Raw genomic sequence first — 135,692 nt, forward strand, 5'->3', positions numbered from 1 at the left:
ATTTCAGGTCTCAAGTGATGAAAAATTGTCTGGTTTCAATGGTTTACGCTAATCGAGACTTGTTTATCTGATATTTGTTTCTCTTTATTTGATGACATAATTCATGGTATTTGTTAAAATACTTGAAGATTTATGAATCTGGTCAATCTGTATCAAGTACAATTATGAATTCAAATCTTGTAAAGACAACATTAGGATTAAAAGAGTAATATCTGGGAACATTGAGACAATTGAGACAAATTTGGGACAATGGAACATGATGGAATTATTCTTCACAATCATGGTGAGATTTAAATGACAGTCGTAAAACTCAAGGATTTTAATGGTAAAAGAAACTTTCCAAAGCTGAATAAAAATTCAGGGGAAATTACATAAATTTACGTTGGAAAAGATGCAGATAACTGGTACTTTACAATCTGTTTAAATTCAAGTAAAACTGAACCTGAGCTTTATTTTGTTTTATTAATTCAGTTAAGTGAAAATAGACCTTATCTCAAACTCAAACATAGTCTTTAAGCCGATTTATCTAATACCTTGAGATATTTGGTGTTTTTTTCTTGTCAACAGTAGCAGTTACAATGTTGGTACAATCAGATAATTTAATGTATTACATTTGTTATCACTCTAATTGTGTGAAAGTGAATGTTGATATTTGTTTAAATGCACTCATCAATTCAAATTAATCCATTTTTAGCTTTCAACTGATAATTTGTTGGATTCATCAGACTAGACACTTTGCACAAATCACACAACGATACAATGAATCTAAGTTGAACTATTAACTGACATTATAAGTTATAATACACATGGAACTCTTTATAAAAATATGAAACTGAAACAGATTATTTCAACAACAAAATTGGCGACAAAATAATTTCTAAAAGCCATTACGAAGCAATTTCTCAATGGTTTAAGCTAACGTACACTCTAGTTATTCACCCTTTCCAGCTGTATTTTGTTTGAAAATTTATAATCTCTTTCAGGGCTCAAGCACTTTAAGACTTCTGTCTACATCAGTATTAGTGGTGAAAGAAGTTCTGGATTAACTATCCAGACAATTTCACTTCTAACCTCAAGAGATTTCAGCTTTCAATCTTTTTTCTTCTACCAAAACTACCTGTTCTTTTACAGTATCATAGATGGCGATATCACAACTATAATCTTTTTTCTGTTTTTTTTCTGTTTTTCTCTTTCAATCTCTTTCGCTCTCTTTCTTTACCTACTCTGTTCCAGATTCGTGTCCACCTCAATTTACTTGTTTAACTTGTCCAGATTTATCGTGGGGAGGTTCTTGGATGCTCAATAAGTTGGTTAAAAATGTTGTACACAGTGTTTCAACCATCTCCAGAAAAACTCAGTAATCTTCAGTTGATAAACAACCAACACCAAACTACATCATTCGACATATGAGATAACGAGTGATTGTACACGTTAGTATAGTTTCGAATTGTGCTTCAATTTCTTTATTTGTGTTACTCCAACTCTATGTTCCATTGATAAATTGTGATTTACAACTCGATTTCGTCTTCGTTATTAACTGACTATCAAAATGTGTGGTAAGTAATCTTACTTTGGCCATTTCTTATTCGTTTGTTTATATTAATTCATCTTCATTTCGTTAAATCTCTTTATCAGGTATTTTTGCTTACATAAATTACTTAGAACCCAAAACGCGAAAAGAGATTTTACAATTTCTCATTAGCGGCTTACAGCGTCTTGAATATCGAGGATATGACTCTGCAGGTAAGAAAACAATTCGATTCATTCTTTCTGTTGTGATTATTACATTTGACAGAGATTTAACGGTTCTCAATTTTTGATCTCTTTCAGGAATTGCTTTTGACAATGCTGAAGGAAAAACGGAAATTATTCGTCAAAGTGGAAAAGTCAAGGTTTTAGAAAATGAAATATGGTCCCGTGATGATTTAAGTGTTGATCAGTCTCTTGATATTCATGTTGCAATCGCTCATACCCGATGGGCAACTCATGGTGCTCCAAGTCCTATTAACAGTCATCCTCAAAGATCAGACGAGAAACAAGAGTTTGTTGTCATTCATAATGGCATTGTCACTAACTATAAAGATATCAAACAGTTCTTGGTAAGGAATAATAAAATGATCCTACAGAAATACTAATGAAAGACTATCTATTGCTTTATGACAATCATAAATATACACGTATTATGTCATCACTGTAGATTTCATAATTCTTTGAAAGGATATCAAACAATTATCTTAATCATCAATTGTATTACATTTCAATTCTAATTTTCTTTTTTTCTACATCCAGACTAAGAAAGGACTCACTTTTGAATCTGAGACGGATACGGAGATAATTGCTAAGCTAATCAAGCACATTCATGATAACCATCCCGATTTAACATTCCGAGAGTTAGTCGAACAAGTGGCCTTACAATTGGTATGTTTTCTAGCTCTCTAGTTCTGCTAGCTTCAATGATAAATTATCTTCCCGTTCTTCCCGCGTTCTCTCAATCTAATATAATCATCAGTTCACTTTCATCAAACCAATTATTTATTTTTCTCTTTAAACAATTTGAGAAGTCATATTTCTCTATTCAATTCAAAAATTTCTTTATATCATCTTTCTACCTCCTACCTTGTCTGATCAATTTGTTGTTCCATTTTATCTACTTTTACTTTGAAGGAAGGAGCATTTGCCCTAGTTTTCAAAAGCATCTTATATCCCGGACAGTGTGTGGCTACTCGACGAGGAAGCCCGTTGTTGGTTGGAATCAAGACCAAATCTTCTCTTTCTTCAGATCATATTCCGGTTTTATTCAGCTCCAAAGGTGGGTAGACATGACACACATTTTTATATCGTTAACCTCACAATACAAATTTATCAATTTCACTAATATTCCAACTAAAAATGGCTTACAGAATGAGAATCAAATCAACTTTTCCGGGTCCACCACCCTCTTTCCATGTTGATATGTATTCATTTGAAACTTTTTCAGCTTCATAAAAAATTTCTATTTGAATTATTCAACCTTTCTCGTTCTGCAATCTTGAATCAATTTCATTCTTCCCATTTGTTCAATTTAGCTTCGACTATCCTTTACTTTTAGTTTGCACCAAAAACCGGTCAATAGCATCAATTAATGTGCTAATCAATTTCTAAGTTGAATTGTTATTAAATAAGAAGTAGAATACAAAAATAATGAATGATCGGACATTAACACTAAAATTAAGGCTTGGTTTATTACGTTATTAAATTTAATTTTTTGCCGAGTGAATAATTTGTAAGCAAAGTGTTGTAATCATATTTCAGATAAATGAAACAAAATCTTCTTCATTATCAATCATGTTTTAGCGATGGTAAAAAGAGCGTGTTACAGAATTGGCAAGAAGTATCAATTTTTATCGTCTTTAAGTATCTCAGTTGCATCTCTCATAAAAATATTGGCCATTATTTAATCAGTATCTTCATTTGGTGGTTAATTTGTTGATAATTTTCAATAACAGTTTAATTATGATAGCAATGTACAATAATGGTACAATATATAATTAGATAAAAATTTAAGGCTATAAGACTAAATATTTGATAATATTTATTCTAACTGTCTGGTATTTAACACCCTTTCTTAATCAACTACATTTACTACTCTCGCAACTTATTGTCCACGTTTTATTGTTACCATTTTAATCCTAAATCAAATTAATTAACATTTTTTAACCTTTCCCATTGCATGTTTCGTTATTGTGTTTTTCCACCTTTACCCAATCAATACCAAACCATATCACAGACATTTTGGTGCGCTTACGAAGCTCTAGCGGTTTACGTGAAATGGATCTTCAGACAGGTATAGACACTTAAATAAAATTTCATTGCAATTAAGTTACTTGGTTACCGTTCTGTTTACTACCGTTTATTTTAGCTTATAAATGGTGAAATATTTGTAAATATCAAAAGTTCAAACTGTCGCTAATTACTAGCCAAAGAAATTTGATTATAGAGTTGCTAGATAAAAAAATAGGAATCAAAACCAAGTGATTTAAGTGAACATTGTTATTTCCGCGTCATTTCATCTTTATTGTTTCATTTCACTCATGGTCATAAACGTCAATATCATCTGTAATTCATTTTTTGATTGATTGATTAACAATAACAATCTCATTGGCATTATTTTTTTTCTTCCATTTCTTAGATTTGAAGCGGCAAAAAGATATTACACCAACTGGCTTGATCGGGACTAAAATAAAAAGATCTGATTCAACGACAGAATTCACGCCATTAAGTGATCACGCTGAAGTTGAATATTTTTATGCTTCTGATGCAAGTGCCTTTATTGAACATACAAATCGGGTTATTTTTCTCGAAGATGATGACGTTGCTGCTATTGAAGATGGCCGTAATTATTATTTAAATATAAATTTATTAATCTGAGAAGACTAAACATATAAATGCTCAGCGTTCATGTTCCATTTTATGCGATTGTCCATGAGTTTTCTTGAATTTAATCTTTATTCTTGTTTCTTCTGCCTTTTCTGGTTCTAGGTCTTACAATTCACAGAGTTCGTCGAGATTTTGATGATAAATCACCGTTAACCCGAGAGATCATTACTCTCAAATTAGAAATTCAAGCGATTATGAAAGGAAATTTCAGTTCATTTATGCAAAAAGAAATATTTGAACAGCCGGAATCTGTTTTCAATACAATGAGAGGACGAGTTAATTTTGAGAATGAAACTGTTATCCTTGGAGGAATTAAAGATTACATTCCAGAAATAAAAAGATGCCGTAGGCTTATCTTGATTGGCTGTGGGACAAGTTATCACAGCGCTATTGCAGTAAGTTTACCTGTTTTCAATCAAAAGTTTAGAATGGTGGAACATTATTGCTAATTTATGCACGATTTAGTGTATTATCAAATCTTCCAAGTTTTAATACTAGTTAATCAAAGTATTGGTTGCTATTTCTTTACCAAAATGATTCTGGTTCTATTCAATTCACTTTTAAGATTCATTTCTAAACGTTAATTTTTTTCTCACTCTTTTTAGACACGAACTATTTTAGAGGAATTGACTGAATTACCTGTCATGGTCGAACTTGCTAGTGATTTCTTGGATAATGAAAGACCCATTTATCGTGATGATGTTTGTTTCTTCATATCTCAATCTGGTGAAACAGCAGATACTTTGATGGCCTTAAAATACTGCAAGCAACGCGGAGCACTGATTGTTGGAATCACCAATACAGTTGGAAGTAGTATTTGTAGAGAAAGTCATTGTGGTGTACATGTTAATGCAGGACCCGAAATCGGTGTCGCTTCAACTAAAGCATATACTTCACAATTCATCTCTCTTGTTATGTTTGCATTGGTTTTAAGTGAAGATAGAATCTCAATGAGACCACGTCGAACTGAGATCATTCAAGGATTGAAAATGCTACCAGATCAGATCAATTCTGTTTTAAAACTAGATGACCAAGTCAAAGCTATAGCTGAGGAATTATACACTAAAGGATCAATCATGATTATGGGTAGAGGTTATAATCATGCGACTTGTTTGGAGGGAGCTCTCGTAAGTCATCTTGTTTATTATCAGTATTTCATCTTTTCTCGTATGTTCTTTTTTTAAGTCTGGTTCAGCATAACGAGTGTTTGTTTATTCACTCTCTAGCTGTTAATGATGAACTAGTAACATAAAAAACAAGAAAATATCTTGCGTTTCCAATCTTTAGAGAAATGTGCTGAATTCTTCATTTAATGACAAGATTACAAAATGGTGATTTATTTATTCTTTTTTTTTCATTTCAGAAAATCAAAGAGTTAACATACATTCCATCAGAAGGTGTACTCGCTGGTGAGCTTAAACATGGACCGCTCGCATTAGTTGATGAAGCCATGCCAGTCATAATGATTGTCACACGTGATAAAGTGTACACCAAATGCATGAATGCAGTTCAACAGGTATTTTTCACTTTCTCCTTGCAATCATTTCAAAAATTGCGCTATTTACGTTTTTTGCTGCAAGTTTATCATTCAAAATGAGACAAATTCATTTTGAAAATTGTTGAAATCTGCTGTTTTCTTATCATAGTTTTATGTATTCATAAATTATCAGCCCTTATGCACAATAGTAATTTATTAACTTGAAATGATATTGATTTATGATTTGATTGAAAATGTCTTATGAATCAAAAATAAATATCTGATTGTTTCATCTTACTTATCTCAACAGGTTACCGCTCGAGGAGGTAGACCAATTGTTATATGCGAAGAAAACGATAATGAAACTCCTACCATGGCCTACAAACATCTTAAAATTCCTCACGTTGTTGATTGTTTACAAGGAATTCTAACCGTTATTCCATTGCAGCTCCTTTCATATCACATTGCTGTACTTCGTGGATGCAATGTTGATTGTCCAAGAAATCTCGCCAAATCTGTTACTACAGAGTAAAGTAATGAGACAAGAATGAATCTGTCTAAGTTATATTAGAAAGTACTTCAAGACCATAAAAAAACTCCATGGGATCAAGGTTCTTAGAGTGTCAATTGTGATTATTACCTTTCAAATTCACCTAAAATACAGGAAACTGAAGGGTTTAAATTTTCTTGTTTTTACTTCCCAAGTTAACTATTATCTATTAACCTTGCAATTTTAACACCTATTTTTAACGCATTACTATTTTTACTTTAAACCTTTTTTTTCTATCTTCTGCTGGCCAAATGATGACTTTATCGACGGTAGAAGATTAAAAATAATCCTTTTGAACAACAGTTCACCCTGCCAATCAAATTGTCTTTGTTGCACTAAGAAAAATAACTTATTTTTTGTATTCAAAAATTGGCGATTTAATTTTGTTAACCGTTCGATAATAAACAAAAACATAAAAAAGTATGATTGTTATTACAAAATTTTTACTTTTCTTTGATGATCCTGGTTGTCCATCTTGTTGAAGTGAATGCTGCAAGATTAACCATTGTGAAAATTATTGCAGTTTATGTAATCATTTCAGATAAGCTTCAATAATATTTGAGGTGAACCAATCATCAGTGAATTGCAAATGATCACCAGGTATAGTTAATTTAATTAGCTTTCCGGATTCATTAAGCTCTTTCAAGCCTAATCGATCATCCGTGTACAATAAACTGTCTTCTAATGGGACAATCTTTTTAATATTTCCAGTTTCATAATAGCCAAAAAGACTGCTCTCCCTGGGTATGACCATTGAATCATCTTCAAACATTATCATCACAAATTTGTTTAAATTAAGCAAGTTTTGACGATAAGTTTCATTTCTGGGACTTCTTTCATTATTGATGTCAGCTAGGAAAACACTTTTCTCCTTGTACTTTTGTTCTTTCAATGGATCATGCCAATATTCAGCTTGAACTGAAACATGAATTTAAAAAAAGGAAACAATTAGAAATCTATGATTAGATGGAAAAATGATAGTAGATATGGTTTAATCTAGCCATTCATGTAGTTGCGGTAGTTATTTAGTGAATCTACCACCATTAAAATCTCATAATCTTGATAGCATCACACTATCTTGATGAGAAAGTCACCCGTTTGTTACAAGAATTTTGAGAAGCATTGATAAATCAACTTACCCAATCTTTTTTGGACAAAACTGTTGTAAGCGCCTAAAGAAAGAAGTTTCCGTACAAAATCACAAACCGAATTATGGAGTAAATTATTAGTAACAGCCTCACACCGAGGTAATCCGAAAACACCCTGATGTTGAGCTCCTAAGGTAATTAAATTACGGACTGGAAGAGAACACCGTTGGACCAAAGCTCGAGTAAACTGACCTCCTTGAGAGAAACCAATCAAATTGAAACCGTTTTTCAGTTTCTCGTCTGATCGTATCAACTGACAAGCGAATGATATCTGATCATTAACATTCATGAAGTATCCATTGCTAAAATCTTTTTCTTCATTATCACCGATTCGAAGCGATCTCACATAAATAGAGGGAACTTGTTGTTCGATTAAATCAACGATAGCTCCAAGAGATCCGCGGTTACAGCAAGTATCACCCATGCCATGCCAAAGAACAACTGGAAGAGGTTCATCTGCTGATGAAATGTTTGCATTATTAGATGAACAGGTCACCACTTGAAAGAGGAAAACAAACGCAACAATGGCCAACATCTTCAAACAACGAATTTAAATTCACCAAACTGAGTAATGAAAAAAGATCAAAACCTTAGCTTAACACTAGTATCTATACATAGACTGGGAAAAGATATGACTTGAGCTTAGCTTGAACTGTTTAGTCAAAATTATCTTTTTCCCTCTCACAGTTTTCCTTTGTTTTCAATAAGCTATTATCTCTCTATTATTAACATTATACCAATGTGCCAATACTCTATGGTAACAGATTAAAACGCCATTTTCTGTTAATTGATACCAGATAAAGCCAAATCGATGGATGATCATTCTGATTATGTAAAAAATATTAGTTACATAACATGTGAAAAACATAATATCCTGCTTTGTTATGAAGCATATCTGTTTTTAACCAGTGATAACTTTATTCCATGACCATTTCTTTTACTCAGCTGAACCCTGATTTTCGAAATTTTCTCAACTTTAATTAATTGCTTGTGATCTTCTCTGGAACCAATTTAAATTCTGAAATCAAGATATATATTACACATCATGTAAGTAAACAAAATTATAATCTTCATTGCAAGATAAAATTCAAGATGTTGCCACTTTGTATCAACCTTTAAAGGCTCTTTGTTTGCTATTATTTTTTGACTAGAAATGGCAGTTGATTCAACCTCAGTGAACCCTTCTCATGTGAAGATATTTTGAAGATGATGAAGAGGCAAAGAATGGGAAAAAAATATCACAAAAAACGAAGATCTTAATTGCTTACAATATGATTATGTTGCGAGTAGATTTGTGGGTCTATGGCATAGTCATGGAGCAAGAGGGTGACTTTGTGCAACTTGATCCTTTACCATTCAGTTTTTGGAGATAAATAAAAAAACGATGATAGAGATGACAATATTACGTTAAAATTTCTAATTCATAAGTGGCATGGTTGACCGACAGTGCATATTACTTTCTTCTCAATGGATTCACTCTTCACTGCTCTTTGGGAACCATTTTTCTTAACTTAATTTCTGGGCGCAAATGAGTACAAAAAATTACTCAAGATAACCGCCATATCACACGTCACCATCTAAATTTTTTTTATAAATCAAAGATTCATCTCAAAATTTTATCCCAGTAATGCCAGTATTCAACGCTTCAGGCATAAATATCATTTTACACCTTGATTATCATAATTTGAATCACAAGATAATGGGAAAACTATTGATAATCATAAAATTGGATCATTCCTGCCATAACTCAATATCCATAGGGAACCAGATATTACCCAGGCTTACCCAGGCTTAATAACCAATTAACCGTTCAACATTGATAATCAAACGAGTAACCTCTGATGTGGATAAGTGGAAAAAGAACCCGATTTTACATGGACAACAGCCTGAATGGTTCTTAATTGCTGTGATTGATTTCTTTTAGAAATTGAATTGAAAACGTTACCTGGTTCATGCATTATTATAACATTATGAGGATAAAAAGCTATCTGTAGGATTTTAGATTATTACTAAAACTCCTTTTGTAATGGATCGTTTTTATCCTTCTTTATAATTTATCCTGTTCTGCTAAATCATTCAAATTCCTTCTCAGGAAGCCAAATTTAACGTTTAAACAATCTTTAACTGGTTTTCATTCTAAAGAAGGTAACAAAATGATCTTACTGACCACTACTATTAAGAAGCTTTCTTATTCTTACATGTATCTTATTTTACTTTGTATTCTTTGTAGCCTCAGCATGAGATTGAATGGACAACCAATTCAAAATTCAAGTCAAAGTGGACTACAATAATGTTGGAACAAGTATCAAGATGCAGAAAGAAAAATTAAACCATATCATCAGTGCTAATGCTACTTCTCATGGTAAAGAGCTTTTGTCTTACACCAACATTCTCAGCATTCTGGTTCTAATATGGATCACTAATATCTTCTAATGAATATATCTTCTTCTCCATACTGAATAAATGTATCAAACCTTTTGAAAACTCATAAACCCTAGATCAAAATGAGTTTGATAAATGTTAGACTTGCATTGAACCCAAAAAAACTGGAAAACTTCATGAAGGTTAGTTAACTTGAACTTCAAAATCAATTTATCCTTTTCTTTCTCAATTAAAATGATTACTTTCTTCCACAGAAGAGCTCAAATTGAATTATCACCGCAGAGTCTAAATGAAAAAGTGAGACCTGTAATATATGGAACAAGTCAAATTGTTAAAAATTGATTTCAAGCAGAAAAGAGAATCCATTCACCGGGAAAAAGTGCAAGACCTGTTTTTTTTGGTCACTCAATTGACTCTGCCGTTTCATCTAATCCACCATAGCTTACCGTAATCATGATCAACATTAGTCAACTATTTGGCCTTTCAACCATTGCTGATACATCTGCAAACAAGAAGGTTCAATCTTGATTTTTCAATCTTAATAACAGGATAACCAGAAGTAGTAATTATATGCGAAACACACTCAATAACATATGTTTGCCGAGGTAATTATACACAAATTCAACCTTACCTGTACCAAAGGCTCAACATATTGGCCATATATTCATAATGTTTACTTTTTATACAGAAATTTACCCTCAACCTGGAAAAGTCAAAGGTCAGAGTCACCCTTAAATCCAAGCAGAAGGAGAAAAAGGAGAAATATTTTCTGAGGAAAAATTTTTCACACCAAGACATAAACAAAAACAAGAAATGAACGACAACGGATACACCAATGAAACCTTGTTATTCACATTCTTTTGCAACTTATTCTCATTTTTTTTTTATATTTTCCTTTTCTCTTGAAACATATTCTAAAAGTGCTCTACAAGAATCAATGATGCATTCCTAGTGATAAAGAAACTCCTTTTATTTTTCTCATCATCATCATCTTTTCCTTTTCACCTTTCGCTTTTTTACTCCATTTATTTTCTTTGTCATGCTTTGTAATATATTATTATGACTATGCTTTTTTTACCTTTCCTACTTAACTATAGTCTCATTCGTGTACAATTATTATTATTATTTCCATTATCACCGAATATATTATTGACAATTTAATCCTTAAAAAATATTGATGTTCTGATGTTTCTGTAACAAGAAAATATGTAACATTGCATGTAAAGCCAGTCAAGATTTGTTTTGCCGTTTAAATAGGTAACTATTTCATCAGTAGAGTTATTTAGCATCGCGTGTTCATTTGCTAATATTAGGTAATTTACAGTGGTCACTTAATTTAACTGTTACATCGGAAACTTCGTAAATACTATTGTTATAACAAAAAAAAACTAACCTTATATCCAGTTGGAAATTATGTTTCAACAAAAATCAAAACAACTCTCAAATACAGTCAAGACAATCTGACGATTAAATGGTTAATTTGTTGTACACTTAATTGAACACATTTCCGAAAGTATTTCCGTCCAATAAATGGTTATCTTTTGGTATTTAACACGAGTTAAAATTTAATAATTTACCAAAGAAACCTTCACAATTTGAATCCACTTTAAAAGCTACTCAAGAGTTACAATTTGATTAAGGTTTTAAGTCAACACAAGATGGCGCGTTAAAAAGTGACTAAACTTCAACTCAACTTGCCGAGCGAAAAGTGACTTTTACCTTTGAATTCATTTACTTGATTGTTGTTCTGAGAGTAACCTTATCTTAATGTTAATAACTGCTGTTTATTAGTTTAAATTTGAACAATTAGTTTTATTTATTTAATCTGATTGATCAGATTAACCGTTTTTTGAAACATTTTTCTTTTCCTTTCTTCAATAAGTATTTGTCCAATACTAATCTTGTGAACATTTTCTCACCTTTTTAAATCTCATTTTTCTTCATTATTCTCATTCCAATTATCTTTAGTTTGGTTTATTATTGTGATAACTTTTTGTTGATTTGTGTTCCCTTCTCATCCAAGTGTTCATTATGATTACCAAAATGGATTTATTAATACTTTGCTGTCCAAGATAAATACATGTCCATGTCTTCACGATTACTTGCATTTACCGTAACAACCGTTTTGTTTTAACATTACATCAACATAAACGAGCTTCAAGTGTTTTCTCTGCCTATTTTTAATTGTTGTTTTACAATCAACCACGGACTTTAATTGACACACTCACATATCTCCATGTCCACCATGAATCTAAAGGTATGTCCATTGCATGAATAGATTTATCAGGAAATGTAAACCGTCTTCTCATTCTTTCATCAATTTTCACTTCATCTGTTACTTGTTTATTTGGTTCAAAATTTTAGGCTATTTACAAGCTGAGCAACTCAGTAATTTAAAGGTTATTTTGTATTTTGTAAATTGCTCAACTGCACAATGTTTTAAGTGGAAAACCATATTACAAAGTTAATAGCTTTACCAACCCATAATCATGTATCCAATTTAATCTTTCAATAATTTTCAAGCTCCACCATTAATCTAAATCTTCAAGCTTCTAGTTAGTACCAGTATTAACCCAAAGTTTAGCCTTGCAAATTGATTGCTAACTCATTTACTCAACATACTAATCTAACCCAAACGTTACCAAAACATTGTTACATGTCCAGGTTTTTCAGGTTTCTGCAGTGGTCAAAGATTCTGATAATTGTATAGTTTAACAATGCATAACAATAGTGATAATTGATTGACAATGAATTCAGCAAATCAAATTGATGAAATAAAATGTGTGAAAAGTAAATCAAATGTTACAGATGAAATGGAAAATTGAAAGATTACAATTTGAAGCTCAATTTTACCAGTCAATCCGTTTATTGAATAAATTTAAATTCAATCATTCGATCAATGATAGTGCTAATGATAATCACGCAAATAATAAAATGCTCAATGAAAGATATTAAAAGAAAGATTCATGCAGAGGTTGGCCTGATTGCAAGGTTAGATGCTTTTTGATAAACCTTTTTTTTCAAAGCCTTATAAAATACTTTATTGAGATAATCAACAAAAAACTGTTACTTTTCCAATTGAATAAAATTTTTGATGATCGATGCCAAATGATTTGACGCTCATTTAATCCTAATCGTTAATCTTACAACAAGCCATTAGTGTAATCCTTTACAATCAAATTTTGCTCATTACCATTTTGATTTCAATGATATTTCAATGTAAATCTCTTGAATCGTTCATGAGTCTCATTGAGTCGCCATTTGAATACAATATATCCTGTTGAGGTTTACCTGGAGAAACATCTTAATGTTACCATTAAAAAGGACTTTTGTTGTTTACAAACCAACCAAAGTATCAACTGCTTTTGCAAAGATAAACATGAAAAGACAAAAATAATTGAACCCAAAATGTTGCTTGTTATTTTTACAGTTTGCAGTTATTAGATGCTTAGAAATGGTTGATAAACAAAACACAAAATGTTTGCATTAAAAAGGGGTTCATGAAAAAGTATCAGTTGAACAACAACTTGGGCTTAACCCTTAAAGGTCAGACCATATTAGTAACAGTATTTTCACGCATCTCATTCAATCAATCAAGAAATGAAAAAAAGGAAAACATTTTGTGTTTTGTTTTGCCACATTTATGAACAGGAGAAGCAAGAAAAAACGCCAATCTTGAGTTGAAAAACGCAAAATTTATTAACCAGTTGAGAGACGGTAAAATAGGCCTTAACCGATTTGCTTGGGATAAAACAATGGTTGTGTTTGCCCGTTACTTTGATTGTTAATCTTATAAGCTTTTAACCACTTTTTGTCTGACAATTGTAATCAACTTGAAACTTCCTTATTTATTCACAGTTTTATCTCCATTATTTCATTCACTATTCACTTGATACTTGTATTGATGTCTACCAATAACAATACAGATTGAGGAGTGAATTCAATCTGAATATTTGCTTTTCTGTAAACAACACAAAATGAACTTGATGTTACAATATTGATATACTTTTCATGTCATGCTTTTTGTTTTCATTTTGTTCAACACTTGGCAAATCTTTATACTTTTCATGATAATTCTGGATCAACGGGTTCAGCTAACAATGTCGATTAAAACTTGATGATTGTTTCACTTTTTACTTCATTTTTCATCTTCTTCATTATCAACCAAATCAACCGAAAAACCTATCAACATTAATCTTTATTATTGTCCTTCAATGTTACTTAACTTTACCTGATGTTGACCTATTAACATGTGTATTGTTATTTTGAGCAACAAGATGAGGATAAAGATGAAAGATGATCAAATCTTGTTATATTTCAGTGAATTATAATGGCCTTGCTATCGCTACTTCGGTGAATCGTGATGAAATGAATATGAATTTTTAAGTGATAAAAAGTAAAAAAGGTGAAAACTTGTTTCTTTTCATTCTGAACATTAACTATCATTGAACATTATCAACATTCAGAGAATCTTATTCATCATTATCATGAAAGGTGTTCAAGTGCACGTTCAGTTGAAATACCGCTCAATATCCTTTCCATTTCAAATGGAAACCTACAAATTAAATAATCATGGATATTATCATTATTTATGATTCCATCAATTGAAATATATTTTTAACTTTAATCAACTGTCTAATAGTTGATAATGCAAACTGAAGCCTTTGAATCAAAACCTAGTTTCTTAATTGGTTAAAATGTAAATTGTCCAATGAATCAATAAAGGTCAATTTGCATAGTCATTTGATTATAATTACAAAATTGTTCAACACTTGTGTCAACTATTTTTACATTTTTACCTTTAATTGTTATCCCGTTGAGATGTTGATTGTTAAATGTGTGTAACAACGAAAACATTTGGTTCAAGTTAAACAGCAACAATCAACTATTCACAGTATGAGAATTATTGACAGCTCGTAATTGTTGTTAACCATTAGAAGTTGATTAACTTGCTATCGAACATTTACCGTTTTTTTGCCAATCTTAACCTTTGTCATCTCTAAAGTTAGTTAACATCTAATATTAGTAATCAGTTTCCGATTCAACCTTTTTTTGTTTGTTTGTATGAACTCATTTGGTTTTGCTTACTTTATGACCTTAACATGATGATGAGAATCATGATTAAGCTTTATAGTTGTTCCTTATTACAATTTTAAACCCAAATTCAGGTCAATATTGTTTATTTGATTGAACTTGATTCCTCTTTGATTCAGTAAACTCTTGTCTGGTTGTCAGGAAGACTTTAATAGTCATTTAGTCGCATTTTTCATTACATTTAACTATTAAACTATTGATGAGTGAAAATTACAATATCAATAAAGCGCACAACTTTCAAGATTTATTAAGAATTGATCGAAATGATTTGCTCAATGATTGCAATTGAAGAGTAAACTTGAAAATTACGATTTTTGATTTACGAGTTTAACTGTAATCTATTAAATTATTAATATGATGATTTGAGTTATCAAGTATTGAATCTTAATGTTTTGTTTGTGTTTCATTTCAGATTTTTGGACTTTAATTGAATCACATTTTGTTGGTTTTTTTTGTTTGGTTTTTTGTTGGATCGTTCAAATAGTTAATTATGGATAAATTGATTGCTCGTCAAGTTAATAAGAATGGCGGTCAAAGTGTAACTGGTCAACAATATTCAATCCCACCTCCACATGCTCATAGTTTAATCAGTAAACGGGAAACCTCGCCAATGGTGGTTAACACTGAGATTAAGGTTTCAGAGGTTTCAACCAATTCCCAACTACATCAAACATCAACACTTCAATCTCATCAATCACTCTCACAACAGCAACATCAACTTTCACAATCAAACCAGCAAACGTTATTATCAGGTCACAATGGATCCCCCATGTCAACCTATTCCTCTGATGGTCCACCCTCAAATGGTAATAAAATAGTTTCCTCTGAAACAGGGAATCTCGTTGTTTCAGGTGAACACGAGATTAAATTCACCAAAACTGAAGGATGTACACCATCAACTTGTATATGTGTATTTATTGCCATACTTCTTATATCCATTGGAGCCTCATCAGGAATCTTTTATGGACGTGAGTATCATTTCATTGTAAACATTTATTCCAATCATGATTACCTCAATCACTTCCAATATTCAACCTTACAGCTTTCAAAACGCATTTCAAGCTTAGAGATGACCAAACGTTCAGTTCAAACTTGAGTCTCAACTCAATCATCATTTTCATTGAGTGACATAAGACTTAGACATTTATAAACAGTTTTTGGTCATTACTTTGATGGTCTTTGAAATCAATTTCATTGACAAATCATTTCAAAATATTTCTAACTTTGATTATTTATTCAGCTTTTTGATGAGTTTACAAACATTTCATAACCTGGAGTTACACTTACAAGTTGACTGTTAGCAATAAGTTGTTGAAATTGTCACTTAGACTGTTAATTAAAATGATGGTTATTTGGTCATCTTAAAGATGTAATTGTTTCTGTTAACGATGTTAGTTGGTGAAATTTCAAGCCATTGGGTCAACCATTGTCTTGGCAACAAACGTTAATAATTAACTGTTTTTCAATTGTTTAATGATGAGTTTACGTTAACCTTTGTTGACTTGTGCTCTTTGGTTAATCAAACACAAAAAATTAGTGAAAAGATGAAATGTTAACCCTAAACTCATGAACAAGATGATTACATGACAAAAGTTAACTTCCGTCAACAATGTCAGACAAAAGCAATAGTTTAAATAGCGTAATTTGATGATTCCGTTGCAACTAATATTACATTTAATATGCAAAATTATGTTAATTCATTGAAAATTAGATGATAATGACGAAACTAAATGTATTCAAAAAATTGCACTTTATTATAGTTTTAACATCTTTTATTGCTTCTCCTTTTAACTTAATTATTACCTTAAATTATTGCTAATTTTTATGCTCCTGATTTGCAGGTTAAGCTGACCCATAATTAGTTAACAACTGTTATTGATTTTCAATTAATTAATCTAATAACCTAACCTAATCTTAAACAATTAAACCAACTACTAATTTTTGTTGTTATTTTGTTTCAATCTTGCAGTTCGTTCATATGAAGATGCTTTACTTAAAGGTAAGTTTGACCTTTTTGTTGATTTAATCAAAAAATTGAGTTTAAATAACTTGAAATTAAACCCAAAAATGAACCCAATTTTTACATTGTTTTCACATTTTACAATTTACGCTCAAAGAAACATTAAAACTCATTGTTAAACCTATTTGTTATCATATTGAGCCGATGAAAGTTGATGAAATGATCACAATTTACAATAATTGTTGGAAAAACAAACAAAATTAACGCGTGGCTGGTCCACTTGATTAGCTTGTTGGTGTTGATTCATTGGATCATTGTATTATCTGTTTGTTTTGGTGATGTTTTTGGTGTTGCTTGTTATTGTATATTGTTATTGATTGAGTTAAGGTGCAAGTGTTTGAGGAAACAAACAGTAGGTTGGTTTTCATGTTAAAGGAGAAGGAAGAAAAAGTAGGAAGATCATTGGAAGATTGAAGGTAAAATGATCAAATGGTAAAACAACAATTAAAAGATCAACATAAATTGTTAGGAAACAAATGCTCATTGATGTTCAATTGTAAGGGTGCGAATTACATGCCTTCAAGGATCTTGAGGTTATCCATTATCATACTGAATGATGATCAGTTCATGAACTTTAATGGTTCTCTTTGATATTATTGCCATTATTGTGCATTTGTATGTGTTTTGCTTAACTGTTAACCAACAATAATTTAAATCAACAGTAAAATCATATCGAGTTAGGAAATGAATTGAAATAAACAGAAACTATTCAGCAATTATAATCAACAACAAAACAACATTATAGTTGTAACAATGATTACCAAAGTGTTAAGAACAGTGTTTACAGTTAATTGTTATCAATGTTGAACATTTTCATCACTTTGGACTTTATTTGGTCAAGAAGCTGCTCTAAATAGAGTCTCCAGGTTTAGGAGTGAATGTCTTGCAATTAAATCAATAGATTGTGTTAACTTTCGCATTTAAACTGAACCACTTATTCTGGCCTCTCTATTATTATCTCGTGAAATGGTTAATTGTTAATAAATCAGGTCATGTACAGTTGATTTTATTTCTATTAATAAACACTTAACAATTGAGTAATTCAATGTTAATGGTATTGTCTCAATTGTTTAGTTTACTTTCACTGTTTAACGGTCAAGACAGACAAAGATTTACCTTTTTTGTCAGTTAAGTCGCCAATTAGGAATGAATAATCATTAATTTTAATTGCATCCAGTATTTAAATTGTGAGCAACTCATAAGCTAAACAATAACCATCTTAATTTAAACCAAATCAAGCAACAATTAGACCTCGTTCAATATCAGCAACTATTCATCTTCATCTCAATTTTCATCATCTCTTTTTTTTATTTCGTGACTTAAATCCTGTTTTATAGCTGTAAATGTTGATAGCAATTAACAAAACATTAACATGGTCAGTTTATCCAACCATTCAATGGTACAAATTAAACACCTTAAATGAATGCTAAATGATGGATTACAATGAAGCTTACAAAAAGTTTCAATTTAAAAGTATCAACCATTTGTTGAATTGCTAAAAATGGGGAAAAAATGTAAATCCAAATCAATCACAGAAACCGTTGGACTTTTTTGACCTTCATTTGTCCCAATTTGTTGATTGTTTTTTGCCAACTTGAATCTTGTTCTCACTGTCCATTAACATCTAAACAAGCTTACTTTCAGGTCAATCGATCAATGACCGTCAATGGTATTTAAACCTAACCTAAACTAGACAATCCTCTTTTGTGGCTCTCAGTCCATTATTGATGTTATTAACTTTAACCTCAAATTTTGGTTTCTCTTCAAAACATAAATATCTCAACAAGTTTATGAGCAACTTGAAATGGGCATAGAAAAGGTCAGATCCAAAGGAAACTTCAAAACCTGGAAACTCATACAAGACAAGATATTGACCCGAGCCATGTATCTAGTGATACATACATGTATCAGTTTACTGCTTCATCATCATGATTGTGACTTCTCATGATTATAACTGGATTAAAATCAACATTTAACATTTTCTTGTCATTACCAATTGTAAAGAAGATGGTGAAACAGCTGAAAATACAATATCAAATATCGTTTATTAGATTCAGGATTATTCACACAATAATCAGTTTATTTTTAACTTAATCATTACAACTACAAGATATTTGATACAGTTTAACCAATATCCGCATTTCTTTGCATGATAATACAAAAATATACAAAATTCATCAATACCAGTCAATTGTATTTGGATGTGATCAATATGATGAGAAGCTAAAGGATACAAGAGCATTTTGATCATCATCTTGATAATCATCTTTTGGAATGAGAACAAAAAGCTTCTCATCCTTAATTTGATTCACCAAAAATGATTAACTGACCAGGTCAACATCATTTGCTCATCTCTTTTCATTGTTAACACTTTTACTCAACTACTCAATGTTGATTTAAATTGTTATTTTGTTTTACCAATTTAACTTTATTGCTTCATTTTTATTGCTTGATTAACAACCCTTCCAACCCTTACCATCTATCAATAAACACATAATTTATTTCAATCATTATTACCATTTATAAAGTGATTAAAAGTCAATAGGTGAACATTTTAAAAGAGGAAAAAGGATTCATTTTTGATTTTAATTATCAGCTGAAATTGACTTAATTATTGCTCTTAATGGTTAAGCTTTTGCTAACATTTATAATTTTCATCTTCAAATTGACTCACATTTTATTTATATAAATCTAAAATTAAACTGCTCGCATTATTACCTTTGTTATTAATGTGAATGATCAACAATTAATGTGTTGACCCTTTGTTTTTCAACTCTTTACTGTTTACTTTGGTAGTCATTTTTACTTGATTGTGTGTGTGTTAATTCAAAAAAAGTGAATTAACCTGAAAAACTGTTGTTGACATTTTTCAATTGTATTATAAAGCACACTATTTAATGATCTTATAACTCATTAACTGTTGTCCGTTTTGTTTTCATCATTTCTATTGTTCAATTTTGAGTCATTTTAAGAAATTAATGCTACAATTATTAAAAATAATAGACAAACGAAATATAAAATCCCAAGAAAACAATGAAAATATATTTAAAATGAAGACAAAATCAAGCTTTAATTGTAATTTTATGTTTGTTTTTCCTAATCATAAATTGCGCCATTTGTTTGACCTATCACATCAACTTGCTCTTATGCGTAATCATTGCTTTATGCTTTGTAAAGGGTTACATCTAATGGTTAATGTTTAATATTTTGTTTGTTTTTTTGTCTCTTCATTTAATTAGATCAAGTTTTCAAAGGTCAATTTACTGTAACTCGTGGTGACTCTTATAGTCCAGAATTTGAGAAACGATCATCCGATGAATTCAAGGATACGGCTAAAAAGTATAAAACCAGGTTGGATAAATTATTTTCTGATAGTGGTTTAACTAAAGCTTTCCGTCGATCCGAGATTTTGGCTCTTGAAAAGACGCCCAAGGTTCGCTCAGATGATCTAATTGTCCATTACAATTTAGTCTTTTCACCGTTACTTCGGCCCCGCCTGAGTCCAGCCGATGTTTATACTATTCTTATTGAAGAGGTTCGAGCTGATAGGAAAAAATCTTTTAAAAATATAACCATTGATCCAAATTCAATTGACATCACGGAAAGGAAATCGGAAGGAGGTCGTCGAGGCCTTTTTTATACTTCATCGCCTTCTTTTCCAGCTTCAGCTCAGTTTCTTGAGAACCCATCACCATGGGAAGCTAAACCTGGCTTTCCAGGTTTACTTGAAGGTTTAACCACCGAACCAACTCCCCCACCTAGACGTTGTGTTCCCATTGAGTTGCCCTTCTGTTCAAACCTATTGGAATATAATTACACCTCTTATCCCAATATTGGAGGCCACTGGAATTTAACATCACTGGAAGCCGACCTTATTCCTTATCGACAAATTGTGGATGCTGAATGTTATCCCCTGGCTAGAGAGTTTATCTGTCAAATTGTTCAACCACAATGTTGGGAGGATGAAATAATTCCACCCTGTCGAGAATATTGTGAAGATTTCATGTCCTCCTGTAAAGATTGGCTTGTCAAATCAATCACTGATAAATTGAAATGTAAACAATTTCCATCTTCAGATGAAGGTAGCTCAGGAACCACAACATCATCCTCATTAACAACAACAAACTCATATAATGGAAGCTCAATTTTGTACTCAAGTCGAGATATCAGGTATATACAAATGATCTACTCAAAATCCGCCATTACACAATTTGATACAATCATGGATTGGTTAACCAACTTGATACTTTTGAAATCAATATACATGATTATCTTACATTAATCCTAGGGTTGAAATGGTCACCGAATTGGCTGTGACTTTGTTAGTTGAGTCAAGTGTTAACAAAATCAAACTAATCAATCATTCATTTCGTTTTAAGTTGTTTCAGTTTATTTTTATCTTCAAGATTTAGCTCGAGTTTAAATTGAAACACTTGTTGCATTTCCTTTGTTTTAGGATGTCCGGTTTGAAATGCTTTGATCCATATTGCTTTTAGTCTTATTTTTACAGTAATCATACAGTTTTAAATTATCATCATTATACGCAGAGTTGGAACATCATTTTCAGGCATATTTATTTTCCGTTACACTGATCAAAATACAATGGCTTATTTTTTGACTGGTTTCTTAGGTTAATCATTTCTTGGCCCAATTTTGTATCTAAACTTGCAACAATTTGACCTTTATTTTCATTTTCAACATTACAAAAAAAATTACTCAAAGTTACCTTTCTCCTGGAAAGAAGAAGAAGAAGAAAGAAGAATGCAAGAAGAGTAAAGCTTTTCATCCAAAGTTATTCATTGAGAATATGTATGAATGTATGTGTGTTAAGAAAATTGGCTGATTAAGATACAAGAATAATCTTTCAGTTCTGTGAACCGTGATTATGCTTTTTTACTCCTGGTGACCAGCCTTGACCATCAAAGGAGGGTGAAAGAGAGAAAGAAGAAAAGAGAGTTTTGATGTTAAAAAAAACTCAATTCAAAGTTACCCTAAAATAATGGGTATAATGAAAGAGGAAGGTTAGTGTGGGTGAATTGATGGCAGGAAGGAAGAGAGTAAAGGTAACGAAAAGAAAGAGAAACAATTGAAAGAAAGTAAGAAAAGTAAGAAGACCAAAAACTAGATCACTTTTGGCACGTTTGACCTACGCCCGTTTATTTAGAGGATTTAACGTTCAATAATAGTGATTCCTGTTAAATGCATAAGATTTCCTTGAGTAACTTGAGACGGTAAAGCTTTTAATGGTAATGACGATAATTGTGGTGATTATGATGAAAATGATGAACCAACTTGGACTAGAGCGGGTCAACCTGACAAATTTTGTCAACAATTGAACGGTAATTTGTACCAAAATGTAGATGAACAAAAATGAATTAGCATTTGCATTGTAAATATCAATCTTGTTTACTGTCTACTTGTTTTACATTAATCTTGTTTTCAATCATGCAAAGTCATTTGATTGTATCATTAGTTGGTTAATTTTGTATCATATTATGCACTGATGATCATTAATCTCTCCAACAGTAAGTCAATATGTATTATTGACAGAATTGTTAAGAGTTGAACTTCAGATTTACCTTTTTTTTCTCTACAAATTTTCATTTGATATTTTTTTTGATTTTTTAAGACATGATTCTAATGATATTTTTGTTTTGTTGATTCTTATTTTCAGCTCTCATGAGAAACTTGCATCCAGATTGATTGGGAGAAATGATGAGAAGCGCCTTCAATATAAATGTCGTGTTAAACCGGGTGTAACTACTCAACGATCATCTGAATCCATTAGGAATATCCAAACAACTACAATATCAGACTGTAATTAGCCATAATTTAGTTTAACACACACACAAAATTTGCTAATCTTATTTTTTTCCACCCTCAATTTTTTACAGAAATCACAATCAATAGGAACTTTGAAGTAAACATTTGAAGGAAATGGAATCGACTTTAAATTATCTTCCAGCAATCATCATCATTTCTCTGTTTGGAGTCATTTTTACATACAATCCCGTTTGTCCAACTGTACAAGTCATTAGTGGAGGAGTAAAGTTAATAGACTTTTGAAACTTGCTCATCGATTTTGGCCAAACACAGAAAAATTGCTATCAAAAATTACATTGAAGACGAAATGGTTCAATTTTTGGAACAATCTTGAACTTGGAAGCAATTTTACTATTTTTTAAACTGTAAAATTCAACTTTGATGAGTCCTGAAGATCTTAAGCATTGAATTTGACCCGATTTTTGGACTTTCGTATGTTTTACCAAGGAAATGTTGGATCATCATTGATTTATTGTAATTTGAAATCCTGGTCTTCATCAAATCATCTTTCCATCTCTTTCTATTTTCATAAATCATCTTGCTGATCTTTATATTTCTTACACATCATCTATAAATATAAATATATAAATATATTGAGAGAAAATGTAGAATCAAATCAATTTGAGCTTGATTAAAAAATAAACTTAAATTGTAATCTTTCTCACTTGAAATGGTTGTACAAAAAATTAAGTAAAAATACCTGAAAGATATTTTGGAAATTGTTTGTTTCAGTTCCGATGAGAATTGTTAGTCGATAATTTTCAAAAAATTTTCAAATCATCATCTCCATTAAATTAAAGGATTAAAACGACATGCAATAATACAAATAAATCCAACCTTATTGTAGTAACAATCAATATCCAACATTTATTATTCTAGTTGTTCGGTTACGGAATAACTTAACTATAGCAATCTTTTAATCTCTTGTTTTGAACCATTGTAGGTCTAGTTAATCAAATTCAATATAAGAGTTACAAGTTAATTAACTGAAAATCAATTTAAGTTCATTATGGTTTTGCTTATAAACAAATTTGTTTGCACTGAATGACTGCTTACGGAAATATTAAAATTTCAAATGAATAACCAATAACAATCAGATAAGCATGATGATTCAACTAATTGGTATTTATAAGCATAAAGAAGCCAGGTAAACACGCAAAACATATTTTAACAATTGCAAGTACAATAGTAAATATGAAGCACCTGAAAAGTCTAATCAAATCAACAGATTTCGACCTTTGAATAACAGTTAAACGTTTATTTATTATCTAAATAAGCAAATCTAATTTAAATAAAAAAACAATAGAAAAATAATTATCAAACAATTAGAAATTTTAAATTAATTTTTACATTTAATAACAAACACAAATGAGACAGTAAATGCGTATATTTACTAGGTAATTTCATAAGTTGCTGATGTTTTAATATTAATCATTCGTTGAGTGAATCTTGAAAATTATAAACCAATCACACTTTATAAAATCAATCCATTGTTGAATCGATTTTTATTTTTTCATCTTTTCTTTAGAATAGCTCAGATTTTTTTATTCAATTTAATGCGAAAGCTCAGGCCATTGAACTTAAAAATTCATGTAATGTTCAAAACGATTTGATTGACCTCTAATTTTCGACGTAAAAATGTTTGTCTAAAGTATTATATATTTAAAGTTGAAAACGAGAAATCGCATGAGATTTGTTTTATTTTATTTCAATAACGATGTTTATATTGGACTAACTAGATACTGCGTTTCTGCTTTCTACAAAGACCTAACACCTAATTAGAGATGACAGGATCTGTGATTTTCAAGCTCAATCTTCGAATCGAGAAAAATGAAAAAATCAAACACAAGATCGACTGGGGATGAGAATATCGATCTTTCAATGTTTTGATTTTCATACCAACTGTTGACTCAAATGATTGAGTGATGAAACACAAAATTATTAAAACATCTTGGTTTACTTTTATACTTTTGGGTCTGTCGATCTTTAATGAGTAGAGAATCTTTAAAAGGTCAATCGGAAGCTCAATATCTCGATTTCAGCTCGGTTCGAAGCTCTCAAAGATCGATCGATCGAGTACCCGATCTATTTCTGCCATCTCTGCACCTAATACAAGATGTAATAGCGAATATCAAGAGGTTTCTTCCAACAAAAATGAATGATGAGATCGATGATCAAGTGTACTATCAGTATTAATATACTGGAATAGAAACAGAGCAAAAAACTTGCACTGGCCGGGAATCGAACCCGGGCCGCCCGCGTGGCAGGCGAGCATTCTACCACTGAACCACCAGTGCGCTTATGATATAATCTCTCCAATTTTTTGCATATATCGAATCACATGTTTTAATCCATTTTTAGATTACTTTTTACCGATCAATTTTTCCCTTTGACATAGCGTCCTTACTATCAGGAGAGTCCCCGTACTCTTATCTATTCAAATATCACAAAATAATAAATGATTAACTAACCATGATTAAATTAAATCTAAATTTAGATTCGAAACTTAGTTAACACGAAGCGTTGGTTTTATTGTAAAGGATTTGCGTTTGTATCAGCAGAGCGTTTCGCGAGTTTATCGCATTTACTCAACTCAGAGAGTTGTTCTGCTGTTGTTTGCATTACAGTTTACATTACAATTATTAAATACTTCATTTCTCATAATCATTGATTGAAAATTAATGTAAGGGAAAAGGAAAAATGTTAGTTGGGAAAATAATAATAATACAAAATGTAGGTGGTTCAGTGGTAGAATGCTCGCCTGCCACGCGGGCGGCCCGGGTTCGATTCCCGGTCAACGCATATCTTTTTATTTTTTATCGATTTTCTCGATTAAATTCATCTGTTGATTGCAATTGTCTGCAAACTAAATATTACAACCTATTATTTTCCAGTTCAAAATAAAGCTAAAAATCGACCTGAGTGCGCCATCTATTAGAGAAAAAACAAATGACTCGCTCCAAGGTTTTCTTTTATTTAACCAGAGTCTCTCTTCAAAAATCCCTCTTTTTCAAGTCTCCCTTTACAAGCCTGTTTAACTAACTGGATTCACTTTTTGCTTCTCACTTTCTTCTTTCTCTCTCCCTTTTGTGCTTTTATTGTGCTTCTACCCGGTGTTGTGAGCAACAATATTGCTTTTTTTTTATTTTATTTAGTTAATCATCTCTTGGATTGGTTAACTATTAGCAGTTATTTAACACTGCTAGTAATTTACAATCCACTATGTCAAGTAAAGATCTTCTCTCGGCAGCTCTTGATGAATGTGGTCTTGATCTTGATACTGTTCAGGTAATCTAAAATTTAATATATTTTATTTGTTGTGTGTCTTTCTTTCCTCTCTCTCCTACTATCCTTTCCTTGTGTATTCTCATGTTGTCTTAATCATCGACTAGTTCTTTGTTATTTCCACTTAATCTTGGGATGATTCATTAGTTTTTTTATCCTTTATTATATTTATTCACAGACTACATCGAGCCAAGACAATCTCAATGTTTTACATCAAACAAATGAGCAATCCAGCACTATTAAGGTATCGTGTTTTTACTTTATTTACTCTCCTCTCTTTCTTTTCTCTTTCATCATACCATGTGGTTTCACTGGCTATCCACATTATACCATTACCATTACTCTTTTTTGGCTTTTTGATGATTAATTTTTGCTTTTATTTTTTTTTATTTCTATTTCTAGGGTCCACTTACTCTTTCCAATGGCGCAACTATAAAAACTGGAAATTACATAGTGTATAACAGGCTTACTAATAGTTTAGTTCAAGTGAAAGATGGTAAAACCGTCGGAGTCATACCAAACACATTAATCCAAAAAAATGGATCAGTGAATGCAAGTTTGCTTGTTAAACCAAAGACTAACATCGAATTTCGAAAAGTTACTCCTGTCAGCAGTTTCGAATTAAAGAAAAGCGTAAATGGAAATACCTTCGAAATTCGCAAGATCACTCCCGGTAATAGTTTATTAAATAATGTTGTTCGGATCCAAGCTCCTCAAGCCCAGCAAGTTCAACAAGTCCAGCAAATTCAGCAAATTCAACAAACTGTACAGTCTCTGCAAAGCAATCATGTAATTAGACCTCAGTCACAGCCCATAGTCAACTCAAAGCCTGTTATTACTGTCAAACCAATTCAAACAAAGCAAGTGTTTAATCCTAGACCACAAACCTCTGTCAGCACACCGGTTACTCGCTTACAACAGCCACCTCAACTTCTAGACATTCCAGAAGAAGAAGCTGAGGAAGAAATATTTCAAGCTGACACCTATGCTGATTATATGCCCTCAAAGTGTACGTAGTGAACACTATTTATTTTTACGCGAAACTAATTTTCATTTTTCTTTTCCCTTCAGTGAAAGTTGGGCTTAAGCACCCTGATTCTGTGGTAGAAACAAGCTCTCTATCTAGTGTTCGTCCTCCTGATGTTTACTATAGACTCGCAATCCCTGAAGATGTGGTTGATGAGGGGAAACTTTCTGCTCTTCAATTAGAAGCGATAGTATATGCATGCCAACAACATGAAGTAACTTTACCTGACGGCAGCAGAGCAGGATTTCTCATTGGTGATGGTGCTGGTGTTGGTAAAGGTAGAACTGTTGCTGGTATTATTTATGAAAATTATCTTTTAGGAAGAAAAAAAGCAATTTGGTTAAGCGTTTCAAATGACTTGAAATATGACGCTGAGAGAGATCTCAGAGATATTGGAGCCAAAAAAATCCAGGTTCATCCACTAAATAAGGTATTAATTTATATTTATTGTTTTATAATTCTGTAAAATTATTTCTTAGCTAATATCAATAAGTAATCACACTGTTTTTCTCCTTTTATTTTCTTTCACAGTTTAAATATGGTAAGATTACCTCTAAAGAAAATGGAGGAATCAAAAAAGGAGTTATTTTTGCTACATACTCATCTTTAATAAGTGAAAGTCATACTTCAAATCAAAAATATAGAACCAGGCTGAAGCAACTTCTCCATTGGTGTGGAGATGATTTCGACGGAGTTGTAAGTAAAAATTTTGCTTTACAGTAGCCATGCTTTAAGTTCACTTTATAATTGATTTTTTTTCCTTTTTCTAGATAATTTTCGATGAATGTCATAAGGCCAAAAACTTATGTCCATCAGCAGGCACATCCAAAGCCACTAAAACAGGTCTAACGGTTTTAGAACTGCAACGTAGATTACCAAAAGCTAGAATTGTTTATGCCAGTGCAACTGGAGCTACTGAACCTAGAGACATGGCTTATATGACAAGACTTGGTCTTTGGGGTACTGGAACTTCCTTTCCTGAATTCAATGATTTTATTACTACGGTTGAGAAACGGGGTGTTGGTGCAATGGAACTGGTTGCTATTGATATGAAGCTTAGAGGAATGTACATAGCTAGGCAATTAAGTTTCGCTGGCGTTCATTTCAGAATTGAAGAGATACCTTTATCCAAAAAATTTATCAGGTTATACAATCAATGCGTCGATCTTTGGGTTGATGCGAGATTAAAATTCGAAAAAGCTTTAGAATTGATGGAAGGTGAATCAAATATTAAAAAAGCTGTCTGGGCTCAATTTTGGGCATCGCATCAGCGATTTTTCAAATACTTATGTATCGCCTCTAAAGTCAAATACGCTGTTAATCTAAGTCGAGAAGCTCTTAAAGATGAAAAAAGTGTTGTTATTGGCTTACAGTCAACAGGAGAGGCTAAAACTCTTGAACAGCTTGAAGAGAATGGGGGTGAACTAAACGATTTTGTCTCAACAGCAAAGTAAGTAATCTTTGTTTTTTCATCCCATCAAAAGTTTGGTTGTTTAATTAGTTTTTATTTTTCTTTGAAGAGCTGTTTTCCAATCTCTCATTGATAAGCATTTTCCAGCTCCTAATCGAAAGAAGACACTACGCTTATTAGGTTTGGACTCGTCTTCCTTTTTAGAAGATTTGGGAATTAAAATCCAACAGAAAGGTGATAGACAAGTCCTGATTAGTGAACCGGTTAAACCTATGAAAAACAATAAAAAACCGAAAGGCAATCGAGCTAAACGTAAAAAGAAGATGGATCTTGGAGGTTTTGGACTTAGCGATTGTGACACCTCTGATAGTGATAATGAAGATACTAGTGATAGTGATGATGACGATTTCTTACAAGTAAAATCAGATGATGACAGTGATGACTTCTCTGATGTAGAACCATGGGATTTATATCAGCAAAATAAACTTAAAGAAGGTGGTTTAAAGCGCAAAAAAGAAAAGACAAATAATGATAAAAAACCTAAGAAAAAACTTAAAATCTCTAATAAATTTGAAGAGCTAAAGGCCGAATTCATGTCTGAACAAGCTGGCCAAGTATGTGAAGAAATGAGAGACGAATTATTAAATAATTTAGAGATTCTTGGTGAAATGTTGCCGCCAAACACTCTTGATCAACTTATTGAGGATCTTGGCGGATGTGATAATGTTGCTGAAATGACTGGCCGCAAAGGTCGTGTTATTTCAAGTGAAGATGGTTCTGTTCAATATGAATCTCGAACGGAACATGATGTACCTCTTGAAATACTGAATTTAACTGAAAAACAAAGGTTTATGGACGGCGAGAAACGTATTGCGATCATTTCTGAAGCGGCATCTTCTGGTATATCATTACATTCCGATCGTCGAGCCAAAAACAGAGCCAGAAGAGTCCACATCACTATCGAGCTTCCTTGGAGTGCTGATAGAGCTATTCAACAATTTGGTAGAACTCACCGTTCAAATCAAGTCAATGCTCCAGAATATGTTTTCTTAATCTCAGATCTTGCTGGTGAACAGCGATTTGCTTCCATTGTTGCCAAGCGGTTGGAAAGCTTAGTGAGTAAATTTACCCTCAGATTAAATTTATTAATAGCTAATAAAAGAATCAATGAAGGCTTACTATAAACTTAAATATCAAACTATTTGGCTCATGAATTTATAAATTTCCATTTCCTTATAGGGTGCATTAACTCATGGGGATAGAAGAGCAACCGAGTCTCGTGATTTAAGCAAATACAATATTGATAATAAATACGGCCGTCAAGCATTAGAACAAACTATGAAATCGGTTGTTGGTCTAGCAACTCCTCTTGTTCCACCACCGGCGAGCTATTCATCACCAGATTTCTTTGCAGGTAAATTGTTTGTTTTGCAGCGTCATTTCGTCATGATCTCAAACTTTACTTCTTAATTTTTTCTCAGATTGTAGGAAAGGTTTAATTGGAGTCGGTATGGTAGTCTATGATTCAGCTACTCGAGTCTACTCTCTTGATAAAGGTAAGTCTATGCCACAAATTTGGATAGGAAACGTATGTGAATAAACATTTAATATTTTCTCACGCTTCGTTTGCAGATTATCAAGTCATTGCGAAATTCCTTAACCGCATCCTAGGCTTACCTGTTGAGCTACAGAATGCACTCTTCCAGTACTTTAGCGATACACTCGATGCTGTTGTCAAACAAGCTAAAAGACTTGGTCGTTATGATCTTGGAATCATGGGTTAGTATCTGGACTATTCAATTTAATCATCATTCCATTAATTTTGAAATAAATTTGATTAATTTCGCTTTTTCTTTTTCTCCTCTAGATTTAACATCAGAGATTGGTAAAGTTGACCGAATTGAACATAGAACTTTCATACGTAAACATTCAACTGGTGTAGCTAAAATTGAGTTACATGTAGTTAAAGTTGAAAGAGGAATGTCTTGGGAAGAAGCTCACTCATTGGTTAGGCATTGCAAGACTCCCGAAGAAGGTTTCTATTTAACGCATTCGGTAAGTAATTTGAAGCTCATGATAAATAAACTGTATGAGCCTTTACGTAATGTAAACTTTGTACTCTATCATTTTAATCTTTGTATCTAAATAACTTTAATTTATGTTTGTTATAACTTCCTATTTGTTCAATTATATTATAGGAGCACATGGTTCGCAAAGGAATCTTATTAGCTGTTAGTGATACTAGTACTCGTATGTTCAGCAAGCAGATTTTCCGTATTTATAAGCCCAATATTGGTTTACAAACCAAAACAGAGACACTCAGCAGTCTCAAAGAGCGTGGATCTAAGATAACTATTGAAGAAGCTGAAAAATTGTGGACAGATATTTTTGAATCAGCAGAAAAAACTTGTGGTCATGCACTTTGGTATGGAAATTGCAGAAGAATCTCAGCGAAACTCACCTGTGATGTTGGTCTTCGTCAAAGAATGTATCATATTCTTAGTGGTTCGGTACTCACTATCTGGTCAACAATTGAAAAAGCAGTGCCTCATGTTCAATCGAGACTTCAAATTATTCGTTTAAAAACTAAAGATGGATTGAGAGTTATCGGTATGAATTTAAGACTTACTTTTAAATTATTTGATTTTTTAATAAACTGATTTTCAATTATTTTTTATCCCACAGGTACTCTCATACCTCCAACTCATGTTGATGCTTTGCTTGATGTCCTTTCTCCAGATGAATAGGTTGTGTTAAAGACGTTAATTTTGTTGTTCACCTTAAATCAATTTCCACATGTCTACCTATTCTTTTCTCTTTCTCATTTGATCTGTGATCATCATTAATCTGCACCAACCCTATTAGAATGACTCAACACTGAAACTGGTAAATACAATTGCATAGTTTGCAAGCGAAGGTTAACCTCGGTTTACATGTTTTTTTTTGTTAAATAAACTTTGTAATTGCGTTTTTGCTTAGAAATTAAAATTAGTTGTGTAAATATGTTTCGTATTACTATCTTAATTGATGCAGTATTAAAGATTTTAATAAATTCACTTTCACTTCGATAAAAATCATTGAATCTAGTACCTAAAATAAATAATTTAGATGAATCGCATCTACTTGAAGATGGCTGAACAATGGGTCAATGTGTACAATCCCAGAAATGTCAATTGCAATTATTAAAGTTCCATTCTTATTTTTTGGATCTCCTTGAGGATAACAGCGTCTGACCTCAGAGCAATTACTTCAGTCCATGCTCCTGGAGAATCACAAGAAAGAGAAAGATTGATTTTAAATCCAAGCTATTAATATGGATAGATAATAAGAGATGTGGCATCTTACTCAATGTTACACAAAACAATGCGCTTTTTAAGGAATTTATCCAACTTTTCGAGGTAAAGTCGGAGACTCCGATTCATCTTAAAGATGCTCTACTCGAGAAAAGAAGAGGTAAAAAAGAGGTTGCTCACAATTTGTGAAAAAGAGAATATATCTTATACCGAGGATGGCCTGAAAGCTCTCATATTTACCGCTCAAGGAGATTTACGGCAAGCGATCAACAATCTTCAATCTTGCTACGATGGATTCGAAAAGGTTACCGGTGAAAATGTTTTCAAAGTGTGCGATGAGCCCCATCCAGTTCAAATAAAAGAAATGATTGGTCATTGCTTAGAGAGAAATTTTGACAAAGCATATACCATATTGGCACATCTTTGGGAACTTGGCTATTCTCCAGAAGACATTATTGTTAACATGTTTCGAGTCACTAAAAATAATGAAATGGGTGAATATCTTAAGTTAGAATTTGTCAAAGAAATTGGAGTAACCCATGCCGAAGAAATGAAAAGAGTTATCAGTAGATTGCTTTTAAAAATGTTGGATTAGTGGAACAAAAAATCGACATCAGAATGGCATTATTTTTTTCTAGCAAATTAGACTTTTGATTACAATTCAGACAAGCTTTATCCAACCAAATGCTGTCAGCAATAATCATCGTTGATTTAGTCTTATTGTTTGACAATTTGTAATGAATCAGGAGTGGAAAGACTAAGGAGAAAACTTTTGTTTAATTGGAAAGTAGAGATTGAAGAAAATATTTAAGATGTTAGGGAAAAACTCATTAAGATGATAACATATTTAGTATATAAAAGACTTAAACAGTAGCTTGCCAAAATTAAAATTAGACCTGAACTATGATGATCTTAATCTAAACCAGAAAAGAATGGAAGACAAGAAAGAAGGACGAGAGAGATTGGGAGATGAGAAATAAGACGATGTGACGAGTGAATCTGGTGTTTCTAATTTCTGGTTACTTCTCCTTGGGACTCACATTGTTTCAACTCTATTGTTTATTGCTAACCATCAATTTGTGTGATTAAGCTAAAGACCAGATAAATTAAGTGAAAATGACCACAGAAAAGAAGAAGAAATCCAAAGAAGATGGAGAGTCCGGTGGATCAACCAAGAAGAAGGCTCAACGATCAGGTTCTAATGTTTTTGCCATGTTTACCCAAAACCAAGTGCAAACCTTTAAAGAAGTAAGATTGCCTTTTAACCTTAATCCATGATAATCTAACAACTATTTAATTTACAATCTGTTAATTCATGTTAGGCTTTCCAAATGATTGATCAAGACAAAGATGGTTTCATTTCCAAAAATGATATCCGACAAACCTTTGATTCTTTAGGTAAGTTTTTTCATCTTCCTTCGTTTCTCGATATTATATTGATTATTGTTATCGTGTAAATATAATAATTCATGAAAAGTGAATAATAACCGTTCTTGTATCTTCATGTTTTTAAGGTCGTATGTGTAATGATGCTGAGTTGGAGTCAATGGTTAGTGAAGCTCCTGGTCCTATTAATTTCACCACTTTCCTTACAATTTTCGGAGATCGAGTCTCAGGTAAGTTGTTATTTTAAAATTAACGTAATTGTTGAGCATTAATTAATGATCTAATTATCTAATAGGAACCGATGAAGAGTCTGTAATTTTGAATGCTTTTGCTCAATATGATGAAGGTGAAGGTAAATGCAATGAAGAAACGTAAGTTAAACTCATTAATAAAAGTAAATATTTTCCTATTTTTTAAATTAAATATTCTTGCGAAAACAAATTTTTACCCAACAATCGAAAATTCCGTCTAAATTTGATTACTATTGATTAAATTTAATATTTAGTTTAATTTCGCACGTTTTTCTCTAAATATTCCTCTATCAATTGACCTACATGTTAATTGTTTACCTTTATCATACTATCGAAGGACAATTCGTTCGAAGTTTAAAGGTCATTTAAGGTCATTCGTTTATTTGACCTTCAAACGAGTTCTGAAGGTTATTTTCGAAGAGATCAGATTTTTTCACATTGAAAAATGTAAGTTACTAAAAGATAACATTTTTTGCAGAGAAGCTACATAAGTTTCTTTAAAAACTTGTCTTTGCTCAAAATTGTTCGAGGACGATTTCTTCATGCTAGTAAACGGTGTTGATACCCAACGATAAACTAAAAATAATGAAAGTGTGTGCTACTCCCTTCAACACCCAATTTAATTTAAAAAATATTTTATATTTTCATAAATAATTAAGAATTGTTATTTCTCATTTTTTCATTTCAAAGATTGAGACACGCTATAACAACATGGGGAGAAAAATTCACCGCGGATGAGGTTAGTATTTGCTGTTACTCATGCACAATGTGAATTGATTAGCTTTGTTAACTCAAGCGAAATTTAGTCTCATAAACTGATTTTGTTTTATCGTTTTTCCTTACAGTGGCAAACAGCCACCGCTGAAGCACCAATTGATGGAAGTGGAAAAATTGACATCAAAAAGTGGGCTCGAATGATCACTGGAGCCGCTGAGGAGGAAGAACAAGCTTAGATTAATTACAATTCATGATCCGAACCCGAATATCTTACCTGGTCAACCCAATCTTGGAATCAAATAGCCTATCAATCAATCAGATGATCAAGCTTGAAGAATATCTTTTGACTTTACCTTTCAAACAATTTTTTCAATGTTCACCTGTTTTTTGTTGCTCTTTCACCAAATCCATACTTTGAAATATTATTTACAGTAAGATGAATTTTTGGTTGCTGCCAATGACAATTTTTGATTAAATTGAGAATCTGTTTCCAGTTAAGATATAATATGATAAAAGGAGAAATAAAATGAATTGCAATATCCATCAATGAAATAAAAGTTTTGATCTTACCATGTAATTATCTGATTATTTGGTATTCATTCATGTGTCTAAATGTCTGTCAGCTTTTTGAACAAACTGAAATATTTAAATCAGAGAAACATGAAAGAGCCAATTTTGATCATTCACGCATATTTTAATCATTGAATCAATTGACTTAAGGCTCTTTACTGTTAGAATGCGTTTATCATCATTACGACGCAAAATTTACCACTATGTCTGCATAAATAATAGCCTCACCTGATTCCTGTAAACATTGTAAGCTTCGAAGTCATATTTATATGATTCGAGGAAAAATCCGAATCGCCGATGACCGTACGGTTAATTAAAGTACGACCCAAATGGAGAATAAAAAAAGTGAAAATAAATGTCTATCAATAACAGATGCAAACAATCAGTTGAGTTGGTTTTAATAAATTCAATTCCACTTCGAAACAAATCGACCAAATTTATATCATAGTCGCCATCTACATCATATTATATCTGTATTATTCTCATGAGTTATCTGCAAGGTCGAGCCTTTTTCTCATATTCATTTCTCTAAAACAATAAATACCAGTTGCGCTAACTGAAATCTCAATCTGGTGAGTTAAATGCTACCAGTGTCCCTAAAAAATAACAACATGCCTTCAACTTTGAAATTTTGAGCAGTTAAAAAGTTCAGAGTTTTGTCAGTAGTTTATAAATTTCTGTTACACAGAAGAAAATCTTTGATGAATAATTCTTACATTTCCATGGTTTTTGTCACATAGGTGCTTCTGTCAATCTTTTTTGGATAAAACTGCATAATAAATCAGCAAAAACTTGACATCAATAATTGTATTATAAAGTGTAACTTTATTTATCCATATTTAATACCTTTAAATTTAGTACCTAAAATAAATAATTCAGATGAATCGCATCTACTTGAAGGTGGCTTAACAATATTGACATTTTCGAATAGATTTTCCATTAACATACAAAGTTCTTTGGTCCGATTACCCTCCCAAAGCTTACCAAGGAAGTTTCCTGTCTCTGGTTTCAAGACTTGAATTGAAAACTGGAGAGCAGAAAGAAAAAGTTTGATTATTCCAGGTTGATCAAGTTCAGCTTGTCCTGATGCTTTAGGTGCCATATCACTGCAAACTGTATCAACTTTTCGATCTCGTAAAAGTGTAATGATCTTAGCTTGATTAAGTGGATTCGTAAAATCAGTATTAGGTATCACTGCAGCGCCTTCAATAGGTGCAATTCCAGAAATATCGATAGCAATTATTAAAGTTCCATTCTTATTTTTTGGATCTCCTTGAGGATAACAGCGTTTGACCATTACTTGAGTCCATGCTCCTGGAGAAGCCCCACAGTCAATCATAGTTCCACCAGGTTTTAAAATTTTGTATTTATCGTCAATTTCGATTAATTTAAAGGCACTTCGAGCACGGTAATTTTCGTAGCGAGCTTTTTTGACATAAGGATCGTTCAGCTGTCTCTTGAGCCATTCAAATGATGATCCACTCTTGGCATTTTTCGGTATGATTCTATCGGCAAAACACCTTTGACTAGTATGAAGGCAGCGGTAATTGTACAAAATTTCTAGTCCATTATTAAAGATGGGAAAACGATGAAGAGATTTAAAAAAACATGAGTGTTGTAATGGAATAAATCGGTGAAATAACTTTGAGTTCATCAGAGAAATCGTACAGGCGAACTGGTAATTAACTAATAAGCAAATTAAAATAAAATTTTAAAGCATTTACGCAACAATTGAGAGCAAATTTAATAAAGATTAAAGCCTTAATCTTTGAAATCCAAGTTACACATGATTTTAATAAACAAGTAAAATAAAAACATTGAAGACACTAAGAAAGATCAGTAGATGGCGGTAATGTTATCTCTTTCTTTTTCTTTTCCAGTGTGATGAAGAAAGAGAAAGATTGATTTGAAATCAAGTTATTAATATGGATAGATAATAAGAGATGCCACCACCATGTTACACAAAACAATGCGCTTTTTAAGGAAATTTATCCAATTTTTCGCGGGTAAAGTCTATTAAATGTTATTGTGAATTTTCATAATTTTGTCATTTTATTACTTTGATCTACTTAAGTCATGGATTCAAAAAGGTCTTTACAAATGCCATGGTAAGTTTGCATTATCCTATTTGTTTTGGAATTCTGTGAAAATTTCTGCCTTAAAACATGTGTTGAGTACCACTTTTAACACTCTTTTTTTGTTGTCTTCTTAGGGTTGAAAAGTATCGTCCAGTTGAATTCGAAGATATTGTTGGTAACCAAGATGTTGTTGAACGACTGAAAGCTCTGGTTGAGAAAGGAAGCTTTCCAAATCTGCTACTCTCTGGACCTCCAGGTATTGGTAAAACAACAACCATTCTTTGTCTCTGCCGGAAAATGTTGAATGGTCACCTTAAAGATGCCGTACTCGAATTAAATGCTTCTAATGATAGAGGGATTGATGTCGTCAGAAACAAGATCAAGATGTTTGCTCAGACAAAAGTTACCTTAGGTCCAGGCAAAGTTAAAGTGATAATTCTGGATGAAGCAGATAGTATGACTGAAAGTGCTCAACAAGCTTTGAGACGAACTATGGAAATCTATTCGAAAACCACCAGGTTTGCTTTGGCTTGTAATACTTCAGAGCGTATCATAGAACCAATCCAATCACGATGTGCTGTTATTAGGTTCAATAGACTGAATGATGAGGATATAAAAAAGAGGTTGCTCACAATTTGTGAAAAAGAAAATATATCTTATACCGAGGATGGCTTGAAAGCTCTCATATTTACCGCTCAAGGAGATTTACGGCAAGCGATCAACAATCTACAATCTTGTTTTGATGGATTCGAAAAGGTTACCGGTGAAAATGTTTTTAAAGTTTGCGATGAGCCTCATCCAGTTCAAATAAAAGAAATGATTGGTCATTGCTTAGAGAGAAATTTTGACAAAGCATATACCATATTGGCACATCTTTGGGAACTTGGCTATTCTCCAGAAGACATTATTGTTAACATGTTTCGAGTCACTAAAAATAATGAAATGGGTGAATATCTTAAGTTAGAATTTGTCAAAGAAATTGGAGTAACACATATGAGAATTGTTAAAGGTGTTAACTCATTACTACAATTATCTGCGTTGTTAGCTTCTTTATGTAAAAAATCTATCTCAGGTGGAAAGTGATCTCCTCCCAAACATCGAACTGTAAACCATCCAGATAACTATGTTTTGATTAAATTTTTTACAAAATTTTTAAACCAGCGTGAAAACATGATGTTGCAAAACTTAGCTGATCAATGAAACTGAATAGATTGCAAAGAGACTTGGAAAGAGGCAATAAAATGCTAATTTGAATTGCAGCTTTTCAATCTCATGGCAGACTGAAGCTCAAGTATTTACTCTTTACTTGAAAACTTAGTTAAAAAATATACAAATCTCACCAGATCAGAATGAAAATAATCTGATGTCACCATGTTTTTGTTGCCAACCATGAAACCAAAAACATACATGTTATTTATTAATTTGCAAATTTTTTTCCCAAGAATCTAAGATGAGTTGAATTTTTAACTTTTGAAGATTTTTAATATTATTAATGTTTTTTATGGACTTGACAAGATTCTGAAAAATTCATTAATGAGTTCTCATAGAATATCTTTGATAATATTAACAAATGATTGAGCAATTTGATACCATGAAATCTTCTGCATCTATTTATATTTCCTCATCTATTGATCCATGAACTAAAATAATGAAGCAATCAGTTTGCTGTCTAGTCAAATGTGTATCAATCTGATCATTTATACATCTAGAATTACAGATTATTCAATATTTGCCAACTTACATGTGTAAACCCAAGGAAATGAAAAAGAGTTATCAGTAGATTGCTTTTAAAAATGTTGGTTTAATGGAATAAAAAATTGAAAAACATAGGAGATGGCAATATTTTTTTCTTGCAGCTTAGACTTTTGATACAAATTCAGACGAGCTTTATCCAATCAAATGCTGTCAGCAATAATCATCGTTGATTTAGTCTTATTGTTTGACAATTTGAAATGAATCAGGAATGGAAAGACTAAGGAGAAAACTTTTGTTTAATTGGAAAGTTGAGATTGAAGAAAATATTTAAGATGTTAGGGAAAAACTCATTAAGATGATAACATATTTAGTATATAAAAGACTTAAACAGTAGCTTGCCAAAATTAAAATTAGACCTGAACTATGATGATCTTAATCTAAACCAGAAAAGAATGGAAGACAAGAAAGAAGGACGAGAGAGATTGGGAGATGAGAAATAAGACGATGTGACGAGTGAATCTGGTGTTTCTAATTTCTGGTTACTTCTCCTTGGGACTCACATTGTTTCAACTCTATTGTTTATTGTTAACCATCAATTTGTGTGAATTAATTAAAGACCAGATAAATTAAGTGAAAATGACCACAGAAAAGAAGAAGAAATCCAAAGAAGATGGAGAGTCCGGTGGATCAACCAAGAAGAAGGCTCAACGATCAGGTTCTAATGTTTTCGCCATGTTTACCCAAAACCAAGTGCAAACCTTTAAAGAAGTAAGATTGCCTTTTAACCTTAATCCATGATAATCTAACTACAATTCAATATACAATCTGTTAATTTATATAAGGCTTTCCAAATGATTGATCAAGACAAAGATGGTTTCATTTCCAAAAATGATATCCGACAAACCTTTGATTCTTTAGGTAAGTTTTACTCTTTTTTCACCTTTCTTCGTTTGATTTCTCAGTATTATATTGATCATTGCTATCGTATAAATAATTTATGAGAAGTAAATCATGATTACTTTGAAACAATTTAAAAAGATTGTAGAATCATAACCGTTCTTATCTTTCATGTTTTAAGGTCGTATGTGTAATGATGCTGAGTTGGAGTCAATGGTTAGTGAAGCTCCTGGTCCTATTAATTTCACCACTTTCCTTACAATTTTCGGAGATCGAGTCTCAGGTAAGTTGTTATTTTAAAATTAACGTAATTTTTGAGCATTAATTAATGATCTAATTATCTAATAGGAACCGATGAAGAGTCTGTAATTTTGAATGCTTTTGCTCAATACGATGAAGGTGAAGGTAAATGCAACGAAGAAACGTAAGTTAAACTCATTAATAAAAGTAAATATTTTCCTATTTTTTAAATTAAATATTCTTGCGAAAACAAAATTTTTACCCAACAAATGACAATTCCGTCTAAATTTGATTACTATTGATTAAATTTAATATTTAGTTTAATTTCGGACGTTTTTCACTAAATATTCCATTATCGATTGACCTAAATGTTAATTGTTTACCTTTAGTATACAATATCAACAGCAACATCAACAACCAATTTAATTTGAAAAATATTTCATATTTTCATAAATAATTAAGAATTGTTATTTTTTCCTTTTATCATTTCAAAGATTAAAGCACGCTATAACAACCTGGGGAGAAAAATTCACCGCTGATGAGGTTAGTATATTTACTCGTAAAGTAACCAGGTTGAGTCTATTAACAACCTTGTTACATGATAGTGTCAAATTTGTCAACTCCATTGACTGTATTTGCTGTTACTCATGCACAATGTGAATTGATTAGCTTTGTTAACTCAAGCGACATTTTGTCTCATAAACTGATTTTGTTTTATCGTTTTTCCTTACAGTGGCAAACAGCCACCGCTGAAGCACCAATTGATGGAAGTGGAAAAATCGACATCAAAAAGTGGGCTCGAATGATCACTGGAGCCGCTGAGGAGGAAGAACAAGCTTAGATTAATTACAATTCATGATCCGAACCCGAATATCTTAACCCAATCTTGGAATCAAATAGCCTAACAATCAGATGATCAAGCTTGAAGAATATCTTTTGACTTTACCTTTGAAACAATTTTTCAATATTCACCTGTTTTTTTGTTGCTCTTTCACCAAATCCATACTTTGAAATATTATTTACAATAATATGAATTTTTGGTTGCTGCCATTGACAATGTTTTGCTTAAATTGAGAATCTGTTTCCAGTTAAGATATGATAAAAGGAGAAATAAAATGAATTGCAATATCCATCAATGAAATAAAAGTTGAAAATTGATCTTACCATGTAATTATCTGATTATTTGGTATTCATTCAAGTGTCTAAATATCTTTCAGCTTTTTGAACAAACAATCGAAATGTAGTTTTAAAATCAGAAGAGCCAATTTTGATCATTCATACATATTTCAATTGTTGAATCAATTGACTTAAGGCTCTCTGCTGTAGAATGCGTTTATCATCATTACGACGCAAAATTAACCACTATGTCTGCATAAATAATAGTCTCACCTGATTCCTGTAAATATTGTTATAAGCTTCGAAGTCATATTTAACTACGCAACAACGGAAGCTTATTGATGATAGTTGATATGATTTGAGGAAAAACCCGAATCGCCGATGACCATACGGTTAATTAAAGTACGACCCAAATGGAGAATAAAAAAAGTGAAAATAAATGTCTATCAATAACAGAGGCAAACAATCAGTTGAGATAAGTGTTTTAACAAATCAACAATATTTTCTGAAAATAGCAGATTGGAAAAAAAGTCAATAAGTAATAATGGAAATTATGATTCCAACAATATTCACCTTAATTATAGCCATTTACATAACAGTTCCAGTTTTAGGTCATGTTGATATACCTGAAGCTTGTGTTGTGCATCCTTTCAGTAAAAAATCAATGGATGAATGTGATGTTGCCGGTGAATTTTGGTCCTTAATGGTTTACAATTCCAGAGAAGTTTTCATTTGTTGTAAAAATGAACGAGACGCTTCAATAGTCGCTGGTAAATTAAACTTCAACCCCTTTTCTGTTGGGATTCACTTTCCTTTGTCTATTTACTTACCCAAAATAACTCTTCGTTTTTTATTCCCTGTTTATTAATTGTATTTGGCCATTTTTTTAGCCCCAAGTGAACGTAGTCGTGGACTATATTATGGTGATGCTTATAAACTTTGTGAAACAATTTACGTGGACCAAGAAACTTGTCGATCTCGAGAGAGTCGTGATTGCAATTACCATACAGCCACCTATAAAAATCAATACATTGGCTGCTTCTTTTGTCGAGGTAAGTATTGTTGCTTTTAAAAATTATGGTTAAATATGGATAAGATTTGAATGACCTTCACTACTGTTATTATTGACCAGCCAACCACATCAAGAGGTGAAAACTTGTCCAACTAGGTACAGCAATATCTCAAAGAAATTATTGGTTAAAAAAGTGAAAAACAGTGTTAGAGTTTCTGGGAAGAAGTCACCTTTTTTTCATGCTGTACAAAGCACCTTTCTCATGCCTTTTCAGGCCTAAAGCTATTTCTTTTTTTTTGCTATTGTTATTTATTCAATTGATTATTTCAGTTATTAATTCTTGTTTTATTTCTTTTATTATCTTCCCTTCTCTTTGACAATTGCTATAGCGAGATGTGAAAATGATTACCAATGTGGAGACCTAGGAAGAGTTTGCTCAATCTGTAGGCCTGAGCAACCAGCAACTGCCTGTACAGAGCCTGTCTTTGCTGACCACGAACCTTTAAAGTTATATCATGGACAGCCAACTCAATCAGGATATATTGATAATAATTTAAAGGAATTGGACGACCAATTGATTAACAGTGAAAATAAAAGCCAAAAGGCCAGTGATAACAATAACAGTAATAGGAATGGAACGGCATCCGGTTGACCTTTAATGTTGATCATTAATTGTTACAGAGACAAACGTGTGCCACTTTTTATATTGCCTCTTAATATTTGATTCTGGCGAGTGGATGCTGATGCTGATGATGATAATGTTGGTGATTAAGGTGATGACAGTGGTGATGAATACAAGACACTCCAAAAGAAATGATTCAATTGAGTGATTCAATTAATAATTTCCCGTTTGTCTAGATATTTACAATTTAAGGCCACCTTTCGTTTATTCCTTGCAATTGTGTCACGCGTCTTCATCTTTTTCCTGTTACACTATTAAATTGCCTCTTAACGGTTTTCATCTCGTTCCTCTTGACTTTCATCCTCATCTCCATTATACGGCTGGCTAATTTGGTCATCGTCATCAAATTATTTAACAGCTAATTATTTGTACTTTCCAGTTTTTTGTCCAGTTAACTTGAATCAAAAATATTTAAACAGGTCCATATGGTTGACGTATATTTGCAACTGTAGACTTGAAACCAACTTTTCATCCTTCATCTTCATCCTTCGCTCTTCCTGATTCATTGTTGAATCATTTAATTTTAATATTTAAAATTGAATTATTTTACCTTTCCTAACTTGTTGTGATTTAATAAATTTATTACCTTGAAACATTATTGATTAAATTAAAAGAGACAATTATTGACAATAAATTGACACATTTATTTGTCTAAATGACATTTTTGGACGGATTTGATAAGGGTCAGTAAGTACACTAGACTTTCCATTGGTTTATGATTAGAATTAAGTTTTTCAGAATTTTCATGATGATATTTGACTCATTCTATGTGCAAAGTATTATTATTAAGTAAGAAGAATGAAGAAAGAAAAAATTCAATTGAATAATTAGAGGACAATAATGAATGATGAGAGTCTGAAAATTGAATAATTAAGTTAAGTTATGTACACTAAATAAAAACAAAAAGGGTGAAATTGATTTAAAGAGCATGAAAGGTAATAGGAAGAGGAAGTATGATTTGTATGAATTTAATTTAAGAAGGTTAAAATGAATTAGCAATTGAATTGCTTCTCGATATTATCATGTTAATATCAAGAGTTGGTTTTATCTAATATCTTTTGCAGGTGATTCTGAAGTCAGCTAAAGCCTATGAGAAAATGTAATTTTTTTGCTTTTACGTTAACTCCATTTTGTTCATCATTTGGACTCTTTCCTGATATCCTTTCATTCCTGATTATCAAATGATTATCAAGATAGTTAAACAGTAACTTTCCTGTTAACTAAGGCCAATACAAATAGCTGCCAAGGTAAGAACAGTTGACGATCAATAGACCATAATATTATTAAAACGGGATTTGATCAAAGTGGACGATGAAAAATGCTGATGACAATTGTTTTGATGATTATAATGATGAGGATAATGAGGATGGCAATGATGAATATGATTGGGTTGACCAGTGAAAAAAGTGTAAACGTAATGACAATTAACAATTTACATTTGCTGCTATGGTTCAACTAATCTTACGTTAGTCTTTCATCCTCCATCTGTATCCTGACAATCTAAAAATTTGGAAATTTCAAGATGATTTAAAATGATTTGATAAAGGATACTCAAGATTTGATCATGCTAAGTAATTCCGGTTGATTTTGATCATTAAACCAATATCACTTTTGAGGTATATTTTCATGATGACAATTCATCCTTTTCTGCAAACTGATTATTGATAAACGTCGTTAATTTGAGTTTATAAAATGTCATGTTTTTGATCAAATTGTTGATTGAACGACACGCGTTTCCCTCTCTTGTTTAGTGCTAACCAGTCGAGCTTAACGTCATCATCTTCTTGGTTAGTGTGTCCTGAGTTATCAATCATTTCTCACTTTTGCTTGGTAGTAATGGTTGGAAGGTTATCCTTGGACTGATGTTGATCAAAGGTTAGGATTAATTAAAACAGGACAGCTTAATGATTGTGACCAGTAGCATTAATGGCACCGGGTGGGATCAATCAAGGAAAGAGGAAAAAAAGTTAAATGATAAACAGTGAGTGACTAAATTTTTGGTCAATTTTCACTGTGTTTAGCGATTATTGATGATGAGAAACAATTTGTGTCCAGTTTTGAAATTAACTTTAGCCATTTGGATTTAGAGATTGGGTTAAAAATCAGAACATTGATCGAGACCAGTAAATTGATCAAGATCAAATGCAACTGAATCAATTGTTGATTTACATTCTATCCAGGGTTGAATGATTATATGATGATGACCCTCGAAAGGTTGATGAGACGATAGACTGGAATGTTTATCATTGATATTGGTTGAATTATTTAGCTCACTATTTATTAAACCATTGATTAAACTATTTTCATCCATATTGTTACCAGATGATGTTTGAATATCTATACAGTTCTGTGATAGACCTTCACCAAGGTGACCTCCATTGGACAATATGGCTGATGATGGTGACCCAATGAAACCTGATCTATTGGCTAAAACAATGGATGAACTCAGCAAGTTGGCATGTCCAGTCGATCCATCGATTGGATTCAAAGAGATAAGATCAGTTGGACTAGATTCATTGGTTAAATGATTGTTAACCTCATTTGAAGCTGTCGTTGAAACAACGGTAATCCCATTATTACCTGTGCCCATCGGGAAACATGACCAAGGACTCCATTCATTGATGGACAATTGATGACTTGTGGCTGGATTGACACATGTTACAACGTTATTGGTGGCTGAGATGATATCAGAAACAGGAAGAGTGGTGAGACTGTCTTCAGAGGTGTGTGGCGATAGTTTTGAATGCATTTGATCAGAGTAAACATCAGACTCGGATAGACCCGAGATTTTATTGTGATTTAGATGATTGTCTTTATCATTGATTAACCTATCATTCCTGTGTTCCCTTTGACTTTCATTGATCATATTGGAGTGATGATGATGTTGCTGTTGATGATGGTGATTATTGCCATTGTTAACATTAGTAATGGGTGAGTTAACGGAATTGACTATTGTTAAAGTGTGAGGCTCAACTGCTGTTAATTGAGTTGTTGTATTATTTGAGGCTGATCCAAGTACATTATCAGTTACCGGAGTATGAACCACTTGACCAGCATAATTAGTTGGATCAACCAATTCCAGGTCAACATCAGTGAGCAAAGCATTCCAGCAAATATCATGATTCTCATTGGTCAACAAATGATTTCCATCATTGACTTGATTTGAAAAATTATTGTTGCTCTCTTCATTGTTTCCATTTCCATCATTATTATTATTACCATTAATATTGTCTCTCCTTGATGGATCTGTCCCATTACTGCTACTATTGGAATGAGAGGAATTAACAGATTCTATGGTTGAATTGAGGTTGACAATTGGTATGATTGTTGGGATTATCGTTGTTGTACCCTCATTACCACCTAAACTATTGGCACTACCCGATCGACTTGGATCATCATTGATTAATATTGTCTGGTCAGGTTCAAAAGCAGATTCATTAAGGTGAATCGAGTAATGAGTAAATGATCCATTTTCAATGCTTTTAATTGCGCTAACCAATTCACCAGTTTCTTTGACATTCTGGTAACAAAAAGACATCAAAAGATCAGTTAAAAATAAGTTATGATTGATACAATTTAAGTGACAATTGTTTCATAAATAAAGGTGAAGTCAAAAAGAAATGAAAGAACACAAAATAATGGGAAAATATGAATAATAATAATGTTGATGATGATGATGATTGTTTACCAACCTTTTTCTTATAGGATGAAGTTGACTTTGGATTGGCTCTTTGAGATGGTCTGCGTTTCTTGAAGACACCATCAATCAAGGTTTCAGCAAAAACTGGATCTAAACGCCAAAATCCTCCTTTTCCAGGTTCATCTTTGGTTCTTGGTATTTTGATGAAGCATTTGTTCAACGATAAATTATGTCGAATTGAATTCTGGAGAAACAGGGAAAGAAAGAGAGGAAAAAAGAAAGGTAGAAATAAAAATATTGATTTAAAGGTAACAAAAAAATCAACTCTAGGACAATGATCATGCGATTAGCAGTTTTTATGCGCATCACAAGTCATCCGTTAAAATGGCCCAACCTACGACTCTCATCACCGGTTTAGCTTCACTGAATTGATAATCAACTCATGATGATGATGATGAGAAATTCTGAATAAATATCATTTTATGTTTTTATTTTTATTTTTTTCTTCATCATCATCATCTCAATCTGAAGCAGAGAAGAGGCTTTGCAGGAGATTTAAGGATAACTCATATTAACCATAATAATAGTCATTATTATTAACATAATGTTTAATAATTTAGTCTACTCTTGATCATTTTTCAAGATTTATTTAAATTAACCTCTTTTATTCATGCAATCCATTATTCATCCAGAGTCTATCAGACTATCAGAATCATTTTTTATACTTCATCATTCACTATAACTTATACTGATTCAAATTTAATTTTTAATTCATTGCGGGTTAATCAAGCAACCTTTTTTGTCAAATATCAACTATTTGTTTTAGATTGATCAAGTCTAAATGATCGCTAATATTATTAAAGTTAATCTTGATTCTCGGTCTTCTCAATGATAATTAGTTTGAAATGATAACGAGTTTTAACAGGGAAAAGCTAATTAAATGGTCAGGATAATTAATAACAAATGTATAACATTATTATAAAAATTTTGGACATTGATGGACTTAATGGTAATGGGTCATTCACCAGATCAATTTAAATTGTAAGTCATTACCAATAGTCTTATTTGGTCAACATTTGGTTTCATTAATTTTGTTCCTTTGAATACAAAACAATTACTAGTGCTTTAATTGTAAGACAACAATCATTATTGAAAGATTCAGTTGTCTTAATATATGATGACCTTAATTATTGTGATAATTATTGATGGAAACAAATGCTATTGATGGAAATGTTTGGTGATATTTTGAGGAAAAGGCATGAATAGGTTGGGGAAGAAATGGTTACTGATGAATTTTGTACAGAGTTGAATTGGAAAAGAAACTAATCAATAAAATGAAGTTTCACATTGATAATGAAATGGTGAATATTGCAAAAGTAAAGGTAAACAGAGTGGGCCATTTTAACCTGAATCATGAGAAACATTTGGAAATAGGTTGAGATTACTGAGCATTGAGATTGACTTACTTGCCAACTAGGATCAGCGTTACGATAGTACAGGAAATTTTCCCTGATCCATCGGTAAATGGCACTTAATGTCATCTTATTCTTGTTGACTTTCATTGCCATACAGATGAGTGTAGCATATGAATATGGTGGTTTAACTGAACCATTTGTTTTGTAGTTTGCAATATCCTCTAATGAATAGGTTTGAGCTTTTTTGGACGTATTCGTGTTGGAAGATGAAGATCGACATCGACCTGATCCTGGAGCTGAGTTGGAAAGAGAAAGTTGATTAGTTAAATTGGGGCTTTTAGGGTTGATTTGTTTAACTGATTGTGTATTGAAAGTGTTGCTGTGTGTATTACCATTAGATGAACCATTGGTTAAAGGAATAGATGAGGATGATATATTGACGGAAGAGGCATCACTATTGGCTGTTGATTGGTTTTGTGATGAAGATGAGGAGGGCGATGAGGATGAGGATGAAGAGAGGGAAGAGGAGGAAGAGGAGGAGGAAGAAGATGATGATGACGTACAGTTGGAAGGTTGGTAGCGTTGATGGTGATTGTGATGGCGAGATGTTGGAGAATTGGTAAAGTTTAAAGATGAATTGGTGGACAAAGATTTACATGAACTTGTGTTGAAGGTTGATGTCCAAACTGGACTGGCTGGTGGGGTTGGTGGTGTTGGTGCACCTAAACGAGTCATGCACATGTTTAAATTTTGAAGCCAGGTTAGGCTTGTTAGGCCATCGTCCACATTGGGTGAAGATTCATTAAAGGCTGAATGACGATGATGGTGATGAAGGTGTTGATGATGATGATGATGGTGATTGTGATGGTTAAGATGAGATGCATTTTGATGGTGAGATTGTTGTTGTTGGTGGTTTGGGTGGTTTTGATGGTGTTGAGGGTGATAGAGATGTTGATGTTGATGGTATTGTGTTGTCTGGTTTGTTGGAAGGATTGGTAAAGTTGTTGCTGTTATTGACATACTGGTTAATGTTGATCGAGACGGAGATGGACATGATGAAGGTGGTGGTGGTGGAGGAGGAAGCAATACTGTTGCACTGTTGGCTGTTGTTTCTGGTGAGGTTGGAAGTAGATTGCTTGGTGGTGAGTTTGATGAGTTTGGAGACGTTTCATTGTAATCATTAAGTTGGTCTCTTGGTTGGACAATAAGTGGTGATCTTGACTCCATGTTGACTTTAGATGATTCACAAGTTGCATGACTTTCTTCACGATTCTCATCATTATCATCATCACTGTTACCGCTAACTACATTAACCGTTACCGCATCATTAATAGGTGAATTGTTTAAACAATTTGGTATCATTGTTGATGATCTTAACATTGAATGTAATCCAGATCACTTTAACTTTATATGGCTAATAAGACTAGTTGGGTCAAGTGAAGAGATCAGGAAATGTTGATGATTAGATGATTGGTGAAATGATGAACAAATATGAGCAAATTGGAGGTAGAATTGGTCAGTTTTATGATTTAGACAATTCATTTAGACAATTTATAAGATAAATTAATTTGAGCACTTTTTAAGTTCAAATATCACTTTAATTTTTGACGTTATCCTGTTGTTATTTAAATGATTTACAATGATTCAAGTTGATTCCTTTTGAATTGAACACTTTTTGTTTCCATTTGTTGATGACCAAAAAAGGATGCAATGTTAACAAATGAAGAATCAAATTAATTGTTTATAATTGTGATTTTGATTAAACTGTATTCATACAAAGAGTAGAAAGATCAATAACAATAATCAAAAATGGTGGATCAATAAATTAAAATAAAGAGGTAACTGAATGAAAATAAGGTTGGATTATTGATTGTTGAATGTAAAGAGGTTGATTGGTCGAAACAGGTTTAATGTTGATTAGATGAAGCTTAGTCGATTTAAGTCAATTTTTAATCCATTTGGACTGTTAACGATTAAACTGTTATAGAAGGTACAATAAAGGTAAAATAGACAGAGGATAAAAGGTGAGAAATAATTTACTGTTTTTTTGCTGGTGAGTGCGTAGTTACCTTTATGAAAATGGGTTTCACAGAAAGAGTCTTTCAAGAGTAAGACAAAAGAAAGATGGAGGAGAGAAGGGATTTAGACAGAGAAGGCGAAAGTCGCTGGTAGCACCAAAGGTAAAGGTAATGGCCATAATGATGATTGAAACTCTTGATGGGAACCAATAAAATAGTGGGAGGAACTAGTACAAAGAAACCAGGGAAAGAAGAAGAAGAAGAAGATGATGAACTGAAGGGGAAGAAGGAAAGATTTCAGTGAGTAATAATAAGTTACCTTTTTTCAACCTTTCAGGTTACAGTTATTGAAGGGGGTTAGGGTGGGAAATTTAGGTGGGAGTGAAAAGGTAGAGAGAGTGAGAGTGAATTGGAGTGGGAGATTGGATTCATTTACTTGGATAATAAAATAAAAAGCTAAAAAATACATATCTTTTAATGGCAGCTGCTTTATTCTCGGCTATTTGTCTCTTGCCATCGTCCTCATCATCATTATCACTATTATTATTTTACCTTTTTTTTCATCATTATTATGATTGCTATTTTTTTGCTGTTTTTATTATGATTGCCATCAAATTGAGCTTAGACACACTCCTGATGATGATGATGATGATGGCTAAATCCGTTTTTACAATCAATAGAGGCTAATGTTGAACTTTTCAGCTTTTGATTCATCCTTTTTAGCATCTTCATCTTTTTTTGCTCCTCCTTTCCTCTCCTATACAAAGGTAACTGGATTCCTCTTTTTACCTTGTTTTTTGATCCATTTATAGGATGGCAACTTTTGGTCCATAATCAATAAGAGCAAAATGGTGATGTTGATGACCAGGATGATGTAAGGAAATCAATGTAAATTCAAGTTATAGGTACATGAGGTTGTTTTTTTTGGTTTAATGATCATTTGTTCACAAGATGTTTACATTGGTTTAGTTTGCTTGAGCTGTTTAACATCTAATATTTAACCATTACAGGTAATGCTGAATTTTCGGCATCCGTTATATCAATAATAATGATTGCAGGTTTGAATAAATTTCCCATTTCATGTTAATTGATTCTTTTCTTTGGCTGTTGATGTCCTTTCCTTTTCAATTCATCATTAAAATGGAAATTCTGTTTATAATGATGATAATGATGATGATGATGATGGTGGTGGTGGTTGCTCCATGAATTTAAGATGAAGAAATGCTCTGAAGGAAGTCACCTATAAATGGAAGATGGGTGATGCAGGGGAAGATGAAAGGAATGAAATAGTTTCCATTGGAATGGGAGTGATTTTTGAAAAAAGGATGATCCCATGAATTTTCTTATTCTTACAGTACATGGTTAACTCCTCCTATTTCATTGAAGATGTTTTATTCTGCACCAGGTAAATGATGAAAAGTGTAATGAAAATGGAAGCAAAATTTGAACAATCAATGTTACCTTCAATTGTAGTTTATTTATGAGCTGTAAATAAATCACTTAGTTTCAATTGAATTGCTTCTCGTCCCTTTTGTTTCTCTCTCTCTCTCGTTCCTTCGAGTCATTAAATGTTCAAGTAATAAAATGTTTCAAATGATTGAATGCTGGTGACAAAGGTAGAGATTGGTGTTGAGCCATTGACCAGAAAAGGTGATAGGAAAATTCAAGGGAAGAGGAAGGTAGAGAAAAGTTGATGATATTCACAGCTTATTTCCCTTTTGGATGGTCATTCATCTTTTCCAATTATTATCAGGTATCCAGTGTCCATTTATTATAAGCCAAGGTATCCAGTTACACCTTTAATTTTGAAACCATTTCGTAATTATTCTTCTCTCTGTGATTGCTTTTCCATGTAATGGGTGGACTTCAGTTTGGAGCACAATCAAACTGATGAAACTTTATTCACTCCTGTGTAGTCAATAATGTTGTGACGTCTATCTCAATTAAATGAATGTATTCATACCAGAATGATATCGAGAAAGAAAAGTTCACAAAAAATAAACATTTTTCTGTTGTTTATTGGTTAGCTATTTGCATTCATTTTCAAAGTAAACAAGTTCAGTGTAAGTTTGAGTTTGATTAGATCACATAGAATCACAGAATGCTTTCTGGTTAAGATGAGTTTAAATCCAAAACTTTTCATGCAGTTATGTCTCAATGTCTATTGATGCACAAATTGACACAAAAGGGTAAAAATCAATTTCTTTCAAATTTAGATTCTGTTAGTTAATGTTGGTGCTATTAAATAATCTCTCCGATCGACAGTTTGCGAGAAAATCGAGTTCAAAGTTAAAATTTGGATCGCCTTATGTTCAACTATGGAGGCAGATTTTTTCATCAAACTCATTTAACTGATGTGACTTTTGATAAATCAAGTCTCAGACAACATAACTTATACAGTTATACAGTTAATTTATACAGTGACCTAACTTTTTTTTCAGAATCTTGAATAGTTTAATACTTCAATATATCATAGCCCACAATGAAACCTAATGTTTGGCCAAGACTGTTGATTGTAGATGATACCGTTCACGAAATATTGAGGCTCAAAGTTTTAAGACCAATGGCCAAAATCAAGAGAACTGTTGTTAAATTGAAAAAAGTATTCAATCAATGATTTGAAGGAACAATTTTTATGGGCAAATAATAAGTTTCAGCTCGATAACTTTATGGTCACAGAAAGCGATTGGTTTAACTAAAAATTGAACTTGATCTGTTTTACAGAAAAAGAAAAAGTTATTTCTTGAAATAGGACCATTTTCTGGTTGTTCATCAAAAGTTACATCAGTTGAATGAGTTTCATGAAAAAATCTGCTTCCGTGATTGTACAAAAAGCGATGCAAGTTTCAAATTCGAACTCGATTTTCTCGTAAACTGTCGATCAGAGAGATTATTTAATAGCACTAACATTAACTAACAGAATCTAAATTTTAAAGAAATTAATTTTTTACCCATTTTTGTCCATTTGTCCAGTATTTGTGTCTATTTGGGCATAAATGTGACAAGCGTTTGAATTGTGTCTTTTAGCACCAACCTTTTTCAATTCCGTTGTACATTTATAATAGACATTGAAACATAACTGAATGAAATGTTTTGGATTTTATAAACTCGTCTTAATCAGATCGTGCGATACATTTGGTGATCACCTTTCTCGACTTTTTCACCTATTTCTTGGTGTTAAGGTGGGAAAATATTTTATTCTTGGTGTTTTGTGTGTTTAAGAAATTTTGATTGAAGTTGGACCTTTTTTAATTTCATCCATTCAAAGAGCATTGTCTTGTTTTGAAACAATAGTCACTGAAGATTGAGTCTGGATTGATAAAAGGGTCTTTGGGTTTGATAATAAGCTTATGTGGTTTGTAATTATTTGTCATTTGCTTGTTCATGGTTGGTTGTAATTTGTTGGCCAGTTTGTCAGCTATTTTGTTCAAATCGCTGTTTTTTGTGGTACCAGTGCTGTCGCCTTTGGCCTTAGTCGATCATAAAATTACAGTTTATTTAAGTCAACCGTAAATTATCGTGAATTTATGGTAAGTAACGCCATCTAGTTTGTTTTAGTATAACTGTGTCTCTCTTCGCGTGAGAAACAGTTGGTTACCGAGTTACCGGTAATGTTAATGGTCTTGGTTTTTTAACTATCATCTAAATCAGTTTATGTTTATTTTATTTCAATTAAATTCAAGTGGAGTGTCTACAACGAAATCAAGATTCCTCTTGATCACCATAGTTCTAATCATCTTCATCTTCATCCCCTCTCCATACAAGTCCGACCAATGGATCATCATCAGTTGGAGCCTAAATCCAAACCTGGATCTGCTCGTAAATTGGTTATCAAAAATTTTTCCAAACCTTTATTACCCGTTAACTATCTCGAGGACACATGGTCTAAACTTAAATTTGCAGTAATTGCTATTCAAACATCCAAAGCCATCGCAATGCCTTTAGAAGAATTGTATAAAGCGGTTGAAAATATTTGCTCTCATAAGATGGCCTCTCAATTATATTCTAATCTGGAGCAGCTTTGTGAGGCACATGTTAAACAAAATATTAGCCAGTTTATTGATTGTTCTATGGATTCGTTGACTTTCCTTAAAACGATGGATACCTGTTGGCAGGATCATTGTCGTCAAATGGTACTAACCGAGTTATTCCATTTCTTATTTGAGTTGACTTACAGCTGTTGACAAAATTTTTTTCAATAGCTCACCTTAAAAAGCATTATTAACAGGACTTGGTTAGCACATCTTTACTCATTATTTTTTTCCTTTTTTCTTTACAGATAATGATAAGAAGCATATTTCTTTTCCTCGATAGAACTTATATTCTACAAAATGCAGCCATAACATCAATCTGGTAATTGTTTTAAATAGTATTCTTTGCAATTAGACTCTAGCCCAACTTTTCATCTCCCTTTTACGGACTCATCCCATTCAAAAGTTTCTCTTTCTTTCATTGACCCTTCATCTTTTTTAATATATTTTTTTTCAATTCTTTAACAGGGATATGGGCTTAGAAATGTTTAGAGTTAATATTATCAGTAATTGGCAAGTTCAGAGTAGAACTGTCGATGGGTTACTGCAACTAATACACCAAGAACGCCAAGGAGAAACTGTTGATCGTTCATTGCTGAAAAGCTTGTTGCGTATGCTTTGTGATCTCCAAATATACCAAGAAGTGTTTGAAGGTAAATTTTTAAAGGCCACAGAAGAACTGTATGCAGAAGAAGGCCAAAGGTTGATGCAAGAATTGGAGGTAGCAGCATACTTAGCGCATGTTGACAAACGAGTTAATGAAGAAACTGAGAGACTTCTACACTATTTGGACCATTCTACTCGGAAACCATTAATCACCTGTGTTGAAAAGCAGTTAATTAGTGAACATTTATCGAGTATACTTCAAAAAGGTCTAGATCAGCTCTTGGATGAGAACCGACTGGACGATTTAACACTCATGTATAATTTACTATCCCGAGTGAAAGAAGGATTAGTTGAATTGTGTACACATTTTAATCAATATATTAAGAAACGTGGTAAAGTGATCGTGACCAATCCTGAAAAAGATAAAACTATGGTTCAAGAATTACTCGATTTTAAGGATCAAATGGATCTCATTGTGAATCAATGTTTCAATAAGAATGAAAAATTTGTTAACTCGTTGAAAGAAGCCTTTGAACATTTTATAAATCAAAGACCTAACAAACCAGCTGAATTAATAGCAAAATTCGTCGACTCTAAACTCAGGGCAGGTAACAAAGAATCCACCGAAGAGGAATTGGAGAGGCTTTTAGACAAGATTATGGTGCTCTTCCGTTTTATTCATGGTAAAGATGTTTTCGAAGCCTTTTATAAGAAAGATTTAGCTAAAAGACTTTTAGTCGGCAAGTCAGCATCTGTGGATGCAGAAAAGTCAATGCTATCCAAATTGAAACAAGAATGTGGAGCCGGTTTCACAAGCAAACTAGAAGGAATGTTTAAAGACATGGAACTATCGAGAGAACTCAATCTTGCCTTCAAACAATACCGTTCAAATGCCAAGTCAAAAGCTGTTTCCAGTATCGACATGACAGTTAATATTCTCACAATGGGCTATTGGCCAACTTACCCGGTGATGGAGGTTCATATGCCTTCCGAAATGGTTCAATACCAAGAAATGTTTAAAAAATTTTATTTAGGTAAACACAGTGGACGTAAATTACAGTGGCAACCAAATCTCGGTCATTGTGTCTTGAAAGCTCAATTTCCTTCGGTAAGATATTTGCATTAGTTATGACTTAAGTTTTTTTCATTTCTGAATCATAATCATTTCTCAATTTCTTATTTTTACAGGCATTAAAAGAATTGAGTGTGTCTTTATTTCAAGCTTTAGTACTTATCCTGTTCAACGACAGAGATAGACTGTCTCTTGAAGAAATTAAACAATTAACTACAATAGAAGATGGTGAATTACGTAGAACGTTACAGTCTTTGGCTTGTGGTAAAGCTCGAGTTCTTCGTAAACAGCCTTCAGGTCGTGATGTTGAGGATGGAGATAGATTTATTTATAATGCTGAATTTAAGCATAATTTGATCAGAATCAGAATAAACCAAATTCAATTAAAAGAGACTGTAAGTATTATTTCTTGAAAAATTATGTTTGATTTATTTGTATTTGTAACTGAATTAAATTTTCACCTTTTTTTTGTTAACAGCAAGAGGAGCAAACAAACACTCAGGAAAGAGTTTTCCAAGATAGACAATATCAAATTGATGCTGCTGTTGTACGGATTATGAAAACTAGAAAATCATTGACTCATACTAATCTTATTTCCGAACTTTATGATCAACTGAGATTTCCGGTCAAGGTAATTATTCTCATCATCAAAATACTCACTCAAAAGAGTATTACCGAACAAAGCATCATGGTCTGAATTGAGTTTCGAGTCATTGAAATTTTGATCTGATTTAAGGTATTTTATTGAAGAAGTTGATTTAAACAGAAAGAAATCAGAAGAATTCCACAATTAATGAATAACGTGATAAACACATCTGAAAATCTGTCTGAATTCACTTAATTTTGTGAGAGTAAAATTAAGAAATCGATTTAAAAATCTTTAGATGTTGCAATTTTATGAAGCTCAATTCAGCTTTGGGCTATCAAATTAGTGAAGGGCGATATCCATTTCTCCGATAACGATATCAAGTTTAGACCAAAATAATCACCGATATTTATCGATATTTTTATTAAAATTTAATATTGGTTTCAATCGTTGAAATTCAATGGACGAACTGCAATATCGTTAAATATCGACAATTGCTATCGATATGAATATTATCGCCCATCTCTACATGAAACCCTAACATGTCATGATCATTTACAATTCTAACATTTACCTTTATTTTTATTTTTCTTTCTCTTCGCAGCCTCTTGATTTAAAGAAAAGAATAGAGAGTTTAATAGAAAGAGACTACCTGGAAAGAGATAAGGAAAATCCTAATTTGTACCATTACCTTGCTTGAAATCAAAGCTAAATTCATCGTGATTTCATTGTGATACCAGCTTCTATTGAGTTTTTTCATCCCTTATTAAATATGGGATTAATTGCTCTAAATTAGTAAACAAAACATAATAAGTGTTCACCTCATTAAAAAGTGAAAAAGAATATTTGTTGTAAACAAATCGATTAATGTTTACTTTTATTCCGTAAATTGGTGCCTGTACAGTTTAATAAAAGTAAATCGTTTAAAATACCAAATGCAAAAGGGAAAAAAAATTAATTTAATTGACCCAGACGTGATTTGAACACGCAACCTTCTGATCTGGAGTCAGACGCGCTACCGTTGCGCCACTGAGTCGATTTTAAAGATATTTGTCATAAGTTATTGAATAACAACACCTTGTGAAATTTTGATCAATTCCGATTCATTGTTCCTCCGAAAATGTAAACAATTGAAATGAAAATACATTAACTATTGTGCTGTGCTGTTTGTGGAACCTAGAACATCTGCCTATTCAGATGCATGGAGAGCTTATCAAAATTGAAATAATTGGATCGTTGTATTGTCGATTTGTGCAGTAAGTCCGCGCAATTTTCACCTCTATTTTCGCTGTTAGTGAACTCGCTGTAAGATATGGTGAACAAAGTGTTCTATATTCTGCAGCTACGAGAACAATTGGCTGAGCAAATCAAGCGTAAAAAGTTACATCAATAGATTATAAATAAAAGATGCAAAAATAAGCAATTAAAGTTAAGGTTGTGCGAAAGTCCGCAAGCTCACTTTTTTTCATGTTAAGCTGCAGCTTGTTTAGCTTAAGAAGAAACTCAAATAGCTGAGGATTAAAATGTAAAGCGGCATCTATGGGATAATCAAGTTCTTAGTAGTTCTTAACTTGCTTTACATTGGTAATCCAAAAAATCTGTTTATTTAAGCTAGATTATTCCTTATTAGAATTACGTTCAAGCTTTTCAAATTTTAATGATTTAAAGAAACTTGAAAATTCAAACTAGAATTGTTATTAGAGGAAACCTAGATTTGTATAAAAATGTAATTAACAAGACAATTATTTTCTCCATCTTTTGCTCGACCTTTATGTTATATTATGTAATATTTACAATTATTTGGTTTCCCTTTTTCAAATCTACCATGGAAATTTGACCATGGCTTTTAACTCATTAAAGTTGTAGGTTTATCTTTACTAATTGTAACAATTGCATCAACGAAATTCATCTATTTAAATATTAAATTCTCCGTTTGTATTAGAACCTGGTTTAGTCAATTTCTCATTGCGTCTCAATCTGAATTTTGTTATTGCGAGCGATGCTGAAGCACATCTTATCTCTTTTCGATTGCCATTTGATATTGATTTTGAATAAAACATAAAGTCCAAACCACCTTTTGCTAACGGTCAAAATTACTAAATTGTTGAGACCATTTTAAACATTTTTTATGATTGAATTGCGGTTGTTGTCAATAGAATCTGGATTAATGCTCTTGAGAAATTTTCATCTAAACTTGATCATTTTTCGTGCTTTTGTTAACCAAAATATCAAATTGTTTCAATCCTCTCATTGATGACACAACAAGTTGGCTTAAGATTTCAAATGAGAATCAATTGATCATTTAAACAAATTTCCACTGTTTCATCGATTGGTTCACCTGCAAAAGGCAATAAAAAGCATTTGAATCAGTTTGGTCCTATTTTTTCGTCATCAATTAGAGGAACAATTTGATATTTGCATAGCAAAAGCACAAAAAGTGGTCAAGTTTATATGAAAATTTGTCGAGAGCATTTATCCAGATTCAATGGTGACCATTCTAACGAATCAATTCTTTCAATTCGATTGCATTCTCTTAAAGATTAGACTCTGATTCTGAGATAATTGGTAATGATGATTCATCCATTTGCTCTAATGATTTATTGATCGACTTTACCGAACGAAGCCCTTTTCATCAAAATCGGGTTCTGGTATTAATCCTCTGAAAAGCAGACAATCGGCAGATACAAATTAAAACTTACAAATCAACAAGTAATGATAAAACTATGAAAAGCTCACAAAACTAGTCAGAAAAACCTTCATAGCGAAATGTAAATCTGGTAAACTGGAGTCCAGCTTTTATGTTAGACTTTAATAGGTAAGTGCGTTGGTTCTAGACCAGAAATTTTTGTTCATTTGGGAAGAACATCGATAAAAATTCATCAAAAATAGACTCATTTCACAATAATAGATGGCGTTTGAAGAGCATCGATCAGTTTAATGTTTATCTTCATCAAACATCATTGCATTGATCATTTAAGTTTCACGACCAAAGCTAACCTCTTCACATTAGATGATGTTTCAAAATGAAGCTGAATTAAAGTGTATCGATAATTATAAAAGTTTAAAATTTTAGTTATTTATTTATAATTGAGTGTGTTGCCCTCTACCAAAATGCTTGCTAAACTTGGGCTGTTTTCAAGTAACTAACTGTCTACTTTTTTCTCCTTCTCTCTCTTTTCATCTTTCTGTAAATTCCTTTTCATCTGCCAGTCCTGAAATGAATCCGAGTTCTTGTGTTATTGTTATGAGTTACCAGTTTCGATAATTTTATTTTCCTACCAATTCTCAGTTAAAGCATCAACTTTAATCAACACCACTGTGACCCTCTGGTTTTCTGTGTTTCCATCAACAACATGGCCGATAAAAGAAAACTTCAAGGTACGCTTTTCACCTCTTGTCCCTTTCATCCTCTTTCTTTATGTCTCTTTTGATGTTTCTTTTTCTCATCACTCTTGATCTCAATCTTTTCACTCTTTAAGAATGTACATAAATGTATTTCTTTTATAGCCCTCTGTCTGTCTGCCTGTCTTTCTTTTTTTAAAACCATCTTATTCTCCTCTTGACCGTCTATTGATGACATACCATCCATTCACTAGAATAGACGCTGGTTAGTCTTCCATTAGTACATTTGCATAGCTTAAGCTGAGTCCAAAAATGCTATGGAGAAAAGATTTCCCAAGAAACCTGTGACACAATAATTTAAACTGCTTCAATCACCAGCCAACTGGTTTGCCTCTCATTTAAGGATCATTTAAATTCTCAAGATTACTTTTTCATTTGTTGCCTTGTCTAGTTTTTTTTCTCTCCGTTCTTCTTGTGCTAGCTTTTATTGAGACTCAAGTTAGATATTTCACTTCTAGTCAAGCATGAATATAACGAAGAAATACAAATCTAAATATTATTTTAACAGACTCATGTACATCTTGAGTATCCTTTCCAACTTCATCATTCAAGTCCATTTCATGAACATTTCTCATCCTTCTTATTACTGTTTACCCCTTCAATTAACTTCTTAACATTAACATTTCTGGTTTCAATTGCTTGTTATTGTTATAAGCTTATTGAGAATCTGATTCGATCGTTAACTCAGTCAAAATTCCATGCTCATGAACTGTCATGTTTACTTCTAACAAGACTGCTTCTCTTTCTTTTCCCATCTCCATTTTACCTTTAATCACTGTAATTTTTTCGCCATAACCTTTTCATATTCATAACCAAGAAGAGCTGTTTTGATTGAAAAAATTAGCTCCACTTACTATCTTTATTAGAAATACTTTTCGCAGAAATTCGCGTTTTTTGTTGAAGTTTTTTTTTGTGTAATCGTCTTTAAGGTTAATTAAAAAAGGAAAAAAAATCATGTATGATTGGCATTATAAGAAGAAAAAAAATGAAAATTGAAAACCTTGATTTGCTGTACAGTTGCTGAATAACTTTTTTGGGACAGATACAATCAATTTGTGACTCTATTTAGCTAAAGACTACTTAACTAACAATCTTGAACTTTTACCATGTTTGTGATCATCAATAATATTAACATTTATCAATAAAACAAATTTCAATTGATTTGTTAGTAAACAGCTTTTAATATTTTTGCCATTCTTTACATTTACAATTGAATTATTATGAATCTTGACATGACAATGACCAGACTACTAACTGTTAGATGAATTATCATTTCAATGTTTCTAGTAATTAATCTCTTCTTACTTGTTTAACTTGTATTTTAATTACCTTTGACCTAATTTTAATTCGCCTTGTGTTGTCAAAATCATCATCATATCAATAAACTAATGGAAAGTTTCCCTATTCACTTTTTTTGCTATGAAACTCTCACCGTACTTTGAGAGACTTTAGTTTTCAGCTGAAAATTTAAGCTTAATCTATTTCACACTTTCCTTGTGAATCAATTCAATGCATTCATGAACTTATTTACCATCTGATTAATTTAAAACTAATGAACATGAGTTCAACGTTTTCTAATTTAAGTTTAGACGACTTTTCAATATTTGACTGACATTTTTCAAACAATAATTAACTTAGACAAACTGAACCATAATTTGCAGCCTCAAAGTATGCAAATCAATGATCACTTTGTGTGAACATATGATTAATTAATCAATGTCTTTATTTTCTGCCAGGCTGAACAACAGGTTCATATTAAATTAAATTGTGTATTAAGTGACTCAAATTGATTAGCTTAGGGTAGGTCAAGTTTTGGTGTGAATCAATTGATTTCCAGGCTCAAACTAAATTCTGGCTAAAAACCAATTTGTAAATTTCCAGCTTCTCGGAAACTCAATTGCTCCTCTAAAATTGAGCCTCAAGAACTAACCAAATTCAACAATTGAATCAGTCTATGCATCAGTTTGCTGCAGTTAAGGTTGAAATAATTTGGCTCAATTGATAGACAACCCCTTTTGAGTTTGTAAGTCCATTTGACGCCAAGAGGAATTGCAGATGATGGCGATTTTCTTGCAACATTTGAACTCTTTGTCTCATCCTCTTTACTTTGACTTCTATGGGCTAACATCTTGCCTAAATATTGTCAATTATTTCAAAAACGTGATGATCAAAGTGTCTCAAGTTTATTACTTGCAAGCGACTCAGAAAACCTTCTTGATCCTTTCATCCTTCCCACACCAGTAATTCATATGTGTGAGCGTTTTTAATACACGCTGAACTTCATCCATCATTCAATGAACAATTTTGCTTTCTAAGTTTACTTGTTGATTGAGTCTTTGTTTTTGTGTGTGTCTTTCCTTTCCTCACCCTTACGCTTGATGCAATTTTATTATTTGTTAGACAACAAAAAGTTTAAATCATCTGTTGATTGACATTCTTATTTTGTTTCTTTTATTCTTCTGGTTACAGGAAGCATCATCTTAACTGTGCTCGATGGTCCATACACATAACGGTGGCTTGAGGTATTATCCGGAGTTCTTTGGCTCTCCCCATTCATTAAAGGTGATCATCAACTTCATTTTTTATCTCCTTTTCTGGCTACCTTGAACTCCTTTCCTGTATTGTCATTTGGTTGACTGATTTCCTCCAAAAACTTTTTTTTAAAAAAATTTTTCTTTCTCTTTCTCTCTCACTTTCTTCTCTTGCTCAACTTGGAAACTTATTTCTTCTTTGTTTTTCTTTTCAGCACTTCATCAATTTATCTGTGTTTTAAGATAGCAAATTTGATCGACCTCAGGAAATACCAAGCAAGTTCACAGAAAACAGTTAATGAAAGGTTGAAAAGGAAGGCTGCAAAAATTGTACTCTTATCAACATCTATCTCTTCTGGTATCTACCGGTTCACTTTTGGTCCAGGAAAAGTTGAATTAAAGCAAATCAACCATCAATAAGTGTCAAACAAAACAATCATTATCATCACCAAGACCATTCCTTTTAGTTTTTAATCAAACATTCTCAAAAATCATTCAACAAAGGATTATCATTTCTTTCCAATTATTGGTTGACATTATCAAAAAATTGTCATTATTATTTGATATACATTTGTCCATTTCCATTTTAGTGTTGATTTTTTCTTTTAATCAACAATCATTCCTGATAATCAATTTTAACTCTTCCAAATGCATTACTCTACATCATTCAACTGCAAGAATGGTCCATCATTTCCTCACCGGACCCATGAAGAGGATATTTATGAAGATTTGTGCTACGTTACACTAAGGATTGGTAAAGATGTTTTGGAAGAAGATGAGACTTCTATCATTGATTCGACCCCGTTGGAAAATAGAGACTACTGTATTCGAGAATTGGTGGAAACCGAGAAAAATTATGTTGAAGCTTTGAATATGATTATACGACATTTCGTGCGACCATTGAAGAAAATTTTGGACGCAAAGGATAAAAAGATAATTTTCAATCACATTAAAGAGCTTGCTGACATACATTCGGGATTCCATCGTGATCTGTGCAAAGCAGCCTCAACTTCATCCAATGGGTTTAGAATAAGCAATTGTTTTCTCAGTTGGAAAGATCAGTTTGTTCTGTATGGTGATTATTGTGCCAACTTGCCTCGTGCTCAGGGTTTAATTGATGAACTCTGTTCTAAACATAATGTTATCCATGAAGCTGTCTCTCGCCACGAAATGGAAGCCAATGATGGTAAATTTAAATTACGAGATTTACTGTCACTTCCCATGCAAAGAATACTCAAATACCATTTGTTTCTCAAGGAGTTGATTAAAAATACCCATGAATCTCATGACGACTATTATGGTTTACAACAAGCGTACGAAGCAATGATTGACATAGGAGATTACATTAATGAAGTTAAACGTGATAGTGAGACATTGCAAATTATTGCTGGTATTCAAGTTAATATTGTTGATCTCGATATGCCTGAAAACACGGAACTTAAAGATTATGGGAGATTGTTACGAGATGGTGAGGTTAAAATTAAATTTAACGATGAAAAATGTTTAAAAAGTCGTTATGTTTTTGTATTTGACAAAGTTATGTTAATGTGTAAATCCTTGAAAGGTGAACAATTCAGTTACAAAGAAGCTCTCATTTTGAGTGACTTTTCGGTCGATGATTGTTCACCTTCCTCCACTGGAACAATCAAACATTTTAAAGACAAATGGAGTCATCATTGGTCCTTAGTTCACAATCAAGCTCGTTTCACTTACACCTTTTACGTTAAAAGTGATGATTTGAAAAGAAAATGGATTGAAGCTATTGATAAAGGTTTGGATAATGTGAATCCAGTTGCTTGTCAAACTGGATCAACGGATCATGTTTTCATATTTTACACATTTCCAAAGCCTCAGAATTGCGGTCATTGTGATAAATTGTTACCTGGTCTCTTCTTTCAAGGTTACAAATGTACAATATGTGAGATATCTGTTCACAAATCGTGTATTCCGTTAGTTAAATCTTGCGGTGAATTAACTCTTCCTCCAAGACCACCTTTACCTTCCAGTAGTCCATCTGTTATATCGGCTTACTCTGGTGAAGATGAAGCTTTCCTCCAACAACATTCACCGGTTGATTTCATCGCTAAATATGGTCAACACCATGGACTAACAAATGGCACTTTATTGTGGCCTCATGAAACCAAAGTAAAAGCCATTACATCTTTCGATGGTGAACCCAATCGAAGTGAACTTTCCTTTCAAATCGGAGATGTTTTACTTATCACCAATCCTAAACCTGATGTCAGTAACAATGACGGAAAATGGCTCGAAGGGGAACTTCTTAGGACTGGTGTAGAGGGATTATTTCCCGCTGACAAAGTCCAGCCAATTCTTTGTAACCACTCTAGATCATCTTCATCTTTTGATGATTCAACATCTACCACAACAACAACTCTTACCACAACCAACTCTAATATAAACAACAACAATAATAACAATTTTACCAACCTTCAACACCATCATAGTAATAATAATAGTTTTAATAATAGTGATGATGGGAACTCCAATAACGATAATATCAATAACAACATTAATAATGGAAACAGTAATAACAAAAATGGTAATCTGTTATGTCCAAACTATGTCAATTTAAATTTGGAGGAACATCTCTGGTTTGCTGGAACAATGGACAGAAACACAGCTCAAACGGTTTTGGAAAAAATGCCCAATTCAACATTTCTACTTCGGATTAGTCCCAATCAACGAGGAAACTATGCTATCAGTTTAAACTGTAATGGTATTGTTAAACACATGAGAATATGTAAAACCTTGGAAGGACAATATTACCTGTCAGAGTCCAAATTTTTTGACACAATGGAAGAGCTGGTCAATTGGTATGAGGAGCGAACATTGGCTGAAAGTTTTTCTGGACTTAATTTGAAATTAGGTATTCCATATAAATCAGTATTGACGCCGGTTCCTCCAATTGGTTATGCAATTGCACTATACAGTTTCACCGGTAACTCGGCAAACTTGTTATCGCTTCGAAGAGGTGATTATATAGCTATTCTCAGTAAAACTGGAGCTGAAAAAGGCTGGTGGAAAGGACAAATTGGACAAAGGATCGGCTATTTTCCTTTTGCTTATGTTAGTGAAATCAAAGATTGAGGACAAACTATTATAATTGTTTAGTAGATTATGAGAAAAGCCAAAAGATTTTCGGGAAACAAGATATTCAAGAATTTAAAGTCAACCTGACAACACGACTATGTTTGTTGTTATTGTTGTTGTGAATGATCCTGTTGTCCATATTTAATTGTGATTTTCAAATGAAGATATCAAACTCGATGATGATGGCTCTTGAAAGAAACAGTCTTTTCGCTCATTATTCCCATAAAAGAATGTAGGATGTTGATTGTGAATGATAATGATGCTGGTGGTGGTAAATAGACTATTTTATTTGTATTATAAAGAAAAAGTTATAATGATAGATGGAGGAGGAGGAAAAAAGTGGAAGAAGTTAATAGAAAATCAGGATGAAAGATAAACAGCTTAAGTTTATTGTACCTTATAGTCATTTAAAACCACCTCCAGATTTACCTTGCCAACGACAGTTGATCATTATGCCCATCATATTTTTTTATGAATTATTTATATTTAATTAGAGGCCATTCAAAGTTGGCCATTCATATATTTGTTTCATTCAATCATCAACATCTCTCATCTCTCATCTTTATCAAATCTATCTTTGAAATTGAAAATTTTATTCTATACCTCAAGTCAATTTAAATTTGAACGCAACAAAATCCAATGTTAACTGCTATCATATTGCTATTTTTATCAATCCAAATGAATGTATCATTATTGCTTGATCATTACATTGTCTCTCCTCAGTAATCAAATAATTATCCAAAAGTTTATAGAATGGTAATCAATTTTTCATATATACGAAAATATCTTGATTCCTTCGAGAAACAACCAAATGTTGACTACGATTGTTCAAGATTTTAATTGCACAAATTTTACTTATCAAGTTTTCCATTTTTCTTCATCAATTGTTAATATTATATAATTTGTTCTTCTGCTACAAATATCTTCCACTGAATCAATGGACAGAGAAGATGATTCAGCCGTTGAAAAAACGCACAAATCGATTCCAGAATTATCAATCAAACTTGAATTAAAAAATTCACATTTCATCATTTTTGCCATCATCATTTTTCATGATTATCATTATATTCAAAGTAAATTTAATCATAACTCGTTGTTTAATCAAACACATGAGTTGCTGTTTTTTTTGTCTGAAAAAAATTTAAATCATTGGAGAGAAAAATAATGTCAAGAAATTAATGAAAAAATTTATTAAAAAGATCAAATATTCAATGTCTATTTCTTTCGTCTTAAACCTTAATCAAAAAAGGGAGAAATTTTCAAACTAAGAGACAAAATGGACAGGTAGACGTCGAAGTGATTAAGTTAATTTTCTTCATTCAAATAATTTACCAGCAACCTCTTCCAATGGATTAGATGGTCTAGTAACGTCTCGAACTGTATATTCAGCAGCTGTAATATAAAGAGCCACCAATAAACCTATGATTGAAGCGATGTAAATGTTTTTCTGGAAAATTATGCAAGTCGCAATGCATAGTCCTAAATAGGTAATATATCTTGATTTTTCTAGATGAACTTCACGATCGCGAATTTTGGTATCAACACAAATTCCTTCTTTCATGACAAAATCTACGGCGCACTTTGTACAGCTATCTGGTCCATCACCGTGGCATCCATCACAAGCTTTATCACATTCTAAATGGATAGAGAAATTTTGATTAAAATTTTGTATAATGGTCTATAGAAGCGCAAATAATGCTTACCAAAACATTGAAAGGAGCCTTCAACGTTGACGCAAAATGTATTATGTTGACACGGATTTTTGGGTGATTCAATACATTCATCAATATCAAGACAACCATAATCTGTGTCCCAAATGTAGCCCTCTTTACAAGCATGGCAACCTTTAGGTCCAGAGCCTAGGCATTGACCAAGACATGATTTATCGCATTTTTCACATTCTTCGATGCCATCTTTTTCGGAAATCTTGAAATATCCAGTAGCACATTTTTCACATAATTCACCTTTGTACATCACATAACAAACACATTTTCCATTCCCTTTGCGTGTTCCGTTACCTTTACAGCTTCCATGGCCATTACAAATTGCTTCTGGAAAGCCTGAACACAGAAGGATAAAATGATAATGTAATTCGATTGGACAGAATACTAAATGTAGAAATACTGACCTGGGCAAAATGAACAATTAGGTCCAAACATTCCATCAGGGCAACAGACTTTTCCCTTATCTATGCAAAGATAATCATGAAGACCTATTCCTTGTTTACGTTCATCAGACCACCAGTGGTCAATTTCTTGTTCATGTTTGCTCGAAAATTCTTTACACTGAAAATTGTAAAGCAATCAGTAAATAAATATGAACATAGTTTTATATTAAATAGAGTACAAACCTGTTCTTCAAAATTTTTCGCATCAGAGCATAGTTTCTCTTTTATTTGTATAAGTCTTTGGCTGGAGTCTTTGAAATCGGTCGATTTGGCAACTTCATGGTCAACATTGGAGTAATCAGTGTTCTTGAAACCCTGTAATACAAAGAAATGGTAAAAATATTAAAGAAATGATGAAAGATATTGATGAAAGTGAAAAGATAAATGGTAGATAACATAGAAAAGGCAACTTACTCTATGAAATGATCTAACAACCTCACGACATAACTGACAAGGTCCAAGTACACGCACTTTGGCATTAATTTTTACATTACTTGAATCAGGATTGACACTAGGTGAAGGTTGTCCAGGAGTTGAAGTAATTATAAAGTTGATTTGTAAAAAAATTAGTAGAAAAAATGAAAAATAATTTATAACCAAAGATCTAAGCAATGATGAACATTCGATTTTCATCCTATCAGATGTTTAAAGAAGAATGAAACAAATGATAACTACGATAATTTACACCTCACTGATTGTCGTAGATTGTTTCTTATTTACAAATTGGCATTCCTTTTTAAATAAACTGAGCATTCATGATAAAGTTCTTTCTTTCTTCGATATAAGGCAAATAATATGGCTTCACGTAAACATAGTAAAAAATATCAGTTAGCAATGCATTACATCGAGACATCTCTGTAATGTTATGCTCACTAGCAGTGTCCAAAAAATCTATACAAATATTTCTGTAAAACAAACAAAAGATACTGATGAGTAAGATGAATGAAATTTTATCCATGAAAATGTGTATTAAGCAAATATTTTGGAAACTGCTCATTGGAAGCGATTAAGTTTTGAATCGAAAGGATCTTATTAATTACACTCTGTTACCAGCAAAATTTGCATTTCGATCGATAACCGCCAAAATCTTTTGTCTCAAGATTCATAAAATTTCAATAGATTGTTCTAAATTTTTAATGACGATCTAAATTTCTTAGCTCACAAGCTTACTATTTGATCTCACAAAGTATTGGTTGGGATAAAAAGTCAATCTAATTTGATATAATTATAATCTTAATTCGTATTACATCTTGAGTTAGAACAAAGAAGATGTTATTGGAATTTTGAATTTCGACTCAGCCACGAAAAACGAGTAACACAGATAAAATTGAACTAAGTATCGAATCTTATCAGCGGTTACCGAGTTAACAATTTTTAATTAACAATTAAAATAACCAAAAATTTTATTTAATTCAAAAAATCAATGACCCAAGTCAGGTTTCCAATAGATGGCAGCACGAGGCCTTTTCCTCCTTTTTCAAAAGGAAATGGATCAGTATAAATAGTCATCTTGGGCTATTTTCACGAAAATTTGATTGTTTTGTGTTTTAATCGATTTTCTAGAGACCATTTCAATTTTTTTGCAACTAATATGTGTGAAAAAAGTCTCATGAAAGTTTCTGATTTTTATTCCAAGAATCATGAGTATTTGATTGATCATTATCGAACTGAATTGTGCCTGTCTTAGTATCGAATGGCAGAAGTGAAAATAACTCATTCGCTTAAGCAGCTCAACATCTCATTTAAGAGTTTTGAGATTTTCTGATTTTGTTGTGATCCATTTTTTTCTTCGTGTTTATTATTGTCTCTTTAATTTGTCTTTCAAGCGTTATTTAAGGTTTGGATAAATTTTTGAACATGATTTCACGATCTTTAAGAGCTGATACCCGAAGCCGGGCCAAGGATGACATGAAAAGAGCGATGCTTGTCAAGGATAAGGTTAGAAAATGGTAAATACATTACGCTTTATGACATTAAATCTTATTTACATATTCAAAATTGTGTGCACTTTATCTCGATATTTGTGTATTTTCATCCGTCTATTTTGAGCTATTCCTAATGTCTTCTTATCGTATATTCTTCCAGGGAAAAGAAATGGGTGACTATTGGAGATACTTCTATGAAAATTTTCAAATGGGTACCAGTTACTAATTATGACACTGTATGTCCAATTTTTGTTATCGATTATTATTATTCAATGTCCTTTTTTACGAATATTTACTAATGTTTTTGTTTCTCTGTTTCTACTGAACTTTTAGGTTACTCAAAATAAAAACTTGAAAGGAAAATCAATAACTACTCATAACAAGGAGAATATTGAAGATAAAGGCAAAAGTCACAGTTTGAGTCGTAACGATGCAACCACTAACTCATCATTCTCATCAGTGTCAAATGTTTTGGTTAACAATGATCAATCTGTCACCGGATTCTCTGAAACAAGTCAAGATGATTCAACTAATCATGAAGAAAAAACTCACGTCACCACATCAACATTGTTGGGTGAAAATAGCAGTGATGCACAGTTTCCAGATAATGTTACATCGGATAGAGGATGAGCAATCTCGGATCGATACTTTTTTCGGCCATCATTTCAATCTAATTAAAACTCAACTCATTTGGAATTCAGTATCGTGAATTAACGAGAGCTTGGACAATTTGCATCTCAAACCATTGCGGAAGAAAAAAAACAGTAACAATGTACAATTGCTGATAAATGTCATTCTGTGTTTATATCTTAATTTTCAAATGTTAATTTCTTTTCATCTAAATTAATTTCTTATAAAAATCATTTTTGAAATAATGAAAAATAATCCAAATTAAAAGAAAACTTATGATTCAATTTGTATCTTATTATATTAGTTACATAATAGGAAAATCTTGTATCTTGACTAGAAAGATAGATATAAAATTGGCGATTCATGGCCTTTTTGATTATATGTAATAATTAAATTGTAAAAAGCTGCAAACGTGGTTAATAAATTTCATTTTGATTAAATCAAATTTTTCTACAAAAATTAAAAAAAAGTTAATCTAACGAATCCAGTTAAGCTAACATTACTGCAAGTCCATTATTGGAAAGACTCACAGTGAAATAATCGTAATATGATGAAGGTCCCTCACAACCTACACTCTTTCTTTCTTTCTCTCTTATTTCTTTTGTAAGAAAAAATGAATTAATGTTGTATGTTTTTTGTTTTCCAGTTTATTTTACAATTGTTTAATCGCCTTTTTCAATTATTAGTCCAAATCTCAAGTTTAATCAACACCATTGTGATCCTCTCATTCAAATGTTAGCAACAACATGGCCGATAGAAGAAAACTTCAAGGTACGGTTTTCATCTCTTGTCTCTTTCATCCTCTTTCTTTTTGTCTCTTTTGCTGTTACTTTTTTCTATCATTATTTACTCTTGATCTGTATCTTTTCACTGTATATGTGTATATAAAATCTCTTTTTCCTTCACTCTTTTGAGCCATCTAATTTTCTATTACCTTAGCTCCATTCATAAATGCTATTTATTCATCGAGATTGCCACTAGCTACTTCATTAATAATGCATTTACTTGAGCTAGGCTGTATCCACAATCCCTGTGATTTCTCCATGTAAAAACCTGTGACACACAACACAATAGGGTATCTGACTGCTTCAATCATCAGTCAACTGGTTTGGCTCACATTTTAGGTTCATTTAAATCTTTTTTATAAGTTTAGTTTCAATTGCTGTGATCAGTCTATTTATCCGTTCTCATTATTCTTGTTCTAGATTCTTTAATTGACACATAGTCATACTGTTTCACTTGTCAATGCTTGCAAAAGATCTCGATACTCAATGCTTCTGGAGATCGGTCAGGCAAGCTCACGTAACAATGTTAACCTGCTTATTTTTCAACATAAAGGATAGCGTCCATTTCATTCACTCTTTCCATCTCTCTTTTTTTGCTATTTCCCCCTTTCAATTAGATACTTGGTTTACCTTCATTGTTCAATTAGCTTGCTTTCGTATTTATATAGTATTTCCGTTTTATACCTTTTCAACAAAATACACTACTTCGATAGGTAACTCAGTTGCCAAACCATGCTCATGAACTGTCATTTTTCTTCTCCTATTGCTTCATTTTCTGCATATGTATCTAATCTTTAACTATTATCTTCGTTTCTTTTTCATATCTTTTACATGTACAGGTGAGATCGAGCGATGCCATAAGAAAGTTCAAGAAGGAGTGGAAACCTTTGAGGATTTGTGGCACAAAGCTCACAATGCCCCTAACTCTAATCAAAAAGAAAAATATGAAGCTGATCTCAAGAAAGAAATTAAAAAGCTTCAGGTTGGCATCAAATTTGAATACTTCCGAGACTGGCTATCTCCAAGAAAACATCCAATATTTTTAATTGCTTTTATGGTCTTCGTCAATGATGAAATCTACAAAAAAATTTCTTTAGACTGGCTTGTGCACCGTTCTGTTAGCAGTATTAAATTGTGCAGTGATATCTAGCTGTATTAGTGATGTTTACTGTAGTATAGTGCAGTATTTGCCTCTAGAAAACTCTTGCATAATTAAGTTATCTTCTGTCATTTTCATGCCATGTGTATACTTCAAAATTAAGTGATAAAAGCACAGTGAAGCAAGTGACGGACCATAAAGCAGTTATAAATTGGAACTTATATAATATTATATGAATTTTTACTAATTTTAACATTCTATTATTCCCTTTCATTACAGAGACTCCGAGACCAGATTAAATCATGGATTGCCTCTAGTGAGATTAAGGATAAAAGATTACTCTTGGACGATAGGAAACTCATAGAGACTCAAATGGAAAGGTTTAAAGTTTTAGAGAGGGAGACCAAAACTAAGGCTTATTCTAAAGAAGGCCTGGGAGCAGCGCAAAAATTAGATCCAGCACAAAGAGAAAAGGATGAAATTACAAATTGGATGTCCGATTCAATAGCTGCACTCAAGATCCAAATAGATCAATTCGAATGTGAGATTGAAGCCATCATGGCTGCTTTAAAAAAGAAAAAGAATGATAAAGAAAAACAGGATCGTAATGAGGAATTAAAGAATTGGTTAGAAAAACATCGGTACCATATTAATCAGTTAGAAACTCTTATGAGAATGTTGGATAATAGTACAGTGGACGTGGATCAGATTAAAAAGATTAAAGATGACATTGAATATTATATTGAATCTTCACAAGATCCTGATTTTGAGGAGAATGAATATATTTATGAAGACTTAGAATTGGATGACATGCAAGAATACCTGGCCAAGAGTAGAGCAGCCCTTGCGAATCATACATCTTCATTCGATAGTGGAACAACTAAAACAACAAATTCTTCTAATGCCACTGGTGATGAAGAAGGAAACAATTCAGTTCATTCTTATACACCAACATCAACTTCAAGTTCACCTGCTCCCAGTCCAGGATTGACCAATCATTCCAAGGGAGTAGCTGATTTGAATCCAGGCACTAATATCAATGCTAGTTGTACATCTGTGAATAACTCCACAAGCAACTCTAATACCAATAACACCAATAATAATGGTTGTTTAGTAACTTCATCCTCCTCATCTACGGGAACCTCTAATGTTAAACCTCAGCCTGTTTGGTCTCACTCTACATCTGTTAGTAGCTCAATTCCTTCAGTTTCATCGAGTAATTCATCGAGCAAAGTATCTACATCCCAAACCACAACAACAGGGACAAATTCAACAAATACCGTAACCTCAACTACATCAGCAACAACATCAATAACTACTACCACAAACACACCAACTTCTTTAGTAACAACAACGTTGAACACTTCAACAACGATGACATCGACAACGTCGTCTTTATATTCAGGTAAGAAATTGTCATCACAGTGCATAGTAAAAGTGAAAACCAACACAACTGTGAATCTTCTGCTCGCAATTATATTGCTCACAGTTCATCGTCTCATCAGTTTTATTCCAAGTGTCTTCAATTGTGACTCAATAATTTAAGATTTGTATTTGAAGATTTGATTATTACTCGTTAATCACAGTGCTAAGAAATTTTGCTCATTCAACCTCTATTCCAATATTATTAATATTTTGTGTCCGTCTTTGTGCCTTAACATTATTGTTTGTGCTTAGTAATTTATTGTTCTTGTTTCTCTGACCACCATCACTATTTACTGTGCTATTTAATTCTGTGCTCATCACTTGTTTTTCAAAAAATGATCTAGATTGCTTTTTCTTGTCCCTTGCATGGCTCCTAATCCTAGATCAAAAGCTTTTCCAAATATCATCAAATTTCGTCTATTTCACGTTAAATCAAAATTTCCATTTTCTTTTATCTTTTCTTGCAGAACTAAATCAGAAAAGTTCTTCCTCTCGAATGAATTCGAGAACCAGCAGTTGCAGCAGTAATATCAGTAACAGTAGTAACAGCAGCAGTAGCAGTCCACCTTCTGTTAATTCAATCAATGGTAAGACTGATTATTTGGAAAAGCAAAACCAGATAATTATTATCTTGATCTATAAAAAAACGAAGAAAAAAAAATAGTTTGCAAACCAGTAAAATCATGGTTTAAATTTATTGCTACACAATTGTCTTCTGTGAGAAAGAAGAACAATTTAAGCATTGTTTTTTTGACATTGCTTTAAATTATAAAGTGAAGTTTTCCTTTATTTTAGATTAAGTTAATAATTTAATTATTTATTTAATTAATTCAATTAAATTTTCATCTTTAATTTAAAGCAAGCGGTTCCATTTCTTTTGTTTTAAACAACAAACTCAGTGAATCCTCTTTGATCTTTTCTTTTTACCAGGTATCACAACTACAACCATATCTGCAGCATCTTACAGCATGGCTGCAGCGGTTACCTCAGCACTAACATCCACAACAGTCACCTTATCCTCACTTACTTCAAGCCCATGGAGTCAATCGATTGGTTCTTCTAGGAATCAGAGTAATTCATCTAGTTCTCAGACAAGCCAACTAAACACTACCAGCACCGCCACCTCCAATACCAGCAGCAACAACAGTAGTAGTAACACAATCACCACCAACAATAACAATAACAATAATAATAATAACCCTTTGATAATGAATGGACCATCCGTACCTGGGGGCCTTGGTGTTAAAGTACCTTCCCAGTTACAACAATCACAATCTCAACAACAGTCAAGCAACACAGGACCTGGGCAAGGTTTAGGAACAACTTCTGCGCCCGTGAACCAATTAACATCCATGTCCTCACTTAAATCAATAGCCCAACAAGCTGTTGCTAGTGCAGGTTTGGAGAATTCTACGAACGATGCTACTTCTTTATCTACTTCAAATCTTTTTGAGACAAGCACATCCATGTCAGGAGCTGCCACAAACTCAATGAACAGTAATGCCTCAGTTACATCAACAACATCAACAGTGATAGGTTTATTAAGTGGTAATAGTAAGTCCCTGGTTATGCCTTCGTGTGTTTCCTCAACAGTATCAAATTTCACCTCCTCTGCGGCAACGTCAGCCGTTAGTCCTGCCAGTTCAATCGGGATGCATCAGTCAGAAGCCCATATTCCACCGTTGTTAGGTGTTGCTCCATTAGGACCTGTACAGCTACCTAAACAATGTCTATATCAGCTTCATATGCTTGAGGCTGCTTGTAGACATACCATTTATCCAGTAGATTCTCAGAGGCTAAGGTAAGTTAAATGATTAGTCATTACTGTTCTATCGTTTATTATCTATATGATCATCATATCATAGGCTTAATGCATCTTTTTATATTGGCGCTTTTTTCAATAGAAACATGTGTTTACTCACTTCTTTACTAATTTTCTTTCATTTTCTCTTTATCTATCCTTTTGATTGTTTTTAATCATATCTTCTATATTAGACCATATCTGCCTCCGAATCCATGTCCGACGCCGTCATATTATCCGCAACAAGCCTTGCAACACAGCGATTCTGTTGAGTTCTTCCATCGACTCTCAACTGAGACATTATTCTTCATTTTTTATTTTATGGAGGTAACAGTATTGTTATCACAGCCTTCATTATTGCCTATTGCATCTAAAATAATCCTACAATTTTATCTTGTATTTTGTTTAATTAGGGTACAAAGGCGCAGTACCTGGCAGCTAAAGCTTTGAAAAAGCAGTCATGGCGTTTCCATACAAAGTATATGATGTGGTTCCAACGTCACGAGGAACCAAAAACAATTACAGACGAATATGAGCAGGTAAATAAAAATAAACTCATCTCACTTTACGTTATATTCTATCTATCTATAAATACTAAACATGATTCTATTTTTCACTAGGGCACTTATGTATACTTTGATTATGAAAAGTGGGGCCAACGGAAGAAAGAGCATTTCACGTTCGAGTACCGGTACTTAGAGGATCGTGAATTGAATTAACGGATAATACCAAAAAAAACTACCTTCAAAACACAAAAAAACTTCTAAAATTGTAATTGAAACAAAAAACTCCTGAGAGCGCAATGAAAAATGGCGAGAGATAGAGTAAAAAGCCTTTTAACACTCATATAAAAATTGTTTCTCATCTTATTCATTTTCTTTCTCTTTTCTCCTTTTGCATGTTCTCATGTGACCACACTTTCCTCTAAATTTTCATCTTCTGAAAACAACTGGATAAAAATCGACAATCTTTTGGTAATAGTCTAAAGAAGAAAAAACTAACAAAAAGCTTAGTAAAAAGACAATCAGAGAAAAGGTCTAATTGGGTTAATTTGGCAAATTGGTCTTTGGTTATTTTGCTCAACATATTTGTGTTATAAAGTTAAACCTGAAATCTCAGCTCAAATTACGTTGATCTCAAAGACACAAAGGCAAACAAATGAGAGTTACTCTTTATCATGAGCGGGAAATCACGAAACAAAAAAACACTTGCAGAAACATCAAAGATTGAAAGATTCAAAATTATCCAGACGATAACCTCAACTGTTTAATTGGCTCTTTTTCTTTATCTTCCAACTCTCTTTCTCTTTCCTCTCTCTTTATTTTGTCTCCAACCAGTGTTATGGTTACCAAGCAGAAGCAATATTGCGTATTGTGCTGCCATCAATTTGATTTAACATGGTGACTAATGGTGACATGTTGACCTCTAATTAACGGTTTTTTTTCAATTTATATCTTACCTAAGTAACCATTTAGTTGATCGTTAAAAATTAACATCTACATTTGGATTCAAGTAATCTGTAAAGTTTAACTTATAAAAATATCTTAGCAACTGTTTAGTTCCAGTTGAATCAGCTGTACCTTTGTTGGGCTAAATTTACTTCTTGACCTTAGGTAACGGGGATGTGGCGCAATGGATAACGCGCCTGACTACGGATCAGGAGATTCTAGGTTCGAATCCTAGCATCCTCGAAATTTTTGCCTCTTTCCCTCATTTTTACCGAAACTCAGGCTACTTTTGGACCAATGAGTTAGGTCACTATCAGGTTACCACCGACTTTGGTTGCAATTTCGCGGTTGCTTAAAATCTCTTATTTTTGAATTGTCTTCAAGACTCGATATTGTTAGTTTTAAATTAGCTTCAAATTACATTTTAAAATCAGTTGACTCTTTGATTAATGGCTTATTCTTGGCTAACTCAGTGTTACTCAGTCAATTTCATTTCATTTACTTAATATACACTTGTATATTAAACAAATAATTCCTTGTTGTGATTACCTGCTGATTTGCATTTAATTTGTACGCTTAGTTAATTTATCGTGTACATTGTTTTAAATTTACATTTGAAATCTCGCTTTTGTTTACTCAATCTTTAAACTTTGATTTTAGAGCTTATTGTCAGTGGAGTTAATTAACACTTGTTTTTATTCAATGTGCGTCTTCTATTTGTTCATACAATTAGATAATGAATGCTGAAGCATTTGATTTGTTGTTAACATTTAGACTCACAGTTTCTCATAGTTTTTTAAAAATGTTCAAATCAATTGAAGTGATTTTTACAAGACAAACAATCTGTCTTTTTATTCGTTATTTAATTTTATGACATTTTAGAATAATTTCGTTACTTTGATAGAAAGGCTTTGACATTTAGATAATTGCTTTGATTGATTTAATAATTTGAAAAATACATGGACAATATTGTGAGACTTTTCTTAAAGCACAGTTTTAATATTTGATTATGTTAATCATCAGTCAATCACGGGATAGTAACAGCAAAATGTGAAAGTCAACTGAGAAAAAAAGGCAAAATGTGGACTTGAAACTGTAGTTGATTTAAATCTGTTTGTGAATCCACATAAATTGTTGACGACGACAATAGCGATGATAATGATGATGATAATTATTGGTGAGTTTTTGGTTTTTGTTTTTTTGGTGTATGTTTTTCGTGATTCTGGAGTTTTGCGACAATGAACAGTTTTGTGTTTAAGTAAAAAGCGAATGGTGAATGAAAATTCAAATTGAAAAAGGCAAAGTGAATGGAATTGGTTTTTGCCACAAAAACAAACAGTAAATAATGCATATAATAATTATGTGTAAAAAACAAAAGCAAACGATTAGTAAAACTAATTTGAAAAACAATTAAAACAATTAGATGGTTTTGAAGATTGGTTAAAGCTATTTGAAGTGATAGAGCGCGACATTGTGCCACCATTTGATTCTTGATTACGGCTAACCAGGATTTCAGCAATTTCACGAAATAACTTTTCCACATTTTCAGCCTCTAATGCTGATGTTTCCATGAATAAATCGAAATTGTTGTTGTGTGCAAATTGTTCAGCAATGTGTAAAGGAACTTCACGGTCTTTATCACATTTGTTACCAACAAGAACCTTAAGAACATTACGGCCGTTACCTGTAAATTGAATTCATAAAGAAAATACATCAGATTAGAATGATAAACTCTAAATATATAGAAGAAAAACAATAAATTTTATAAATCAAAAATTGCTGAATAGAAAAAAAGACCTAAAGAAATAAGCAGCGTTCGTTGCCAACAAAAAGACTTAATTTCGTTAAAATGCATAATTGTTACGGAATTGAAAACAGAATTTAATTAATTAGATGCTAGTTGGCAAGTTTGAATGAATATAAAGATTCCTGGAAGAAATAAGCTAATCACGCAATTTGATTAGTATTATAAAATGAAACATGAATATGGCAAATCTTCAACTACATCAGAAAACTGGAAAGTCTAACACACCTTGTTATCTCATGGTTAATGGATAGTTAAGAAATTTTGACAATAAATTGTAAATACTAATTAACTCAAGGTTATTATGGTTATACACATCCATTTTGTTCATGAATGTTGATGATTGAAATGGAGAAAAAAAACGTAGGAAGAAGGAAAACTTTCAGAATGATAAATTCATGAAAACAGTATAGTTTCACTCAATATCACTCTTCAATAATGTAGAACCATGAGAAAATATTTACCAGCGATGGCTGCACCAGCATATTGATCAATATCTCGACACCATTGTGGTAACGAATCAAAAGAGCATTGTGAAAAAACATCATAAACCAATATTAAACAATGTGCACTTCTATAATAGCTTTGTGTTATCGATCGGAATCGTTCCTGGCCAGCGGTGTCCCAAATTTGAAGTTTAACTTTGACATCTTGACAGAAAGAAAAAATGATCAGATTGATTGCAAAAGTAAAAAAATATAAAATAATGATTAAGAAAGATGAAAAAGATGGAGGCCAGTGAGAAAAGAGACTTAAATGTTAAAGGACGATAAGTTTTGAGAGCTGAATGAGTTAATTGAATGTAGTCTAAAATGAGATGTAGTCAGGTTGTACGGTTGTGTGAATGGGAAAAGTGTAGCTTACTGAATTCAACCAGTCAACAAATTCAATAACAGTACGCAAAATGAGTGCTAAAAGAACTGTACGCTCATCAGCAAAATGGCTGACTTTAAAATCTAGTTCAAAGTTGAACGAGCGAAGGACGGTAAAAGTAAAGTTAAAGATTACGATAAAAATAAAGAGTGAAAAAGAGTGGTTCATTGAACAGATAATAAAGAAAGTAATGAAATTGCAAACAATGCAATTTTGATCATAATTTAATTGCATAAAAATTTGCTTTCACTCTATTGTGTCTACTATTCTTATGACGTTACAGATTATGACTATTTAGATGACTCATTCCAGAAAAACTAGAAATGATTCAAACTGACTTTGACCAGCTTTTAATTACATCTGATTAGCTTTGTTATTATGAGCCAAGGTCATCAAGCGAAACAAACGAATCTCTATAAACTTTGACCTGGTCCATTGAACTTGTTGTTATGGTTGGCTGATAGTTACAGCAACTACAAATTGAATGATGTGCTTTTCCTGGTCAGCAGACAACCAAAAAAGAAAGAAGACAAAAGAAAGAAAAAAAAGGTTGCAACTTAATTCTCAACATGTCAATTCAACAATAGATCTGCAACGGCTAAAACCATCATTTTCATAATCATTTCTTTATATTCATTTTCTTACCGTTAACCATTAAAGACTTAATCATGAAATCAACTCCAATGGTAGCACCCTGAACATTAGGAAATACACCCTGGAGAATATAAAGATTTAAAAGGTAATGAAAAAAGAAGAAAAGCAAAATTAATGTAGGAATAATACAGAATTTCTTTTATAAGATAATAAACAGATCCGGGATAAACAAGCGATGACACAACAGATTAGTGATCTGATTAGTTGCATCTAAAAACTCTCTGTAGGTAATGAAGCTCCTAAATCCCTTTATCATGTTACTATCATGGTAATTACCTGAGCAAATCGACGAACAAGGCATGTTTTTCCAACCCCAGCGTTTCCTATGAGAACGATTTTGAATAAATACTTGTAATCTTCCATAAAATATGCTATTTGGAACCAAAATATCCAATTTGATTGAACTCGTGATGAGTCAGAGAGATATTAAAAAGTAAGACTGATGAAGGTAATCGTAATGATGATGATGATGATGATGAGCACTGTTGTTGAATTGTTGAATAATAAGGGGAAAAATCCTAAAATAAGAACACAAAAACAATAACAATAACAATTTATTAGATGATTTGGACAGAAGAAGAGAAGAGATGAACACTTACATATAAAATTTACCCAAGTGTCAGATGAACAGAAAGAAGAATCAATTAGTTTAAAGATTCAATCAATAAAGATAATTAAAATAATAAATAATTAACACAAAATGAATGAGCAACAATCTTTAATAGAGAAATTTGAGAATTGTGTTGCATCAATACCAATAATTTAGTAAGTGGATGAGGTTTTACAATACGAACTAACAATTACTTGTGGCTTGTATCAGTATCGATATTTGTCTCTCTCATTAAAGCTCACATTAAATTGAGTATCCCAATACGAATATCGGTACTTTTAAAGATTTTAATATCGATACTTAAAAACCGAATATTGATGCAGCATTGATTGATTTGAAATCAGAATCAACAGTTATGAAGACAAGTAAACCGACAACAGCGTAAAAGGACAATTTTATAAATTACAAAATTAAGATTGTTATTAATCTTACAATCTCTCTAATAAACCCTCTTAACCAGGTAAACTGGTTACCTTAACTGGTTACTTTTTCTGGTTTAAAGTAACCGATGACTTGTTGGTCATACGAAGAGCGTAATTCAAACAATAAAGAAAGGTTTCATTTTGTTTAATTTAACAAAGTAAGTTGGAAAATTTTGTAACCAAAAAGTGTCCAATTGAACCAGATTTATTTACTCATCTTCATGTCTTCATCTTAACTCAAATTTATCTCTAATCAAGTATCATTTAATCCAATTTGCAAATTCGTGTGACAATCAATGGATATTTTTTAATGTTCATCTTTTATCTCCTAAGGAGTCTTCAACCCCTGATCCACTTAGGGAGTAACAATAGCTTTTTGTTTAATTTAAAACAGGTAAAATCGTATAAGTATTAACTCTTACCTTTTGATTAACTGTATATTAATAATAATCAGCATCAAAAAGGAAAATTTTAACTTACAATTATCATTACCAAAATTTATCGACATCCTCTTTAATGAAATTACGGTAAACCATGCATTTTATGCCTTATTTTATAGCTTAACCAACTTGTAGTCTGATTATAAAATTAGTCTGAAATAAAATCATCAATTGATTCCTGATATTTTTAGCCATTTGAGGAAACTTCTCAATCTGATGTTGTTTTTGGGTTAAATACAGAAAAAAAACACCGATAGATGGCTCTCACCTTTCACCCAAATCCTTATTATTGTATAATGTTACAAATCGATGATGATGAGAACCGTTTTTTCAATGTTTGATTTGATTACTGAATAAATTTAATGTAAGGTTATGTCTGGTTAGTTAATTTTATTTCTGTTGTATTTTATCCAGAAAAGTTGGTGTTTTGCATCTATTACTAACACTTGACCAAGTGTAAAATGATGAAATTGAACAGCCCGTTCAATGATGAATTATAATACAATATAATATGATTGTTTATTAGTTGTTTAAATTGTTTGATTTAATAAAATCATACCTTGAGAATGTGACATCTGAGCTTGTATTGAGTTGCATTTGTTTGATGTTGGATCGATAATTTGAAGGATTGATGGCAGTAGAAGCAGTTCAAAGAAGCATCAATGGACGGTGTTTTTATTGATCTTTGGTTATGCAAAAAGTTGTTGTTTAAGGTGGCCTTTATGCTTTTTAATTTGACTCAAATTAATCTTCAACTAAATCTGTAGATCTAATCATGTAAGAATGCAAAAGTAAGTCATTACAGCCTAAGCTATCAACATTCGCAACATAACTATAAAAAGGTGATGAAAAACAATGTGACTTTGTGAAAACTGATGATCAGTAAAAGACGAGAAGCAACTAATGATTGAAAAAACTATAAAACAATAAAAATCTATGGTTTTATAACAATCGCTTTTATAAGAATCCTGAAGACATTTGAATTACAAAAAGAAGAAATATCAAAGTTCCAAGTATAAAAAGGTCATTATCAAACTAGAGTTAGTATTCAATTATCAATCACTGAAAAACCTTCAAGAAACAGCAATGCGCCTCTCAAAAAATTTCAACCTGAATTCATGAAAAACTATACAGAAACTGACACAAGACTATTACCCATGAACTATCCATTTTTCATTCATTAAGTTACCAGTGAGAATCCTTCCTAGTCACATGAAATTATCTAAAAATGAAACAGATTATCTAAAGGTCTAAAGGCTTTACTGGAAGGTAGCAACAGTTAACCTCTTTAAGTTTACGAAAAGTCGATTCAAAAACTGTAATGATAAATTGCTATCAAATTGATTAAAAAATGAGGTGAATCAGTATTCAAGCTTCAAGAAAATAAACAAATTTATATCAATAGAATGGTTCCGATTCTACAAACACAAATCAATCAATTGTTTCTCGAGAAATGAATGCTCAAATTGGCTAACCTGAAACTCGAGCAAATGGACCAAAAGCAAAAAGACCGAGCAACAAATTCCGTTAATTAAGCAGAGTTGAGCAAAATTGTTTGGTGAGAGTGTAGTTTAACGGACCAACAGAGATATCTATCATTTTTAGCTCAGGATTAAGCTTAAAGTTTGATTATCTGGATCTGGATCGAGACTCTGTTGGTTGCATTTCAATCAATTTCTTAAATCTTTAGTCTTCAGTTGTATTTCTTGGTTCGTGTAACAACACTCTTGCCAAAGAGTTACTAAGAGTACAAAATGTCCGAGCTATTGTCAATGTTCAAACCTACAACTATGAAACCTAATTTTCAAATGATGAGTATTCAATTTTCAGTAAGGTTTCAGTATTAGGCGAACCCAAAAAACATTGGACAGAAAACAAAAGAGACTGAAAAGATGATCCAAAAATGATTATAAACTCGATGATCAAAGGTTCAGCTTACAAAGCTTGATGAACTGCTTAGCCAATTTTTGTAGAGTAACGTGTTCGTCCTTTTTAAGCTTTATGATTAAGCCAACGTGATGTAAAATGTCTAGTTTTATGACAATCAAAGCATCACCAACACGACCATCGCCATTTGCAATCCCTTTGAAACTGAAACCAGAGGAATCATTGAATTTGTTCAATGTAAACCATAAAAATTCAACTAAAAAATAAATACTCAAAACCCAAAATCACATCATACTTCTGTATCTAAATTACAGCCAATTCATATTGTCAAGACAAATTGATTGAATTCAAAATGAAAAAGCATTTTAATTTTTGGTCAAATCAATCAGCTTAGAGTACATTTTTATTCTTAGTGATTAATTACCAAGGAATTGAAATTTGACCTGAAATTTACCAAGAAATGTTGGTTTGAAAATTGAAACATTAATCAAGCTATTCTAATTAGTTATTGTTTTACTCGTTCTAAGTCTTTTTTCATTGTGAATTCAAGTCTCTTCAAATGAGATCGGCATCTTTAAATTGCTATTAAAGTCTCACCACACTGATAGGATTAATTCAAGTCCTAAATTTAATAAGCGAAACCTAATTGAATTTTTAATCATTCAATGAACTTGTTTAGATTATCATTTATAAACTGAATTGATGAAAATTTTGAGCTAAATTATTCTGTGAATGAAGTGAAAATGTCTTAAATTGTGTATATTAAGATTAAAAATGAGTTTTTTTGTTACCTTTTAGGAGAATCTTTGACTTCCAGTTTGGTTACAAGTGAAACAAAGGTGATAACTTTCAATGTAACGAACATTTGGCTCGTTTATCCGTCAAAAACTCGAGCATTGGGAATAACTTTGAAAACTTGCTCTTCTAACAGGTCAATATTTTTCTGGAGCATTTGATTTCGCTTCAATAAATCAGCAGTTTTAAGAGTAACTTCAATAAGATCACTTTTATTAAGGAAATCCCAAGTTTCCTTATACCGAGCACGACGCTGTTCAGCTGAATGACCAGAAACGGGATACATATTGATTGAACTGGTTGAGTTTGAATGAAGGTTTGGCTGAAAATTGGATCCAATAAAGTTCATCGTTGAATCTGTAGTTAACATTTGAGACTTGCTTCTTAAAGGTTTGTTGTCTTGTTTATATTAACAGGCATGGAAAGGTGAACACTTGATAGACTCCATGGAAGGATGGAGTGGATCACATGAAGGTAACCAACAGTTGAAGATGCGGTGGATACAACGTGACACCTTTCATTCCTACTGAGTAAAATTGTCACGTTACAGAAAATTTAACCCATGAAGATAGCCAATGCATTTATTACAATGCAAACATTAACTTGAACCACATTTAATTGAGGCACGAATAAACAACTGTACATAATAAATGTATTAGTTTTCTCTACCATTTATATCATTTAATCGGTAAATTATCATAAATCCAAGCTTAACCAAAATTCAAGCAAATCCACTGATTGTTATTGTAGTCTATTGATACAGATTTCATGTTTATTTTTTTAATAAATCACAGTTTATTTTGCTTTTTTATCAGTGATTTTCACATTGAAATGGGAAAGATATTCAGCATTTAATTTTGCTCTTCTAAAATTAAATTGCTAGCAAGAGCTGAATTAAATGATGAATGCTGTATACAGTATTGCGAGAAACTGCTTTCAAAAATGATCATTTACTGGGTCTAATGAGATTTAGGTAGAAAATTTGGCTATGAATTTAAAATTTTATTTCAATTGCTGGCTAAATTTATTGAAGGAACAATTGAATTGCTGAATTTAGATTTGCCTTTTTTACAGCAAAAGTTAGCAATCTTTGACAGAAGTCGCTGTAATCAGCTGATGATTCTCCCATCTTGAGAACAAAGCTTCAAACTAGTTTTTACTCACTTGCTGCAGCTATAGAATGAAGAGGGTTGTTTACAAATTAATTTAATTTTTTAACCTACAATTTTCAATTTTTTAAGTTAGATGCATAAGCTGTTATCCCTAATTTTTGTTTTGTTGGTAAATTGTTCTTCCACGGTTAATAATAATTTAAGAATCTGTATAGATAAGTAATAATTATGTTGTCTACCGAATCTCCATCTGCAATACGATGGTTACTCTCCTTTCTTATTCCTACCCTGGTTGTTATTCATGGTTATCGCAAAAAACATCTTAACTGGACTGGATCCATTTCTGGTAAGGTAATTATTGCTATAACTCTTAAATAATCAATACAATAATAGCTTACAATAATCATCTCCATTCATCTTGATCAATCTGAATTTTTTACTACTGTTAAATCTAATGTTTACTTTTATGCTGACCGGCTTTTCTTTTCTCTTTCCATGTTAAAGCATTCATTGTTGGCTTCATCCTTACAATTAGTAACTCCTGTTTTATGGCCTGTATGTTGACATTTTTCTTTACCTCATCTCGTGCAACTAAATATAAAAGTCATCTGAAACGTAAAATTGAATCAGATTATGAAAAATCAAGCTGTCGTAATTGGATTCAGGTTATTTGTAATGGTGGAGTGGCTTCTCTATTTGCCCTGGTCTTTATGTCTTATCAAGGAGTTGGCCAAGAAATTCCAATCAATTTAAATGACAATTTTTATTCTTCATGGTTTGCAATTGGAGTTATGGGAAGCATTGCTTGCTGTAACGGTGATACATGGGCTTCTGAATTAGGCCTAGCCTTAAGCTCTGACAATCCTAGATTAATAACAACATGGCGTAAAGTTCCTAAAGGTACAAATGGAGGTGTTACTCTGATTGGTCTGATACTTTCAGCTTCGGGAGGATTAGTCATTGGACTTGTTTACTATTTGGTTTTAATATGCTCTGTGGACCAAAATATTCTCGCAATTAATCCACCGCAGTGGCCAATTATTTTTTACGGACTCATTGCTGGCCTTTTAGGATCAGTTATTGACTCGTTATTGGGAGCAACATTGCAATTTTCTGGTTTGAATCGTGCCACTGAAACGATTGTCGAAGTACCCGGTCAAAATATTGAATGGATCAGTGGGGTTCCAAGACTAAATAATCACTCGGTCAACATTTTATCGTCTCTTTCTATGGCTTTGATTACGCCTTTGATCTCTCAATTTCTATGGCCATAAACATATACAAGCTTCAAAAACTGACTCAGCAGCTCAACAAATTTTTGTGTTATTCTATCTATTTTGAGAGCTTTTATTAATTCTGATACGAATCTTTTTACAAACTTATCACTACGAGATTATCATATTTTTCAAGTCTTCTTGTATGTAAAATTAATAAAGATAATATTTACTATAACATTTGCTGCCAATTTTCATTAATTCACACTATTCGAGATTTTTGCATCACTAAAGATTTATTTTATATTCTTGATAAAAATTCCAGGTTGAGTTTATTCATTAATCCTAAGTCTTACACCGAAAGCCTTGATACAGAGATAAAACCAAAATTTCGACCATTTCATTTGAATTTTCATGTTTATCTAAGATATTCAAATTATATAATATCCTGGTCTTTGCCATATAATCCCCAATAGATGTAATATTTATTTTAGTATCCATTGCATATTTCAACCTCCCATGGCTAACCTCCCATACAAATATTACCATTTAAATAAAATCAATTTGCAATAACTATTTATGCAACATTCAAGTTGATTGCAACTGTCAGTAGAGAACTAAATTATGCAACCAAAACAAAATTCAACCTTATATTTGGAATGATTTAGTCATTTCAAGTTAAGATTCAACTTTTAGGTTTGTAGGGATATAAAAAGTACACACAAATTTGTATGATTTAAAGATGCCTGAATGACAGTTTTCGAGAAAATCGAGTACGAAGTTGAAACGTAGATCGCTTTTTATACAATTATGAAAGAAGTTTTGTTGAAACTCATTTCACTAATGTGACTTTTGATTTGCAACCAGAAAATGCACTTATTTGAAGAAATAAAACTTTCTGCTTCCTTTAAAACAGATCAGTTGACAGATTTAAACGAAAGACGAAATGATCTGTTTTATTCTGAGAAGAAAAGTTTATTTCTCAAAATAAAAGCCAATTCTTGTTGGTCATCGAAAGTTACACTAGAAAAGTGAGTTTGAGGAAATAATCTGTATCCATAGCTGTATAAAAGGCATTCAAAGTTTCGAACTCAACCTCGATTTTCTTGCAAACTAGCGATCGGAAAAGGTTTCTAATAGCAGCAATAAACTTTTGTCCCTAAACTCTGCAGAATCCCAACTCTTAATTTGATTGTCACATCTTCTACACTTAGTACTTCGTTAAAACAATGAAGAATGTAACTAAAAAGACACAATAAACACAATTGTAACATTTTTGCACATTTATGCACAAATTGACACAAACACTGAAAGCAAAATGGGCAAAAACGGGTAAAAATTGAGTTCTCGACAAATTAAACTCTATGAGTTTGTAGGGAAATAAAAACTGAGTCCATCTGTATGATTTAAAGGTGTCTCTGATCGATAGTTTTCGAGATAATCGACGTTAAAGTTGAAACTTCGAACGCCTATTATAGCATTATGAAAGCAGATTTTTAGGTGAAACTCATTTTTCTGGTGTAACTTTCGATTCGCAACCAAAAAATGTATTTATTTTGAGAAATAAACTTTTCTTCTCAGAATAAAACGGATAAGTTCGATTTTCAATTAAACCGACCTCTTTCTGCGACCGTAAGAGTAATGGAACTGAAACTTATTATGAGCCCATAAAAATTGATTGCTCACAACCTGGCTTGAATAAATTCTTCAATTCATCGATAGTTCTTTTGTTTTTGGACATTGACCTAAAAACTTTGCGTCCCGATATCTCGAGAATGGTAACATCTAAAATCATCAATCATTGGCTAATCATTAGATTTCATTATGGGCAATAACATAACAAGGCTAATTAACGTAGAAATCTGAACTAATTCATTTGATGTGGAATATTCTTCAACACATCGTAAGTAACCGTCTAGCTTTGTTAAGGTAATATCAAATCTGACAACCTAATTAATATAATTTTATAACATTTTTTGTGGTTCCTTAAATTATCTGAAATTTCGGTATACCATAGCACATAATGAGATCGCATGATTGGTCAATGAATGATGATTGTACCTGCAACCATTCTCGAAATATTGAGTCTCGAAGTTTTTTAGGTTAATGGCCAAAATCAAGCGATCAATAGATACATTGAACAAAGTTCAAGATCGTTGATGTATACAATCAAAATTTATGAACTTCTAATAAATTTCAGCTCACTGACTCTTTTGGCCACAGAAATTTGTCGATTTAGTTGAAAATCGAAATGATCTGTTTTATTCTGAGAAGAAAAGTTTATTTCTCAAAATAAATGTATTTTCTGGTTGCGAATCGAAAGTTACACCAGAAAAATGAGTTTCACCTAAAAATCTGCTTTCATAATGCTATAATAGGCGTTCGAAGTTTCAACTTTAACGTCGATTATCTCGAAAACTATCGATCAGAGACACCTTTAAATCATACAGATGGACTCAGTTTTTATTTCCCTACAAACTCATAGAGTTTAATTTGTCGAGAACTCAATTTTTACCCGTTTTTGCCCATTTTGCTTTCAGTGTTTGTGTCAATTTGTGCATAAATGTGCAAAAATGTTACAATTGTGTTTATTGTGTCTTTTTAGTTACATTCTTCATTGTTTTAACGAAGTACTAAGTGTAGAAGATGTGACAATCAAATTAAGAGTTGGGACTTTGCAGAGTTTAGGGACAAAAGTTTATTGCTGCTATTAGAAACCTTTTCCGATCGCTAGTTTGCAAGAAAATCGAGGTTGAGTTCGAAACTTTGAATGCCTTTTATACAGCTATGGATACAGATTATTTCCTCAAACTCACTTTTCTAGTGTAACTTTCGATGGCCAACAAGAATTGGCTTTTATTTTGAGGAATAAACTTGTCTTCTCAGAATAAAACAGATCATTTCGATTTTCAGTTAAATCGATCAATTTCTGTGACAAAAAAAGTTAGAGAACTGAAATTTATTAGTAGTTCATAAATTTTGCTAGTACACATCAACGATCTAACAATTTCTTCAATTTATCTATTGATCGCTTGATTTTGGCTATCAACTTAAAATACTTCGAGATCCAATATGGTAGCAGCTACAGTCATCATTCATTGACTAATCATGCGATCTCAGCATGAGCTAGGATATGTTTAAATTTCAGATAATTCAAGGAACAACAAAAAAAGTTATAACATTATATTAGTTAGGCTGTCTTATTTGATACTGACTTAACAACGGTAGATAGTTACTTATGATGTATAGTAGAATATTCCATATCACATGAATTAGTTCAGATTTCTACATTAATTAGTCTTTTTATATTATTGTTCATAATGAAATCAAATGATTAGCCAATGAATTATGATTTTAGGTGCTATCATTCTCGAGATATCGAGTCTCAAAGTTTTTAGGTCAATGTCCAAAATCAAAAGAGTTATCGATGAATTGAAAAAAATATTCGAGGCAGGATGTGAGCAATCAATTATGGACTGAGAGTCCAACAAAATTTTCACTTCAACTTGAGATTTACACTTGAGATTTCAGTGGAGAAAATTTGAAACAAGAAATATCAAATGGAGTTAACTGCTTGCCTCAGATTAGTTGAAATACGATCTAAATCATTCCAAACTAGCTGTTATTTTGTTTTGCTATTTTATTCATCTAATTTCATCCAAATTCATTTCAAGTATCATTAAATATCTTTGAATTGAAGAGGCTTTTGTTGTCCATACATAGAATGTGATGTTTTGCAATTGAAGTACACAAAACACTCAAAAGCACTTCTTAGCAAACAATTAAGATCATTATGATGAAGATCAAACCAAAATGAAATCTGATGTTATTTTCAATCCATTAGCTTTGCAAGAGCTGGCATAAAATCAAATATACTCTGTGAATATGATTTTCATCAGTATTATACAATATTATCCAGAGTCACAAGAAACAATAAGTTCCTGTTCTTTTGATAATAAATATCAAGATATGAAGATTTCATTGTATGAAGTTTCAAATTTCTTTATAAAAATGACTGGTTAAAGGTTGAAGGATGATTTACCCTGGTATGAAATACTAATCATTTGAGCTTAGCGCATAAATTTGTTGATTTTCTGAATAGCTCTTGGAATTTTGGGTTCTTTTTCATATAAAATTTAAATAATGAAATGATTCAACAGTCAACATTTGATAAAAATAAATACACATTTTTGTTTTAAATTTTAATCGATATTTATTTCAGCATAATGTTTGTAACAATTTTCATCTTTTTATCATCGAGTTGTCATCTATTAATAACAATGGTATATCACAATGGCGTGATTATAGATCATTTTAGAGCTTTCGTTCGATAAATTTAGTAATCATTTCAAAAGCAGCTTTAGGTTGATCATGAGGAACCATATGACCAGCACCACGAACTACGACATAATGGAAATTCTTGAAAGAAGTTATAAAACCTTGTACCTCAACAGATTCACCATCGAGTCTCCAAATTTTCCTATCTGTTTTACTGTATCCAGCAGCACCTTTCCATCTCAAGGTGTTAATCAGGGTTTCAGTGCAAGTGGCACCAACAACAATGTCAAGTGAACCACTGTAAAGTAAAACTTCGTAGTCATTGTCCATCAAAGCCTCTAACCAAGGAGCAACTGATTGACAGAAATCATCTATTAAATGATTATACACTTGATCTCCAGGATCACCAGTCCGGTTTCCAACATGAATAGCTTCTCGGACAGCTTCTTGAGCCAAATATTTATCAGAGTATGTAGTATCAACTGGATTAACGGTTAACAATGAATTGAAATAATTAGTTATTCCTGTTACATTGGTAAAGAATGATGGAACTCGATCTCCGGCTAAAAGATGATCTTGTAAATAGAAGCAATCTCGCCACCTTTTCTCTCGTGCAGCTTTACGAATCTCCTTCTCAATCGCTCGTCCTTTTTGAGCTTGATGAGAATCAAATAAGCCTGTTTGATATAAAATGTCAGAGTACCTGAACATCAGACCACCATCAACTAGACCATTACCAATTGCAACTCCTTTCAAATTGATACCGGATGATTCACGTTCTTGGTGCAACTTGTAAGCAATAGCGGGAACATATTTACCAGCATATGATTCACCAGTGACGTAAAAATCATTTGGACGCCATTCTGGGAAAAGGGCATAAAACTGTAACAAAGCTTCATACAGGTCACGACCAACTTCTTCTTGGTTCTTGACATAACCAGCTTCATTTTCAGTGTAGGAGAATCCAGTACCAGCTGGCTGGTCAATGTAAAGATATGAGAAAATATCAGTCCAAGGATATTGTCTAAGGGTTAGAGTCAAATCAGATTCAACTTTGAAGGGTCCATTTTCATTGAACAGTGCATAAGTTGATGCAGCACCTGGTCCTCCTTGTAGCCAAAGTGCGACTGGAACTGAGCTATTCTGTAATAAACAAGGAAATTAAATTTCTTAAGAATAATTCAGCTGATAAATGAGTTAATAACCTTACCTTTGATGGGAAAAACCAAAAGAAAAGATTGCTTCCAGTTTCTTTATTGACAGTCAAGTATCCAGAGTAACTTTCAACTTGAGGAGCATTTGGCAAAACAACTCTAGCCGATGAACGAGCCTCGGCAATTCGGCCAGCCTTAATTAAAGGTGTCAATAAAAGTCCTTCCTTGCTGGACGAACACTGAACATTGCCATAAAAATTTATGGCAACGATAATTAAAAACAAGTTAACAAATCGATACATTATAATCACGTTGAGAGTGAAAAGTGAATTCACTTGAAAGCACAAAGGAAAGTCCTTTTGTTTAACAATCTCTTCTTTCTCATTGTCTCATTGTCTCCTTCTCTTCCTAAATCTCACTCTATCTTTTCATCTTCAATCTTGATGTTGCTTGTCTATTTTTGAATCCCGATTAACGCCTTATACATTAAATGCCACTTACCATGGCACATTGAATTCACGTTCAGTTTTTAGCAATTCAGCACGAATCTATATCATGCTTTAAAATTAGTGCTCAATGGCTACAAATGTTTTAATTTGAATACAGATGTGATTTCCAACTGTCATCAAGGACCAGGTCGATTGTACTAATAGTTTTAATTGTAACCATTGGTATAAGTTTGAATTTATCTGCTTTCAAATATCAATCGGAAAAATGATTTTTTGATTGTTCGTTTGAATTAATATTTAAGCAGGAAATTGATTTTAATTGAGTTGAAAAGCACTAGCTAGAGTTATCATTGATGGATTGTATTTTCACAATTGTATAACCAGAAATGATAAAAAGATAATAATTCAATACATTCCATATCAACAAACATGTTGTAGACCATTTTTGATGAGTAAAGGATTGAAGATTACATTGAATAAAAGTTACAATGAAAAATGAAGCAATTCATAAGAATAATGAAACTGATCTGACAAGGGAAGTACTTCACTTGGTGCGATTTTTCTCGATTTTTTGTGTTTAGGAGATGAAAATTGAAGACACACATATTCTGATCTTTTTACTAAACATGAAGAAAATTGAAATGAAAGTTCAAAGTTGAAAGATCCAGTCTAGTCTATTTGATAATTATTTAGCAATTAAATCAAAGGAAGATAACCTATTATTGGCAATATCAGTTTTTTTGTATCTGATTATATCAACAATAGCTTATTGATACGTCTGTATTGGTGTTACACTCATTGTCTAATGAAAACAATTGGTTTAATCTCTGGTTTTTAGCCCGATAACAATTAAACATTGGATGGTTAAACATTTTCAATTGGAAAGATTACATATGCAGCAATGTCAACCGTAAGTTAGATAAAAAACAAGAAATTCAAGTTTCATTGAAGATTAATCATTTTTATTTAAAGTTAAGCTGTACCACTTCATTTTCAACTCAAACTAAATCAGTTTGTCAACATCATGAGTGAATTGAAAGAGGTTTGGAACTTTAAATCCCATGAAGGATACCAGAAAGCTTATCAACATCACAGTCGATTTTTGAAGAATACTCATGAATTTTCTATTTATCTTCCTCCTAAAGCTGTGAAAGGTGAACGATGTCCTGTTGTCTACTGGCTTACTGGAGCTGCTTCAGATGACCGAGAATTCATGTTGAAATCGGGTTTCCAAAAGTATGCCTCTGAAAATGAAATTATTGTTGTCGCTCCAGAACCCAGACCTTTACCATTGAATGATATGGCAAAGGAAATATCGTCCAAATATTTTGTCCAATTTGGCTTCTATTTGGATGCAACTGAGCCACCTTATGATGAACAGTTTAAAATGTATTCCTATGTGATGGATGAGCTGATGCCTCTAGTTGAATTCAAGTTTCCCGTTTTACAAGACAAACGTGGCATTGCTGGTCACAGTATGGGTGGGATGGGAGCATTGAATTTGGGTCTACGACATCATGATTTGTTCCAGTCGATCTCGGTTTTCTCAGCTGTTTGTAATCCCAGTAAATGTACCATTGGCCAAGAATTGATGAAGTATTATTTTGGTGAAGGTGCTGAAGAAGCTACTAAATTATACGATCCTTGTGTTTTGGCTGCCAACTATACAGGACCACATAGACACATCCTTTTTGATCATGTGAGTAATTGATTGAATGACATTGATCGCAACCACAGTAAATTAAAACTACAAAATTGTAGTCATTAATGATGGAAGATGACAGACAATAAAGAGTTTACAATTTTGGATAATTGAACGAGAAAAGAGTACAACAGATGAACAGCACCTTTGGTCAATCAAACTAAACTGAAGTTAAAATTCAAAAATGATTTTCTTTTTGAAGCTCAGATCTATTAAACACTCATTGTTTATGATATTTATTAATATCTGTTGATGCAGTATTTTGATAAGCGCCGTCTACTATATTACCAATGGTATACTTAAGCCTCTTACGTATAGTAGACGGCGCTTATCAAAATTATACTTATGTTTGAAACTCTGTTGAATATTCACTGATACTTATTTAGTTTTGAGCTGAAGCCTCTGTCAAAATTATCATTCCTACACAAAATGTGTCATGGAACTGAAACTTGTTTATCAATTGGTTGCGTACAGAATAGTTACGAAATATTGCTTTAATTTTAGTTATTAATTTTGATATTTTTGTCTTCTTCCTATTCTAGGGCGGCAAAGATGAACTTGATTTCCTTGTTTTGGCTCCTAATTTTTTGAAAAGCGCCATGTATAAAAATTTATCTGTTACTTATCGTCTTAGGTCTGATTATACTCATGGAATCGAGATAATTTCATCCTACATTGAGGATCACATTATTCATCACAGGAAAGAGTTGAATTGGAATCCTTGATTATAACTTTGTTTAGACTCTGTTAACAACTCCTGAACTTATTATATTTTAAATACTTTCACAATCCTAGTTGATTATCAACTTTTTAAAGTAACTGATTAGACAAAATGATATAAATCACTTCAAAACAATCAAACATTATTAGCATCACGATTGACATAATTTATCTCTTCGATTCAATTTTCAACAAAATGATTAAGAAATCAGGAAATTTTTTTACTGTAAGACTTACAGTGTAAGCAACAGAGCATCGAGAAAATTCGGTGGGTTCATCAAGTGGGTGGAAGGTTGAAATAATGATTGAAACAGTTGGCGGACTCGTCAAATCATTGGTACATTGAAGTAACGGGAGATTGTATGAGGAGCTGTCAGTCGACTTATTTCAGACCAAGCGGAGACTGCTAACTCGGTTAACCTGAACTTGAACAAGCTCTCATATCTGATTGATCAAAATATCAAAATGATCAAAATGTATACCAGAATCTATACACTAATTACAATCTTAAAAATTCGCATAGACATTACATGTTAAGCATTTTGTAAAAGGTTTTTAAGTTTTTCAGTTTTTAATAAACAGCAAATAGAGCTCATCAAAACCGTTGACCAATTATTCACTTCATGTTCTTATTACATGACAAAAATGCCAAACTACGGCCAGAAGTTAAACGTGCATTATACTAAAGAAAATTGAAATGAAATTTGATGTAAAATTAATGCCTTCTTAAATAGTGACCGGTGAAGAAATGGACAATGGCAATGGCATTATGTTGATCTTTGTCCAACACCATTGATTAGGAACTGAAGAAACTAGACATTCTTTCATGTGAGTGTTTCACAAACTCAAAGCTGTTACGATAAAAAAAATACCTCCTAATATTCAGACAAATCTGAGTTAGTGGAAATGATTGGCTTAATTATTAATACAAATGTTCAGAGGCTTGGCCTCTCATCGTATAATGTAAAACGAATGAACCTCTTGTAGTTGCAATGGAAGCAAAAATATTCAAATAATGAAACTATGTTACAGAACGAAGTTGGATATTTTATTATTGAATCATAACTCATTATCAAAATGGTCAGAAATTTTGTTATTACACAAAAGCTAATGTTCAAAGTTAACAGCTCAAGTTTAATAATCAACGGAAAGTTACCTACAGTTATTAACGATATCGACTTTTGTGAATTTGATAGCAACAGGAACAATAGTTGATCTGTCTGGCATGATACTATCTTCTTTGTCTATTGGAAACAATTAGCTTAATCTCTCGTTGATGAGTGCCTGAAATTAAACCTTGAATAGTCAACCATTTTTAATGCGGAAAATTACATATTGAGCAAGACTAATCAATGAGTTGGCTGAATCTAAAGGGAGTCTATTTCGAAACTGAACAGAGACAGTTTTCAATGATTAATCATTTTTATTTCAAGTTATTTGAAATAATTTCATTTTAAACCCAAAACTTCAGTCAATATCATGAGTGAACTGAAAGAGGTTTGGGACTTAAAATCCCATGGAGGATACCAGAAAGCTTATCAACACCACAGTCAATTCTTGAAGAATGATCACGAATTTTCAATTTATCTTCCTCCTAAAGCTGTGAAAGGTGAACGATGTCCCGTTGTCTACTGGTTTGCTGGAGCTGCTACTGAAGACCGTGAGTTCGCGTTGAAAACGGGCTTCCAAAAGTTTGCCGCGGAAAATGAGATGATCTTTGTCGCTCCAGAACCTCGACCTGTACCAATGGGTGATATGGAAAAGAGAGTTTCATCAAAATATCTTGCTCAGTTCGGTTTCTATTTGGATGCAACTGAACCAGCTTATGAACAGTTCAAAATGTATTCCTATGTGATGAACGAACTGATGCCTCTAGTTGAATTCAAGTTTCCCGTTTTACAAGACAAACGTGGCATTGCTGGTCACAGTATGGGTGGTTGTGGCGCTTTGAATTATGCCCTTCGACATCATGATTTGTTTCAGTCGATCTCGGTTTTCTCGGCTATTTGTAGTCCTGGACAGAGTCCACTTTTGATGGAATGTATGAAGTTTTATTTTGGCGATGGTGCTGATGAAGCACTTAAACTGTGGGATCCTTGCGTTTTGGCGGCTAACTATACTGGACCACATCGACACATCCTTTTTGATCATGTAAGTAATTGCTTGTTCACGGAATCTTTTCTGGTTCATTGTTTAGTGGTTCAGTTATTTATGACACTTTTGCTTTTCTTTCTCATTCAGGGTGGAAAAGATGAACTCGACTCTTTTCTTTCGATTCCTGCGTTTTTAAGAACTGCCATGTTTAAAAATCTATCTGTTACTTACCGTCTCAAGTCTGGCTATGCTCATGGAATGGATATAGTTGCGGCTTGCATTGAAGATCACATTGTTCATCACAGGAAAGAGTTGAACTGGAATCCTTGATTAAGACTTATGAAACTCCTTGCAAATCTTTAACTTTTTGTATCATAATATTGATACACTTTTACAATCCTTGTTTTGATCATCGGGTCAAACTAATTAAAGTACAAACTGATTGAGCAAAAATAATACAAATCACTTCTGAAATTTAGACAAATAATGTTATAATAATTTACTGTCTTTCAATACTTCAACAAAATTAGTATGATGTAAAGTAATAGCGTAATAAGTTATTATTAAGATGAAGTTTACCGAAAACACATTTACACATTTCTTTAAGATATTCAGATATTGAGTTGGTGTTATTGCCATACCCGATGTTTTTGTAAATCAATGCTTAATGTACAATAAAAGTAGAATTATTTTGAGTAAACGTATCGAATAATTTTCTGGTATTCAGTCATATCACATTATAAACAATTGCAAAGTCCCATAATTAGTCAAAGAATGATGATTGTAGGTTATCGCAATATTGAGTCTCAAATTTTTTAGTCAAAGGGCCAAAATCGAGAGAACTGACCATTAATTGAAGAAAGTGTTCGATCGTCGATGTGTACCAACTAAATTTATGAACTATTAATAAATTTCAGCACACTGACTCTTTTGGTCACAGAAAGCAAGCGATTTAGGGGGAAATCGAACAGGTCTGTTTTATTCTGAGAAGAAAAGTTTATTCCTCAAAAAAATGCCCTTGTAGTTGGCCATCGAAAGTTACACTAGAAAAGTGAGTTCGAGGAAATAATCTGTATCCATAAATGTATAAAAGGCATTCAAAGTTTCGAACTTGACCTCGATTTTCTTGAAAACTAGCGATCGTAAAAACTTATTAACAGCGCCAATAAACTTATGTCCATAAACTCCGCAAAGTCGCAACTCTAAACTTGACTGTCACATCTTGTACACTTAGTAATTCGTTAAAAGAATGAAGAATGTAACTAAAAAGACACAATAAACACAATTGTAACATTTTTGCCCATTTATCCACAAATTGACACAAACACTGAAAGCAAAATGGGCAAAACCGGGTAAAAATTGGGTTCTCGACAAATTAGACTCTTTTAGTTTGTAGACAAATAAAAACTGAGTCAACTCTTACCATTGAAAGATTTCTAAGATCAATAGTTTTCGATATAATCGAGGTCAAAGTTGAAACTTCGAACGCCTTTTATAGCATTATGAAAGCAGATTTTTCGGTGCAACTCATTTTACTGATGTAATTATTATTTTGCAACCAGAAAATGCACTTATTTTTAAGAATAAAATTTTGTGTTCAGAATAAAACAGATCAGTTCGATTTTCAATTGAACCGACCTCTTTCTGCGACCGTAAGGCTAAAGGAGCTGAAACTTATTATGAGCCCATAAAAATTGATTGCTCACATCCTGGCTTGAATATATTCTTCAATTCATCGATAGTTCTTTTGTTTTTGGACATTGACCTACAAACTTTGCGTCCCGAATCTCCAGAATGGTAACATCTAAAATCATCAATCATTGGCTAATCATTAGATTTCATTATGGGCAATAACATAACAAGGCTAATTAACGTAGAAATCTGAACTAATTCATTTGATGTGAAATATTCTTCAACACATCTTAAGTAACCATCTAGCTTTGTTAAGGTAATATCAAATCTGACAACCTAGTTAATATAATGTTATAACATTTTTTGTGGTTCCTTGAATTATCTGAAATTTCGGTATACTATAGCACATAATGAGATCGCATGATTGGTCAATGAATGATGACTGTACCTGCAACCATTCTCGAAATATTGAGTCTTGAAGTTTTTTAGGTTAATGGCCAAAATCAAGGGTTCAATCGATAAATTGAACAAAGTTCAAGATCGTTGATGTGTACCATCAAAATTTATGAACTGGTAATAAATTTCAGCTCACTGACTCTTTTGGCCATAGAAATTTGTCGATTTAACTGAAAATCGAAATGATCTGTTTTATTCTGAGAAGAAAAGTTTATTTCTCAAAATAAATGTATTTTCTGGTTGCGAATCGAAAGTTACACCAGAAAAATGAGTTTCACCTAAAAATCTGCTTTCATAATGCTATAATAGGCGTTCGAAGTTTCAACTTTAACGTCGATTATCTCGAAAACTATCGATCAGAGACACCTTTAAATCATAAGATGGACTCAGTTTTTATTTCCCTACAAACTCACAGAGTTTAATTTGTCGAGAACTCAATTTTTACCCGTTTTTGCCCATTTTGCTTTCAGTGTTTGTGTCAATTTGTGCATAAATGTGCATAAATGCTACAATTGTGTTGATTGTGTCTTTTTAGTTACATTCTTCATTGTTTTAACGAAGTACTAAGTGTAGAAGGGTTCGAAAGTTACACCAGAAAAATGAGCTTGAAGAAATAATCTGTCTCCATAAATGTATAAAAGGCATTCAAAGTTTCAAATTCGATCTCAATTTTCTCGAAACCTGTGGATCGGAAAAACTTTTTAAGAGCCCCAATAAACTTATGTCCCTAAAGTCTACAAAGCCTCAACACTTGATTTGATTGTCTCACTTTTTAGACTCAATACTTCATTAAAACGATGAAGAATATTACTAAAAAGATGCAATAAACACAATTGAAACATTTATGCACATTTATGCACAAATTGACACAAACATTGAAAGAAAAATGGGTAAAAACGTGGAAAAATCAATTTCGTTCAGATTTAAACTCTGTAAGTTTGTAGGGTAATCAAAACTGAGTCCCATTATGCGATTTAAAGATTTCTTTGATTAATTGTTTTCGAGATAATAGACGTCAAAGTTGAAACTTCGAACGCCTTTTATAGCATTATGAAAGCAGATTTTTTGGTGGAACTCATTTTGCTGATGTAACTTTTGATTTTCAACAAGAAAATGCACTTATACTGAGAGATATAACTTTCTGTCCAGAACAAAACAGACCAGTTCGATTTTCAATTAAACCGACCTCTTTCTGCGAACTTAAGAGTTAAAGAGCTGAAACTCATTATGAGTCCATGAAACTTATTGGTACACTTCTTAGACTAAATAGTTTTTCCCCTCCATCGAAAGTTTTCTTGATATTGGCCCTTGGACTAAAAACTTTTAGCCTCAATATTTCGTGAATAGCCTCATCTACAATCATCATTTATCGGCCAAACATCAGACTTAAATATGGTCTATAATAAAATATGCCAGAATGCTTGATAAAATCTGAGTTAGTTAATTTAATAACTAATATATTTCTATTACATTCTACCGCTATTTGTGTTTGAGCCACACTTAACTTTATGAATCAAGTATTAATATCAAATCTGTCAGCACAAGTAACACAATGTAAGATCTTGAATAGTTTAACATTTCCTCTTATGATAAATCATAATAATATCTAGTGTTTGGTCGATGAATGAAGATTGTAGAACTAATTGTATTCTCGAAATATTGAGGCTCAAATTTTTTAGTCCAAGGGCCAAAATATAGATAACTATCGATAAAGTTGGAAAAGTATTCGATCCATAATGTTTACCAACAAGTTTTATGGACGAATAATGAGTTTCAGCTCTTTAACTCTTTAGGTCACAGAGATCGGTCGATTCAACTTAAAATCGAACTAATATGTTTACAGAAAACAGAAAATTTTATTGCTGAAAATAAATGCATTTTCTGGTTGATTATCAAATATTACATCAGAAAAATGAATTTTGTCAATGAACTTGCTCCTTTAATTGCACAAAAAGCGATCTAAGTTTCAACTTTAAACTCCATTTTCTTGAAAACTGTCGATCAGCGAAACTTTAAATCCCACAAATGGACTCAGTTTTAGTATCCTTACAAACCAATAGAATGTAATTCTGAAAGAAGTCCATTTTTGGCCTTTTTTGCCAGTTGTGTCTATTTGTGTATAAATGTGTTAACTATGTCTTTAGTAACAACCATAAATGACTCAATCTTCGCTAAGATCTGACATATTATATATTTTCACAATTAATAGACAAATTTCAAAATATTCAAGCTTCGCCGCAAACATGTTGATTAGTCCGTTATGCATCTTTATGTTCATTTGATCATTTAAAATTTTTATAAATCATGATCGACGGTTTTCAATGCATTCACGTTTTAGGTTCTTGTACCTTCGATACCATTGATAAAAAAACAATCTTCAAACGATTGTTTTTTTGTTCAGTTCTAACAGAATTTTCAGATTTTGATACAATTTTCAATGTCTAGTCATAAAATGTATTCAAGTCGGGAAACAAAACAGATCGCTCCGATTTTTGGTTAAACCTTCTTCAAATACTAAAGACAGCTAAAGATCTGAAACTTGTTTCGCTTCGACAGGAAGATAGTACAGCAAGAGTTTATAACCATAAATTTACAAAATGAAATCGAAGTTTAAGCTTAGAGCGACTTGAAATGGCATGAAAATTTTTTAATGTTAAAATCTTCATCTTCATCAAGACTTTATTTTTATTTCATTTCAAATTCATAAATCGTCAGCTCAAGTCAAAGTTTGTGCTGCAAATTACTGTTAGCTAAACGCCATCTTACGTTAGAATTGTTCACTTTCTGTTATTTTTCAGACACTCTCCCAACTGTTTTGCTTTGCCCTGTAAATTACTGTTGTAACATTAGATAATTAGATTAAGACAAGTCAAAATAAGGGTTTTCATTATAATTTAATCCTTTATTTTTCTTCACTTTAATTAACCATAATCATCTCTTAAATCATTCCTATTTTAATTTATTTGTGTAACTAGTCTATTTTTGTTTACATTATTCGCTGTGAAGTGATATTCCATAAGCAAAGAAAAGCGAAGACAGGAAGAAAATAATTTTACTTTTGGTAAGTTCAAATTTTAGTCTACAATCTTTTTCTACTTCTTTATTTGTTTCTTTTTCTTTCTTTCTTCGCTTCATTTATGATGTTTCTTTTTTACATCCTATTCTTGTTGCCCTCTTCCAACCGATCTCAATAACCCATTAACCGTTCAATTTGATTCAGGTCTAATTTTACTATTTGAGCTTATCATTTTCCATCATCAGTGAAATCTTTATCTCCCTATTACCTCTTTACTTCTTTTCCATCAACACCATTTTTCTAATATTTTTCTCTTGTGATGTGTAGGTACAATGAGTGACTATCTGCGGTCCGCATTCAGTAATTTTAGTTCAAATTGGGGCAACGCTGGAAACGATGATGGATCCCACAGAAATGATATTGGCAACGAATTTGTTGGTCAAACAATCAATCTCAAAGGACATAGATTAAAAGTTGAACGTGTTGTTGCTGAAGGTGAATTATGCTTTCCATAAATGACTGTTCTTTTATCGATTGTGCTAAGTGCTAACGAATCATCTTTACCTTTGACTATTATTTCCTTTTGATTAGGTGGATTTGGTTTTGTGTTCAGCGTCCGAGATCTTCAGAATCAAGAGCGTTATGCTCTGAAAAGATTGATAGCTTCCGGTAAAGAGGCCCAGAAAGAAATTGAAAATGAAATAGAAGTGTTAACCAGACTTCAACCTCATCCTCATATCATGAAATTCATCTCATGGGGTCTAATCAATCCCAATATTTATCTCATATTAAGGTAATCTAAACATTATTTATTCTAATACCTATCAACACCTTCATATTTTTCTATTTTGCGATTTGTTATATTGATTTCATTTTAGTGTCAGGTTAAATATAGGTGATTGTAGTGATATATGGATAAAATAATGTCGAGCTTGTTACGAATTATTACTCAATGACCTTGAACAATCATCTTTATCCTTTATAAGCTTAAGGTTTACTCGAATCTTATCAGCTATTTCGTGCTATTGTCATTTTTTTATTTTTTTATTATGATTGCTATACAGATTAACTCACTATAATTTTGTTTTAATGCGTTTTCATTAATGTTTACACGAGATTACGGAGATAATCTATTCGTATGAATATTCGTCTTCAATTTTTCAATACACAAATGTTATTTATTATGCGCAATCGCTTTTACAATAAGTCTTATTGTTTAGTTTTGATCTTACCAGCTGATACATTTTTTTATTTACTTTAATTTTAGAATCATTTACTAATCAATTTCATTCATTCCTATTTTAGCGAATACTGTGGACGCGGATGTCTCAAAGATATAACACTCCCATTAGATAATACTCCTCAACTGAATAAGATACTTTACCAGACAGCACTGGCTTTGGAGCAAATGCATCAGTTGAATATTACCCATCGAGATCTTAAAATTGAAAATATTCTGTTCGACAATTCTGGTTTTGTAAAATTGTGTGATTTTGGCTCAGCAACAACCAATTGCTACCAGCCAGATCATGATTGGACACCAATCCAACGATCTCTCCTTGAAGATGAGGTAATAAGCTCGACATTCATCAAAACTTTTAACTGCAAACCCATTTTATTCAATTATACCTTACCTTCTAACAAATAGAGTTTGTTCACAATAAAATTGCAATAGTTTCGTTCATTTAGATTTTGACCCACTAAAAATAGTTCCTTTTCAAGCTTATTTCAGGACTAATGCTTCAGTACACTTTATCATTTTACAATCAGTTTTAGTTTTTGATTGATAATTTTTAAGTTTTACTTAGTGTTCGCTATTTTTCTTGATCACAAGCGTGACAAAAAGAAGTAAATTAGTTAGATTATAATTTAACAAACCAGATTTATTGTTTCTGAGTTTCTTTTTTTGTCCTTTTCTTCTTTTTTTTCATTTTTTTGATATTTCAATTTACAGATGAGAAGCTTGAATGAATGATGAAAGATTGATTGATTGATTGAGTGAATTTCCATCTTGGTTCTTAATTTTTTTCTTAGATGACCAGGCATACAACACCCATGTATCGACCACCAGAAACTCTTGACACTTATCTTAATTATCCGATTAACACTGCGATGGATATATGGGCTTATGGCTGTTTAACTTATTGTATGAAATTTGGTCGCCATCCTTTTGAAGATTCTGCAAAACTCCGAATTATCAACTGTAAATACACGATTCCTCCAAACGTACCAGATTCTGAAATTCATCTTCAAATTATTAGGTAGGTTAGCTCACTTGAAATTTATCATTTTATTCAAACGGTAAAAAATACGACGTAACAGGCTTTTGTTATTTTCAGGTTTATTCAAAAAAAAACTCAGAGCTAATTTTCTTTGTTTTTCATTGTTTTCCCTCCCCTTCCCTTTCCTTATATTGTTTCCTCTCCCACTTACTCCATAAATTCATGAACTACTTTACTTTGATTAGTAACTGTTTGTCATTTTTGTTCGTCATCCTATCATTTGTTGTTACTAATTCTAATTCTAACTGATTGATTAATTATTTTGCTATCACTTCTTTTTCTCTCATTAGATCATGTTTGAAAGTTGATCCTCGAGAAAGAATCGCCATCGATGATATAATTAATCTGTTGGATAAAAATTTTGTTGACTTAGACTCGCCTTGCGTCCTCTCCAATCAATCTACTCCCATCAATCCAAATCAACCTTCACCATTACACCAACCATCGTTGCAACCACAACAACCTCCACCACCTCCTGGCTCAGCACAACCCACTTTTGGCTTATCAGGGTTCACTCGTTACCTGAAAGACACCTCATCCAAGGTCATGCAAACTGTTCAGCAGTAAGTTATCAATATAAATCATCTCTTTTTTTTAGTTAGGGTTAACGTATTTAATTTGATTTTGCATTCTATTTTTATTTACTTATTTTCTTATAGATCCATCGCAAATGGACAAATTAATAGAAGAGAAAATAACTCGGTTGGTGAACAACAGTTTAACAGAAGAGAAGCAAATGCTACTAGTTCTGATCAGTACCCCAAGAGAAACTCAAATCCTATGAATGATGGACAATTAAATAAAAGAGAACCTCATTCGATTGGTAATGGACAAAACAATAAAAGAGATTCAAATCCAGTAAATGATAGACTATTTAGTAAACCAAGACAGAAAGAGGATAATTCTAACGATAATGGAAATTATAATAAAAGAGAATCAAAGCTTGTTGATGATGGACAGCCAAGTGAAAAAGAAGCTAATCTTGTTAATGGTGTACAGTGTAATAGAAAAGAAACTAATACCGTTGGTGATCTATTAAATCTCAGTCTTGACGAAGGAGACCGAGTGCCAAGTAATGGCACCAATGCTACTGCTAATAACATTCATTCTACTGGCTATAACCAGCAGTCAAATGATCCCATTTTTAGTGGTGGATTTGATGGTGCAACAATATCTAACTCTAAACTTGATGGTGATCCTTCATCTTCTGGTGCATTTGATCTCTTGATTGATCCCTCATCATCATCGTCTGGTAGTAATGAAAATCAAGGGGCTGGTACAGCCAATTCCGCCTTCGATCTTCTCAATGATATATTTAATTCAACTGATAAAGTACCAACGTCACAAGTTAAATCAACTTCACCCACCCATCTTCCTAAACCTGATCTACTTTTCCCAAGTTCAACTGCTGCTACCACCTCCTCTTCCTCCTCTACTACCAATAACTCTGTTAACAATCCAAACTTGAATGTCTATCCAGGACTCCACAGGAACACTTCAACACCTAATTTAACTCAGCTTGACCCACTCAGTGAGCTTGGATCATTTGTCAGCAACCCTTCGGCAACATCTCAAAACCAAAAAATAAACCAACCAACTACACAAAGCATTCCTCGAGTTTCATCTTTCTCAACATTCCAACCTTTTCTCAGTTCAACGAATTCCGCTTCTTCCTCAGCAACTAACAATGGAGGCTCTGCGAATCTTCCAAAAGCAGATTACAATCGAGCATATTTTTCTGAATCGAGTCATGGCAATAATTCATCTGTTGGGCCCAGAGTAACTGGATTTGAATTTGAAGATCTGCTTTCAGATTTTCCCAAACAATCTAAAAATGAACCTCAAGTCAAATCTCTTGCTGCTATGAAAAAGCAAGAAATGGTAAGAATGAAATGAACAAATGTCATGAAAGGTTATTAATTTAAAAAGTTTCTTTTGGTTTTATATTGATCGTGATTTAATAGATACGAGAAGGTATCAGTCCGATTGAAATAAAAGTAAATGAATGGAAAGAGAACAAGAAAAAGAACATTCGAGCTCTTTTATCCTCCCTTCACACAATTGTTTGGGATGACTGTAACTGGCAACAAACTGGATTACAGCAATTAATGACTTACAACGATGTTAAAAAAATGTACAGGAAGGCTTGCTTAGCAGTTCATCCTGATAAAGTAAGTTTTATTCAGATTTAAATTTTACAAAATGTTGCAAACTTTATATTAGATCATTAAATTGATTGTATTTTTGATACTTTTTCAGCTTGTTGGAAGTGATTATGAAGAACTGGCTAAATTGATTTTCGTTGAGCTCAACAATGCATGGACCGAGTTTGAAAAGCAAGAACTTTTAAAACCATTGTAATAACAATTATTAAGTATATTTAAACAAATGATTATCACCAATCTCACCATCTGTTCAACACATCAAAATAACTCAACATCTCAACTAAACTGTTTTATTTTATTAGCTTGTTTGTTCGAGCTGCGTTCTCAAGCAAGTACAACTGACAACAGTAATAGTTACAAATAAGTTTTTTGTTTCTTGTGTGTATAGCTTGTGTCCATTAAAACAAAAGAGTAAAATATTAATTAAAACAAAAATTAAATATAATATAATTGAACAAAGTAAATAAAAAGCTTTGGGTTTTATCCCATTTTGGCCATCTTTTAAACTTTTCCAATCTTTAATTTTTATTTTTACAAAATTAATTTTATAAAACCTTAATAATTTCTTTACTCTATTTATAATAGAAACTGGGAATTAAATAGTGAATAGGAAGAAAAAATTATTCACATTAAGTAATTTGAAGTATTTTACTTTGAAAAAAATAGACAAAATGTACATTATCATTAGTATTATCAGTAGATAAACCACTAAGATGAACTACTCTTTACTAAGAATGAGTCGCTAAATTTTGACCTTTCCATCCTTCAACTGCATTAATTTGCCGACTGATATAAAGAATTCTGTCAATAAAAAAGATAACAAAATTGACATTAGTTAAAGAACAAGTTGATGGGTCGAAACAACAGAAGCAAATCAGCAAAATCGTCTTTTAAAATTAATTATGAGGTTTAATACAATTTTGTCTATTTTGACATTTGTTATTTTGAACCCAAACCAAAGAACTATTTTGAAGATCAAATGTGTTTGGATAATCGAAATGAAAATTTTACCTTTGTTCCTGTAAAGTTGCTTGAATTTCTGTTAATCTAACCAAAGATCGAGCCATTTTAAGCTCAGCTGAAACTCTTGTAGAGTTTAAACTTCCAATTTCATGCGCTTCCTCGGAAAGCTTTTTTATCTATTTTATCAAAAAACATAGAACCAGATTAGACCAAAAATTTGCATAAAATTTAGTTTACTGACCTCTTTCTCAATAATTTCGCCTGACCAGCCAGTAACATGACCAATAAGATTTTCATCAAAATAATTAACCAATGATGGTGTCAAACTAGGCACAGATGGTTTAAGAGACGTTGTACCAATACCTGTTGGTATACTAGAAACTGAAGATGGTCCTCTAGTAGGAGAATCTACGCTCACATCCGAACCGGGTGATTGGGCCCAATTACGGTTAGTGAGGAGATCGAGTTCATGTCTAATCCCATCAGCACTCTGATGATGGCTATACGATTGTGGTAAAGAAGATTGATGGGATTGCGAATGGTGATGCCTGGATTGACTAAGATGGGATTGCTGATACTGCCTTGAATGAGATTGAGATGCATTTCCAGATGATGATAATGCTGAAAAAATTCAAAAATAAATATAACAATTAAATTATGAGGTTAGTACAGTAGATAAATTTACAAAGATATGAATTCAATAAGTTTCCATAATAATGTGAAACTGCTAAGCAACTTGATGAAAAATTTGCTAGGGAAACTAATTTAACCGCCAATTTTGTGGAGAATAAGAATCGACTTTTACTTGGGAAAAATTGGTTAAAAAGTAAAGGATAATTACTCACAATGATGACGAGAATGTAGCGATGATGGAGATTCCCTTATATTACCTTGGTTATGCACAGGAGTATGATTCAAGGGTGAAGAGGAAAGTTTATTCACATTAGATAGATAATTAAGCCAGATTCCTTGAGAGTTTTGCATTTGTTGATTGGCAGACCTTTGTTTAACTTGTTTAGTTAACTGCAAAGCTTGTTGGATAGTTTTTAAAGCTTCTTGAGGTGAGAGGTCGGACAGATCGGGTAATCCATGGGAATTCGTTAATTGGTTAATTAATTTAGGAAGATTGGTTAAATTAACTTGGGAAGGAGATAAAAGATCTGCCGGTGGTACTGAAGTTGAGCAATTGGTATTCCCTGTGGAAGGTCCTCCTCCAGAAGGGACAGAGGTTGAAGTAGGGTTTCTATTTGTATTACATGAATTGACACTCCTATCGTTACAAGAACTAATCTCTTTGCATACAGTTGAACCTTTATGATCATTCATAAAACCAGGCGAAGTCATGTTATTGCTACCACAGGAGTTGTGATGATTACTTGAGCCACCATGTGTTTGTACATCAACAACAGCTCCATCACTGAGACGTCTTTCCGATTCAGAGTTGTGATTATCTTGTCTTGATGATCTCAACTGATGCCTAGGATCTCTTGGATCTGGTCTAGTCTCTTTGGATTCATTGAGTCGACTTTCATTAGATTTAACCAAATCCATGCGAGGCTCATTAATTTTGTCAACTCGTTTATCTAAATATCTTGGTTCATTTCTCACCAAATCCATCCGCTTTTCAAATCTAGGATCATTTTCACGATCTCTATCTCTTTCACGCTCCCGGTCTCTCTCTCGTTCTCTCAGAATTTCTCGATCACGATCTCTATCTCGATCTCGTTCCCTGTCTCTTTTACGCTCTCGTTCTCTCTCCCTTTCTCGTTCCCATTCTCTATCCCTATCCCTGTCTCTGTCGCGCTCTCTATCTCTATCTATTCTTACTCCATCTGTTCTTCTGTCAAACCAAGGATCATTTTCTCTTTCTCTATCATATTCTCGGTCTCGTTCCCGGTCTCGTTCTCTATCACGATCACGATCACGTTCCCGGTCACGATCGCGATCGCGTTCCCGGTCACGGTCTCGATCTCGTTCTCGGTCTCTCTCTCGATCTCTCCTTTCAATCTCTCTTTCTCTTTCTCTCTTGCGTTCCCTTTCTCGGTCTCGATCGCGAACTCGATCATGTTCACGATCTCTTTCTCTTTCCCTTTCTCTCTCTCGTTCTCTGTCTCTTTCTCTATCTCGGACACCAACAGGCAATTTTTCATCACTGTATCTATGATGATAACCAGCTTTGTGATGATCTTTACCGTCCAAAGTAGAAGTATTGGTATCATATCTATTGACAAATGGTTCTTCGTCAGCACTGATATCACTGGCTTCATCTAACGGAGTTGAATCAACATCATGTAGACGTCTTCTAGAGTCTTCACTATCACAGGTTTTCAAACTACCCGGCGTGGAGGATGTCTTTTCCTTCCTTGATACCGAAGAAGCAGCTGAAGTAAAATATTTATCCTTATTGGATACAACACCAACATCAGGTTGATTGTCATCATCATCTTCTAATGTCGGGTGAATAAAATCCTTTGGCTTTTCCCACTGTGATACACCGGTCACTGAATTATAATAATACTTTTTGCCAGAAGAGCTGATATATTCAGCCCAATCTCCGGAGGCATGACGTTTCATTGAGCTTCTGCTTCTGTCTCTTTCGCTGACCCTTTTGACACTACTACCACTATGATGGTTGACTTTGTCATTAGAGTATGCTGAAGGTAGACTTGAATAATTTTCAGATCGACAACCAGTCACTTCTCTTCGGCTGCTTGCTCCGCTGGAATTGTTATTAACGTATGTTTTATCCCTCACTCTATCTCTTGGTTTTTCTCTGTCTCTTTCTCTTTCCCTTTCTCTCTCCTTTTCTCTGATCCTGTGAGTACTTGGTACAGATCTCATGTAATCACTCATGGTACCTACATATTAAATGGAGTAAAAAATGCATATGGAAATTAGAAAGATTTGATCATCAATATGAAATTGGATCAGTAAATTTTGAGAAACACTAAAAGACAATGTAGAAAGATTAGAGTGATGAATATTGAATAGGATAAACTCAAAAATACATGAGCAGAGTAAAATTAAATAAATTTTCAATTGTCTAAAACTATTAAAAGAATAGAAACAAACAAAATAATCAAACAGGCAGAATTAAAATTGTGATAAACTAACTCACCACAGTATAAAGAAAATTATTTTTTCAGTCTTTCACTTTTTTCTTATGATAATTATTTCACAACAAGCATACCAGAATAGACTAGTTGAGTTGCACAAAAAACAACAAAAGATAGGAATGATTGAACAATTGATGAAAAATATGAATCAAAAAATTAAATTGGTGAAGGATTAAATTGAAATAAAACCTTCATTAAGTCTTGTTTCAATCTAATTAAAACAAAAATTGTCACTACCAGTTTGCAAACAACTGTATACAAGATTATTTCACAGATGAGAAGCTGAAGTAAATAGAAAGTAAAATCGACTAAAGATGGCGCTGGTAGAGATAAATTTTGATTTTTTATTTGCTATACATTTTGAATGCAAATGATCTAAGATTTAATCATAATAGTGTTGATAATAGCAATTTGATTAAGATTAACTTTTTACTGATTGGATCTTGGTTTATCATCAGCTCTAAACCGGTAACTCTAATTGAGCGAAAATGGGGAAAGAATACAAAAAGAAAGTTTGCTTATCCTTTCGTTGCATCAATTAAATCACTTTACTTAACCACACTGTTTATTTGGTTATTCATCTTCTGTTTTAAATCTTATTCTATATCTTGAACATTTTGCATCATCATCTTGTAATTGTATTACCCTTTTAATTATTTCTGTCAAATTGCCCTCAATTTTATCATTTTTAACAGTTTATTGTCTTCAATCAATTTGCTTCTTTTGACTGTTGACTTGAAGAATAAACTCAGCGGTCATTACTTATTCTCTTTTACTCATCTTTACATTTCTCTTAAGTGACAATTCTATTTAAGCAGACAGAAAGTTTCATTTGCTTATAATATTCTTTGCAAAATCTTCTAATTATTTTCTATTTCTTTCTGAGTTTGTTAACTTATGCCTTGTTTATTTATCGTAAATTGAGTTTGTAAATTAAAGCAAAATGTTCCTTTGTGCAAGGAAAAGATGTCGTAATCGGTGTTTACCGGGTGATGATGCATTCGATATCAAAGACTATCCTGATCACTTCAATATTCATTACATTCTATACTGTGGTCATACCTTGTGTGAACATTGTCTTTACATGACTGTTCAAAATGGCGAAAGGTCATATCAATGTGATCAATGCGGTGAATATACTAATTTGTCTGCTCGTGCCTTTGCCTCCATAAAGTCATCACATCTGAGTAGCTCTAAGCGCTTGAATCGTCTTAATGGGGATTGTGCTCAAGAGATTCCGCTTGACGCTTATTCGCTTGGATTAGCTTTCAATCAAGGTCGAATTACAGCTTCTCCTGTGGAGCCAACTGTTAATTTGGAAGGTGAGTAGTTCTTTTCTATTCAGTTCAATTTAACCTCTTAATGAGTTCGCTTTCTTTTCAAGTTCTTTTTTCCATACTAATTTTGTGTACTGTTGTGATTTTTCATTTTAGATTTGAATAGACCAGCAATGGAAGAAAATTTCAAATATTCAAAGGATCCGAGAGATGAGGAGAATGCTGTGTTAAAGTCAACGATCCCAAAAGCTAGGCGGAATATGATTATTCCTTTGATACATACAATGCACCACTCATTGTTCACTCACGCTGAATGTGGACACAGTTTAAAAGTTCTGGGCAACATGGAAAGAAAGTTATCGAAAGAATTTTATCTTGCCAAAATGCGTCTTCGTGAAAAATTTCATATTCTTCATTCTCTACTTCAGTTGGAGGAACTCAGAGGTATTACTTTGTTTGAAAGTAATTACAAAAAACGTAAGGAGGAATATGCTGATGTTGAGAAGAGTTTATGTGCTCTTCGACGCGAAATCAATGAAACATTCAAGCTTGAACATAATACCCTAGAAACTTTAACTAAAAAAAGAAATCTGTTGAAAGAGGCAATAGCTAAACCTAGTCGGATAAGCTGGAGACAGTATGAAGTCAACGATGATTTTAATTTTGAAATCGATGAGTATTTGGCAAATTCTATTAAAAATTGCCTCACCCTTGATACCACCGAACGTGATTCTTCGCTTACTCTTGTGCATGTTGATCCTGAGTCCAGTGGCAAATGTGATCCAGTACCTCTTTTCAGAACCACATCTATGTGCTCATCACTTGGAACGACGGATGAGGATACATCACCAGAGAAATCCAGCAACAATGAAGCTGCTTGTTCACGTGCAAATATTGCAAATAGCATTGTTGGTTTTGAAGAAGAGATTGTCAAATTATCAAAAGTTCTCAGCCCAGAGCTTTTTTATTGCACTCTTTGGAATAATCCAGAAAAAATTGCTGAAATGAATCGACATATAGAAGCTTGGTGCACAAATGTGTTTACGCATCCTCCGCCACCAGGAACACTTAAAGTTGGCGGCTACATTTTCATCTTCTCAGAAGATCGTCAGATTTGGTGCCGAGCTAAGCTGCTGTCGTTAAACAACAACTCTGAGCCTGCCAACTCTCGAAAAAATAAACTTGCTTCCAAAAATTTAGTCACCTCTGCTTATAACCTCTATACCTCCCGAAGTGTTAACGCTGAACTTTTAGATCTGGGAGGAGTTGAAAGAGTACCCTACACAAAGATTCGACTACCCTTTGATGAGGTATTTGATTTGGAAAAATATCCTCCTCTTGCTATCAAGTGCTGTATATTTGGGGTGAAACCTAGAGGTGATGAATGGACTGAATTAGCTATTACTGCTGTTCGTGAATTTTGTGGTGACCGAAAGTTGTTAATGATGATCAAGGCTATTGTCGGAGATCTTAAAAAAGTAGACATCTATCAACACGAACATGATAGACTTGCTTATAATAATGCTTCATTACGAGAAGTCCTTGTATTCTCGCGCCATGCTAGAGTACAGCTTAATGAAGCTGATATTATCAGGTATAACGTACCAACTGAGTTGGATTTCAGAAAACCTGAATTGATCTCAATTGCTAAAACTGAAAGTGTTCTTGTCACGGAAATTCAAAGTCCAGATCTTTTCTATGTCACTCTTTACTCTAATCAACAAGCGTTTCATGATCTACACGAGAAACTTAAAATTTACTTCGATCTACCAGAAGAGCCTTATATTCTTTACTGTCCTGAAAAAAATCAACCTTGTGTGGCATTAAACGATAGAACATTTTACCGAGCTTTGATCAAAAAAGTACTAGAGTGCGATAAAGTTGAAGTGGAGTTTGTTGATTTTGGTCACACTGCAGTTGTTGAAACTAAAAACCTTAGGATTATTCGAGAAGAGTTTTTGAAGAAGCCTATTTTTGCGATTGCTTGCAAATTGGGAGACGTTGCTCCGATTGGAGGGTTCAAGTGGAGTCCTGAAGTAAGTATCTGCTATTTTCTTAATCTATTATCAGCTATTATTAACCACTGTAATTTAGCTTATTAATTTCAACTTTTTTTTTAACTTAGTCCGTGGAAAATTTCAAAGATCTTATTTTTGGTGAACCGTCCGGAAACAGTCATATTTTCAATTTATCTGTCCTCAGTTACGAATCTAACGGAAAACATGTTATCAATTTGAGGCGATACACTGGAACTGAATATATTTCTATTAATTGTGCTTTAGTTTCTCTCAAGTGTGCTGTGAGTACTGGTCCCCTCACTGAAAATTCATCTGAAGAAATGGCGATCCCACAACTCCAAGTAACCAAATTACACGATAGAATATTCAAATATTTGAAAGATTTTGATGTTTGTGGATATAAAATTTTGCGAGAACTTGTTGCTCGCAATAGAGAGGCAAAATCCTCTAAGATTGACTCTTTTATAAAGATGCGAATATCTCATTGGATTAGTCCTGACAAATTTTACGTCCAACTTACTTCTCCAGAAGTAAGAAGTTATTTTGTATGTTATGAAAATAAGTTAGCTGATGATTACACGAGCCGCATCGACGAACAAGTCTCTCTCATACAAGATGAATTGGAAGTCAATGAGCCTGTTATTTTTGCTATTCGAGAAAAATGTTCCTGTACATGGAGGCGAGGTATCATTTTGAAAAGAAATCCTACCGACGATGATGAAAATGAACAGCACATGATAAAACAAGATAACCCCGAAACTATCTATACGGTTCACTCAAGAGACTTTGGTTTTGAATTGGAGGTACCTAGGAAATATATCTGGAAGTTACCCTTTGACTCACCATTTCTCAAAGATGGAGATTTTTGTCTTAAATGCCATTTACATGATCTAGTTGCAGCTGGTGGAGGCTCTTGGACTAAAAGTGCCATTGAAATATTTGGTGAATACATCGAAAAATATCAGGATCAATATTTGCATATACCAGAAAAATATCTTCCATCAGATCCTCCAGAATCTGTCGGGGTTGATGTTTATGGTAAAGAAATTTACATTGAAAATGCCCTGGCTCCAGTGAAAGTTAAACATCATTCATTTAGAAATCTCCTGGTAAATCGAGGAATTGCTGTCCCTACTAGGTAATTATCATAATCTTTTTACCTCAATCTTTGGAATTAATTATGAAATTTATTTATTCTCTTTAGAATGATGTCACTTAGTGATATTGAAGATAATCCTGACTCTGATGGTGGAAATGAAGAGCCACCTAATAGAAGTTTGATGCCAAGTCCAAAGAAAGATTCAGTTCTTAGCTATATTCGAAGTGAGCGTGCAAACGTTCGTAGACAGATGGGTCACGTCACCATTCAATTTTACAAAGACCCAGAAAGACCAACCACTGAAAGCTTTGTTGGCATACCTACAGATGTCCATAAAGGTATGAAAATATGGTTTCGTATTCAACGAATAGACGGCTTTCAACCTGTGAATATTATCAATCGAAGCATTGCCAGAGCTTTGAGGGATCAAGAAGAGTTACTACCCTTTTCTGGTGAACCACTGAATGGTCGGGCATGCACTGCGTTCTTTGAATACGATAAAACATGGAATAGAGCGGAAATCCTCTATGCTAAGGATAATGACAATTTTTTCGTTCGTTTTGTCGATTATGGAAACGAAACTTCCGTTTCAAGAGAACAAATGAGTAATCAAGTATTCCATCCTGAAATACCGAAGCTAGCTTTGTATGCAATTCTCGCTAATTGCAAACCAGCCATTAACGAGAAGGAAGATGATAGGCTTGTGAAAGCCATTGGTGCAAAAATTGTTGATTTGTCTTGTGTCTTCAATTGGGAGGTAAGTCTTTCAATATTGATTCTGTGTGAATTTAACCAGTAATTTATCTCTTTATAGAACTATCAATCGTTGAGAGATCTTAAAGTTTCCATATTAACAGAGAATGGAGAGGATTTGAAAACACTATTGCTAAATGAAAACCTAGTCATCGATGAGGCTTCAGCGTGTGAATTTGTCCCTCCAGTAATGAGAAATCTAATTGAAAGAATTTCTGTGTGTGGATTTAAATTGCCGAAAATGGATTTCAAAAAGAAAGTTTATTATCCTGTTAGAATAACTGGCAATTTCCGTCAAAACTGCACTCTATTCCAAGTCAAACCCATCGCTAATCCATGTGACGAAACAGATTCAGCAATTAATGCCAAGGTTAAAGATTACCTTGCTTCTCTGGAGGTTTTACGATCGGAGATTGAAACTTTCGATAGTCTTAAAGAATACAAAATTAATGATATTGTTGCCGCCAAATACTCGGATTATCAATGGTATCGAGGAATAGTTGTGGAAACTGTTTCAACAATCTTTGGTAAAGAATATCGAGTGCTATTTGTTGATATTGGTTTTTCAGCTGTAGTGGAAAGGGAAAAAATGAAGAGACTTCCTTATAAATTTATTCAAACTCCTGAGATATTCGCATTACCTGCTATAGTCGTTGACATTAAACCCAAAAATGGAGTATTTAATGCACTTTTATGCGACAAAATGGACAGACAAGTTAGTAAACACGAGAAAGCAACGCTCATACGTGTTGTTAATGATTCAATTCCGTACGAGATTGAAGTTTTCACTGCTGATCCTGAAAATAAAAGAAACCCAAAGGATAGTTTGTGGGAACCACTCTTCGAAACACAGGATTTTATCAAAATAGAACCTGCAAGCCCTGAAATTATCGAAGATATTAAGTGAAAAATATTTCCTATTTAATCACTTAGACAATTAATTTTTCCATTATTCATCAAATTCGTTTCTGAACCAACATTCATAATCTCAAAAAAAACTTAAAATTTATTAATTTCAATATTTTTATCTACGTTAACAGATTCAAAAAGTTAATCATGCATAAATAAAATTTCCAAATCTATTACACAGTGTGCTTCAAATTCACTATTACATTGTATTTTCATTTTATTACAATATTCAACCAAAGAAACAATAAAATTAAAAAATTCCCAAAATATTCCAAAAGTATTCAAATAATTGACTAAGACCCTTTTCGTCGAGAATACGATGGACTGAATCAACAATTAACTTTAATATGCATATTATAGTATATTCAGGCCATTTTAATCCGTCATGATTCCTGTTAAGATCGAGTCAAACTCTTGCTCTATAGTTGCTGGTATTATGAGCAATACACATTAACTTTGCTGATTAATTTTTTCATGTTTTGGCAAAAAAGGCCCACAAAGAGAATCGATATTTTTTCACTATTTTTCATCGAAACGCCACTGACAACATGAAAAGCTGAACTACTGATGATTTGCTGATGTATTCAGCCACGCAATGGAAGTCAATTTACATGTTTAGCCTGGCCGATAAAAAAATTAATGATCTTCTATAGAAACACCAAACTATCCAACATTAATCAATTAACTACTAATTAGGAAATGAAAGTCAAACATAATCATTGAGACCCAAAACCAATTCACAAATCAACAAACATTCAAACATTGAGCTGAATAATCAAAAGGTTGATTTAAATTTCTGTGTAAAATGGCTGGAAAAACCGATGAAAATTATTTCCATAGATGGTTGGCTCTTAAATCAACCAAAGAAAAAAGTGTCGATCTGCTGAATGCCTTTGAAATGTCTGGTTATCGCTGGTTCTCAACTATTCGTGGCTACAAACAGGTAAAACCAATAACAAGGAAACACTACATTATTGGATTGACAATTGACTTTTTAGGACTGATAACGGTTTTAAGAGGTTTCCTCATAATCTTGATTCCAAACTCAACAATTCGTATTCTGTTGGGTGATTTATTTGTTGGTTCACCCGCTGAAGAGATTCAAGTTTCGCTAATTACGATGCTGTTTACACTGTCAAGTGGTTTAAAGTACAACGGATTTTTAGTCGAACGAAAAGGACCTATCAGAGTATATCAAATTCTGTACCATGAAATTCGAGTCTCCAAATTTGATAGGAAACAATTCATGTTGACTCGAGAAGATGATTCCAGTCTTAGAAAGGGTTGGTACTTGTTTGGACGTTTTTATTTCATTGCAACTCCATTAACCTGTTTAGGTATCGCAGGTTGGCTGATATTTGCCTTCACAGTTAACCCAATCAATTACAGTAATCCAGTCAATTTGATTGCCACAAGCTTCTGGACCATTTTAACAAGTATCATTTTCACATTGGGTGCTTATTCAACAATCTGGCTTTATTGTCACAACACAATGTTTATTCCATTTGTAACCTTATCATTGAATTCAGTTCAAAAGTTGGGCAAGTCAATCATGGGGCATAAAAAAACTGCTCAAGGAGACATCTTGAAATACTTTGCTCAACAAAATCGCATCTACAATTTTATACATTTGTGTACAACCGACTTGGGTACAATAATTTCATATGGGGTTCTCATAGTCTCGGCTACAGCTGATTTCGCCATGTTTACCAGTATTTTCATCGGAACTGGGAGTGATCTTTTTGATTACATTATCCTTTCCGTCGGAATCATGTCTTTCGGTGCCATTGTGGGAATCAATGTATTTTCAGCCTTTACTACACACAGAGTAAGTAAACAAGTAACAGTCAGGTTTGGTTCATCTAAAAAATTGGTTTATTTTCTTGGTTAGATAGCGCTGTGTAACTCGGTTAATTATCAGTTAGCAAGACGATGTAAACTCGATTTACAATCAAGTATCAAAGTAAGTATTAAATATGAATTAACTCTCAACTTACATGTTTCTTCATCCTAAGCTTTTAGCTACTTGTGAACGTATTAACACAGCTCCAATCGGCTTCACTCTTAGTGGAATTGCTATCATGGATTCTGAACATTTGCTTCTGGTATGACATTGCTTTCAACGTTTTAAATACAATTTACAACACATTTTATACAATATCTTTTAGTAAAATTACTTTTTTTCATTGTTACTACAGTATCTCCTGGAAAATGCTGGATTAATGTTAATGTTTATAACAAACTTTAACAAAGCAACTGTAAACTGAATCTTAAGCATAAATTGGCTCAACATTTGAATTGACAATAGGTTATAAGATTGATAGCTATTGATTACCAATAGACATTATTAAATGGTCAAATCCTATGGAAAGCACATATCTATTGTATTTTTGCACCGATGATAAAATTATGCTCATTAGGTGACAATTTCAGTTTCACCAGTGAATCAATCATTTTAAATTTGCTTTTGAAATTGGTTAAAAATGGCTTCTGTTGGTTGCTTCTTGACAATTATTCATCAAATTCACTTCTGAATCAACATGCATATTTTCAAAGGCACACAAAATTTATCAATTTCACTATTTCAATCTGCACTATTCCATGATCCATTAATAAAATTTTCAAATCTATCACAAAATGTGCTTTTTATTTCATGTCTAACAAACGAAACATTCAAATGAATAAAGTCATCGACAAAATATTTTCAAAAGTATCCAACTAAGTTAATTGTGTTTCCATGAGTTTGCCAAAAAAAACACTTTAGCAACAAGTTTGATTCATGATTCAATTCGTTTCATCATTATACCTTTTAATATTTAACCGTCAATACTAAAAGAGTTTGATTGCAGTGGGAAAATGGTCTCTATTTATAGAGATTACGTGAATCAGCTGTAAATTTGTTTCATCTCTTTTTTTTTGTTCATAATATAAACCTAAAGTAGATATTTATTGTAACCATGGTTAATTGAACGATCAATTGTGATTATTCCATGATGGAAAAATTGCTGTTGCCAACTAATGACGCCAATCTTAAATTGTCTAAATGAACTGGGAGAGGGAAGGTAAGAGAAATGGAGAAATAGACAGAAAAACGAAAGGATATGTAATGTTCGTGAGAAGCTTGCGCCTAGTTAGGAGGCTTGGATAAGAAAGGTTCAGATGCTCTGTTATGTCAGGACGTATAGTTAGCAACAATAATAACCTTAATTGTGATCCTGTGTATAACATTTGTGGTTGACAATCGGTTAATTGGACTAAACATGGGTTCTAATTTAAAATTAAACGACAATGTTGATAATCTTAAGCCAAGAAGGTTGATTACAGTAAGACATGGTGAACGTATGGATCTGGCTTTTGGTGATTGGATTAAACTGTGTTTTGACAAACAAGGACGATACAAACCACAGGACTTGAATCATCCAAAAAAACTGATTGATCGTGAACCTTGGGCCTATTCAAATGATTCACCGTTAACACCAATAGGTAAGACAAATTAAAATTTACCCTTTTAGCAACCCTATCTCATTCAGTATCCTATGCATAAGATGACTTACCATTTTCTCGTATGACTTGTATTAGGACAGTTTCACCTGATTTTTCAATTTTCATTTAATTACTTCACTTATTAGACATTAGCCACCATCTATAGATTAGCCACCATTCTGTTCAAATATTTAATTGCAATATTTTTAAAATGATAAACCAATTAAACTCTAGCATGTATATGAGAAGATGGCATTAATCATCTGTTTGCTTTTTCTTCCTAGAGTTATTCCCAGTAATTTCCTGACAATGGGAACTTGATATGTTATACATGTAGATTTGAATTACGTTTTACTAATTGAATTGTTTCTCATTTCAGGTGAATTTCAAGGATTTCTGTTTGGACAAGCTCTTAGTGACCATGGCGTTGAAATTAACCATGTTTATTGTAGTCCAGCATTAAGATGCTTACAAACCTGCCATAACATTCTGAAAGGAGCTGGGATTCAGGATAACCTGGCTGTTAATATTGAACCTGGATTATTTGAATTTTTAGGTGATCATTTACACCGTTTGCCATCCTGGTTGACTCCTAAAGAGGCTGCTGCTGGAACTGGAATGAACATTAATCTGGATTACAAGCCACAGATAGAAGCTGTAGACATGTTGACCATCCGAACAGCTGAGAATCACAGTGATTTCTATGCAAGATGTCATAAAGTTGTTGAATCAATTATTTCTTCCACTGTCACAGGGAATATATTAATTGTTGCTCATGCTGCCTCTGTTGACTCTTGCACTCGCCTTCTCACTGGAAAAAAATTACCTGAATGGAATGATTTCTTTCAATTTGTTCATCGGATACCTTACCTAGCTCATTCACATTGTCAAATCAACAGAAATGGTGAATGGAAGATGGTTGAACCCTTGTTTCCTGGCATAACAATCAGCTCCAATAATCACTATGATTATTCATCACTTTGGTCAATGTTACCCAAATGAGCTCTCTCTAAACACAGATTATAAAGTGGTCAAGTTTCATTGTTCCTGTTGTGGCTCATTTTAACTGTTACTCCATTTTCCTGCAATTGTTGTGTTTCACTCGACCCTTCTAAATTATACGTATTTTTTGTTTTATTAGTTCAATTTTCGCTATTGAACTGGCTGTTATTAATGTAGATTTAACGTTTAATTTTATTTTTTTTATTTACTATGTATAGAGATAAATACTATCATATCCTTTGGTTAAACAAATTCAAGAAAAAGCGAGAGCGAAACAAAAATTATTCACTGGACTTTAGACTTGTTCAAAATGTACTATCAACTGTTAATACAACCAAATCCTGGTTGTTTTCAACATTACATCACAATTGTTTCGATCCTTAGTCAATCAAATTCAACATTATGCTCAAATCTACCCGTTTAACCGATTAATTCATTCACTTACTGAATCACACAAAAATTTCAACGTCGTTTTATGGTCAAATTAAGATAATTATCGACAGATTAAAATAAGTTATAATGAAGATCCATTTATTATTATTGAATGACTATTTTAAAATTATCTTGAGACTGGTTGAGTCTTTTTCATTTGATATTGATATTGATTATTCATATGCAGACATTGATTTTGAGTAAATCAATTCAATCATCATAATGATAAAGGGAATCAAATTTCTTTTTAAATTATCATGGTTATGCTTGTGATGAATAGAGCTAATGAAATTGATCAAATCGCTAAACCATTCCACTCAGACTTGGAAGACGTCCTAATTAGGCTCTCATGATCTAAGATTTTTTTGTAAGACCGATCAAAATGGAAGAAAGAGGAACTGAGGGAAGGCAGGGTGACGGCATAATGTTGGTATATGTTGCATGGAAAGATTCATGGGAAACTCGAGGCGATGTCAAGCAGCTGGTTAGGTGTCTTGGTGTCTCCAATGAACTGTTCCTTATTGCAATTCAATATTTTTTTTGTCGTCAAGTTTTCTCTGGTTAATTGCTTTTGCTAATTGTTGTTGAATCGTTAATATTGACAGTGAATTGATTGTTCGATGTAATTACATAATGATATAAATAGCAAGCTTATTATACTTATCAACCATCATTAGAAGCGAATCCAAATTGAAATAATCTCATATTGATTTCCTCTCAAGTGCATTTGTTTATTTTAAGATATGTTTTAACAGACAATCGATAGATCAATGTTTATAGATTATTTTTTTCAGTCGGATCAAGCATCAATTAATGGTTACCTTTAATACCAGATTAGAAGCTAACAATAATATAAATCCCTTGAATCCAAATCAACCTGTTAAAACATCTCTTGTTGACCACAAGAGTTTTGCACCATCTTATCCTGGCTAATGTTGCTTTGAGACCACCACAGATAACCGAATCCTAAATGGGTTTCAAGTTTTCCAAGACACTCGCTCGTCATTGGATAAGCTGTAGCTGCACAATCAGTCACTGAATTTAGTTTGAAACAATCATCAACAATGGAATTGATTGTTTTCGATAACTAATGTGATCATAATTGACCAAATACTGGACTAAACTTGCTATTACCTTTTAAGTTATCGAAACAATCAACATGTGAATAACTTATATTAAATATTTTATTTTTATCCATGTAAACCTCGCATTTGCAAGCTGCGCTGCGAATTGGTAGTTAATAGTTATTGAAAGAAAAATAAGCAATGGTAATTGTAAAAGTTAATTGTGGGTTTATTTAAGAATAGGAATCAATTTCGACTTATTGCCCTGAAAATACAAGAATAGAAAGCATGTAAATATTTTTTAAATATTGTATGAAATATAAATTCAATGAAAATGGATGGCGCTCAACGACCTGGACATTCACCATGCACATACCAACTAGGTATAACTGACTCTATTGGTACATCCATTTTTTGAACAATCACAGGCAGGAAAGGTGTACAATGAAATCTATAGACACCTTTTTCGACTTTACAAGTATTTGTAATGAAATCCAGAGTTTTATGAAGAAAGTTGAATAATGCTCCTCGATTATAACCTCTATGCAAAAGCGTATGAGTTGGAACAGACGTAATATTTGTGACCTTAAATTCGTCACTTTTTTCTCCAATGTAAACTCGACTTACACGATTGAGCATGTTTCTCGCCCACAACGAGATTTTACGAGATTCCCATGAGTTTTTTCCCGATCGAGTTCTTACATCGACAATATCCATGTCATCAATAGGGTCGGACACATCGTCTTTTCTATGTACAGCAGTACAACGGGCGCTGTAAAGAAGTTTATGCCTTCCAATGTTGGCAGTATTAACCGAATGAAAAGAGTCTCTCAACCCACCATCATGAAGTGTACTATTCTTGCCAGTGTGTTTCTTAGTCACCAACTGTTCAAAGCGATATCCAGCATAAGAAGACAAGTTTGAAAGCTGAGATTGGTCGTGAACACGTTTATTTCGTTGGTAAGTATCGATTTCATGCATGAAGATTTGACCGTCGAACCTGCCTACAAGAATTTCCCAATCATCCAGACTATTCGTAGGAGAAGCCATGATGGTGGTCAATGTCTTTGAATCCGTGATGATACTGGGTACATTATCGTTACTATCCATGAATCCTTTATTTTCCCAATACCATCGTACAATATCACGTTCGCAGGGTGTACGACACCAATGAGCAAATTGATTGTAATTGCTTGTCAAGTCTAATGTATTATCAATATTTTCTGGTGGATTATAATACCGAAGTTGCGATTTATCCGAAAAAAATACACCCTTTTTGGAACGAATTTTGATTGAAAAATAGCCGACTCTAGTTGGGCGAGACATTATTGATGATCCTTTTCTGTCGTATCGGTATAGATCAATAATTGGCAGGTGAGAAAAAGGTTTAAATAATTTACCGAGTAAATATTTTTGTCTCTCACTGATCTCTTTGAAATCCACATTTTTCAACATCTCCCCAAATTTAGTTGCATCGCTGGTTATTTGTATAAACAATGTAAGAATTGAGCCTCTCTCCCTTCCTCCCGGCATCAAATTCTTGGTTTCGTTGAGGTTCCAATAATCAGTAAGCCATGTTGGAAGACTTGCATATAGTGAAATGGAGTGATCCATAAGTACTCGGGAATGGTACACTTCAGTTGTAATACAATCCAATACAACAGGGTCAATGGCTACATCAACAGGAGGTTTGATACCACGTAGTTCAACTGGAATTTTTTTCACATTGGGCGTTGCACCACCATTTGCATCAGGTTTAAAGTTAGATCTTTTTTTCGCACTTGATCCTACAAAGATGTACGTAATGACGAAACTCATAGTAAATACACAAGATAGTTTTGTTGTTTAATTGGAGGTGACCAGTTGGGCAAATGAAGGGTGAATTTTAGCTAGAAATGAAAAGTTGTCCTTTAAAGCCATAAACTATCAAATGTTTTGCTTTTAAATAAAAGAAGTTGTTTAAATTTTAAAGAGACTAAAATTAAACACAAATCCAGAAAAACGGACTTTAGGATTATAATACATATTTCACTGTATTGTTATTCATACAAATTTAGACAGATTAAAGGTTTTGCTTTCAATATCCCTATTGGATACTAAGATGAGGACCAACAATGAAGAAGACGATCACATGAGGATTGATAGATGAGCGAAACAGGATGTTTATCACTGAATTAAACAAAATATTCACCAATAACTTTATTAAACGAATGCACGAGTGGCATTACATGCAAAATAACAAGTGAAACAATCCACATTAACTTCAACTTTTAAACGTTAGCAATACAATGTTTGTTACTATCAGTGATAAATATTAATTGAACGCACATTGAACTTTGGTCTGATAGTTACATGAGTGATCAATTTTCAATAACTGTTAATAGTTATTTTCTTGGAAATTAAATTTCTATCTCAAACTGCCTTTGCTTGCTCTGTCTGCTAATTATCAATAAACTTTGGTTATTCTGTAAGCAAGTTAATCTTGAGGTAAGAATTCAGGAGTGAGAAAGAACATTTTCTATCAAATCGAAGCCGCTTTCTTCCAAAAATAACTGACTCGAGACTAGTGAATTGAATAGATAGTACAAATGATTTACAAATGTAATGATCGTTATAGTAAATCCATACAGCAATCAGTCTACAGTTGGAAGAGAGGAAACAGGAGAAAAATTTATATCTGGTCAAAGAAATGAAAATTCATCAAGCTAGTTAATAAGTTAATAGTTATTAAGTTAACCTTAATCTCACTTCTGCTCTGAAATTTTTCGTAACAAAATTATTTTCGAATCAGATGCTGATTTCTTGTTTTGAATCATCCGGTTGTTTGGGTTGAAAAGCAAACTTCGTCTTCGAATCATTGATTGGGTTGGTGATATATAACGAATTGGATGTTCAGCTGGTTTGAAAAGTTTTTTTCCTGGTGAAGTTGGAAACATTGATGATGAATGTGAAGCTGAGTTAATTATTGCTTTCCTTTTGGTCAACCCTTGATCGGACGGTTCACAACAAGTTACACAAAAATGTAATTTATGAGCCAGAAATGTGAATGTGAATTGAGTCTGAAACATTCATCGACAATGGAATTGATAAGTTTTTGATAAGTAATGTTATTATAATTTCGTTCATAACACTCAGCAGCAAAAGGTAAATCCCAGTGAGAGGATTGAAGGGATAATGGATGTGGACAGCCAGTGATTTGGACTGTTTTTCGAGTTAAACACTCATCCAAAACACCATCCCTTGAAGTATAATTATTATCTGTTTTGGTTCGAGCATAATTTCGACAGTTTGTCAAATACGAAGGAGGGAGAAGATTCAATTGAACTGTTTTAAGGTGATAGCGGAAAGCGCGTGGATAGTCTGTCATTGTTTGTACATCTTACAAGAAGGACTGACTGGAAGGGTTGTGGGTAAAGTTGCTCCGATAAAAACATAATCAACAGAACGAAAGAATGACTGACGAAATTCGAGAAGAAACAATTCTGGTGGAACTGGATCTTTGTAAAAGTCGTTGGTTGTAGTAATGATTGGCCCATCAAGTGAACACACAAACACAAAGCACACCATGAATGCACGATAAAAGAGTCTCAGGTCACATAAATCAGTTATCTTTTTGTTTAAATTATGACGTATGTTGAGACCACCAAAAAGCTCATCAGTGGTGTATAAACATTCAGTTACTCGTTAAGATTCTTAAAAGATTAAACAATGGTCGAGCCGTACTAACGTAAGCCGTATTTAACATGAAGCACTGATTAGTTTAGAAGTCAATTATCTGAATAACAATTATTTTAATGAAACTTATTGATGAAATTAAAAGTTAAAATTTGTCTTCAAGGTGATTAATTTAAGCAATTTTGTGCCATCAAAACACCATAAAATTGTTTCAATTTAATGACTATCTGTAAGGCCAAAGTCATTATTCCTAGTGAATAAAGAAGTTTTGTAAATGGTAAACTTGAATAACCATGATGTTTAGAAACAATTAAGTTTCCCAAATCGTTTACAAAACAAAATTCAATTGAATGAGTCAACTGTGAGACAACAAAAAAATTTCCCGAAAGATCATTGACACATCATACCAACAAGGTCGACAATAAGAGAGGAAGCAACAACAGCACATAAAGGACCAGTCGTTAACAAAAAAAGGCCTGCTTATTACCATAGGTTTTTAAAGGTGTTTTAAGGTTGGTCAGATGATAGACCAGATGAAGATTGAAGAAAGAGGAAAGACAGGGAAACGGCTTAAGGTAGGTAAGTTGGAAGAAGCAAAGCGAGAGAGTGAGAGAGAATGAGAGAGATTTGTGAGCGACAGATGAAAAGAGGTAGAGAAATTTTTAAATTTTTACTCCCGGTTTTTAGCAACTGTTACTTTGCTTATTTCCAACCTTTTTTAAATCCTTAATCTTTTGTCTTCTTTATTTTAAAATTTTTAATTATAATTTTTAATTATTAATAATCCTTAAACTCACCAATTGTTCACCAGTTCATCTAACTAACTGTAACTGCCAGAATAATCAAGTTTGGCCAGCAACAGTTCAACATTTAAATGTTACCGGTTTTTCCCCAGTCTTCTGGTTTTACCTTCTGCAAGTGATTTTGTTACATTGTTTTTATTGACCAGTATCTTTAATATTGTGTTAATTCTTGGATTATTTTAATACCAGTGGATTAACCAGGTTGTCTGGTATGTTGTGTTACTTTGTTGATCACCTAAACCTGTGTCTTGTTTGTGTTTTCAGAGTTTATGCAAATTAGCATCTGTATTTGGTTATATTGCTTTCATATTTTCCACTGTAGCTGGTTGTGTGTGTGTTTTTTATTGTCGATCAGTAATTGAAGTTTCAATTAGAATCTAATTGTTTATCTCTTTTCTGATGATTGACTGCTCTCTCTACTAACTTGATTAACAGTTTTCAACACCTATTTATGATCAGTTATTAGTGTAATGTTTGCTAACAGTTAATTTATTCAAATCACAACTTTCAATTAAGTTTAATTAGTTGAACTCTCATCACCGAGACCAATTGTTTTATTCAGCTCAGTATCTAATTGTAATGATTTACTGGTTGATCACTTGAAAGAGAGTTGAGCTGATAATTCAATGATTGCTTATTTTTTTTGTCAACTTGTTTTTCTGTACGATTGACTGCTTAAGCTGTGCTCTTCTTATTAATAATAGCTCTGATCGGAGATGTTAACTCTTACTGACGGCATAATATTGTCATTATTATACTTTTACGTTATTAAATAATTCTTTCTGTCATTTTTCACTCAAAAAGTTCTACTATTGAAGATATTGCTCAAAAACAGTAAGCCTGAAGGGTTTATTTTGAAGGTTCTACTACAATTCACATCCAATCAGTTGGCAAAAAAGATGTTATTACAAAGAAATTATGACTACTCTCGTTTTATTATCGTCTCTTGTGTATCCACTTGAATACCCTTCAACAATTTACCCTTTGCCTGCCTCGCTAATTCATTTAGCAAACTGTCAAACTTGATCAGTTATGGTTTCAATGATTTTCCTCAGCAAAACCCCATTGTACTTAACCCAACAATCGTGAAACTATGAAAACAAACAAAATTTCACTTATTTCAGTTTCTCATCACTAATTTTTTTCTTCATCTTTTATCATTACAGGTTCCACATTTGATCCAGTTAATTGTGCGTTAACACAGCTGAGAATGAGATGGCTATTGATACTGTTGTGAATAATTCCGCGAAGATATAGTTGCTTGTGAATCCATCTTTTTACTGTTTACTTTGCTCATAACCTCATACTCCTTAAAGCCAATTGATTTTATTCATCATCTCAATAATTATTGCCACTTGCAGCCTTAAATATGCGTCAAGACTTGAATCCATTGGAAGTTGATATTGTTTTCAATTGTGAGTCGGTGTAACCTGCAAACCAAAACAAGTATAAAGGAAAGGATAAACTGTTTTGGATCAAAAAGAAATCAATTTCCCTCACTAACCCTTATTTAAAGATAATCACCATCTCACCTGTATCCATACATCAAAGCTATTTTGATTGAAGGATCTCATCATCAATTTAATGTGCTATAATCGTTTATCATTGTTATTTCATTATTAATTGTGATCAACACCATTCTAATTCTATTCGACTGTTACTTTTATATATTTACACTCACACAATAACATCATTAAAATAAGTATCTAAGCTATCACGACGACAACGACGACGACCACCATCACTACAAACACATCTACCACCAGCAGCAGCATAACAACCGCCACCACTAACAACAATAAAAATAATCATAACAGGATAACTCTGATGAGGGTGTTGATGAAATATTTAATGTTGGCTTGATCGTGTCCTTAAAAGAAGAAAAAAAATACAAGAAAAATATCTTGGTTTGATGGATTAAAGGCGTTGAAATTAAGTCAAGCAACGGTGTTAAAGGAAAAGAAGATTAATTTTTTCTTGTTTCATCATTAAAATTAGTAACCTTGCCACTTGGAGAATCAATATGATTAACTGTAGTTTTGTTTCATTCTGCTTCCCTCGGATTGATGTGATTGTCGCCTGAGCTTTGCTTTAAACAGTTGTTTATTGTTAAAGGAAAAAAGAACTCGATTATCTCTACTTTCTTAATCAAGACAATTTACCTTGAAAAAAATTTAAGAAAGATATTAATCTTTACCTACTTGAAATTTTCTCTTAACATTTCAATAAATCAACTCGTGATCTATTTCAATTATCGTCATCATTTCATTTTGGATTCTTCTTCTTCTAAAATTGCAATTTTTAGTGTTTTCTGGTTAGATGAATATCCCACTTGGTCAATCATGTTTTAAAAAAGATTACCAGGAGAACACTGTTACTGGTCATCTTCATTTTTCTAACCAGTTACCTGTTCAACCTCAAAGTGGTATACATCTTACCAAATTTGAATCTTTACCTAGAGGACTCAAAAGAGCTGAATTGAATAGTGCTAAGTGTCAATCAGTTGAAAATTTAACATATTCACCGCTTCCTCCCATGTACTCTACAATTACCTCAAGTACACCACCACCTGGAATCATTGAAAATCATCACCAAGGAGGCTTCATAAATGGCCAGTTGTCTTTGAGAAAAGGATTGCGTCGCCTTTTAGATAAAAATGGAACCTCCAATGGTAGCCTCAAATATTCTCATTCATCCCATGTTCTCAATCAATCATCAAACCCAACAAATGCAACTAAATGTGAATTTACCAATGGTTCTTCATCAACCTTATCATCCTCATCTAATGGTTCATCCTCTTTATCAACTGGAAATCTAATGTCTACTCGAAGTCATTCACTGGAAAATGGAAATGCAAAGTTGAAAGATTCTGTTCGTTCCAGTACCATGATAAACAACACGGTTAACCAGACTAAACAAAGTTTTGTTAAAACACCTAGAAGTCGAAGTTCATCACCTCATCGTAGTCTACGATTTAAATCTTCCATTGCACGTTTCATAGATTCAAATGGTCGTCTGGTTGATTGCAATGGTCGCCACGGGTTACCTCGGAAACAATTAAAAGCACTTCTACCCATGGAAGATCCAAACATAAATTTAACCTACTACCGACAGTATTCACCTATTATCGAGAAAAATGGCCTTCTCACACAAGTCAATATTCGTACTATGGATTCACTGAAAGAAAACCTAGACATTTATGTCGTCTCCAATAATTCAAACCACAACAACAACAATAATAATGAAAGCCATAATATTATCAATAACAAAAGTGTATCTGTTAAACGTCGCCCTTCCAATTTATCCTGTAGTCGTGTTTTACCCAATGATGATCGACTCTATTCACCACAATCAGTTAAACCCTTTAGAAGTGTTTCCACCCTGGACTCTCGTAGACATTGTTATCAATCTTACTCTGGTCCTACAACCCCGGACCGTGAAATAGTCCATGGCCATGGTCGTGACTTACAGAGAAAGTTTAGTGATCCAAGATTAGTGTCTGATCACAGAGATCAATACAATTATTATCAACAACAACAAAGAATAACAAAAAATAATTACTTGACTTACCAACAGTATTTACAGCATCAAAACAAGTCAACAATGGAACTTATTCGCAATGGTGCTAGAATGCTCTGGTGTGAATTACCGCAGGTCCGTGAACTGGGTTTACTTCGTGAACTCTCACCAGCTCAGAGGCAGTTACAAGAGGCTCTTTTCGAAGTCATTACATCTGAAGCTTCTTACCTGAGAAGTCTAGACATTCTAGTCAACCATTTTGCAAATAATGCTATACTATCTAATCCGGCCTTTCTGGATCCTCGACGGAGAGCTGAATTATTTTCCAATATACATGTGATAAGAGACATTTCTCACAATCTGATGAACATTTTAGAGGTTCGCTGGAGACAGAATCTCGTTTTAACTGATGTTTGTGACATTTTAGTTGATTATGCTTACAACCATTTTGCTCCCTACTTAACCTATTGTCGTTTTAAACGTCGCCAAGAATCAACCCTTCGGGAACTTCAACTGTCATCAAAATTCAACACTTTAATCAGGCAACTAGAAATGGATCCGATTTGCCAAGGATTAACTCTCCATTCATTCTTATTATTACCTGTTCAACGGGTTACCCGGTATCCTCTGTTGGTTGAGGCAATACTTCGTCGTCTTCCACCCGATTCAGCTCAATATCGTTCCTGTAAACGAACCCTGTTTGCCACCGATAAGTTAGTTAAAGAGTGTAATACTGCTGCCAATCAATATGACAAATATCTTGATCTCACCTCTAAACTTAAATTTACCTCAAATAACATGAAAGGTTTATCAATAAATGAGCCCCGATGGTTAATTATGAATGTAGAAGTAACCCGATTAAAGCCGGAAACACAGTCAAACTTATTGATTGGCACCTTTCGTGCACCTCATTGGTCCAATTCAGTTAATGTTTTATCCATACTGAGTGACATGGTATTACTGAGCAAGAAAAAAGGGTGAGCCTTTTCATCTTTCTTCATGTTAATTCATTATTATTATTATTATTATTATTATGATATCCTCCATCAGCCAATTTATCCTTGTAATCCAATTACTTTACATTAATGCCTGATATTGTTTTCCTCTTCCTTTTTATCTAATAATTCAAAACATACTCAATCTTAATTCCATCAAATTATAATTATCTAGGTAACCAGACTTGAAAATTTAATGTAAACCATGTAAATTGGTTCAATCCAGTTAAAGATTGATCCAAGAAGAAACTAATTTAAACATGCAATGGCAACTGAATCGATACTTGAAATTGATTATTTTATAAACATTATTCATTTGTAATGTTTAATAATATTCAATGTTTAGTAAATATTTTTCACCAGATATTGTAGCACTTGGAAGACTAATAATAGCAATAGAATAATTTAATGTAACTTTGAATTTTCAATCATGAGTGTTTTGTTTAAAGTATTTAATGTATTTATGCCTAACCTTTAATGATGATGATAATAGTCATGATACCTGTTAATGAGTAAAAAGGAAGAAGGGATTCTGATGGATTATCTCACAATTGGATTATTTGGAAGTTGATTTTTGAAGTGAGTTGAAGTTTTTTAAAGGTTGGCGTCTAACGATATGTAAAGGAAAACCAAAAAATGTTAAAAATGAAGATCAAGTTCAACTTAATGATATAATAATAATAATAATTTTTATGGCGATGTTAATGATGCATTAAAAGAGTCATTTCATATTAATGATTTGATGTTTGATTTCTAATTTTTTTCTTACCTTCTGATTGTTTTTTTTCAATTTTACCTCAATTACAGAGATGAGTTAACTGTATACGACTATTGTTTCCGAGATCTTGTCCAAATGAGAAAAGTTGGCCTGGATACGAACGAACGAACTTTATTTAATTGTAAACTTCCAGAAACTTATAAGAATTTGGTTAAGATGACATTTCTTCATAATAATTGTGGTAAAAGGATTGAATATTGTCTCAACTTCAATTCAATGTACGTATTGCTTTAAGAGTATTGCAATTGTAATTTTAACTAAAATTAATTTAATTTTTTCTTCTGCTTTTTAATTTAGATCTGAACGAGATGAGTGTCTTTCCATTTTAGATCCAAAGACAAACTTTATAAGGACTGAACAATTCATGGAATCTTCATGTAAGATTTGGGAAGATTCAGTGAAACATCAGCAGCAACAGACAACCTGTTGTCCTAACCAACATAATGGCTGTCAAAATGGAGAGTACGGTCATGAGATTTATATATGAAGAGTAAATCAGAAAAATCTCACAACGATAATCGCCATTCTCATCAATTACAACATTATCTTCCCTCATCTAAATCCTTCCTCTTTGCAACTCACAGTTGTCAGTTGGTGGAACAAAAAAGATGAACAAGATTTTAAACACTTAGCTGAACGAACACGACATCATCTTCACCTTTTTCACCTTCTTCTCACTCCGTCTTCATTTGCATAACATTTTTTGTTCACTTCTTCTCCTACTTCAACTTCAACTTCAACTTTACTCAATCTTTTTTTGATTTTTTTCTGGTTCATGGTCAGAGTGAAGGATTTTTCACCCACATCCTCCTACCAAGTTGAAACGAGACATCTAATATCATTTCATCTTTTTTGATCGTCTTCATTTGGAACAACTTGTCCGTAAATGTTGCCGTAAATTTAATCAACATGACGAACAAACTGTCAAAGTTGAACATCTTTTTTCTTCATCGAAACTCAACAGATAAACAAGTCATGAATCAACTTAACAATCAACGAATCTCATCATCATTAAACATCACAACAAACCCTTCATCACTTTACTTCTCGCAACACATACAAACAAACTCACAACAAAATGTCATGTTTAAACCGATCTCATGCTCATTCACAAAATACACTCAACTTTTAGATACAATCACATTCCCAAGTGAACATCATTTTCACTATTCCGTCCAAGTGACTTTCATTTAGTGATATTTATCAATTTGGCTGCCATTTTTACAACCATCATTAATTATACAACTATTGTTACTATTAGTTTTGATGCCACTTTATTAACTCTGTCATCTTTCACCTACTATTTATAAATCCAACAAGTGTTAAGTTTGCGCCCTTAATGCTAAAAGGCATCTTTTTTTTGATATTTTGATTCCACATTCATTTACCTTTTTTTAAAATGAACCCAATATTTACATAATTTTGTTACCCAGTATTAATCATGTTGAATTTTCATCAATATTGATCAATAATCATGAAAAGTAATCTCATGTAAATTATGTTCAACGATTTATTCCAACGGACAGAGTTTGTAAAGTAAATCAAAAGAAAAATGATGTAAAATGTTAGATTAATGTTAGTTTTGTTTTGCTCATGTTAACTCTTTAACCTGTACATGGTTGAAGGACAACAATTAAGGCTACCTAATTAGTGATTCACATGACACATTAATTAATGATGGTGCACCTTGATTAATATTGTCATCTTCCTTAATCAAATCTAAATTTACTCTCTCTTTTCACAACCATTTTGATTACATTTTCTTGCAATTAATACAATAAAAATAGTTGCAGTGATTGTTACAATGTTATTTTCAAAGTATATTATTAACAATAATAAACTAAATAGGGTAAACACTGATTCAATTGTAAATTCACTTTAAAAAAGGACAAATTGTATAATATTGATTGTTCATTTGGCTCTTCCTTTTCCCTTTTGGCTTGGCCTTTATTGTAATATTATTATTATTAAAAAATATGTTTTCCCTTGCTTAATTGTTTACTGTTGTTTACTGTTATTATTCAATTTACTCACATTTTACACTCAATTACCAAATGCATAAACAATTATCTGAGCGTTAATTCAATTTCATACTAAATAACCTTTCAGCACTAATTGTCTTCAACCGCCACCAATAATTAATATATTAATACTAATTAGTGTAGCAAAATCAAGTCAAAATAATGAAATCTTGAAGTGAAAATTATTTGGTATAAAGGTTTCAATGAATGATATTGTTTAAGCTCTTTGTGTGTGTTCAATGTGACAATTAACAAACTGGGTTAACATGGATTATAACGGATAAATTAGAAATTATAATTGATTAGTTTGCTTTATTATAACCGTAAACCTAATCCTGTTTTGTACCATCATTATGTTTGCCATTTCATTTGCATAGGAAATAAAAATCTAATTGTTAACTTACAAATGATTGTAAGTCAATTTTTCCGGTTAATCTCAAGTGTTATTGTCTTTAAATTGACTGTCTGGATAAGGTGAATCAGAGTTAATCAAAGTTGATCAAAGGAATTGACTGAACTTCAATTCTGACTGAATGAACGACAAATTTTTTTGTAGACTAAAATTGGTTGAACTGTCAGATTGTATTAGGTATTTAATTGAACATACAACTGTGAGAACTTTTTTAACCTTTGATTTGATTTAATTTACGTTTATACGTGTAATAAAAGCCACACGAGATGATTTATTGCAACACTTTGCAAACTCACAAGTTGAATTCATCACCACATGATACAGAGTAAGAGTACATCACCACATGATTACCGGAATATCACACTGAGACTCGAGATTAAGGTGTATATTGAAGGGAGTAGAATGATTCAACTTTTATTTGGCAATCGTAATCAACGTCATTGTTTGACCAATTGATGATTGAATGCTCTTTTTGTTGGTGAATACGTTTTCGGATTACGTCAATATACAGGGTGTTAAGAAAGTTCGTGTGAGGGGCGAAATAGCAGCTTCCTAACCATAACATCAAAAAATGTTTAATGCGCAGGGAAATTATTTTTTCCCCTCACACGAACTTTCTTAACACCCCGTATTATCCATTGTGAGCTTGGTTCATTAACTTGTAATAAGAAATTTGTAGATTTATTGGCTATCATGGCAATTAAAAGATATTTTTCGGTTCCTACGACTTTAAACTGATATCTCTTAGTAAATGACTTAACATTTTTGGGTGTTTGACTGTAATTTGCTGTAGCAACAGACCTGATAGTTTGAGTTGAGTTGTAAGATATTTGATATTCATAATCTGCTATAACCTCAGGTGGAAATTCATAAGGAAATTGAACACTTGTTATCGCTATGGATCAGCTTAAAAATAATTAATCTTTCATGTAGATTTAAGTTCAATTTATAAATGAAAGTGGCGATGATGAGTGAAGATTCTAACCAAGTAATAAAACACTCGTGGCAAATTTAACGAAAAAACAGTAGAAACGTTTAAAGAAAAAAACGATTATTTATCTTTTTTTATAAATAAATTAATCATGAAAATGTTTACAGAAAATCTGATAGTTTGAGAGCCCCTGTTGGAGTTGGATTATAGTCACCATCTGAGTCTCGTCCACCCCGACCACCTCTTCCTCCTCTTCCTCTACCTTTTCCACGACCGCCGCGACCGCCACGGCCACCACGACCACCACGGCCACCGCCGCCACCACGACCTCCTCTACTTCCAGCTTCAGCATAAAAGCCACCATCACGATCATCACGATCATCCCGATCATCACGACCATCACGACCTCCACGACCTCCAC

The 135,692-nt window shown here is 32.7% G+C and overlaps 27 protein-coding genes, 1 long non-coding RNA gene, 4 other non-coding genes and 1 pseudogene across 40 annotated transcripts in view; 23 read left to right on the top strand and 10 right to left on the bottom strand.

The window, feature by feature from the left end:
• The first annotated feature begins 1,369 nt into the window (after nt 1-1,369).
• On the top strand, nt 1,370-6,866 carry LOC107363575 (glutamine--fructose-6-phosphate aminotransferase [isomerizing] 2). Of its 2 annotated transcripts, XM_015930813.3 has the most exons (11): nt 1,370-1,556; nt 1,636-1,743; nt 1,831-2,099; nt 2,290-2,418; nt 2,665-2,809; nt 3,767-3,823; nt 4,169-4,372; nt 4,519-4,811; nt 5,022-5,543; nt 5,780-5,932; nt 6,204-6,866. In XM_015930813.3, the coding sequence occupies exons 1-11, from the start codon at nt 1,550-1,552 to the stop codon at nt 6,423-6,425; spliced, it is 2,109 nt and encodes a 702-aa protein (XP_015786299.2). In that variant the 5' UTR covers nt 1,370-1,549; the 3' UTR covers nt 6,426-6,866. The 2 variants fall into 2 exon arrangements, with proteins under 2 accessions (XP_015786299.2, XP_089124525.1); XM_089268399.1 differs by lacking the exon at nt 3,767-3,823.
• Nucleotides 6,793-8,199, bottom strand: LOC107363576 (palmitoyl-protein thioesterase 1). The gene is made up of 2 exons (XM_015930815.3): nt 7,583-8,199; nt 6,793-7,361 (listed from the first exon to the last, which is right to left on the bottom strand). The coding sequence occupies exons 1-2, from the start codon at nt 8,124-8,126 to the stop codon at nt 6,976-6,978; spliced, it is 930 nt and encodes a 309-aa protein (XP_015786301.2). The 5' UTR covers nt 8,127-8,199; the 3' UTR covers nt 6,793-6,975.
• A 1,771-nt stretch (nt 8,200-9,970) lies between these two features.
• LOC149093702 (uncharacterized) lies at nt 9,971-11,055 on the top strand. The gene is made up of 3 exons (XR_016199302.1): nt 9,971-10,155; nt 10,228-10,578; nt 10,662-11,055. It is a non-coding gene; the product is annotated as an uncharacterized LOC149093702 (long non-coding RNA).
• A 613-nt stretch (nt 11,056-11,668) lies between these two features.
• Nucleotides 11,669-23,581, top strand: LOC107363772 (uncharacterized). Its single transcript, XM_015931041.3, has 6 exons — nt 11,669-12,230; nt 15,480-16,035; nt 17,037-17,066; nt 20,327-21,257; nt 22,762-22,904; nt 22,982-23,581. Coding segments are annotated over exons 2-6 (1,584 nt in total). The 5' UTR covers nt 11,669-12,230; nt 15,480-15,557; the 3' UTR covers nt 22,984-23,581.
• Nucleotides 23,582-25,136: 1,555 nt separating this feature from the next.
• TRNAG-GCC (transfer RNA glycine (anticodon GCC)) lies at nt 25,137-25,207 on the bottom strand. The gene has a single exon. It is a non-coding gene; the product is annotated as a tRNA-Gly (tRNA).
• A 434-nt stretch (nt 25,208-25,641) lies between these two features.
• TRNAG-GCC (transfer RNA glycine (anticodon GCC)) lies at nt 25,642-25,712 on the top strand. Its single transcript has one exon. It is a non-coding gene; the product is annotated as a tRNA-Gly (tRNA).
• Nucleotides 25,713-26,017: 305 nt separating this feature from the next.
• LOC107363550 (protein strawberry notch homolog 1) lies at nt 26,018-31,636 on the top strand. The gene is made up of 13 exons (XM_015930785.2): nt 26,018-26,198; nt 26,374-26,439; nt 26,598-27,204; nt 27,267-27,652; nt 27,754-27,918; nt 27,993-28,672; nt 28,743-29,748; nt 29,873-30,047; nt 30,115-30,189; nt 30,266-30,412; nt 30,501-30,688; nt 30,832-31,243; nt 31,319-31,636. The coding sequence occupies exons 1-13, from the start codon at nt 26,133-26,135 to the stop codon at nt 31,378-31,380; spliced, it is 4,035 nt and encodes a 1,344-aa protein (XP_015786271.1). The 5' UTR covers nt 26,018-26,132; the 3' UTR covers nt 31,381-31,636.
• A 411-nt stretch (nt 31,637-32,047) lies between these two features.
• On the top strand, nt 32,048-32,667 carry LOC107363366 (replication factor C subunit 2 pseudogene; annotated as a pseudogene). The gene has a single exon (XR_016199304.1). The product of XR_016199304.1 is annotated as a replication factor C subunit 2 pseudogene (transcript).
• A 291-nt stretch (nt 32,668-32,958) lies between these two features.
• On the top strand, nt 32,959-34,840 carry LOC107363557 (myosin regulatory light chain 2). Its single transcript, XM_015930791.3, has 6 exons — nt 32,959-33,174; nt 33,249-33,324; nt 33,441-33,542; nt 33,608-33,683; nt 34,254-34,302; nt 34,409-34,840. Exons 1-6 carry the CDS (start codon nt 33,043-33,045, stop codon nt 34,514-34,516), a joined length of 543 nt encoding a protein of 180 aa, XP_015786277.1. The 5' UTR covers nt 32,959-33,042; the 3' UTR covers nt 34,517-34,840.
• Nucleotides 34,841-35,655: 815 nt separating this feature from the next.
• On the bottom strand, nt 35,656-36,724 carry Mrm2 (Mitochondrial rRNA methyltransferase 2). The gene has a single exon (XM_015930788.3). The coding sequence runs from the start codon at nt 36,502-36,504 to the stop codon at nt 35,680-35,682; it is 825 nt and encodes a 274-aa protein (XP_015786274.2). The 5' UTR covers nt 36,505-36,724; the 3' UTR covers nt 35,656-35,679.
• A 131-nt stretch (nt 36,725-36,855) lies between these two features.
• On the top strand, nt 36,856-38,085 carry RfC4 (replication factor C subunit RfC4). The gene is made up of 2 exons (XM_015930787.3): nt 36,856-36,958; nt 37,063-38,085. Exons 1-2 carry the CDS (start codon nt 36,927-36,929, stop codon nt 38,009-38,011), a joined length of 981 nt encoding a protein of 326 aa, XP_015786273.2. The 5' UTR covers nt 36,856-36,926; the 3' UTR covers nt 38,012-38,085.
• Nucleotides 38,086-39,175: 1,090 nt separating this feature from the next.
• Nucleotides 39,176-40,924, top strand: LOC107363556 (myosin regulatory light chain 2). The gene is made up of 6 exons (XM_015930790.2): nt 39,176-39,391; nt 39,466-39,541; nt 39,702-39,803; nt 39,869-39,944; nt 40,255-40,303; nt 40,494-40,924. Exons 1-6 carry the CDS (start codon nt 39,260-39,262, stop codon nt 40,599-40,601), a joined length of 543 nt encoding a protein of 180 aa, XP_015786276.1. The 5' UTR covers nt 39,176-39,259; the 3' UTR covers nt 40,602-40,924.
• Nucleotides 40,925-41,226: 302 nt separating this feature from the next.
• LOC107363554 (uncharacterized) lies at nt 41,227-43,204 on the top strand. Its single transcript, XM_015930789.3, has 3 exons — nt 41,227-41,646; nt 41,767-41,928; nt 42,278-43,204. Exons 1-3 carry the CDS (start codon nt 41,421-41,423, stop codon nt 42,538-42,540), a joined length of 651 nt encoding a protein of 216 aa, XP_015786275.1. The 5' UTR covers nt 41,227-41,420; the 3' UTR covers nt 42,541-43,204.
• Nucleotides 43,182-49,628, bottom strand: LOC107363551 (uncharacterized). The gene is made up of 4 exons (XM_015930786.3): nt 48,018-49,628; nt 47,677-47,921; nt 46,263-46,454; nt 43,182-46,090 (listed from the first exon to the last, which is right to left on the bottom strand). The coding sequence occupies exons 1-4, from the start codon at nt 49,003-49,005 to the stop codon at nt 44,666-44,668; spliced, it is 2,850 nt and encodes a 949-aa protein (XP_015786272.2). The 5' UTR covers nt 49,006-49,628; the 3' UTR covers nt 43,182-44,665.
• A 3,615-nt stretch (nt 49,629-53,243) lies between these two features.
• Nucleotides 53,244-56,798, top strand: Cul4 (cullin 4). Its single transcript, XM_015931013.3, has 6 exons — nt 53,244-53,776; nt 53,923-53,996; nt 54,143-55,388; nt 55,469-55,747; nt 55,831-55,983; nt 56,543-56,798. Exons 1-6 carry the CDS (start codon nt 53,417-53,419, stop codon nt 56,636-56,638), a joined length of 2,208 nt encoding a protein of 735 aa, XP_015786499.1. The 5' UTR covers nt 53,244-53,416; the 3' UTR covers nt 56,639-56,798.
• Nucleotides 56,799-56,902: 104 nt separating this feature from the next.
• On the bottom strand, nt 56,903-56,974 carry TRNAW-CCA (transfer RNA tryptophan (anticodon CCA)). The gene has a single exon. It is a non-coding gene; the product is annotated as a tRNA-Trp (tRNA).
• Nucleotides 56,975-58,913: 1,939 nt separating this feature from the next.
• LOC107363699 (protein vav) lies at nt 58,914-66,200 on the top strand. The gene is made up of 3 exons (XM_015930965.3): nt 58,914-59,316; nt 61,810-61,902; nt 62,087-66,200. The coding sequence occupies exon 3, from the start codon at nt 62,520-62,522 to the stop codon at nt 64,977-64,979; it is 2,460 nt and encodes an 819-aa protein (XP_015786451.1). The 5' UTR covers nt 58,914-59,316; nt 61,810-61,902; nt 62,087-62,519; the 3' UTR covers nt 64,980-66,200.
• On the bottom strand, nt 66,148-68,058 carry Creld (Cysteine rich with EGF like domains). The gene is made up of 5 exons (XM_015930966.3): nt 67,564-68,058; nt 67,333-67,464; nt 67,111-67,267; nt 66,686-67,042; nt 66,148-66,617 (listed from the first exon to the last, which is right to left on the bottom strand). The coding sequence occupies exons 1-5, from the start codon at nt 67,780-67,782 to the stop codon at nt 66,298-66,300; spliced, it is 1,185 nt and encodes a 394-aa protein (XP_015786452.1). The 5' UTR covers nt 67,783-68,058; the 3' UTR covers nt 66,148-66,297.
• Nucleotides 68,059-68,903: 845 nt separating this feature from the next.
• BCL7-like (chromatin remodeling complex subunit BCL7B-like protein) lies at nt 68,904-69,988 on the top strand. The gene is made up of 3 exons (XM_015930721.3): nt 68,904-69,098; nt 69,235-69,310; nt 69,408-69,988. The coding sequence occupies exons 1-3, from the start codon at nt 69,007-69,009 to the stop codon at nt 69,702-69,704; spliced, it is 465 nt and encodes a 154-aa protein (XP_015786207.1). The 5' UTR covers nt 68,904-69,006; the 3' UTR covers nt 69,705-69,988.
• Nucleotides 69,989-70,316: 328 nt separating this feature from the next.
• On the top strand, nt 70,317-76,393 carry Not3 (CCR4-associated factor Not3). 6 transcript variants are annotated; one of them, XR_001568968.3, is made up of 9 exons: nt 70,317-70,475; nt 71,329-71,471; nt 71,868-72,993; nt 73,481-73,600; nt 73,944-74,814; nt 75,009-75,141; nt 75,228-75,353; nt 75,435-75,638; nt 75,796-76,393. XR_001568968.3 is itself a non-coding variant. In XM_015930980.2 (8 exons), the coding sequence occupies exons 1-8, from the start codon at nt 70,451-70,453 to the stop codon at nt 75,531-75,533; spliced, it is 2,643 nt and encodes an 880-aa protein (XP_015786466.1). In that variant the 5' UTR covers nt 70,317-70,450; the 3' UTR covers nt 75,534-75,668. The 6 variants fall into 6 exon arrangements, 2 of the variants coding, with proteins under 2 accessions (XP_015786466.1, XP_015786468.1); XR_001568969.3 differs by having other exon boundaries at nt 75,435-75,585; XR_016199305.1 differs by lacking the exon at nt 73,481-73,600.
• Nucleotides 76,394-76,432: 39 nt separating this feature from the next.
• On the top strand, nt 76,433-76,505 carry TRNAR-ACG (transfer RNA arginine (anticodon ACG)). Its single transcript has one exon. It is a non-coding gene; the product is annotated as a tRNA-Arg (tRNA).
• Nucleotides 76,506-77,185: 680 nt separating this feature from the next.
• On the bottom strand, nt 77,186-84,383 carry Rab30 (RAS oncogene family member Rab30). The gene is made up of 6 exons (XM_015931002.3): nt 83,744-84,383; nt 80,193-83,156; nt 79,870-80,111; nt 79,585-79,654; nt 78,531-78,716; nt 77,186-77,946 (listed from the first exon to the last, which is right to left on the bottom strand). The coding sequence occupies exons 3-6, from the start codon at nt 79,954-79,956 to the stop codon at nt 77,657-77,659; spliced, it is 633 nt and encodes a 210-aa protein (XP_015786488.1). The 5' UTR covers nt 79,957-80,111; nt 80,193-83,156; nt 83,744-84,383; the 3' UTR covers nt 77,186-77,656.
• Nucleotides 84,384-84,910: 527 nt separating this feature from the next.
• LOC107363808 (transmembrane protein 19) lies at nt 84,911-86,311 on the top strand. Of its 2 annotated transcripts, none has more exons than XM_015931077.3 (2): nt 84,911-85,210; nt 85,364-86,311. In XM_015931077.3, the coding sequence occupies exon 2, from the start codon at nt 85,408-85,410 to the stop codon at nt 86,131-86,133; it is 726 nt and encodes a 241-aa protein (XP_015786563.1). In that variant the 5' UTR covers nt 84,911-85,210; nt 85,364-85,407; the 3' UTR covers nt 86,134-86,311. The 2 variants fall into 2 exon arrangements, with proteins under 2 accessions (XP_015786563.1, XP_015786562.1); XM_015931076.3 differs by having other exon boundaries at nt 84,911-85,205.
• Nucleotides 86,312-90,260: 3,949 nt separating this feature from the next.
• Nucleotides 90,261-91,827, bottom strand: LOC107363757 (putative serine carboxypeptidase CPVL). The gene is made up of 2 exons (XM_015931027.2): nt 91,562-91,827; nt 90,261-91,494 (listed from the first exon to the last, which is right to left on the bottom strand). Exons 1-2 carry the CDS (start codon nt 91,805-91,807, stop codon nt 90,388-90,390), a joined length of 1,353 nt encoding a protein of 450 aa, XP_015786513.1. The 5' UTR covers nt 91,808-91,827; the 3' UTR covers nt 90,261-90,387.
• Nucleotides 91,828-92,922: 1,095 nt separating this feature from the next.
• Nucleotides 92,923-94,517, top strand: LOC107363748 (S-formylglutathione hydrolase). The gene is made up of 2 exons (XM_015931016.3): nt 92,923-93,653; nt 94,199-94,517. Exons 1-2 carry the CDS (start codon nt 92,979-92,981, stop codon nt 94,379-94,381), a joined length of 858 nt encoding a protein of 285 aa, XP_015786502.1. The 5' UTR covers nt 92,923-92,978; the 3' UTR covers nt 94,382-94,517.
• A 1,287-nt stretch (nt 94,518-95,804) lies between these two features.
• LOC107363367 (S-formylglutathione hydrolase) lies at nt 95,805-96,948 on the top strand. Its single transcript, XM_015930571.3, has 2 exons — nt 95,805-96,527; nt 96,618-96,948. The coding sequence occupies exons 1-2, from the start codon at nt 95,856-95,858 to the stop codon at nt 96,798-96,800; spliced, it is 855 nt and encodes a 284-aa protein (XP_015786057.2). The 5' UTR covers nt 95,805-95,855; the 3' UTR covers nt 96,801-96,948.
• A 4,449-nt stretch (nt 96,949-101,397) lies between these two features.
• Nucleotides 101,398-106,527, top strand: aux (cyclin-G-associated kinase). Its single transcript, XM_015930769.3, has 9 exons — nt 101,398-101,619; nt 101,902-102,069; nt 102,166-102,367; nt 102,880-103,144; nt 103,609-103,835; nt 104,147-104,419; nt 104,516-105,737; nt 105,821-106,027; nt 106,116-106,527. Exons 2-9 carry the CDS (start codon nt 101,907-101,909, stop codon nt 106,215-106,217), a joined length of 2,661 nt encoding a protein of 886 aa, XP_015786255.1. The 5' UTR covers nt 101,398-101,619; nt 101,902-101,906; the 3' UTR covers nt 106,218-106,527.
• A 128-nt stretch (nt 106,528-106,655) lies between these two features.
• On the bottom strand, nt 106,656-110,349 carry LOC107363533 (uncharacterized). The gene is made up of 5 exons (XM_015930770.2): nt 110,103-110,349; nt 107,830-109,842; nt 107,226-107,605; nt 107,033-107,160; nt 106,656-106,822 (listed from the first exon to the last, which is right to left on the bottom strand). The coding sequence occupies exons 2-5, from the start codon at nt 109,835-109,837 to the stop codon at nt 106,750-106,752; spliced, it is 2,589 nt and encodes an 862-aa protein (XP_015786256.2). The 5' UTR covers nt 109,838-109,842; nt 110,103-110,349; the 3' UTR covers nt 106,656-106,749.
• Nucleotides 110,350-110,631: 282 nt separating this feature from the next.
• On the top strand, nt 110,632-116,425 carry LOC107363531 (RING finger protein 17). Its single transcript, XM_015930768.3, has 5 exons — nt 110,632-111,422; nt 111,534-113,413; nt 113,503-114,533; nt 114,600-115,251; nt 115,309-116,425. The coding sequence occupies exons 1-5, from the start codon at nt 111,044-111,046 to the stop codon at nt 116,152-116,154; spliced, it is 4,788 nt and encodes a 1,595-aa protein (XP_015786254.1). The 5' UTR covers nt 110,632-111,043; the 3' UTR covers nt 116,155-116,425.
• Nucleotides 116,426-116,581: 156 nt separating this feature from the next.
• On the top strand, nt 116,582-118,859 carry LOC107363534 (uncharacterized). Its single transcript, XM_015930771.3, has 4 exons — nt 116,582-117,984; nt 118,048-118,119; nt 118,172-118,261; nt 118,355-118,859. Exons 1-4 carry the CDS (start codon nt 116,962-116,964, stop codon nt 118,421-118,423), a joined length of 1,254 nt encoding a protein of 417 aa, XP_015786257.1. The 5' UTR covers nt 116,582-116,961; the 3' UTR covers nt 118,424-118,859.
• A 465-nt stretch (nt 118,860-119,324) lies between these two features.
• Epp (Ecdysteroid phosphate phosphatase) lies at nt 119,325-121,165 on the top strand. Its single transcript, XM_015930772.3, has 2 exons — nt 119,325-119,639; nt 120,019-121,165. The coding sequence occupies exons 1-2, from the start codon at nt 119,417-119,419 to the stop codon at nt 120,639-120,641; spliced, it is 846 nt and encodes a 281-aa protein (XP_015786258.1). The 5' UTR covers nt 119,325-119,416; the 3' UTR covers nt 120,642-121,165.
• Nucleotides 121,166-126,394: 5,229 nt separating this feature from the next.
• Nucleotides 126,395-133,901, top strand: LOC107363703 (uncharacterized). The gene is made up of 4 exons (XM_015930972.2): nt 126,395-126,824; nt 127,782-131,111; nt 131,937-132,125; nt 132,205-133,901. Exons 2-4 carry the CDS (start codon nt 128,935-128,937, stop codon nt 132,392-132,394), a joined length of 2,556 nt encoding a protein of 851 aa, XP_015786458.2. The 5' UTR covers nt 126,395-126,824; nt 127,782-128,934; the 3' UTR covers nt 132,395-133,901.
• A 1,473-nt stretch (nt 133,902-135,374) lies between these two features.
• Top3beta (DNA topoisomerase 3-beta) overlaps nt 135,375-135,692 on the bottom strand; it is a 3,570-nt gene continuing 3,252 nt past the window's right edge. The window contains exon 5 of the mRNA XM_015930949.2: nt 135,375-135,692. This exon is cut by the window's right edge and continues 2,062 nt beyond it. Coding sequence (XP_015786435.2) covers nt 135,433-135,692 — 260 coding nt within the window. The 3' untranslated portion in view covers nt 135,375-135,432.

Source organism: Tetranychus urticae, chromosome 2, assembly GCF_039701765.1.
Source record: "Tetranychus urticae isolate SD_2017Ah chromosome 2, NJAU_TeUrti_SD_1.0, whole genome shotgun sequence".
In the NCBI taxonomy this organism is placed as follows: Eukaryota; Metazoa; Arthropoda; class Arachnida; order Trombidiformes; family Tetranychidae; genus Tetranychus; species Tetranychus urticae.

Bases quoted from the DNA above. Each gene is read 5' to 3' on its own strand.
- LOC107363531 (XM_015930768.3), top strand. From the start codon at position 111,044: ATGTTCCTTTGTGCAAGGAAAAGATGTCGTAATCGGTGTTTACCGGGT. The intron at 113,414-113,502 runs GTAAGTATCTGC...TTTTTAACTTAG, and splicing joins GGTTCAAGTGGAGTCCTGAA to TCCGTGGAAAATTTCAAAGA. The intron at 115,252-115,308 runs GTAAGTCTTTCA...ATCTCTTTATAG, and splicing joins CTTGTGTCTTCAATTGGGAG to AACTATCAATCGTTGAGAGA.
- LOC107363703 (XM_015930972.2), top strand. From the start codon at position 128,935: ATGAATATCCCACTTGGTCAATCATGTTTTAAAAAAGATTACCAGGAG. The intron at 131,112-131,936 runs GTGAGCCTTTTC...CCTCAATTACAG, and splicing joins TTACTGAGCAAGAAAAAAGG to AGATGAGTTAACTGTATACG. The intron at 132,126-132,204 runs GTACGTATTGCT...TTTTTAATTTAG, and splicing joins TGTCTCAACTTCAATTCAAT to ATCTGAACGAGATGAGTGTC.
- Epp (XM_015930772.3), top strand. From the start codon at position 119,417: ATGGGTTCTAATTTAAAATTAAACGACAATGTTGATAATCTTAAGCCA. The intron at 119,640-120,018 runs GTAAGACAAATT...TTCTCATTTCAG, and splicing joins TTCACCGTTAACACCAATAG to GTGAATTTCAAGGATTTCTG.
- Creld (XM_015930966.3), bottom strand. From the start codon at position 67,782: ATGAAAATCGAATGTTCATCATTGCTTAGATCTTTGGTTATAAATTAT. The intron at 67,465-67,563 runs GTAAGTTGCCTT...TTTGTATTACAG, and splicing joins TTGTTAGATCATTTCATAGA to GGTTTCAAGAACACTGATTA. The intron at 67,268-67,332 runs GTTTGTACTCTA...TACAATTTTCAG, and splicing joins CGAAAAATTTTGAAGAACAG to TGTAAAGAATTTTCGAGCAA.
- LOC107363748 (XM_015931016.3), top strand. From the start codon at position 92,979: ATGAGTGAATTGAAAGAGGTTTGGAACTTTAAATCCCATGAAGGATAC. The intron at 93,654-94,198 runs GTGAGTAATTGA...TTCCTATTCTAG, and splicing joins GACACATCCTTTTTGATCAT to GGCGGCAAAGATGAACTTGA.
- LOC107363699 (XM_015930965.3), top strand. From the start codon at position 62,520: ATGCATTACTCTACATCATTCAACTGCAAGAATGGTCCATCATTTCCT.
- LOC107363575 (XM_015930813.3), top strand. The intron at 4,812-5,021 runs GTAAGTTTACCT...CACTCTTTTTAG, and splicing joins GTTATCACAGCGCTATTGCA to ACACGAACTATTTTAGAGGA. The intron at 5,933-6,203 runs GTATTTTTCACT...TTATCTCAACAG, and splicing joins GCATGAATGCAGTTCAACAG to GTTACCGCTCGAGGAGGTAG.
- RfC4 (XM_015930787.3), top strand. From the start codon at position 36,927: ATGGATTCAAAAAGGTCTTTACAAATGCCATG. The intron at 36,959-37,062 runs GTAAGTTTGCAT...TTGTCTTCTTAG, and splicing joins AGGTCTTTACAAATGCCATG to GGTTGAAAAGTATCGTCCAG.
- LOC107363808 (XM_015931076.3), top strand. From the start codon at position 85,088: ATGTTGTCTACCGAATCTCCATCTGCAATACGATGGTTACTCTCCTTT. The intron at 85,206-85,363 runs GTAAGGTAATTA...TCCATGTTAAAG, and splicing joins CTGGACTGGATCCATTTCTG to CATTCATTGTTGGCTTCATC.
- LOC107363557 (XM_015930791.3), top strand. From the start codon at position 33,043: ATGACCACAGAAAAGAAGAAGAAATCCAAAGAAGATGGAGAGTCCGGT. The intron at 33,325-33,440 runs GTAAGTTTTTTC...CATGTTTTTAAG, and splicing joins ACAAACCTTTGATTCTTTAG to GTCGTATGTGTAATGATGCT. The intron at 33,684-34,253 runs GTAAGTTAAACT...TTCATTTCAAAG, and splicing joins GGTAAATGCAATGAAGAAAC to ATTGAGACACGCTATAACAA.
- BCL7-like (XM_015930721.3), top strand. From the start codon at position 69,007: ATGATTTCACGATCTTTAAGAGCTGATACCCGAAGCCGGGCCAAGGAT. The intron at 69,099-69,234 runs GTAAATACATTA...ATATTCTTCCAG, and splicing joins AAGGATAAGGTTAGAAAATG to GGAAAAGAAATGGGTGACTA. The intron at 69,311-69,407 runs GTATGTCCAATT...CTGAACTTTTAG, and splicing joins CAGTTACTAATTATGACACT to GTTACTCAAAATAAAAACTT.
- LOC107363554 (XM_015930789.3), top strand. From the start codon at position 41,421: ATGGAAATTATGATTCCAACAATATTCACCTTAATTATAGCCATTTAC. The intron at 41,647-41,766 runs GTAAATTAAACT...CCATTTTTTTAG, and splicing joins AGACGCTTCAATAGTCGCTG to CCCCAAGTGAACGTAGTCGT. The intron at 41,929-42,277 runs GTAAGTATTGTT...CAATTGCTATAG, and splicing joins TGGCTGCTTCTTTTGTCGAG to CGAGATGTGAAAATGATTAC.
- LOC107363534 (XM_015930771.3), top strand. From the start codon at position 116,962: ATGGCTGGAAAAACCGATGAAAATTATTTCCATAGATGGTTGGCTCTT. The intron at 118,120-118,171 runs GTAAGTATTAAA...CTTCATCCTAAG, and splicing joins ATTTACAATCAAGTATCAAA to CTTTTAGCTACTTGTGAACG. The intron at 118,262-118,354 runs GTATGACATTGC...TTGTTACTACAG, and splicing joins ATTCTGAACATTTGCTTCTG to TATCTCCTGGAAAATGCTGG.
- LOC107363367 (XM_015930571.3), top strand. From the start codon at position 95,856: ATGAGTGAACTGAAAGAGGTTTGGGACTTAAAATCCCATGGAGGATAC. The intron at 96,528-96,617 runs GTAAGTAATTGC...TTTCTCATTCAG, and splicing joins GACACATCCTTTTTGATCAT to GGTGGAAAAGATGAACTCGA.
- Rab30 (XM_015931002.3), bottom strand. From the start codon at position 79,956: ATGGAAGATTACAAGTATTTATTCAAAATCGTTCTCATAGGAAACGCT. The intron at 79,655-79,869 runs GTAATTACCATG...TATATTCTCCAG, and splicing joins TTGTTCGTCGATTTGCTCAG to GGTGTATTTCCTAATGTTCA. The intron at 78,717-79,584 runs GTAAGAAAATGA...CTTTCTGTCAAG, and splicing joins TAAGTCTTTAATGGTTAACG to ATGTCAAAGTTAAACTTCAA.
- LOC107363757 (XM_015931027.2), bottom strand. From the start codon at position 91,807: ATGTATCGATTTGTTAACTTGTTTTTAATTATCGTTGCCATAAATTTT. The intron at 91,495-91,561 runs GTAAGGTTATTA...TGTTTATTACAG, and splicing joins TTTGGTTTTTCCCATCAAAG to AATAGCTCAGTTCCAGTCGC.
- LOC107363551 (XM_015930786.3), bottom strand. From the start codon at position 49,005: ATGTTAAGATCATCAACAATGATACCAAATTGTTTAAACAATTCACCT. The intron at 47,922-48,017 runs GTAATACACACA...TTTCCAACTCAG, and splicing joins AACCAATGGTTCATCTAATG to CTCCAGGATCAGGTCGATGT. The intron at 46,455-47,676 runs GTAAGTCAATCT...CTGTTTCTCCAG, and splicing joins ACGCTGATCCTAGTTGGCAA to AATTCAATTCGACATAATTT.
- LOC107363772 (XM_015931041.3), top strand. From the start codon at position 15,558: ATGGATAAATTGATTGCTCGTCAAGTTAATAAGAATGGCGGTCAAAGT. The intron at 17,067-20,326 runs GTAAGTTTGACC...TCATTTAATTAG, and splicing joins TGAAGATGCTTTACTTAAAG to ATCAAGTTTTCAAAGGTCAA. The intron at 21,258-22,761 runs GTATATACAAAT...TCTTATTTTCAG, and splicing joins TACTCAAGTCGAGATATCAG to CTCTCATGAGAAACTTGCAT.
- LOC107363550 (XM_015930785.2), top strand. From the start codon at position 26,133: ATGTCAAGTAAAGATCTTCTCTCGGCAGCTCTTGATGAATGTGGTCTT. The intron at 27,919-27,992 runs GTAAGTAAAAAT...TCCTTTTTCTAG, and splicing joins GAGATGATTTCGACGGAGTT to ATAATTTTCGATGAATGTCA. The intron at 30,689-30,831 runs GTAAGTAATTTG...ATTATATTATAG, and splicing joins GTTTCTATTTAACGCATTCG to GAGCACATGGTTCGCAAAGG.
- LOC107363533 (XM_015930770.2), bottom strand. From the start codon at position 109,837: ATGAGTGATTACATGAGATCTGTACCAAGTACTCACAGGATCAGAGAA. The intron at 107,161-107,225 runs GTCAGTAAACTA...TTGATAAAATAG, and splicing joins GCGAAATTATTGAGAAAGAG to ATAAAAAAGCTTTCCGAGGA. The intron at 106,823-107,032 runs GTAAAATTTTCA...TTTTATTGACAG, and splicing joins GCAACTTTACAGGAACAAAG to AATTCTTTATATCAGTCGGC.
- LOC107363556 (XM_015930790.2), top strand. From the start codon at position 39,260: ATGACCACAGAAAAGAAGAAGAAATCCAAAGAAGATGGAGAGTCCGGT. The intron at 39,542-39,701 runs GTAAGTTTTACT...TCATGTTTTAAG, and splicing joins ACAAACCTTTGATTCTTTAG to GTCGTATGTGTAATGATGCT. The intron at 40,304-40,493 runs GTTAGTATATTT...TTTTCCTTACAG, and splicing joins AAAAATTCACCGCTGATGAG to TGGCAAACAGCCACCGCTGA.
- Cul4 (XM_015931013.3), top strand. From the start codon at position 53,417: ATGGATCATCATCAGTTGGAGCCTAAATCCAAACCTGGATCTGCTCGT. The intron at 53,777-53,922 runs GTACTAACCGAG...TTTTCTTTACAG, and splicing joins AGGATCATTGTCGTCAAATG to ATAATGATAAGAAGCATATT. The intron at 55,748-55,830 runs GTAAGTATTATT...TTTTGTTAACAG, and splicing joins AAATTCAATTAAAAGAGACT to CAAGAGGAGCAAACAAACAC.
- LOC107363576 (XM_015930815.3), bottom strand. From the start codon at position 8,126: ATGTTGGCCATTGTTGCGTTTGTTTTCCTCTTTCAAGTGGTGACCTGT. The intron at 7,362-7,582 runs GTAAGTTGATTT...TTCATGTTTCAG, and splicing joins TTTTGTCCAAAAAAGATTGG to TTCAAGCTGAATATTGGCAT.
- Not3 (XM_015930980.2), top strand. From the start codon at position 70,451: ATGGCCGATAGAAGAAAACTTCAAG. The intron at 73,601-73,943 runs GTAAGACTGATT...TCTTTTTACCAG, and splicing joins TTCTGTTAATTCAATCAATG to GTATCACAACTACAACCATA. The intron at 75,142-75,227 runs GTAACAGTATTG...TTGTTTAATTAG, and splicing joins TCATTTTTTATTTTATGGAG to GGTACAAAGGCGCAGTACCT.
- aux (XM_015930769.3), top strand. From the start codon at position 101,907: ATGAGTGACTATCTGCGGTCCGCATTCAGTAATTTTAGTTCAAATTGG. The intron at 102,368-102,879 runs GTAATCTAAACA...TTCCTATTTTAG, and splicing joins AATATTTATCTCATATTAAG to CGAATACTGTGGACGCGGAT. The intron at 104,420-104,515 runs GTAAGTTATCAA...ATTTTCTTATAG, and splicing joins GTCATGCAAACTGTTCAGCA to ATCCATCGCAAATGGACAAA.
- Mrm2 (XM_015930788.3), bottom strand. From the start codon at position 36,504: ATGAACTCAAAGTTATTTCACCGATTTATTCCATTACAACACTCATGT.